At 42.1% G+C, this 144,179-nt stretch overlaps 6 protein-coding genes across 11 annotated transcripts; 2 read left to right on the top strand and 4 right to left on the bottom strand.

Moving 5' to 3' along the window:
- Positions 1-55,538: 55,538 nt before the first annotated feature.
- enc1 (ectodermal-neural cortex 1) lies at positions 55,539-71,618 on the bottom strand. Its single transcript, XM_024397274.2, has 4 exons — positions 71,225-71,618; positions 64,439-64,666; positions 62,676-64,285; positions 55,539-58,761 (listed from the first exon to the last, which is right to left on the bottom strand). Exons 2-3 carry the CDS (start codon positions 64,658-64,660, stop codon positions 62,732-62,734), a joined length of 1,776 nt encoding a protein of 591 aa, XP_024253042.1. The 5' UTR covers positions 64,661-64,666; positions 71,225-71,618; the 3' UTR covers positions 55,539-58,761; positions 62,676-62,731.
- A 5,245-nt stretch (positions 71,619-76,863) lies between these two features.
- Positions 76,864-86,794, top strand: hexb (hexosaminidase B (beta polypeptide)). 2 transcript variants are annotated; one of them, XM_024397271.2, is made up of 14 exons: positions 76,864-77,178; positions 77,453-77,601; positions 78,246-78,311; positions 78,756-78,802; positions 79,114-79,224; positions 79,363-79,464; positions 79,770-79,902; positions 80,106-80,286; positions 80,651-80,737; positions 80,909-80,981; positions 84,292-84,472; positions 84,960-85,050; positions 85,172-85,276; positions 86,494-86,794. In XM_024397271.2, the coding sequence occupies exons 1-14, from the start codon at positions 76,925-76,927 to the stop codon at positions 86,555-86,557; spliced, it is 1,644 nt and encodes a 547-aa protein (XP_024253039.1). In that variant the 5' UTR covers positions 76,864-76,924; the 3' UTR covers positions 86,558-86,794. The 2 variants fall into 2 exon arrangements, with proteins under 2 accessions (XP_024253039.1, XP_024253040.1); XM_024397272.2 differs by lacking the exon at positions 84,292-84,472 and adding an exon at positions 83,019-83,193 and having other exon boundaries at positions 76,865-77,178.
- Positions 85,900-96,787, bottom strand: gfm2 (GTP dependent ribosome recycling factor mitochondrial 2). Of its 2 annotated transcripts, XM_024397269.2 has the most exons (21): positions 96,419-96,787; positions 96,222-96,300; positions 96,078-96,123; positions 95,868-95,965; positions 95,585-95,710; positions 95,364-95,452; positions 95,064-95,152; positions 94,875-94,935; positions 94,567-94,752; positions 94,334-94,414; positions 94,094-94,242; positions 93,630-93,770; positions 93,271-93,370; positions 92,670-92,859; positions 92,436-92,512; positions 92,142-92,280; positions 91,849-92,040; positions 91,612-91,727; positions 90,401-90,583; positions 89,956-90,119; positions 85,900-86,002 (listed from the first exon to the last, which is right to left on the bottom strand). In XM_024397269.2, exons 1-20 carry the CDS (start codon positions 96,476-96,478, stop codon positions 89,991-89,993), a joined length of 2,331 nt encoding a protein of 776 aa, XP_024253037.1. In that variant the 5' UTR covers positions 96,479-96,787; the 3' UTR covers positions 85,900-86,002; positions 89,956-89,990. The 2 variants fall into 2 exon arrangements, with proteins under 2 accessions (XP_024253037.1, XP_024253036.1); XM_024397268.2 differs by lacking the exon at positions 85,900-86,002 and having other exon boundaries at positions 89,867-90,119.
- Positions 96,788-96,995: 208 nt separating this feature from the next.
- LOC112230906 (NSA2 ribosome biogenesis factor) lies at positions 96,996-101,617 on the top strand. The gene is made up of 6 exons (XM_024397273.2): positions 96,996-97,153; positions 97,688-97,875; positions 98,187-98,337; positions 99,488-99,667; positions 99,989-100,181; positions 101,149-101,617. Exons 1-6 carry the CDS (start codon positions 97,151-97,153, stop codon positions 101,214-101,216), a joined length of 783 nt encoding a protein of 260 aa, XP_024253041.1. The 5' UTR covers positions 96,996-97,150; the 3' UTR covers positions 101,217-101,617.
- Positions 101,618-109,543: 7,926 nt separating this feature from the next.
- LOC112230903 (torsin-1B) lies at positions 109,544-118,658 on the bottom strand. 3 transcript variants are annotated; one of them, XM_024397267.2, is made up of 5 exons: positions 118,367-118,656; positions 114,168-114,433; positions 113,576-113,751; positions 112,968-113,095; positions 109,544-111,399 (listed from the first exon to the last, which is right to left on the bottom strand). In XM_024397267.2, the coding sequence occupies exons 1-5, from the start codon at positions 118,545-118,547 to the stop codon at positions 111,155-111,157; spliced, it is 996 nt and encodes a 331-aa protein (XP_024253035.1). In that variant the 5' UTR covers positions 118,548-118,656; the 3' UTR covers positions 109,544-111,154. The 3 variants fall into 3 exon arrangements, with proteins under 3 accessions (XP_024253035.1, XP_042166990.1, XP_042166989.1); XM_042311056.1 differs by lacking the exon at positions 118,367-118,656 and adding an exon at positions 115,511-115,650; XM_042311055.1 differs by lacking the exon at positions 109,544-111,399 and having other exon boundaries at positions 112,996-113,117; positions 118,367-118,658.
- A 7,137-nt stretch (positions 118,659-125,795) lies between these two features.
- On the bottom strand, positions 125,796-136,247 carry LOC112230902 (torsin-1A). Of its 2 annotated transcripts, none has more exons than XM_024397265.2 (5): positions 135,858-136,247; positions 131,591-131,856; positions 129,507-129,682; positions 128,619-128,746; positions 125,796-127,323 (listed from the first exon to the last, which is right to left on the bottom strand). In XM_024397265.2, exons 1-5 carry the CDS (start codon positions 136,045-136,047, stop codon positions 127,079-127,081), a joined length of 1,005 nt encoding a protein of 334 aa, XP_024253033.1. In that variant the 5' UTR covers positions 136,048-136,247; the 3' UTR covers positions 125,796-127,078. The 2 variants fall into 2 exon arrangements, with proteins under 2 accessions (XP_024253033.1, XP_024253034.1); XM_024397266.2 differs by lacking the exon at positions 135,858-136,247 and adding an exon at positions 134,944-135,234.
- Positions 136,248-144,179: the final 7,932 nt, after the last annotated feature.

Here is a 144,179-nt window from a genome sequence, read left to right as displayed (position 1 = left end):
GAGTTGTAGTGACAGGTTTTGGGGATTTAGAGATATCTATTTATTATTTTGAATGCTAGAAAATGAACAAAGGTATTTCATATATTGTATAGGTCAATAAAAACAAAGAAGGCTATTAAAATACCTATTTACTAGTATAATGTGTGTCCCTCAGTATTATGTCTCTGGTGTTACCGCTTTGAAAACTACTCATTACAAAAATACACATTTACAAGTACCTTGAGCATTCCCTCCTGTGGCAAATTGCTATTGGGGCAAGGCGGGTATATATTAAAGAAAATGATTTGCTTATCACACCTTTTGATTATGTCATACATTTGAGGATGCTATTGATCATTTTCTGTGTCTAAATTCAAAGTGTCACTTGGTGATACTCAATTTAAATTCAGACATAACAATATGAGCAAAGGTATTAATCATATCACTTTAATACATTGTTTTTGAAGGGTTAATCACCTTAGATTTGAGCATCTGTGGCCTCCATTTGAGAAAATCCTCAGTAAGCAAATGTTGAAAGATGGAACTAAAACACAAAGCATTTTTGTTTACCACAAGAGTGATGAATAGGTAGTCATGTCCTTTTATGATTATCCTTTGCAAAAATAGAGTAGTAACACCGGTTTATACACAAAGTGTATAAAAACAAAGTCACAAACACATGAGATAGATACAAGTTATTGGATACCCTAAACAGCAAGAGCTCAGCCTGCAAGACACAAGACAGAGGCGTTTACACAGGCAGCCTGGTGGTTAGAGCATTGGGCCAGTAATCAGAAGGTTGCTAGATCGAATCCCTGATCTAATCTGTCATTCTGCCCCTGAACAAGGCAGTTAACCCATATAAGAATTTGTTTTTAACTGACTTGCCTAGTTAAATAAAGAAAATCATGCCACATTTCTATGAGTAATCAAATTCCTCTTACATTCTTAGAGGCCTGTCTTTCTTTCCATCTCAATCCTATGCACAGTTGTTCTCAATCACTCCAGCTGACAAAGTTCTTATTTCAGAGGGGTTGTGATAAAATGGGCTTCTCATAAAACCCTGTGAAAATATTTCCCCCGCTATAATAACAAACTGTGTTTCTCTGAGTTTCTTCTTTCTGTTAGTGAGGAAACCCAATCCAGATTGGGGGGATGGATGAAAGGCTAGCCAGTCTGACCTGGGCTAGCCAGTCTGACCCGGTCTAGCCCGGATTGAAGCTGATCAGGGGGTGAACGCCAGTCGGTCATAGACGTGACCCCGTTATCATCAGATACCACAGACTCAGTAGACCTCTCGGGCTGTGTCTGACATCCCACCCTAGCCCCCCTTCCAGCATAGGAGAATATCCCACACCCAAACGCACGCCATGTCTATTTCTATAAGCACAAGCACTGTTCATGACACAAAGTGTTCACAACCCCTCTTGTTGGCGGAGATAAAAATGTTGCAGGTTTAAAGCTTACTTCCTGCAATTCTATACAATTTGCCACGGAATGGAAACTTTTTGGGGACCATGTTAATGCACATTTTTTGCAATTCTACACATTTTGTCATGCGGTGCAGAGAAAATGTTGCAGTTTGAACGCTAATTTCCCGCAATTCTATACATGTTGCCATGTCTTATATGTCTTCATGTGATATTTGAATGACTCAAACATTACAATAAAATCGATGGGCTAAAAAAAACGTTAGCCTACATGGGCTAGTTGATCTGGACATTTCTGACAAGTTCTAAATAGCTCTCTAAGGTTTGCAATGACTGACATAACAAGAGGAAAACTGCTGAGGCACTACCCTTTTGAAATGGCACCTTGTGCATTCTACTATTACAACTTCCTGGAGTAAGTTGAGAGTCGGACTGAGTTCCTTAAAAAAAAGGGTGCCATTTCAGACGCAGACATAGATGTGACCTCGGTGTCATCTGACACCTTTGGTTTAGCAGACCTCTAGGTCTGGATCAGAAGACCAACACCTTTGATAAAGTCAGACTCTGGGATGAGGGGGGAGACAGGAAAGAGGGATAATCTCCCATATGACAGACTGGATACCATAACTGTAGCATAGGCTAACTCTAACAAGATGTTAAAGCAGCAGAAAGAGCAACCCGATACACAGACACAACACACACACACACACACACACAATGTATTCTATCATCATGCATTGAAAACATACCCAGAACACTTTAGACGTATGACCTTGCTCCAACCAAGGTGCATGAATAGAGGAGCACACTGAAGAGAAAAATATATTCAGCCACTATTTGAGGAGAATGGAAGTTTATTGGAAGCACTGTGTACAACTGCCGAGAAAAGTACCTAATAGGGCTCAATCCCAGGTCCCTCAATGGCCCGCATTAACAACATGTCCTGTTTTTCCATCACACAAAAGGCAGTGCAGCTTGAGTGGCATGGAATAACTGACAGATTTCTTTTTCTAAATTATTAATCTGATCGTTCCTGTTTTACTTAGGATGGTCAGTGCAAAATTGATCAGCATTGGTGAGTTCTCACTGAAAGTCCACGTGGAAACTAAAATATTGATACCTGGAGGCTGGAACTTCCTACTGTTAGTAATCGTAAAAATGTCTGATCCATATAAACTGTACAAAGCAACAAAGCAACACATTGTCCGCTAGATTTACTGCTCTGTCCTGAGATGACCTACACTCTTAGAATTAGTGGTGACTCCTGGAACCCTGGAGATCCTCAAGGAACCCCCGGTCACCTTTGGTTAGCTGAGGTGTTCTTGGAGGAACCTTTAATGGTTCAATGTAACGGGTTCGTGGAGGAACACTGGAGCGTAGGGACGTGGCTTTCAGATATATAGTTGTTGGGCCACGTGTTGTATTGTCATCACATGTTAAAAGTCAGTCTGATTTCCATGTAAAATAGCCTTTTGAGTGGCGAAAATATCACCCATAAAACATTTTTGGGCTAGATATTTTTTTTGTATTACTTCTCTCTTGGCTAACTACTGGGAAGTTTGAAAAGACAGGCTGAGTGGGCGGAAAGCTTACATTCATGAACTGGCCTTGACTGACATCCCTTTGAAACACCTACTGTATGCAGTGAGCAATGTTGCAGTAAAACTATCTCCAGCAAATTTGGTGACGCACAAAGCAAGTCAAACAGCATTGAAATTGCATTCTAAATGTTTCTATACTGTACCTCTCCCATTTGGCATGTCTCTTGTGATGCGGTTCACAGCAACACTGACGGATGTGTTGACATGACAACTGCGTCAGAGTTTTGAATGACCCTTCTCCCCCTTTTGTTCCATGCTGGCTGAAGACCTAGCTAGCCAGTAACTAGCTAACACCAGACCCAGATGAAAGGGGAAACATATAAGTATCGTTGCCATAGATGAATAGTGTAAACTTTTAATTAAGTCGGTACTTATTTATACTGAACAAAAATATAAACGCAACATGCAAATTGTTGGTCCCATGTTTCATGAGCCGTGTGGCATATCAAGAAGTTTATTAAACAGCTTGATCATTACACTGGTGCCCCTTGTGCTGGGGACAATAAAAGGCCACTCCACATCCGGCTTCTTCACGTGCAGGATCGTCTGAAACCAGCCACACGGACAGCTGATGATACTGAGGAGTTTTTCTGTCTGTAATAAAGCCCTTTTGTGGGGAGAAACTCATTCTGATTGGCTGGTCCTGGCTCCCAAGTGGGTGGGCTTATGCCCTCCCAGGCCCACCCATGGCTGTGCCCCTGCACATTCATTAGGGCCTAATGAATTGAATTCCTTATACGAACTGTATATTTTTGTTCAGTATAAATTAGGTCAAATAATCTAATGTTACCACTGGTGTATAAAAATGAGAGTTAGGGTGATGATCCCGCCTCCTGAATCAAAGTGTTTGACATGGGGGAGGGGACTAGTAACTTTATGATCAAACTTTATCAACGTAGAAGCAACAGTAATTTTTCATGCGCCGCTGTTAGCCACTAAATTACATGAATTCCTGTTCATGTGTTCTGTTGAATTGTCAGCACTTGTTAACATGCTAACAGCTGTATATGATTTCCCCAATAGCCTATGCAAATCCCAAAATTGGAATAGTTACCATTTTATTAGTGTATGTAATTAGCAATGTTTATGTTATACAAAAACATGTAATATAGATAAATATTCAAGGAACATTTTATTTTTCAGTTTATTATCTTAAGATGATCAACAGGAATGAGACTTATGCTTACGGGTGGCCCAAAAAATATATATCTTAAAGCCACTCCCCTACTAAGCCATGCCTCCACTCCAGGGTTCTGGTAAGGGGGAAAAACAGTGGGCAGAGACATGCTAGGTTTTCTACAAGAAATCTGCCTCCCGAAAAAGCTTCTCCCAAGTGGGTGTGACACCTACTCCCGTTGCCTACTGCACTGCAGCTTGGATTCCACCTGGCGATCTGATCACCGTCTGCCCTGTCCTGTCTCGGCCTGTCTGGTACAGCTACCCCCGCCACACACTTCCCTCTCTCCCAAGCTTTCGCTCGCCTCCAACACACACGCACTGTTGGGGCGAGTGACTCTGAACTTACAATGGCTAGCCCCAAGTTGCTATATTTTTTTTCTGGTGCCTTATGCTATTTGCCTCATGACTCACGTTTGCTTTGTTGACTATGAACTTGCTTGTTTACCCGACCGTGGGACAGACTATGTTTGTTCGGGACTCATTCGGGACTCTGACTCTCTATTGGTTACACGGACTCTTGGCCTCCCATCCTATTCTAACCACCTCTCACCGGCTTTGCATTCATGTTACCTGATGAAATTGCTGTACAAAATGATCTTGTTGTTATCTGATGCACATTCAAATGTCATAAAAAATTTAAACTGCAGAGCTCTCCCTGTCCTCTGCCGTGCCCTGATGGTATTACTGCTGATGATTTCTGGAAATGTGCATGTGCACACTGGCCCACCTACTGTTGCTAGCCCAAATTCTGACTTATTCTCTGATATATGCTTCACTGATTTCTGGTCTCGTAAATGCCTGGGTTTCTGCAAGAAGCTTATTACCTAAAATTGATCAATTGAAAGTAGGGATGCACCGATATGACATTTTTGACCGATACCGATATCCAATATTTTCCTTGCCAAAAAAGTTATTTTGTTGCATTTATGTATGTCCCCATCCAAACCTATTTCTTTCACTTACTTGCTATGCTGTTTTGTTGTTCAGTCGTTTCATTCTCAATCAGGATTTCATCATACATGTCAAGCAGTGAAGTTTCAGCTCTGTCTTTCCGTGGCCTTTCTTCCTGCGTGCGCACTGTCACCATGTTCATTTCCATCTTGTCCAGCTGTGTCTGTAACATTTCACGTAAACCCTGTTTCTTGTTTGCATCGAAGTAGCGGTCCTTGTAACTAGCATCGAGCATGGTGGTGACACAATAAAGCGGCTCAGAGAGAATGCCACAGAATCGTAGGACACAGCCTCTAGTAGAGTACTTTCCAAGTTAACCCCACGATCTGTGTCGGCAGTTTTGTTGAGCAGGCGTTTCAAAGCCATGACAGAGGGTATCACGTCTGTGGCAGACGCAGTTGATGAGCTTATTTCTCAAGTCAGTTGTTTGAATGGAGCTAGGATTGTGTTCATGTTTCCAAGTTTCAAACATGTTCTCAAATGCCATTGAAATGACAGCAGCAGTATGAGAACCAACACGTTCTTGAGCATGCAATACAGCTTTCCTCAGTACAAAATCCTCGTCGACCCACTGTGCTGTCAGACTCAGCACGTTCATGGAGCTGACATTGCTGTTCCAAATGTCAGTCGTGAAGCTAATAGCAGTGATGCAAATAATAAGTAGCTCATGGATGTGTGTTTTAACAATACTGTGTAACTCCGGTAGGGCCACATCTGAAAAATAGCAGATGCTCGATGTTGGCATTTTTAGCTAATATCGGCCGATTCCAATATGCTTACCGATATATCATACATCCCTAATTGAAAGTGTGGGTTCACGGCTCCAATCCAGATGTGTTGGTCATTACTGAGACATGGTTAAGAAACAGTGTTTTGAACACTGATGTTAACCTTTTTTGTTATAACCTTTTTTGTCAAGACAAATCTTCCAAAGGTAGCGGAGTGGCAATATTTACCAAGGAACACCTTCAGTGCTCGGTTGTCTCCACCAAGTCTGTCCCCAAACAATTTGATTTGCTGGTTTTAAGAATTAAATATTTAATTCACTCTTTGTTGACTGTTGCTGGGTGTTATTGTCGACCTTCAGCACCGGCCTGTACCCTAAATGCCCTAAACTCTCTTCTGGCCCTTATACAAAGTCTGAATTTGTCCTGCTAGGTGACCTAAACTGGGACATGCTTAAACCACCTGACCAAGTCCTAAAGCAATTGGACTGCCTAAATCTTTCTCAGATGACTCCAAACACCCAGAAAAGGCTACTCTCCTTGATGCTATCCTCACAAATAATCCTGGTAGGTATCAGTCTGGTATTATCTGTAATGACCTTAGTGATTACTGTTTTACAGCCTGAGTTCTTAATGGCTGCACAGTGAAATGACCTGTCCTGATTTGTCATAGATGCTTGCTAAAAAAACTTTAATGAGCAAGCCTTCCTTCATGACCTGGCCTCCGTAAATTGGTATAGAATCAGCATGATCCCCTCTGTCGAAGATGCTTGGACCGGCTTTTTTTATTTTCAGTGGTATTGTTAATTAACGAACATTTGAATTAAAACAGGTTCAGCCCCTGGTTCGGCCGTGATCTGTCAGAGTTACTCCACCTCAAGAATTCCATTTGGCGAAAGGCTCAGCAACCAAATACTCAGGCTGATTGGCTCTTGTTCAGGCAAATGAGAAATAAGTGCTCTCAGGCTATCCTGAAGGCCAAAGTTAGTTACTTTAAGGAGCAGTCTCTGTGGGTCTAACCCCAAGAAGTTCTGGAAAACAATTTAAGACCTGGAGAATAAACCCTTCTCCACACAGCTGCCAATGTCCCTTAATGTTGATGATGTGGTTGTTACTGACAAAGAGCACGTGGCTTAGCTCTTTAATCACCACTTGATTAAGTCAGGATTCCTATTTGACTCAGTAAATAGCCTTAGGGTACTCCCTTGGTGTCAGGCAGGGCTGAGACAGCAGATGTTCTGACTTTATACATTGCACTCTTTGAGAGAGTTAGTTAGCAAAACAGGCCAAAGACCCTTCAGGGACACCAATATTCCTTAGCCGGCCACAAGAATGGAATGGTCTACCGTATCAAAAGCTTTGACCAAGTCAATAAAATAGCAGCACAACATTGCTTTGAATCAAGGGCAATGGTGACATCATTTAGGACCTTTAAGGTTGCAGTGGCACATCCATAACCTGAGCGGAAACCAGATTGAATACAAGAGAGAATACTACAGACACCAAGAAAGCCAGTCAGTTAATTATTGACAAGTTTTTCCAACACTTTTGATAAACAGATCAGCTTGATCTCCCCCTATCAATAAAGGATGCACCGTGGCTGCCTTCCAAGCAATGGGAACCTCCCCAGAGAGGAGAGACAGGTTAAAAATGTCAGAGATAGGCTTGACGATGACAGGGGCTGCAACCTTAAAGAAGAAAGGATCTAAACGCTCTGATCCAGATGTTTTTTGGGGGTCAAGTTTAGTACCTCGGACTCAGTGACCGCCTGCAGGGAGAAACTTTGTAGCGGGGCAGGGGAAAAAGAGGGTGGTGTATCGGGGCAAGTTGCATTAGCAGGGGTTGGAGATCAGGAAATGTTGGACGAGCAAGGAGGCGTTGCTCATGAGTGGCGCAGCGGTCTAAGGCACTGCATCTCAGTGCTTGAACCAGACACCCTGGTTCAAATCCAGGCTGCATCACAACCAGCTGTGATTGGGAGTCCCATAGGGTGGCACGCAATTGACTCAGCGTCGTCCGGGGTTTGGCCGATGTAGATTTATTCTTAACTGACTTGCCTAGTTAAATAAAGGTTAAATAAATAAAGGTTGCTACACTGAACCACCACTAATTTTAAGAGTGTATAGTAGATCTCAATGTGTCACCAACAGACATCCATCCATCCCTCTTCTCTCTCTCATTCTACCTATCCAACTCTCTCTCTATCCCGCTGTCTCTCTTTCTCTCTCTCCCAACCACATCTCTCTTTCTCGCTCTCTTATTAGTCAGCTTAACGATGCTGACATACACGTGAGAGGTCCTCTATCAGACCCACACAGCCACAGAGAGAGAAATAGAGAGAGAGAGAGAGAGAGAGAGAGAGAGATGGAGGAGTGAGGGGTTGAGAGAAAGGGAGGGAGAGATAGAGATGGAGAGAGAGCTGATCAAATATTAACGCTCTACTCACTCTCTGCTCCTATCAGGGCTCAGAGACACATAGCCATGTTAATTAACTATTTAACACCTATAGAACTGAACACTACCCTGAGCAATGTACAAGGTCACTTCAGTCCATGGGTATGTTCAATTATCATACACTGGAAAGCTAAATTAATCTGCAAACTTTTATACAGTATGTTATATTGCCAATTACAAAGTGCTTTATTTGTCTAAAATGGATTAAGAGTTTTGACACGTAAGTAGGCCTAGGTCTTTATCAGGGCAAAGAAAACACAACAGCAAATATTCAGTGATTGGGTATTCAACTTCTGCAAGAGTAAACCACTATAATGTACTGCGTTCACCTCCTACCCAGTCCTTGACTCCTTTCTGAACAACTAGGGCTGTACATACCACATTCCAACCAACAGGAATTCTTGATGACCAATCTATTCGCTGGTCATGCTCATTTAGGCCTTTGGACTTGCTAGCTAGCTGCGTTTGGGCAGGCATCCACATGGAGCCCTCTTTATTATATTGCAAAAGGTCCTTTATGAGTTTGTTAACCGGATGAAATCAGAGCAAATGAATTATCATCAGCCAAAGCACTACACACAATGGCTATCACTGCATGGAGTGTGTGACACACAGACACGCACGCGCGCACACACACACACACACACACACACACACACACACACACACACACACACACACACACACACACACACACACACACACACACACACACACACACACACACACACACACACACACACACACACACACTCCTAATGACAGATGCAGCCCCCGCTTTACACACCCCCTCACTATCCCATGCCCCTCTCCTCTCACCCCTCCCTTCCCCATACCCCTATCTTCTCACCCCCTCCTCATCCTCATCCACATCCTCCCGTCCCCGTTCCCCCTCCTCACCCCCCATCCTCCCTTCCACATGCCCCCTTCTCTCTAGAAGTACAACCACACTGAAAGGGATCCAAGCCTAAATGGAATCACCTAACCTTATCTCCCTTTTCTCCGAGTGGGGTAACTGGTGGGGTAAGGCTGGGGGTATATTTAGCTTCACTCCATAGGCTGATTCTATCGAGGGTGGTCTTGTTTCATATAACCCCCAGTCTTACTACCATCTGTAGGGGAGAAGCACCCCTCTTACCCCCCCATATGTGGAGCAGAAACGGGAGGTATGTACGCCTGGCGGGGTGCTAATGAGGAGTTGGCAGTGTGTCTCAGCGGGTGTCATTTGGAGTGGATACGCTCAGGTGAGGGAGTGCGGCTGTGCGGAGCTGAGGAGTGTGGCTCAGGTGTAAAGTCTCCACCAATTAGCAGCAAATCGGAGAAGGTACCAGGTGTCCCTGTCTGTCTGTTACTCAAAGTGGATAAGAGTATTCGGTACATATGCTCAACAGATCCTTTCACTCTTTGCTCATACCCTACACGTCCCACAGGTGGAGGGCTGTTATACAGCCTGTCTGTTCTGTCTGTTCTATGGGGATTAATCAGCAGACCAGAGTCAGGCCAGGCCAGGCCAGGTTTGTTTGGGTGGCTGACTGTAGTGGGTGAATCCATAGAGGCCCCTGGCCTGTTTCCTAAACATGTGGCAGTGGTTACTCCAGAGGGGGGACTGGTGGGGGTGGAGGGCGGTGGGGGTCGGTTAGGATGGAGGGGGTGGAGAGAGAGGTTGGGCTAGAAGACGGGTAAAGACAGGTTGCAGTAGCGTGACTCTCCCTGTGTCTGTCTGTGCTCTTGAGATGGCATTTTGTGGTTGGGATGATTCAGTCAGAGCAGGATGACTGTTTTTATTTTATTTTATTTTATTTAACTAGGCAAGTCAGTTAAGAACAAATTATTATTTACAATGACGGCCTACCAAAAGGCAAAAGGTCTCCTGCTGGGATTAAAAATAAATAAATAAATAAAATATAAAGATGAGACAAAACACACATCACAACAAGAGGCAACAAAACACTATATAAAGAGAGACCTAAGACAACAATACAGCAACACATGACAACAACATGGTAGCAGCACAAAACATGGTACAAACAGTATTGGGCACAGACAACAGCACAAAGGGCAAGAGACAACAATACATCACACAAAGCAGCCACAACTGTCAGTAAGAGTGTCCATTATTGAGTCTTTGAATGAAGAGATTGAGATACAACTGTCCAGTTTGAGTGTTTGTTGCAGATCGTTCCAGTCGCTTGCTGCAGCGAACTGAAAAGAGGAGCGACCCAGGGATGTGTGGGGACCTTTAACAGAATGTGACTGGCAGAGTGGGTGTTGTCCTTGGAGAATGAGGGCTGCAGTAGATATCTCAAATAGGGGGGAGTGAGGCCTATCTGAGATATCTACTGTTCAGTCTCTCTCTGACAACATACCCCCCTTCTCTGACGGTCTGTTCCCAACATAACCTTTTCCCTTTCCCTGTTCTATTTAGTTCAACATTGGGTTGTATCATACATCCTGGGAACAGAATTTGCTATATTGTTTGTATTTGAGACCTAGAGTTCGTTCCTAGGAAGAATCACCATGCCCTCTGTATTTTTATTCTATCCCCTTCTAAAGTCTGGTGTTTTGAATAGCGTGAGTCAACGGAAGTGTCTTATTGAGTCTTATTGTCAATGGTAATGATTAAACAAAGCTTAATTCATCCTTTCCTCCGAGGGCAAAATGTTGAGAGCTGAGGGAGAGAGGAGAAAAATAGCATAGCATCACAGGCACACACACACACACACACACACACACACACACACACAAACACACAACCTGCTACTGTGTTTCCCAGATGTTATATTTTCTGGGGATATTAGCTGTTTCCGGCTTCATTCAGCTGTGTTGGAGGAAAAGGCCGTCTGAAACCGTACGAAGCTCATTACAGTAAAAATATCCCGGAAGAAACACAATGTTACCTTGTAGAATGCATTAATGCCACTCTCCTGCATCATAATGGAGGACCATTTACATTTTTGTGTGGAAAGGGAACACAGGGGAACAAACAATTCCAACCTACATAACAGGTTGTTGGTCCATTCAGTCTACGACTGGTTTACCAAACAGGGTTAAAGGGTACCTAACCCCTCTCTGGCTCCACAAGCATTACCTAGAGGGTCATTTGCATCCCAGAAGACGTGGCTAGTGGAATTTCCATCTCTAGGAGAAGCAGGCAGTAGCCTTGAGGCCTTTTGAACAAGGCTGGTGTGTGTGTGTGTGTGTGTGTGTGTGTGTGTGTGTGTGTGTGTGTGTGTGTGTGTGTGTGTGTGTGTGTGTGTGTGTGTGTGTGTGTGTGTGTGTGTGTGTGTGTGTGTGCGTGCGTGCGGTGCTCTAGGGTCTCTCCAGGCAGGCAGCTCAACAGCAGAAAAACACTACTGTGCTGTGATTCTGGGTTAATTAACATTCCAGCCTAGTTTCTCAGGGTATAGCATACATGACCTGCAGCCCTAGGGCATCTTGGGATAGCAGAGGCCCGTGGTGGAGAGAGCCATCCTGACACGTTAATGACCTTTGACCCCAAATGAGCATGGCTCAGGAGTTAAACAGCAAAGTAAATGTTGGGAAACAAATAGTTTTTACCGATAAGAAAAATAGCTCTGTTGCAGGTGGTTTTCTGTGGTGAATTGAGGTGCGGAAGTCAAAAGCCTGGAGCATCGACAGTGTGTAAAGATATTTACCCTCATCTGAGCAATATAAATAATCTCTTTCTCTCTATCATTCTCCTAATCTCTTCTCAAAGCACACACAGAGAAACAAAATACTCTGGAAACTAAGCACATGACATGCCTGAGGAACAGGGGAAATGTGAATATTGAATGGCAACCTTTGACTGACCTCAGAGATACAGAGCTCTCTCCATCGGGATTGGACAGATGTCATCCCAGGGCCATCCTGATTGGACAGATGCCAAGCCAGGGTCGTCCCTACTGGGTCGTGGCCAAAGTGGGCTCATCCATGCTGGAGAAGGGCCAAAGTGATGACTCAGTCAGGAGTACAGTGGAGGTGTGAGGCCCACTAATGAGGAGAGGAGAGGTTGATATGCGAGAATGGAGGATGGCAAAAAAATATGTCCACTAACGAGTTCCAAACTGCCTCTGGAAGCAACATCAGCACAAGAACAGTTTGTCAGGACATTCATGAAATGGGTTTCCATGGCCGAGCTGCTGCACACAGGCCTAAGACCACCATTCGCAATGCCAAGCGTTGGCTGGAGTGGTGTAAAGCTAGCCCCCCATTGGACTCTGGAGCGGTGGAAACGCATTCTCTGGAGTGATGAATCACACTCCACCATCTGGCAGTCCAACGCACAAATGCATAGTGCCAACTTTATCCCATTACTCAACAATATGAAAGCAGATCTAATGAAATGGAACAATCTTCCCATAAATCTCACAGTTAGAACACACTTCTTCAGAATGGCATGGCTCCCAAAGTTTTAACATTTATTCTCGGTAATACTAATTACCCCACCGAAGACATTCTTTAAAAAAGGATACTCAGTCATAACAGACTTTATATCATAGAATAAAAAGGAAAGTTTTACATCTTCATAAGTCAGAGGGGGCTTTAACCTTCCAGACTTGGAATTGTTTCGACTCGCCACCCAGGGATTTACTTGCGACATAATAGTTAAATGCACTAAAGAGGAACAATGGGTACACAGTGAAGATACGCATGCTCATCCCCAGAACCAATATCACTCCTTAAAAATACAACCCTATGCAGTGGCGATTTCAGCATGTAAATGTTGATGGGCCAAAATGTTTTTTTTTTTAAGAAGTGGGACGCATGACAGCAAAGCCACTACCCAACACATAACTAAACAATACATGAATTGCACTAAAACGGTGACAAACGGTGCCCACAAACTGTTAGGGTCTACATAAAGCTGTCCCAACAGCAGTCCCAACGTCTTACAACTGCTACACCTGGCTATCAGAGGAGCCTTGGCTATCAGCGGAGCCTTGTCTGGCAGCGAAACCATTCATTCAGTCTCTTTAACTGCCTTTTAAAATAGCATAGCTCATATGGCTGACTTGCTTTAACAAATGTGGTGTCTATAGACATTTCAGATGTACAAACTATGGCATAAGGGGATGACAAGAGGATAAGAGGCAATCCGTCATTTCGATTAAGACATTTATGAGCGAGCTAGGACAGACATAGTCAATATAACTATTTGTTCAGCACTTTTTGAAATGTACAGCGACAGAATTCAGAACATGGGCCGTTCTTACAGTGTTCTCCATTTACACCAAGTTAGAACCGTAGAATAAATAAAGGGGGCATATAAGCAGAAAATGAAAGCTCTTACAAAATTCGATGATTACATTTCTCTAAAACAGGTAATAGGCTACATGTGCACCACCAAGTCAGAACAGTAGGCAAAATTAAGAGGAGTAAATAGAAAAAATTATAGGGGGGGGCACATGGGCTACTAACAGCTTACTACACAACTTACACTTAGTGTTACTTTCTTAGCTACAGTATACATGTCTCCCTGCCATATTACATAATTTACGCAATAGCATACGAGACACTTTTGGACTCAACTTCTTGTGCTGTGCTCACTTGAACAGAAAGGTGGCACAGCAGTCCTTCGTGGGCAAATTTTGTCATCAAAGCCTGGCATTTTCTGAATTTATGGTGCTTTCAAGACAACTGGGAATTCTGAAAAAAACACGGTTGAATCATGATGACGTCATTGATCTTCAGGTCGTAGCTCTAGAAAGAGTTCCCGACTTACAATTCCAAGTTGGATGACCGTTCAAAATGTATTTCCCCAACGGAGCCTGTTTTTTCCGGAATTCCCAGTTGTCTTGAACTCACTGAAGTCAAGTTTTCGCAGTTCCGAGTTAACAGTTGTTTTGAGCACTGCACAAATCATGCTTCATTGATAACATGGCCAATGTTGAATGTTTATCATTTTAAACATGGAAAAGAGACTGATTCCTTTCAAACCACTCATGGTTGAATTTGCGATTTCCAACTTGTTGTGTCATGTTTATGTCCAATGGACGATGAGCACTGATACGTTTTATCTATAATTTCTCTTCATTATTTATCTTCAAATGACAAGGATTAAAAAGGATTTGCCAGTAGATTGTCGACTTGGTTCATGATGATCACTGCTAGCTAAGATTTTGAAAGTCAGTCCAATCAAAGCTACTATAGATATAATGTGATTTGACGTCATTTTATCTGTGGCCAATGACATTGAGCCTTTTTGGATGGGCATTTCTAATGTAACTCTATGGCAGCACCCAAGGGGCTTGAATTTTCGAGGTCTACCCTTAGACTTGGCGGTGACGTACTGTCCCCACGAGTGACAGAACACTGAGCTAATCATGGCGCAACTAGAGAACATTACTAGAGAACATTTCTAGGGAGTTTTTCCTAGCCACCGTGCTTCTACACCTGCATTTCTTGCTGTTTGGGGTTTTAGGCTGGGTTTCTGTACAGCACTTTGAGATATCAGCTGATGTACGAAGGGCTATATAAATCAATTTGATTTGATTCGATTTGATTTACCAACACCTACGCTCCATACTTTCCATTTGCTGCCCCACCACCACAGAAAGCACTGAGCTAGGCTGAAACACCTGCATTTTGGAGCTGCCTTACAAAGCAAAAAAGAGCTTTTCAGAATTCACTGATAAATTGGTCTATCTGGATAGCTACAGGCATAGAAACTGTAAATGACTTGGTAATAGAAAATACATTTATTTCCATGACAGAATTAAAAAGGAATTTTGGACTGACCAATGTAGATATTTTGAAATACATGCAACTCAACCCATAAGAGTCTAAGCACTGTCTAATACAGGGGAGGGGTGCGTGGGATATTACTAAACTATATGGAATTGTTTTAAGAAGGTCATTGTAAGGATCATTTAGCAATTTGATTTTGAAATGTAAATCCTCTTTAAGTAAAAAATGATAATGTATATATAAAAAAAATATTTGATGAACATTTGTATTCGAGCCTTAGTGCAATTAGCCCATACACACACACATTTAATAACAGATTCACTACATGGAACAAGAAATAGTTTATATCCTATATCTGAGAGATATAAGAAAGATCAGGAAACATTTGATAGATTTTTTCTTTTTTTTTTTTACATGTATTTAACCCCTTATTTTTTATCACTTAACAGCCTCCATATATACTTACATTTTTTCAACTGGTAATGGGGGACTTTCAGGTGAGTCTTGTGAAGCCTGTATACATCTTAGAGTTAAAACAACTGACATGTACATGTTCCTGAGAGTCTCATCTTTCCACAGTGGGGTATTAGTGTGTGTCCCAAACTGTTCGGATGCTACAGACAGAAGTTGGCAGATCGGCTGTACCGACTTCAGACAAGTCTCAAGACACTTGTGGGTCGTAGAGCAAAACGGAGAGCACCATCATGTTCATGAGAGTCTCGTCTTTTCATAGAGGGGTAATAGTTTTGTAGGCCAAACCATTCGGACGCTACAGACAATTTTGTCAGAAGACCGATTTTCGGGGACGTCTCATGGTCTGACAAACACCGCTCTGGATCTGTCACCTTTCACCGCAGATGCGGTGTGACAAAGGCAGATGTGGTGGATTGAGACGCATCCAATGCAAAAAAAAAACAGATATCTCTAGCTTAAATTGACAGATTTTTATGGGGATTTTTTTGTATTATGCTATCAACCTTATTCATTTTAAATATTTTAAATATTTTGGACACCAGAATAATATGGATGAAATCATATTTGAGTAAGAAAAGGATATTCATATGATAGGTAAGATATACATACCTTTGCAGAGAGCATATCCAACTGACAATCTCTTAGAAAATATAAACTACTGTAACCAAAACTTTAAAATAACTGATATTGACACAAGATGGAGGGAATGTTGGAACATAACAAAACTACAGTGAACGAAAATGTACGATCAATCCACTATAAACTAATGTGTAGAATGTATTACACAAGAGACAACATTCCCAAATTCTACAGCACGTCTTAAGTGTAAAACTAACAATGACTCAGTAATCCATGCCTTCTGGGAATGCTATAAAGCCCCAAGGTTATGGGCGGAGTTACAAGGTCAGCAGTCAGAAGTTTTACAATGTAAATGTACTTCTAATCCATCTGTCTACATATTTCAAGACATGGCATATGAGGGTGCAGTGAGATACCCGATGGGTTGGACAATACTTTTCTCGTCAATCATCTTGAACAAACGTGTAGTTAAAAACTGGAAATCAACCAATCCTCCATCGTTAACACAATGGAAAGATCAGATAGCCTAGTGGTTAGAGCGGCAGATAGCCTAGTGGTTAGAGCGGCAGATAGCCTAGTGGTTAGAGCGGCAGATAGCCTAGTGGTTAGAGCGGTAGACTAGTAACTGGAAGGTTGCAAGATTGAATCCCAGAGCTGACAAGGTAAAAATCTGTTGTTCTGCCCCTGAACAAGGCAGTTAAATTAACCCGCTGTCATTGAAAATAAGAATTTCTTCTTAACTGACTTGCCTTAAATAAAGATGAAAAGAAAACTTTTTTTATTGTCTAAATGTTAAAAGTATGTGGGCGATGCTGAGAAACAAAAGGGTACAATTTGAGGCAATGTGGCGGAGAGTGATATGGGCACTGGGGGTGTGAGCAGGGGTGATGTTGGTGTGGCTCGGTATGTTGTCGTTTGTATTGTGTATGTTTTGTATTGTACCAACAAAAAAAATCTGAAATAAAATCTTACAAAAAAAAGAAGAGGATAGGGAGAGAGGAAAAAGACAACAATATGTACAGAAAAAGACCTGGGATAATTATGAATTGAGAACAAAAAAGCAATTCAGTGCTTTGGTTCAGACATGTTTCATGAGAGATAGCATGATGGAGTGAGTTGGGTAAACAGAGCACTGAATACACAGTTTACACTATACATAACTAATTACAGTATTACTCCGGAGTGAGATTTATTTCATGCTACACCAAAGATGATTCAGGTCAGGAGATGTGCGAGTCAGACAGAGCCGCTGGGAGTAGTGAGAAGGAACGACCATTGGAGGGACTGCTTTTTAAATGGAAAATGTTCCGGAAGATCAGTCATGAGTGAGAGATGGAAGCAAAAGGGAGGAGGGAAGGAGAGATGAGTTTGATGGATTTTCATGGGGTCTAATAATGTTTGTGCACACAGAAAAGAAGAGATGGGAAGAGTTGAAAGTTGAGAACTGGGTCATGGTCTCAGAGGATGTTAATGTCTACAGAGAATGAGGGTTAGAGATAATGATGCAGGGAGGGAGGAAAGTGAAATAGACATCCGCTCAACAAGATTTGGGGTTTCTTCTGAATTCCCCTTGAAATAGTAATTAGGAAAATATGAGGAATTTAGAAACTTAAAAATGGCCTAATACAGCTTATTGGTATATTCTGAGAAAATTAATACGAAGTATTAGAGTCAGTATGAAAACGGGGAAGGTCCCAATGTTTCTTCTATAAAGTGAGAGAGAGGAGAAGGTTCTTCCCACGTCTGACACATCTGTTTCTGTCCCCTCTGCAGCATGATGGTATGCTTTGAGGGGGTCTAATTCAGAACAAATGACAATAGCTCTCTACTTCTCCCTCTCTCTCTCTCTCTCTATCCCACACTCCTATCACTCGGTCTCTCTAGGTCTCTCTCTGTCTCTTTGTGTCTGTCCGTCTCTTTCTTTCCGTCTGTCCGTCCGCCTCTCTCAATTCAGTTCAAAGGGCTGTATTGGCATGGGAAACACGTTTACATTGCCAAAGCAAATAGAATATACAACAAACAAAACGCAGATAAACAAGGGAAATAAACTCTCTCTTTTTTTCTCTCTCTCTTGAATATGCACTAGCTTTTCTCTTGTACCACTTGAACCACTTTAGAAGCCTACATTTCTAACTTGCTGAGTGAGGGTTGGGAGGTGACAACTTTTACCTGCTCTACAGAAAATGGTCTTTTGATACTCTGATACCAGGACAAGGATGTGGTCTCAGGACTCAGGATTATTATTATATATTTTTTTTTAAACATAATTTCAATTCAAAGGTGCTTTATTGGCATGGGAAACATATGTTTACATTGCCAAAGCAAGTGAAATAAACAAAAAACAAAAGTGAGAAGAAACAAATTCGTCAACAAAAAAACAAATTCTTTGTGGGTCTGTGTGATCTGTGAGAATTATGTGTCTCTAATGTGGTCATATATTTGGAGGTTAGGAAATGCAGATCCGTTTCCACCTCATTTTGTGGACAGTGGGCACATATCCTGTCTTCTCTTGAGAGCCAGGCTATGCTCACTGTTGCTGGACATAGTCAAGGATTTTATTAATTTTGGGTCAGTCACAGTGGTCAGGTTACTGTGTAATCTCTGTTTAGGACCAGATACCATTCCAATTTGCTCAGTTTTTTGGTTGATTCTTTCCAGTTTGTCAAATAGTTATCTTTTTGCACTTTCTCATCAGTTGTTTGGGTGTAATTCTGTTGCTGTCATGTGGCTCTGTGTGGTCTGTTTGTGTTTGTGAACAGAGCCCTGGAACCAGCTGGTGGTCCCCAGCCGAACGTCTACACTGGCTTCACACGAAGAGTTGCCTGTATTGTATAGAACTTTTCCTCTCCCCTTACTTGCACCCCTTTCCATGCCATCCTGCTGTGGGGGAACCAGTCAAAGTCTTTCTGGGTACTAACCGACTCTGGGGCCGATGAGACTTTTTTGGATGCTACCCTGGCGTCTGAGCTGGAAATCTCCAATCAACCCCTCTTCATTCCCATGGACGTTAGAGCGCTGGATGGGTGCTCTAATGGCCGGGTCACCCACAATACCATTCTCATCAACCTAATAGTGTCAGGGAACCACATCGAGGCAGTCCAATTCATGCTAATTAAGTCTCCTTAGGTTCCCGTGGTATTAGAATTCTCTTGGCTGCAGCGACACAATCCCCTCATAGACTGGATGGCTGGTGCCATCATGGGCTGGAGCCCGTTCTACACACTCATTGGGTCGTCGGCAAGCCTGTCCTCCGGGTTCCACCCTCAGTCCAACGGCCAGTCGGAGCGAGCCAATCAAGACCTGGAGACGACTCTTCGTTGCCTTGTCTCTGCCAACCCCACCACCTGGAGCCAGCAACTCGTGTGGGTTGAATACACCTGCAACACCCTCCCCTGCTCTGCCACCGGGCTCTCGCCTTTTGAGTGTTCCCTGGGTTATCAGCCCCCGCTCTTCCCGGAGCAAGAGGTCAGCATACCCTCGGCCCAGATGTTTAGATGTTTGTCCGCCGCTGCCGCCGTACCTAGAAGAGAGCACGGTCGGCTCTTCTCAAGACCACCTCCAGGTATCGACAGTACCCTGGCACCCCGGTATCACCTCGGGCAGAGGGTATGGTTGTCCACTCGAGATCTGCCCCTCAGGGTGGAGTCCCGCAAACTTTCCCTCCATTTTATCAGCTCTTTCCCCATCTCCAAGATCATTAGCCCCTCTGCTGTTAGGCTTCTGTTGCCCCGTACCCTCCGTATACATCCCACTTTTCATGTGTCTCACAGCCCTTTGTCTCCTGTTTCCAGGCCCATTCCTCTCTCCCCCATCGACGACCAACCGACATACACGGTGAGGCACCTCCTGAAGGTTTGACCAAGGAGCAGGGGAATCCAGTACCTGGTTGACTGGGAGGGTTTTGGCCCAGAGGAGAGTTGCTGGGTCCCCTCTAGGGACATCCTGTACCCGGGCCTCATCGATTCTGCTCTGCATGCATTATTTGGGGTTTTGCATTGTACACAATGTATATCTTTGCAGAATTATGCATGCAGGAACTCAATTGGGTGTTTGTCCCATTTTGTGAATTCTTTGTTGGTGAGTGGACCCCAGGCATCACAACCATAAAGGTCAATGGGGTTTATAACTGATGTATTTTTAGCCAGATCCTAATTGGGATGTCAAGTTTTATGTTCCTTTTGATGGCACAGAAGGCCCTTCTTTCCTTGTCTCTTACAGCCTTGTGATGATGATGTTTAGGCCGAGGTACATATAATTATTTGTGTGCTCTAGGGCAATTGTGTCTAGATAGAATTTTTATTTGTTGACCTGGCAACTGGACCTTTTTTGAAACATTATTTGTGTCATAATGAGATTCACTGTCAGCGCCAATGTCTGACAGAATCTGTGCAGAAGATCTAGATGCTGTAGGCCCTCCTTGGTTGGGGACAGAAGCACCCGATCATGTGATCATGAGTCCAGTAGGGTGATGCCAAGTACTGCACACTGTTCTAGTGCCCTTGCCAATTTGTTGATACACAGTACCAGTCAAAAATCTGGACACACCTACTCATTCAAGGGTTTTACGTTATTGTTACCATTTTCTACATTGTAGAATAATAGTGAAGACATCAAAACTATGAGATTATTCAAAGCCACCAGCCTTTGCCTTGATGACAGCTTTGCACACTCTTGGCATTCTGTCAACCAGCTTCACCTGGAATGCTTTTCCAACAGTCTTCAAGGAGTTCCCACATATGCTGAGTACTTGTTGGATACTTTTCCTTCACTCTGCAGTCCAACTCATCCCAAACCATCTCAATTGGGTTGGGGTCAGGTGATTGTGGAGGCCAGGTCATCTGATGCAGCACTCCATCACTCTCCTTCTTGGTCAAACAGCTCTCACACAGCCTGGAGGTGTGTTGGGTCATTGTCCTGTTGAAAAACAAATGTTAGTCCCACTAAGCGCAAACCAGATGGGATGGCATATTGCTGCAGAATGCTGTGGAAGCATTGCTGGTTAACTTTTTAAGGCTAGGGGGCAGTATTCGGAAGTTTGGATGACTGAGGTGCCTAAAGTAAAACTGCCTGTTATTCAGGCCCAGCAAGGATATGCATGGTAGAATTGGATAGAAAACACTAAAGTTTCTAAAACTGTTAAAATAATGTCTGTGAGTATAACAGAACTGATTTTGCAGGCGAAACCCAGAGGACAATCCATCCAGGATTTTTTTTGTTGAGGTCATTGCACTTTTCAATGCTTTTCTATGGGAAGGTTTAATAATTAAGACCCAGATTGCAGTTCCTATGGCTTTTACTAGATGTCAGTCTTTAGAAATTGTTTCATGCTTGTTTGTTGAAAAATTAAGAAGTATTTGTATTCTTTCGAAGTATGTTTGGCGCGCGTGAATGAGTGCGTGCTCCTCGTTCTTTTTCTCCGGTATTGAACACAGTATAGTCCGTCTTAAATTGTATCGATTATTTACATATTAGGGTACCTGAGGTTGGATTAGAAATGTTGTTTGAATTGTTTGGACGAAGTTTACAGGTAACTTTTTAGATTCCTTTGTAGGCATGTTGGGCGAGTTGGAACAGGTGGATTTCTGAATCAAACGCGCCAAATAAACGGACATTTTTGGGATATAAAGAAGGACTCTATCGAACAAAATGACCATTCATTGTGTAACTGGGACCCTTTGGAGTGCCAAAAGATGAAGATATTCAAAGGTAAGTGATTTATTTTATCGCTATTTTTGAGTTTTGTGACACCTGTGCAGGTTATTAATTCATGTTAATGCAGGAAGTGGGTGAGGCACTGTCCTCAGGAGATCAAATGATATGCTTTTGCCGTAAAGCCTATTGTAAATCGGACAAATATGGATAAATCGCTGTATTTTCACCGGATGTTGTCGAGGAGGGACGCTAGCGTCCCAATGATCCGAAAGAAGTTAAGTGTGTCCTGAATTCTAAATAAAGCACGGACAGTGATACCAGCAAAGCACCCCCACACCATCACACTTCCTCCGCCATGCTTTACAGTGGGAACCACACATGCGGAGATCACCCACTCACGGAGCCAAACATCTCAAATTTGGACTTATCAGACCAAAGGACAGATTTCCAATGGTCTAATGTCCATTGCTCATGTTTCTTGGCCCAAGCAAGTCTCTTCTTCTTATTGATGTCTCTTATTGGTGTCTCCTTATTGGTGTCTTTGCAGCAATTCGACCATGAAGGCCTGATTCACACAGTCTCCTCTGAACAGTTGATGTTGAGATGTATCTGTTACTTGAACTCTGTGAAGCATTTGTTTGGGCTGCAATTTCTGAGGCTGGTAACTCTAATGAACTTATCCTCTGCAGCAGCCAGTTACATCGTAGCGCATTTCAAAGTTCTTGAAATGTTCAGAATTGACAGAACTTCATGTCTTAAAGTAATGATGGACTGTTGTTTCTCTTTGCTTATTTGAGCTGTTCTTACCATAATATGGACTTGGTCTTTTACCAAATAGGGCTATCTTCTGTAAAACCACCTATACCTTGTCACAACACAAGTGATTGGCTCAAATGCATTAAGATGGAAAGAAATTCCACAAATTAACTTTTAACAAAGCACACCTGTTAATTGAAATGCATTCGAGGTGACTACCTAATGAAGCTGGTTGAGAGAATGCCAAGAGTGTTTAAAGCTGTCATCAAGGCAAAGGGTGGCTACTTTGAAGAATCTCAAATATAATTTTTTTTAAATTTGTTTAACACTTATTTGGTTACTACATGATTCATAGTTTTGACGTAGTCACTATTATTCTACAATGTAGAAAATAGTCAAAATAAAGAAAAACCATGGAATGAGTAGGTGTATCCAAACTTTTGACTGGTACTGTATATGTAGCATACATTTTCCTAAACTAATCTAATCTGTAAGTGCTTGTATTTATTGAACCGTTACTGAGAAGTCTGTTCCAGTTTACATTATGTAGGTAGTCTCCAACAGCAGTGTGTTTATCCCTGCGCTGATGTCCATGCTGAGTGTGACATTGCTGGACATTCTCCTTCTTAAATGGATCCCAATAGAGATTGGATGTCACATTGCAAGCCACCATAACATGACACAATAAGAAATACAGTATGTAAATGAGGCTTTAAACCTCAATGGGACCATATTAAACCCTAAATTACTGTTGAGTTGACTCCATAGGAGATCAAATTAACTATTGCAGTTGTATTGGGAGAGTAAACATTCCTCTATATAATGAACTCTAGAATATTGAACAACACTGCAGAGTTAAAAAAGTAAAAGCGTCATTTTCTATTAACACTGTAAAGAGTGAAAAGCAATGACGTTGAGATCAATATCAACACTAAATTGAGCATGTACAACCGAAACATAACGGTTGTCAGAGTACCTTTTTCTCTAGATTGAGACCAGATGTGATCTGTGGTAGAATCACATTTTCTTCAATTGGAGGATGTTGAAGTAATATGGAGGCTTTTATGAGGTTTCTAGAGGTATAGAGGTGTAACGTCATGGTAATAGAGAGTACAGTAGCCTAAGCGTAGCTGTTTCTCCCTGAGGTATACATACTGTAGTTGTACAATGAACAAAACTAACTTTCTTCCCTCCACACCTGTAATGATTTGCTAGCTGACTCATTTCCAATCTTTTAAATATTAAACAAAATCACCAAACATAATTGAATTGGGAAACACAAAGAAACAGAAGGAATGAGAAACATAAAGGAAGCAAGGGAGCAAGGGAGGGAGCAAGGGAGAGAAAAATGTGAAGGCTGTGGAGGCAGAGCAGAATAAGTAGATAAAGGGACATTCCTTGGAGCATATTACCGCCATTAAGCTCCAGTATATCATGATAAACCCCAAACAGCACACGCTCATTCTCTCTCTCCCCTGTCTCTCTCTCTCTCTACCTCCATCCCTCCGTGCTTGTTATCACATTCTGACACGTTGCCATTTATGCCGTGGAATTTTGCCAAAGCTGTATCCTGTATTGCTGCCCTTTCTTGCAATTTATACATCAGAGATTAAATCTACCCCTGTGCGTCCCAAATGCCACCCTATTCCCTTTATAGTGCAGGGCTATGGTCAAAAGTAGCGCACTATATAGGGAATAGGGTGTCATTTGGAAGGAGCCAAAGTCTCACAAATTCTCACTCGGAGAGACATTACCATCACTGTGTAGAGGTGAGCTAACACGCTCAGGTGCTGTGCCCAGGAGATAAAGCCAAAATAATAAAGAGTCTTATGATTAGCACCTGAAAAAAGGACATCAACTCATGAAAAGGTCTGTGTGACTGGCCTCAGAATACAGTACATGCTAATAAACGAGGCATGTATGTTTGTGTGTGTGTGCGTGTGCGTGTGCGTGTGCGCGTGCGTGTGTGTGTGTGCGCGTGTGTGTGTGTAAAAAGAGTAAATAAAAGGTAGCCTTATTGTTTCTAACAATGTAGAAAAAATAAGCACCACCTGCCAAGTATATAGTAAACTATCAGAGACTGATAAGAGGCACTTTCCATTCTTCCATTTCCTTCCAGTACTTCCACTGCCTCTCCTCCCTGCCTGCCCATGTTCCATGGAGCACTATTTCTGCCCCTGAACATATAGTCCTCATTTTTCACCCTGACCCAGTCCTTACGCTGTCGGAGGAATCAGCAGAAAGAATAGTTTCTGTAATAGTCTCTGTGACTTTGTGGAAGGGTAAAGTCATTTTCGACCGTAATTGGAATGCTTTGTCACTTCATCCTATTTATCATGTCTGAACTGGTGGAGAGAGAGAGAGAGAGAGAGAGAGACCATTTCCAAGTGTTTTTGGTGCTTAACCCTTATTTCCCTCTCTCAAACACTTGCAGAGTGTAGCCAGACATACTGTACACACACTTCACTTGCTCATATAATATAATGTGCATGCACGCACACATGCACACACACATGCACACACACACAGCCATGAAGGAGCCATGAGTGAGCACAGGACATGCACACAAGCACACAAGCACACACACACACACACACACACACACACACAGAGCCAGGATAAATCCCCTGTCTATTCTCCAATTAAAACAGTGATAATAGCTGTTAGCATAACTTAGTGACTGCCTAGCCCTCCACCCTGAAACCATCCCTCCTTCCCTCTCCCCCCTTCAAATCTGTCACAGGGGACACACTTAAGCACACTTGCAAGCAAGTGCGCGCACACACACACATACCCTCGCACACACAGGCAAACATTGCCGGCCGGACTCTTTGCCAGAGGATTGACCTAGATCGAGCCCCACTTCACAAACGAATTTGTGTTTAACACAAAAAGGGATTTGAGCAGATTAAGATGACTGGGACTGAAGGGTAACAGGCCTCAGAATCACTGGCTAGTCCTAAATGGCACCCTATTCCCTATGTAGTGCACTACTATGGACTACTATGCACTAAAAAGGAAATAAGGTACGCACTAAAAAATGAGGGTTCCCCAAGGGTTCTTTGGGAAAGGTGATGGATCTATGTGGAACCACATTGACTCAAAGAACCATTTGAGCTATTCAATGGTTCTTTGCAGTTCACTAAAGGGTTATTTGCTCTTTCAGTGAAAATTAAAATGTAGGAGAGGTGACTCATTAGAATATTTTGGGCCGTGGTTTGATTGATGAAAAACTCGTTTTTCAACCACTCCACAAATTTCTTGTGAACAAACTATAGTTTGGCAAGTCGGTTAGGACATCTACTTTGTGCATGATGCAAGTAATTTTTCCAACAATTGTTTACAGACAGATTATTTCACTTATATTTCACTGTATCACAGTTCCAGTGGGTTAGAAGTTTACGTACACTGAGTTAACTGTGCCTTTAAACAGCTTGGAAAATTCCAGAAAATGGTGTCATGGATTTAGAAGCATCTGATAGGCTAATTGACATCATTTGAGTTAATTGGAGGTGTACCTGTGGATGTATTTCAAGGCCTACCTTCAAACTCAGTGCATCTTTGCTTGACATCATGGGAAAAGCAAAAGATATCAGCCAAGACCTCGGGAAAAAAATTGTAGACCTCCACAAGTCTGGTTCATCCTTGGGAGCAATTTCCAAATACCTGAAGGTACCACGTTCATCTGTACAAACAATAGTACACAAGTATAAACACAATGGGTCCAGGCAGCCATCATACCGCTCAGGAAGGAGACGCGTTCTGTCTCCTAGAGATGAACGTACTTTGGTGTGAAAAGTGCAAATCAATCCCAGAACAACAGCAATGGACCTTGTGAAGATGCTGGAGGAAACAGGTACAAAGTATCATATCCACAGTAAAACGAGTCCTATATCGACATATCCTGAAAGGCCGCTCAGCAAGGAAGAAGCCACTGCTCCAAAACCACCATAAAAAGCAAGACTATGGTTTGCAACTGCACATGGGGACAAAGATCATACTTTTTGGAGAAATGTCCTCAGGTCTGATGAAACAAAAATAGAACTGTTTGGCCATAATGACCATTGTTATGTTTGGAGAAAAAGGGGGAGGCTTGCAAGCCGAACAACACCATCCCAACCATGAAGCATGGGGGTGGTAGCATCATGTTGTCGGGGTGCTTTGCTGCAGGAGGGACTGGTGCACTTCATAAAATAGATGGCATCATGAGGATGGAAAATGATGTGGATATATTTAAGCAACATCTCAAGACATCAGTCAGGAAGTTAAAGCTTGGTCGCCATACTTCAAAAGTTCTGGCAAAATGGCTTAAGGACAACCAATCAAGGAAATGGAGTGGCCATCACAAAGCCCTGACCTCAATACTATAGAACATTTGTGGGCAGAACTGGAAAAGCGTGTGTGAGCAGGAAGGCCTACAAACCTGACTCAGTTACACCAGCTCCTGGGGCTCCATGCAAGATCTCACCTTGTGGAGTGTCATGAGAACGGTGAGGAATCAGCACAGCACTACACGGGAGGATCTTGTCAATGATCTCAATGCAGCTGGGACCAGTCACCAAGAAAACAATTGGTAACACACTACGCCGTGAAGGACTGAAATCCTGCAGCGCCCGCAAGGTCCACCTGCTCAAGAAAGCACATATACATACCGTCTGAAGTTTGCCAATGAATATCTGAATGATTCAGAGGACAACTGGGTGAAAGTGTTGTGGTCAGATGAGACAAAAATTGAGCTCTTTGGCATCAACTCAACTCGCCGTGTTTGGAGGAGGAGGAATGCTGCCTATGACCCCAAGAACACCATCCCCACCATCAAACATGGAGGTGGAAACATTATGCTTTGGGTGTGTTTTTCTGCTAAGGGGACAGGACAACTTCACCGCATCAAAGGGACGATGGACGGGGCCATGTACCGTCAAATCTTGGGTGAGAACCTCCTTCCCTCAGCCAGGGCATTGAAAATGGGTCATGGATAGGTATTCCAGCATGAAAATGACCCAAAACACACATCCAAGGCAACAAAGGAGTGGCTCAAGAAGAAGCACATTAAGGTCCTTAATGTGTAACGTTACCTCGCCAGTCTCCAGACCTTAATCCCATAGAAAATCTGTGGAGGGAGCTGAAGGTTCGAGTTACCAAACGTCAGGCTCGAAACCTTAATGACTTGGAGAAGATCTGCATAGAGGAGTGGGACAAAATCCCTCCTGAGATGTGTGCAAACCTGGTGGCCAACTACAAGGGTTTTGCCACCAAGTACTAAGTCATGTTTTGCAGAGGGGTCAAATACTTATTTCCCTCATTAAAATGCAAATCAATTTATAACATTTTTGATATGCGTTTTTCTGGATTTTTTTGTTGTTATTCTGTCTCTCACTGTTCAAATAAACCTACCATTAAAATTATAGACGGATAATTTCTTTGTCAGTGGGCAAACGTACAAAATCAGCAGGGGATCAAATACTTTTTTCCCTCACTGTATATATGCCCCCAAACTGTTACAACACTCTTGTTATAGAACTGTAACACACAGCACTTGTCACGTGAGCTGGGTTAAAATAGTATTCTTTCAAATACTTTGGCTGTGCTCAATTAAATTTTTTACAATTTTGACGCAACGGAATCAATGAGATAACCCTAACCATAAATCTAACCCTTCTCCTAATCTCTAATTTGTGTCACTTGTGAGGCATTGAGTGCTCTCCTCTTCCTACATGTGAACATCAGTTCCCCAGAAGAGAAGAGGCCAGACTGCAACTTTGATGTGGTCTGTAAAACCATCAGAGTGTTTGAGTGGTAGATAGGTTTCTTATCGGATGCAAGTCTCATCTGTACTGATGCACAGCTTTGTGGCTTTTTGAGATGTCTTTGGAGCATGTGTGGGCTGTGGTTGGGATGGTGTCTATGAGTGTGTGGGGGGGTCTATGTCTGAATGACTTTGGTTGAGCGCATGCCTTTGTGGGTGGTTGGAAGTGTGTTTAGCACATGGTTGTGGTTACGAATTTTATAGAAAAAACACATGATTTCACGTGACATTTCCACATTTTGCACATGTGAAACCATGTGTTTTTGGAACACTTAAAATGTGATTATATTTCACATGAAGTTTAATTTGTGATCGCATAACCTTTTCACATGTGGATTCAAATTTTCCAATGAGATTTCACAGTTTATGCCCTGTAAACCAAAATTAGTCATTATATTACACACACAGTGCTTTTAACTTACACATTGGACACACATGACTACAATGTGTATGTGTATTTATATAAAACTGTCCACAGTGGTCATATCATCTCGAATAAACAGAACAACTTTTTTTTTACATCCAAAGTAATCATTATTCAACATGTCGTTACCTGGGATTTGAACTCATAGCCTCTTGGTTCATAGCATTCCAATCTTCCAATTTCACCTGTATTCCTATACTTTGGATGTCAAAGTTCACATTTCTGAAATAAGTCAATTAAATCAATGATGAGAGAATAGTCCGAATAAATTCTAACTAAAATAACATTGCAGTTGGCACTCTTGCTAACTGCAGAGATGTATTTAATTTAATAAATGTTTCGGGGAATATTTCAGACTTTGTGGTGCAGCAGAAAGATCCGCGTACTTCAAATACAGAGGTTGTGAGTTAAAATTCCAGGTGTGGTTCTAGTTTAGCTGAACAGCAGTAACACATAGAAATGCACATTTGAAAACGTCATCACGTGAATTGTTCCAAAAACATGATGTCACGTGAAGTGTTTCAAAAACGTGTGAAATTGTGATTACCAACATGTGATAACATGAAACGACACTATTAGCCATTGATGCTAATTCGGTGGTACATTTTACAGTCATTATAAGGTACATTTCTACAGTAATAGGTCATTTGCAATAAAACGTCACAACAAGGTGTAGAGTGTTGGATTTGACGGCTGGGGGGCAAGGAGACCAACAGCTCCGCTAAAACCATTGACAACTGCGTGCATAGTCAAAAGAGCATAGTCAAACCTACACATTTCTGACTATTCCATGCAAAACAACTGCGCACATTTAGCTCTATCGTGAGACATACATACATATACATATATACATATACATATACAGCAAGTAACAGCATGCTTTTAATTATCAGTAAAACATCAATCGATCATGTAATTTCAGATATGTAGTGTAGCCTCACGATATCTCTCAATATTGGCCACCGTGAATTGGCAAGTTAACTAGGCAAGTCAGTTAAGAACAAAGTCTTATTTACAAGGACAGCCTACCAAAAGGAAAAAGGAGTCCTGCAGAGACAGGGGTTGGATTAACAACAACAAAAAATAGGACAAAACAAGCATCACGACAAGAGACACTACAACACTACATAAAAGAGAGACCTAAGTCAACAACACAGCACGGTAGCAACACAACATGGGAGCCGCGCAACGTGGTAGCATCACAAAACATGGTAGCATCACAAAACATGGTACAAACATTATTGGGCACAGACATCAGTACAAAGGGCAAAAATGTAGACACCAATATATCATGCGAAGCAGCCACAAGTGTCCATAATTGATGTCTTTGAGTGAAGAGATAAAACTGTCCAGTATGTGTTTTTTTGCAGCTCGCTCCAGTCACTAGCTGCAGCGAACTGAAAAGAAGAGCAACCCAGGGATGTGGGCTTTGGGGAACTTAATGTGACTATTTGAGTGACATAAAATAAAAGTGAACTATACCTGACAAGTATGAGTGGTTTAGGTTCATTTCCCATCTTCTGTGGGCTCTGCCTGTCATGCAGCAGAAGGGTGCATTTTCCTTGGTACTGTTAGCTGATCATTTACTTTGCATTCTACCGGTAGAGACTTTGTAAAGTTGGCTAAACATAGTGGTAATTAGACCTAGTGTACTTTTTTTTCTCTGACCAATGTAGGCCTATCTAGCGAAGTTAGCTGCCATGATGCCCTTTTCAATGTTGTTTTTAAGAATGTTTCATTAGGATTGCTGCTGACAGACATGCTATAGGCTACATTGATTGATGGGCCATGTCAAACTGCTACTCGGGCCCAGAAGATATGATATGCATATAACTGGTAGATGTGGATAGAAAACTCTAAAGTTTCCAAAACTGTTAAAATAGTGTCTGTGAGTATAACAGAACTGATTTAGCAGGCGAAAACCTGAGAAATAATTTCAGGAAGTAGTTTTGTTTTTGTAGTTTTCTATTCAATGCCATTACAGTATCCATTGACTTAGGACTCCATTTGCAGTTCCTATGCCTTCCACTAGATGTCAACAGTCTTTAGAAATAGTTTCAGGCTTGTATTCTTATGAGGGAGTAAGACCAGCCTGAACGAGTGGACCCTAACGTGACGCAGAGTTTTTGTTTCTTGTCTACCTTTTATATTGACAACGTTATTGTCTAGTTGAAATATTATAGATCATTTAGACTAAAAAACAACCTGAGGATTGAATATAAACATCATTTGACATGTTTCTATGAACTTTACGGATACAATTCTGATTTTTTGTCTGCTTGTTGTGATTGTGTTTGAGCCTGTGGATTACTGAAGAAAATGCAAATTTGAGGTTGGGGAACTAATAATTGTAAGGTATGCTTTCGCTGTAAAGCATTTTTGAAATCTGACACCGTGGTTGGATTCACAATAAATTAATCTTTAAACCTATGTAAAATAGTTGTATCTTTTCTGAATTTTTATGAGTATTTCTGTATTTGAATTTGGCGGAACCGTTACGTATTTATTCTAACAGGTGGCATCCATAAATCGAAATATTCCCATTACATTGCACAACCTTCAATGTTATGTCATAATTATGTAAAATTCTGGCAAATTAGTTCGCAACGAGCCAGGCAGCCCAAACTGTTGCATATACCCTGACTTAATATTTTAATATTGCCTGCTAACATGAATTTATTTTATTTAACTAAATATGCAGGTTTAAAAATATATACTTCTGTGTATTGATTTTAAGAGGCATTGATGTTTATGGTTAGGTACATTTGTGCAACGATTATGCATTTTTCGCAAATGCGCTTTTGTTAAATCATCCCCCGTTTGGTGAAGTTGGTTGTCTTTGTTAGGAAGAAATAGTCTTCACAGTTCGCAACGAGCCAGGCGGCCCAAACTGATGCATATACCCTGACTTTGTTGCACAGAACGCAAGAGAAGTGACAATTTCCCTAGTTAAAAGAAATTCATGTTAGCAGGCAATATTAACTAAATATGCACGTTTAATTAAAAATATATACTTGTGTATTGATTTTAAGGCGTTGATGTTTATGGTTAGATACACATTGGTGCGACGACAGTGCTTTTTTTGCGAATGCGCTTGTTAAATCACCCTTTTGGCGAAATAGGCTACTCAATGATGAACAGGCACCGCATCGATTATATGCAACGCAGGACAAGCTAGTTAAACTAGTACTATCATCAATCATGTGTCGTTAACTAGTGATTATGTTAAGATTGATTGTTTTTTATAAGATACGTTTAATGCTAGTTAGCACCTTACCATGGCTCCTTGCTGCACTCGCATAATAGATAATTGGCCATTTATGATTAATCGGGTTGACCTCTACTGTAAACATCTTCTCCCGTTTGTTTATGGTCTGCATAGGCTCAGTTTCTTGGATGTTATGTTGTCATCTGAATGTCAAACAAATCGCTTAAAAAAGGTTATATCTGCGCAGTTCGATCCACATAATTTATTTAGCTGATGCAGCTTACTTGTACTAGCTTAGGCTACTGTCTCTCCTACTTTTGATAAGTTTCTGCTTATAATTTTAGACATTTGGTAGGCCATTTGTTCGTTAACTATATTATATTTATATATTTCTTTTTTTACCCATCTAACAATAGGTGCCCCTTTTTTTGCGAGGCATTGGAAAAAAACACAAAAACCTGGTCTAGGTGTTTGAAAGTCACTGGGACCTTACAGATAATTGTATATGTTGGGTACAGAGATGAGGTAGTCATTCAAAAATCATGTTAAATACTATTATTGGACACAGTGAGTCCATGCAACTTATTATTTGACTTGTTAAGCAAATGTTTACTCCTGAACTTATTTATGCTTGTGTAAGGGATTTCTTCCATTGAAGGAGAGGCGGACCAAAGCGCAGCGTGGTTATTTTGATTCATGTTTTAAGAAATCACTTCACATGAACAAACTAGCAAAAACAAGAAAACGTGAAAACCCAACACAGCCCTATCTGGTGCAAAACACAGAGACAGGAACAATCACCCACAAACACAGTGACACCCAGGCTACCTAAGTATGATTCTCAATCAGACAACTAATGACACCTGCCTCTGAGAACCATACTAGGCCGAAACATAGAAATACCCAAATCATAGAAAAACAAACATAGACTGCCCACCCAACTCACACCCTGACCATACTAAATAATGACAAAACAAAGGAAATTAAGGTCAGAACGTGACAGCTTGCCATAACAAAGGGGTTGAATACTTGACTCAAGACATTTCAGCTTTTCAATTTTTTATTAATTTGTAAACAACTAAAAACATAATTCCACTTTGACATTATGGGGTATTGTGTGTGTATGCCAGTGATAAGAACATCTAAATGTAATCAATTTCAAATTCAGGCTGTAACAAAATGTGGAAAAAGTCAAGAGGTGTGAATACTTTCTGAAGGCACTGTATGTTACTTCATCGTAATATTGTTGTATTGCTATATCCTGATATTCTAATAATTCCTCTTTATTGTGTACTTTCAGAAAACACACATTCAAACAGTATATAACATTATTTGCCTACCTCATACCTGAACTGAACATATTTCTCAGCAAAGATTGAGGTCAGCTTTTGTATGCTAGCAACATACTGTTTACTGGAGTAAAAACCAGCAAGAAAAGACAGGTATATATGTAATGGTTGCCTATTTTATTGAAGTAGTAGTTGAACAAAAACAAAAAGTAGTTTTACTATAGGAGCAAAAACTGCAAGAAATATATGCAACCCATGTCACGCTCGTTGAAAAGAGTAGGCCAAGGCGCAGCGTGAATAGAGTTCCACATATTTTTAATAAACTGAAACTCACCAAAACAAAAAAATAAAGCACAAACGAAATGAAGCGCACTGGAGGCCTGATGCGTGGTGCCGGCACTGGTAGTACCAGGCTGGTGACACGCACCTCAGGGCGAGTGCAGGGAGGAGGCACAGGACGTACTGGACTGGGAAGGCGCACTGGAGACCTGATGTGTATAGCCTGCATCAATTGTTCCGGAACTTTAACACACTTCTCAGGACAAGTACGGGGAACTGACTCAGGTGGCATCGGACGGCTAACGCGCTCCTCAGGGCGAATGCCATGCATACTACGCCAAACCAACAGCTCTCCCTCTTCACTCTCCTCCAATTTGTCCAACAGCTCCGACAGTCTGACTCACCCTTCAACTTCGCAGACCACTCCGTGTGCCACCCCCAAAACAATTTGGGTCTGCCTCTCGTGCTTGCTTCGTTGAGCCCTCTCCTCGTATCGTCGCCGTTCCATTTTCGCTGCCTCTATCTCCTCCTTCGGACGGTGATACTCCCCGGCCTGCATCAAGGGTCCTTTACCATCCAGGATCTCCTCCCAGGTCCATTCCTCCTGTACACGCTGCTTGGTCCATTTTTGGTGGGATCTTCTGTCACGCTCGTTGAAAAGAGTAGACCAAGGCGCAGCGTGAATAGAGTTCCACATATTTTTAATAAACTACAACTCACCAAAACAAAAAAATAAAGCATTAACGAAACGTGAAGCTACTGGTGTGCACTCAGGCAACTCAATGTAAGACAAGATCCCACAAACACAAATGAGGTAAATGGCTACTTAAATATGAGCCCCAATCAGAGACAACAATAAACAGCTGTCTCTGATTGGGAACCATATCAGACCAACAGACATACAAAAACCTAGATGACCCACCCTAGTCACTATCACGCCCCAACCAACATAGAGAACAAACAGCTTACTATGGTCAGGGAGTGACAACCCATTTTTCAATATTCATGTACTGATTGAACAACAACTGTATTCTCACCCCCCACCCCTAAAGGCATTTTATCATGGCAGGTCACCTGTCATGTCAGTCAGTGCAGATTTGCTCAATAGTGCTTTAGCGTATGGTACTCATCAAAGCATGACGCAACACACAGTGGTGTGTCACAAGCTAAAGACGTACTTTGTCAACCTCCCATGCTTCCTTCTACTGGTGCTGGACAGGCAGACTCTGCAGTGCATCTGTGTGCGACCGCCTTGGGCAGAAATTTGAGGGGAAATGCCTTGCAGTGAGGAGTAGGGGATTGTCAGCAGCAGGACGGCCCCCCGTGGATGGACGCTGAGGGGTGTAGTGCTTCGCCAGCAGCTCTCTCATGAGGTCCTCTGTACTTTTGGTAGGTAATTACTTTATCTATGGGGGAGAGGTAGTGGGGAGGGTGATGAGGGTGATGAGGGAGTGGGTAGGTGGAAAAATATTATTTTATCCCTTGGTAGGTTTCCGAACGCATTTCACAAAGCTGTTTATCATGTTCGCCTTATCCACTGCCCTCATTTTGAGGTTATAGTCAAGTACACAATCTGGTTTGATTTTTCTCTCTCCCGTCAGTTGGTCCACCTTCCCTGTGGCTGACATGGTTGCTGAATGTACAATGGAGAAGACATAGACATCTCATTTGTCATGCCACTTTACTGCCAGCTGTTGAGCTCCACCTCCCCCCTCTGCATCTCCCGAATGCCGTCCTCCCCTTCCTGTTCAACTGAACTGTGCCACAGTCCCCTGTGCTGTTGGAGAGCAGATGCTGAAAGAGTGTGGGACTGCTGTAACAATTGTCCACATACAAAGTGTGGCCCTTCCCGAGATGAGGAGCCAGCATGGTCATTATCACGGACCCGGACACCCCAAGCCCCTCATAATGTTGGATGTCAGGGGTGGACCCTGATGTATAATGTATTGGATAAATTGTGTTCTCAAATCAAATCAAATTGTATTATTTCGTAAACAACAGGTGTAGACTAACAGTAAAATACTAATTGTCAGAATTGACAAAAGATTTTGTGCATTCACACAACTCACAAGTTGTCTCCTTTTGAAAGATATTGCTAGTGCTACAGCTTAGCCCACTAGCTACATACATAAAGAACAACCACTGAATGGCTCCGAGTGAGTGTCAAAGTTGATGTGATTGACTGCCAGTATGTCCCACTTGTATCAATAAATCGTTAACAGAAAAGTGGTTTGTGTGGGAATTATTTATGTACTGTTTTATTCACGTTTTCAAGTAATGGTGACAAATAATGCATTCTGATTCTTGAGACTTATATAATGAGTGTAAAACACCTTTTTGAAGTTTGTACTGTTTATGATTAGCTATTTCTAAGCTAATTGTTAGCTATATTTGGAGCCATGTTTGCTAACATCATAAAATGCATTCTGGGTGTCGCGTAAACGTCTGTCAGACCAAAGATTTTTTTAACAATATGAGGTGAAGGGACGGTTCAATCGTCTTTTGAGTAAACTTCCGGAAGTGAATGATGGGAAGAGAATGATGGTAGACGACACACCCCCTTCAACGTGCATACTGCGAACAGACCCAACTCATCCTGTCACCTCTTCTTATCTTTGGTTGATGCGTAAAAACAAACATGGTGGCGCGTACAAACTCTACTCATCGTCAGATTACTTTAGACATTATTTTGATCACTGGTAAACTTACCCGTGATGTGAGGAATTGTAAATAGCAATTGCTATTAGGTCAATATTATTATGTTTCTGTTAAAAAACTGTGTGGCCAGCTGAAACGCTGACTGTTGCGTCAATCGCAACTAAAAGTTCTAATTAAGTGTTATAATCACACCGGTTTGAGCATAAGCTGCAGGGACCATTGTTGAGTGATCACACTTGTGTGTTTTTACACGTCAAAGAGTTAAAGAAAACTGAACCATGTATTACAGTTTCTCCTGGCCCATAGATTACCTTCAATTGATTATAGGCTACGACTTACGGCTGCACCATGTAATTTGAAAACAGTGGAGAAAAACAACATCTATCTGATAATCAAACGCTGCTATTCATTGCTGACCAGTAGATGTCACTAATGTGCATTTTGAACAAATAATGAAGCGCTGAGTAATTAACACATTTTCGGCACAATTTGGTGAAAGAGCCGAAGCCTTCAGAAAGCCTTGGTTTCCCCTCAATACTTTTCAGGGTGAGAAACCATCTAACATCATGTTGTAAAAATAGTGAACAACTCCTTTATGGCATGACAATGGGCCTCAGGATCTCATCACAGTATCTCTGTGCATTTTCGTTGTCCGTGGCTTATACCTGACCATACCATAACCCCACCACCACCATGGGGCACTCTGTTCACAAAATTGACGTCAACAAAATGCTTGCAAACATGGCGCCATACACACTGTCTGCCATCTGCCTGGTACAGTTGAAACCGGGATTCATCCGTGAAGAGTGCATTTCTCCAGCGTGCCAGTGGCCATCGAAGGAGAGCATTTACAAAAATTCTCTAGAACGACGTTGTAGGCGGCTTATGGTAGAGAAATTAAGATTAAATTATCTGGAAACAGCTCTGATGGACATTCCTGCAGTCAGCATTCCAATTGCACGCTATCTTAAAACTTGAGACATCTATGGCATTGTGTTGTATGACAAAACTGCACATTTTAGAGTGGCCTTTTATTTTCCCTGGCACAAGGTGCACCTGCGTAATGATCATGCTGCTTAATCAGCTTCTTGATATGCCACGCTTGTCAGGTGGGTGGATTATCTTGGCAAAGGAGAAATGCTCATTAACAGGGATGTAAACAAATTTGTTCACAACATTTGATAGAAATAAGCTTTTTGTGCATATTGAACATTTCTAGGATGATTTATTTCACCTCGTGAAACATGGGACCAACACTTTACATGTTGCGTTCCTAGTTTTGTTCAGTATATTATGTGTTATGGATTTATGAAACAAGGCAACTAATTATAGTATAACGTTATCAATGTTGTATAGGTAGAGATGGATGGACACAAAAGCGGTTTACCTACTGCAGTCAATACAGAGGAGGAGGCCACTGACAGCTCTGATGAGGTCAGACTCATAGTAGATTAGGATGTGGAGGAACAGGACCATGAAGGCATTGGCTGATTTGCCATTTTATTATTATGCACTTTCAGACTAACATACTAACATACAGTGGGAAGAACAAGTATTTGATACACAGCCGATTTTGCAGGTTTTCCTACTTACAAAGCATGTAGATGTCTGTAATTTTTATCATAGGTACACTTCAACTGAGAGAGACAGAATCTAAAACAAAAATCCAGAAAATCACATTGCATGATTTTTAAGTAATTCATTTGCATTTTATTGCATGACATAAGTATTTGATCACCTACCAACCAGTAAGTATTCCGGCTCTCACAAACCTGTTAGATTTTCTTTAAGAAGCCCTCCTGTTCTCCACTCATTACCTGTATTAACTGCACCTGTTTGAACTCGTTACCTATATAAAAGACACCTGTCCACACACTCAATCAAACAAACTCCAACCTCTCCACAATGGCCAAGACCAAAGAGCTGTGTAAGGACATCAGGGATAAAATTGTAAACCTGCACAAGGCTGGGATGGGCTACAGGACAACAGGCAAGCAGCTTGGTGAGAAGGAAACAACTGTTGGCGCAATTATTAGAAAATGGAAGAAGTTCAAGATGCCGGTCAATCACCCTCGGTCTGGGGCTCCATGCAAGATCTCACCTTGTGATCTCACCACCTGGTCAATGACCTGAAGAGAGCTGGGACCACAGTCTCAAAGAAAACCATTAGTAAACACATTACGCCGTCATGGATTAAAATCCTGCAGCGCACGCAAGATCCCCCTGCTCAAGCCAGCGCATGTCCAGGCCCGTCTAAAGTTTGCCAAAGACCATCTGGATGATCCAGAGGAGGAATGGCAGAAGGTCATGTGGTCTGATGAGACAAAACTAGAGCTTTTTGGTCTAAACTGCACTCGCTGTATTTGGAGGAAGTAGAAGGATGAGTACAACCCCAAGAACACCATCCCAACCGTGAAGCATGGAGGTGGAAACATCATTCTGTGGGGATGCTTTTCTGCAAAGGGGACAGGACGACTGCATCGTATTGAGGGGAGGATGGATGGGGCCATGTATCGCGAGATCTTGGCCAACAACCTTCTTCCCTCAGTAAGAGCATTGAAGATGGGTCGTGGCTGGGTCTTCCAGCATGACAACGAAACACAGCCAGGGCAACTAAGGAGTGGCTCCGTAAGAAGCATCTCAAGGTCCTGGAGTGGCCTAGCCAGTCTTCAGACCTGAACCCAATAGAAAATCTTTGGAGGGAGCTGAAAGTCCGTATTGCCCAGTGACAGCCCCGAAACCTGAAGGATCTGGAGAAGGTCTGTATGGAGGAGTGGGCCAAAATACCTGCTGCAGTGTGTGCAAACCTGGTCAAGAACTACAGGAAACGTATGATCTCTGTAATTGCAAACAAAGGTTTCTGTACCAAATATTAAGTTCTGCTTTTCTGATGTATCAAATACTTATGTCATGCAATAAAATCAAATTCATTACTTAAAAATCACAATGTGATTTTTCTGGATTTTTGTTTTAGATTCCGTCTCTCTATGATTCCGTCTTTCTATGATAAAAATCTACATGTTTTGTAAGTAGGAAACCTGCAAAATCGGCAGTGTTATCAGATACTTGTTCTCCCCACTCTATAAACAGTACATTAGGTCTATCTTTTTAAAATTATTCTCTCCCTCTGTAGGACAGTGTGCTGGACTGCCGGCTCTCAGACCTTTTTTAGAAGGACACTAGAAGCTGTCCCCACAGGGACAAGGACAGGCAAGGACTGGAGAGACTGGATAACATGCTGCTAGGGCTGCAGAGAGAGCTGAGGGACAATCACACCCTCACAGCCCAGGTGAGCACAATATGATAAGCAAAGGTAAAAGGACACACACTAACACACAAAGGACAGGCAGGTGAACATTGACTGGCAGAGAATCGACATTTGGCTAGCCTGGTCCCAAATCTGTTTATCCTGTTGTATGATTGTTGTCATGCCATGTTACCATAGGAGTTGGCTATATGTTACAATCTGATGGAAGACCACACTAACATTTGGCTGATAGAAGCTGGGTTGTGTGAGAAGTCTGGCTGTCAAACAGACTGAGATTCTGAAGAAGGCATCACACAAGCAGATGGGTCAGTATGTCCAAACACATAATGCAAATATTAAAGATTATGCTCCATATTGATGTTGAATAGAATACCCTTGTGAAACCAGATTGACGACTGTGCTCACACTGGTTTCACTTCACTTGCAGTGAAACAGAACGTGAGCTTGCAAGATCAGGCTGGTTTAGGGAGGTGATAGAAATATGCTTGATGCCATGCCAACTGTTGTAAAAGCCATTTATTCTTATATGCCTTATTCGTATCATATTATGTAATTCAACATTGATTTTGATGACAATATCCCTGAGATGAACGTTGTATATAATGTTAAGGCTATGATAGCGATGTATATTTCACTTTTTTTTTACAGGTTTCAATGAGACAATATATACCCCTAACCCTATTCTTTCAATAAGTTATTGTTTTATTAATATTATATTACTTGTTTGTCTTTCTTCATCATATGTAAGACTAACTACTATTTGTATTTTGATTTGATGCAGATTTATGTTTAATATACTATCCAGATAAGAAAGCATCTGATCACAGAACATTCCATAAAAATAAAAAAAAACATTGGTCACTAAAACAGTTTGCAGTAAAAGCTATTTCTATTCTGATTTCAGATATTCAAACCTTAAAACTCAAGGAAGACTCAATATGCTATATGTTTTTCTGTATCTTCATTAGAAAGTTGTGTAAATGGCAGTTGTTTGGGGGAAAAAAGCATTGATTTTTCACATCAGATACCCATTTTCACAGGTGTTATTTCTTGAATGATTACAATTTAGGGGCGACAGGGTAGCCTAGTGGTTAGAGTGTTGGACTAGTAACCGGAAGGTTGCAAGTTCAAACCCTCGAGCTGACAAGGTACAAATCTGTCGTTCTGCCCCTGAACAGGCAGTTAACCCACTGTTCCTAGGCTGTCATTGAAAATAAGAATTTGTTCTTAACTGACTTGCCTAGTTAAATAAAGGTAAAATAAAATAAAAATTTGATTGATTGGGTTAAATTTTATGTCAAATCATGCACATCACTTGCTGATTGGCAGCATACTGTAACAGCTGCAGCCTATCAGAAGATAGCAGGCATGGTTTTCAACTAGCTCTTTTTGGTTTTCCATAAGCGGGAATTTCATCCCAGTTAACAAAATGACTAATTCACAGCAACAAGTTGCCATTAAGTTGAAAATGCACAACAAACTCTTCACAGTGCAGCTCATTACTGACACATTCTTCACAGTTTACAGAACTGTTTACAGAACAGACAGTGTCAAAAAAGGTTATCTACTTACATCCGCACAACCATCAAAAACTTCTACAACACTTCCACTGACAGTTGGCACAAATATACATATATTGACCACACCTGCAATGTATCAAAGTGCAGTGGTGATCATACCTTATATTCAAAATATTGAGTAGAAAAATATCCTGTTATACCTACAAAGTACCGAATGGTACCTTATGAGTTCATATGTGTACCTGGGAAGTGTACCTTTGACCTTTTTGTACCCAGGTAACAACATTGTACCCTAAACATACCCTTATTTTTGGCGAATGTAAAGTAGTGTGAATAAGCATGAACCTGGTGGCATTGCAGAGGTTGTAAATTCAAATCTGTGTGATCACGCGCTCCGCAGCCGATGTGAGTAAGAGCTACATGTAAATAATTACCTAAATTACCTCAACACCTGTACCCCCTGTATATAGCCCTGCTTTTGTTATTTACTGTGTCTCTTTAATTATTTGTGATTCTTATCTCTTACTTTGTTTTTGTATTTTCTTAAAACTGCATTGTTGGTTAAGGGCTTGTCAGTAAGCATTTCACTGTAAGGTACACCTGTTGTATTTGGTGCATGTGACGAATAAAATGTTATTTGAAATGTTTTATTTGAAATCCCCAAAGAATGTATGTTGTACTCTATGTTCTTGAGCACTGCTAGTTTTATGTTGATGGTGATAATTGGATGATTATTTACTTGATTCTGGGCAGCTTTCAGGAAAGTATTTATCTTTCATGATCACAGATCTGGTGGTGTAGCTGCACTGTATCAATATAATTCAGATTACTAGCAACCAAGAGGTTATGAGTTCAAATGTTGAGTCACAGTACAAAAATAAACTATATTTTTTACACTAATTTAAATCAGAAAACAGCAGCATACTGTCATTTTATAGAAATAAAACCAAGTTTAAAAAAAGTATTTCCTATATTTTCACTGCAACTTTAGGTTGCAGTAAGAACTTCAGGTTTATGAACTTCATAGTTCAAATCCCAAGTGAGTCCCAAGTAATCAGCATACAGCATCATACTGTCCTTCAACATTAACACCTGAATGTAGCTGTAAAAATACACTAACCTGTCGTAGATTAACCATATTTTCACCTGAACTAGACAAAACCTTCCAGGGAACCATGACACAACGTTCTAAGCACGTCCTTGGAGACGTCCCTGAAACAAACTGGGAACTAGACAAAGTAAAATATTCTAAATTACATTTAACACCTGGGTTTTCACATGTGCTCAACTGTTGTCAGATGTGTAGTGTCATGGTATGACATGTTGAAATTTTGCATCCCAGGTGTCACATTTCTTTCACATGAGATTGTGTTTTCACATGTGCTCGCTCACATGTTGTCACGGGTAGTTCATGTTATCACATGTTGTCACGGGTAGTTCATGTTATCACATGTTGTCACGGGTAGTTCATGTTATCACATGTTGTCACGGGTAGTTCATGTTATCACATGTTGTCACGGGTAGTTCATGTTATCACATGTTGTCACGGGTAGTTCATGTTATCACATGTTGTCACGGGTAGTTCATGTTATCACATGTTGTCACGGGTAGTTCATGTTATCACATGTTGTCACGGGTAGTTCATGTTATCACATGTTGAACTTACGCATCCCTATGTTGTCACATTTAATTGACATTGATTTCACATTAAATCATTACGATCACACAGGATCACATCTTCACATGTGAAATTCATGTGGTTTTTCCATAAGGGGAGTGTGGGTGTGAGCATGTGTGTGTGTGTGTACATACTGTGTGTGTGTGTGTGTGTGTGTGTGTGTGTGTGTGTGTGTGTGTGTGTGTGTGTGTGTGTGTGTGGTCTCACAAATGGAGAAACAAAAGCAGGACACTCATCAGTAGAGTTGGCGTGTGCACAGCAAGGCGGAATTCTAAGCAGATAAGAAGAGAGATGAGGAGGAACAGAGGCTTTCACCCATCCAGTTCCCATACACAGCACAGGGACATACAGACACCCTGATGTGGACCACATGGTTACAGTAAGTGAAGCATCCTTGTGATTAATGGACGCTACAAGTTTGAAGTTTGACGCTAGACTATATCTCCCCTGCCTGTAGTTGAGATACTGTGTGTGTGGGGGTGTGGGTGTGCGTGTGCGCGCTTGTAGCAGAGATACAGTATGGGGAGTGAAGCAGCATGCCACAGGTCAGGGGTCAGTCCTAGTTGGCGGAGAAGAGTGAGTCTCTCTCTTTGAGACCGTTATAACAAGCCTGGGGGACAGAGCATAAAAACAGTCAAACTCTTCGCCAGCTGTTAGACATCCTGCTTAACTCTGCTAATTACAAACTCAGTGTGCTTCCGCTCTCCCCAAACTCCCCCTGCACACACACACTTATGCACATGCGCAGATACACAGACACACATATGCATGCATGCGTGCACATACACACACACACACACACACACTCCACCACACACACACGCCACACTCCACCCTCCTTTCCCCCACACACACACCCTGTCCCGTCCCGGTCACGTCCGACCCCTACCTCCGCTCCATCTGCTAGCGAGCTGTTTAATTAGGAGCAGCTCTTTTAATTGATGAAAGAGAGCGAAGGCTTGAAAACTTCAAAACCACCGTCTGACTCCACACCACAGCGCGCCTGTGCTCCACTCAACACCACATAAAAGTGCCTCAGAAATGGGCCTCCTCCCTGCTTCATTTACATTAGGTAACGGTGGCTACGCTAACTACCTCATCATGTCAGACCCCATTCATTAATCACGAGTAAAGCATCAAGCATCGGTAAACAAAGGCTTTTCCTACAGCTATGTTTTTCCTTGTTTGCTTAACCGTTTTCTATCGGTGGTTGATTTTCTTTGTAGATTGAGGTCTTTGCTCTGGGCTGTTGTTTGTACTAGCTTGCCTGACAGGCTGGCAGGAGCACTGACCTTCTTACTGACAGGTATTTTCATTAGGGGTTTGGTAGGGTGGGGTCAGTTGTTTGCTGTGGAGGGAGAACAGCAAGGAATATTGATTGTTTTGATCCATCTACAACATTGCCCATCATTTGTGTGTGCTGTTGTCTTGTCTGTGGAGAGACAACACTGCACGTCCTCCCCTCCTCACTCAAGTTGTTCCGATGGAGCATCTGACCTGCTTTCCCCTCCTAACTTTTAAAGATTCCCTCCCGAAAGCAATGTCAAAAGTTTTAGAACACCTACTCATTCAAGGATTTTTCTTTATTTTTACTATTTTCTACATTGAAGAATAATAGTGAAGACATCAAAACTATAACATAAAACATATGGAATAATGTAGAAACCAAAAAAGTGTAAAACAAATTCTTCAAATAGCCACCCTTTGCCTTGATGACAGCTTTGCACACTCTTTGCATTGTCTCAACCAGCTTCATGAGGTAGTCACCTGGAATGCATTTCAATTAACAGGTGCACCTTCTTAAAGTTAATTTGTAGAATTTCTTTGCGTCTTAATGCATTTGAGCCAATCAGTTGTGTCGTGACAAAGTAGGGGGGTATACAGAAGATAACCCTATTTGGTGAAAGACCAAGTACATACTATGGCAAGAACAGCTCAAATAAGCAAAGAGAAACAACAGTCCATCATTACTTTAAGTTCCGTCAATTCTGAACAGCTACAGGAATGGAAGACCCAGAGTTACCTCTGCTGCAGAGGATAAGTTCATTAGAGTTACCAGCCTCAGAAATTGCAGCCCAAACAAATGCTTCACAGAGTTCAAGTAACAGATACATCTCAACATCAACTGTTCAGAGGATACTGTGTGAATCAGGCCTTCATGGTCGAATTGCTTCAAAGAAACCACTACCAAAGGACACCAATATGAAGAAGATACTTGCTTGGTCCAAGGAACACAAGCAATGGACATTAGATTAGTGGAAATGTGTCAGTTGGTCTGGAGTCCATATTGGAGATTTTTGGTTCCAACCGCTGTGTCTTTGTGAGACGTGATGTGGGTTATCGGATGATCTCTGCATGTGTATTCCACACCGTAAAAAGCATGGAGGAGGAGGTGTTATGGTGTGGTGGTGCTTTGCTGGTGACACTGTCTGTGATTTATTTAGAAATCAAGGCACACTTAATCAGCATGGCTACCACAGCATTCTGCAGCGATATGCCAACCCACCTGTTTTGGGCTTAGTGGGACTATCATTTGTTTTTCAACAGGACAATGACCCAACACACCTCCAGGCTGTGTACAGGCTATTTGACCAACATCAACTGTTCTCAAAACTCACCACTAAGCTAACGATGCTGGGACTAAACACCTCCCTCTGCAACTGGATCCTGGACTTCCTGACGGTCCGCCCCCAGGTGGTAAGGGTAAGCAACAATACATTTGCCACGCTGATCCTCAACACGGGGGCCCCTCAGGGGTGCGTGCTTAGTCCACTCCTGTACTCCCTGTTCACCCATGACAGGGAGTACAGGAGTGGACCAAGCCCGACTCCAAAACCATCATTAAATTTGCTGATGACACATCAATGGTAGGCCTGATCACCGACAATGATGAGACAGCCTATAGGGAGGAGGTCAGAGACCTGACTGTGTGGTAACAGGACAGCAACCCCTCCCTCAACATGATCCAGACAAACAAGGTCATCATGGACTACATGAAAAGGAGGGCGAGCACGCCCCAATTCTCATCGACGGGGCTGTAGTGGAGCAACTTGAAAGCTTCAAGTTCTTTGGTGTCCACATCACCAACAAACTATCATGGTCCAAACACACCAAGACAGTCGTGAAGAGGGCATGACAACGCCTATTCCCCCTCAGGAGACTGAAAAGATTTGGCATGGGTCGTCAGATCCTCAAAAGGTTCTACAGCTGCACCATCAAGAGCATCTTGACTGGTTGATTCACCGGCTGGTATGGCAACTGCTCGGCCTCCGATCGCAAGGCGCTACAGAGGGTAGTGAGTACGGCTCAGGACATCACTGGGCCAAGCTTCCAGGACTTCTATACCAGGTGGTGTCAGAGGAAGGCCCTAAAAATGGTCAAAGAATAGTCACAATAGCCACCCTAGTCACAGACTGTTCTCTCTGCTACCGCACGGCAAGCGGTACCGGAGCGCCAAGTCTAGGTCCAAACGGCTTCTAAACAGCTTCTACCCCAAGCCAATAGAATGCGGAACAGCTAATCAAATGGTTGCCTGGCATCCTCTGTGCTGGTTCCTCATTCTAATCACCTCTGTGTGTTTGTAAAGGGCAGCTAATAATAGTGGAGGCAGGATCACTGGCTATATCCGAAATGGCACCCTATTCCAGATAGTGCACTACTTCTGACCAGAGCCAATAGGCACTGTTCAACTGCCAGGCAACAGATTCATTGGCACATTCCTAGTTTTAATTAGAAGGCTGATGTAATATATTGTTTTGATTCCACCCCCTGTTAGCTCACCTCAATTGGGGAATAATGTTTACTGTTTAACAGACTTCACTAAAACTCTGCTACTTTAAAGTGAAAAGAATAAAGAACCCACCTAGCTAATTCAGCAACCCCTCCTCCTCTCTCTCACCCTCTCTTTATCCCAACATCAACCTTAACCACACCCCAGCGAAAAAACCCTTAGAACAGCAGAAATTGCAGGGTCAGACGAATGCCTTTGCTTTGAGTGAGAGCCTGATTAAAAGAGAGATGTTATGAGGCTGCCTGCTGCACCACCCGCCCGCAGTGATTTAGACCTGTACCACACTGTTATTACATCTGCATCCCAAATGACACCCTCTACCCTACAGGACCTGGTCAGAAGTAGTGCACTTTATAGGAAATGGGGTGCCATTTGGGACACAACCTACGTCCTTATGAAGCAGTCCCTGTGATGTTTCATCTCCATCCACGAGATAAGCCTCTGAGAGTTGAGGTAAGCTAAGTGGCCCTAAAAGCAATACTTAAGACGTTAGTAATTACGCTCTAACGACCCTAAACACATTTTATCTTACATGAAAGAGTCTGATAGAAAAATCCTTATCATATATTCAACGAGGCCATGCATTGGGGGGGTTTGGGATTTACAAGCACAAAGTATGAGGGAAGGAAGGCTTTTAAATCCGCTGCTGTCAGAGGAATGCGAGCGGGCAACGAGTTGCTAGGCTGCTACACAAAGGTATGGGACCTCAGCCCCAGTGCTTCGCAGAGAGAGAGAGAGCAGCAGTCAGTTTTCTTATCAGTATGGGATAGGGAGTTTCATTCCTTCGCAAGGATAAAGCCTTGTAAAATCATTAGCCTCTAGGTGTGAACCTGGAAGATTTGCTGCACGGCGAGGTAGGTAGTTGTTGGACAAAGCAGAGCTTTTTTGGGCTCCTCCATATAACGCCCTAATAAAACATATTGCTTCTGATGACATTGCTATGAACAGCCATTTTCACAGGCTTTTTCGAAGTTGACAGCACACACCTAATCTAGAGTAATGTAAACGTGTACAACTATCCAAAGACATTGTCAGAAATATCTTATTTATGGAATTTGGCAATGTACTACATGCATATACTTTGATTGGGCAAAGTCAGACCATTCTGACCCTAGGCTACTTCCCCCAAAAAAGCCTCCAGAATCTGTTGCAATATTGTCTTATTAGTCAGACAAGACTTGACGCCCTCCCCATACGCCAAAATCAAATATAGTCCCTTTTGTTAACACTCACATCAGAACGACAGCATTGAGCAGCACATCGTGACCCAAATTGTTTGCCGTGTCACGTCCAGTCAGCATCTGTAAACCCACTGAGAGGTGTTTGGAATGAGACAGGGACGGATTAGGGAGTATCCTGGTGCTTTATCCCACAGATGAGGTGTGTCAACTCTGACACTAATAAACCAAGCGGAGCGGAGCATCTGACTGAGACACCAGGCTCTGATTCCCCTGTCCTTCTCCTGACACTCACCCATGCTATGTCCCAAATGGCACCCTATTTCCTGTACAGTGCTGTGTGGGCCCTGGTCAAAAGTAGCGCACTATAAAGGGAATAGGGTGCCATTTGGGATGCACACCCAGTCACCGGTCTCTTCACATAAGCAACAACCCCAAGAGCTTGTGTTTTGTTTTCCTAAAGAGTTTTAGGTTTAAGCTTCTTTAAAAGCTTTTTTTTTTAAGTCTTTGTAGATCCAATCTGGAAGAGGAGAGAGGATAGAGGCAGAGCGGACAGGCAAGGGTGGGTAGTTGTTTGTTGATCCCCAGCGTTCTATTAATTACACTGCGTAACTAACTACTGTCCTCATTCTAATGGAAAATCACTTCAGATGATGTTCAAGTAGGAAATCAGGCACTGATTGCATTTGGAAAGCGACCCAATCAGATCTCTCCCTGAATAGCACACATAGAGCAAAAAATGACAAAGCTAGGAGGACAAGATGAGGAAGAAGGGAGTTAAAAGAGAATGAGTGCAGAGAGCGAGAGAGAAGAAGAGAGCAAGAAGATATGGAGAGAGAGAGAGAGACCAAATGTGGAAGCGAGAGAAGATCAATTGTAATGCGTTCTGACTGGTTCATTATTTCAATTTCCAATCACGCTGCAAAGGGTCAAAAGAACCATCTCCTCTCTCTCCCACTCTATGGAAAGATTGGGACCTTTCAGATATGAACAGAACACTTGTACTCATATTCTTCTCTCTAGATTTTCTCTTGTGATGGAGCAATCAACAATCTTTCAGCAAGGGAAGTGCAATCTATGTGCAATCAGATTCCGAATCTCATTTACAACAGTCAAAGATAATCTTAATTTTCGCTCTACCCAGTACTATGATACACGCAAAAAAAAAGACACAGAACCTGACCTGCGTTAAGATACTCTTGTGTGGTCCAGACCTACAATAGACCCCTGAGCCCCTCGTCTCCTTTACTGCCGCAGTCCAGCGTCTGTTACTGAGCTACTTTCTCTGCCCTTATACTTTTTTTTTTTCTCGATTTCACTTGTTTTTGAGAAACTTACTCCAACAATTCACTTCATCATCCTCATTGTGCAGTACAGGGGCTCTGGGTGGAAAAAAACGAGAAAAAAATGATCCAACAACACCCAAAAAGGCCTATGTCCTTTTAAAAATGGAAACACCCTCAGTATAGTGATGCAGATCTTTAGATTTTGTACACATTAAATTGTGTCATTCATAACTTGATCCGCAACCGCACTGTGTCATTACGAACTCCATTCCCCAATTCCGCTGTTTCACGTGTAGCCTACTGCTAAAATGAACAGAGATGTATCGTTCGAGTCGCAACATAATGGAATATAACATTGCGGATAAAGTTAAGCTTTTCCGTTTCTAAAAGGAGCCCCCTATACTGCAAAACAAGGATGAGGAAGTGAATCACTGGTTGGGGTAAGCTTAAAAAAAACAAGTGACATTGTCTGGACATTTACATTTTTTTTTTAATTATTTGGTTGTAAAAAAAGCAACATTCTCCTTTCAAACCAGTACATCTAACCACATACTGTGTGAGAGGTCTATGTTTCCTCTCATTAATAATTCAACTGTATCCTATTGACCATTTCCCAACTCCCTCACAGATCAGCAACCTTGTCTCACAAGTGGAAATTAAATGGGACCCTGGATTCGACATGAAAATGGCCCCAACATTTGAAGAGAATGTTTTACTTTGTCACTTGCAGCCCCTCCAGAGGTCTACACAGTCTTCTGCAGTCTGACGTTCACAGATTGCTGTCTGCCTGAAGCTCCTTGGTCTCTGTGCAGATCTATCTGTCTTTTATTTGTGATGTAACATAGCCTGGCCTAAGTACCGTAAAACATACAGCACTTCAGATTTTACTGAGCACCTCCAAGACATGCCCCACTGGGCAAAAACAGTTTGAATCAATGTTGTATCCATGTCATTTCAGCCAGAAAAATCTATGCGATGACATTGAATCAACATGAAAAACTGATTGGATTTGCAGAAAGTCATCAACATAAGGGCATTTTCTTTCACCCAACTTTTAACCAAATCCAATTATAGTTTGTTACAATCACTTTGGCACTAATTTCGGAACGTTGATGTCATTTTTCAAAACGCTAGAAACAAAACACTTTTTCCAATTGCTTGGATACAGTACACATAAATCTAAGATCATTTGTTCATTGAACTAAAATCACCTGTTCAAAATGACAAAACTTGACATCAAAGTATTACCATTTCAAAATGCAATTCACACATTACATCTGAGATGACTGTCTATTCCTTTCATTACAATGATCTAACTATCAATTGATACAACTGCTCAAAATGATAAGTAACTGTTGCATTACTCTTAATGCATAGTTTTATGGAAACTGACATGTTTAGATCATGAAAGTTTCAGGATAACGAGATCCATTAACATCAATTACTGTGGAACATGAACCAATTGGATTACATTATCTATGGATGTAATATTTCATCATCATTCTTTATCAGACATATGGTCCCATGTACCACTTTTCCAGACCATGTTTTCAGATTTGACATTACTGTACACTCACTTTATTAGGTACACTTATCTAGTACTGGGTAGGACCCCCTTTTTCCTTCACAACAGCCTGAATTATTCATGGTGTTGTATGTTAAGAGATGCCATTCTGCACACCACTGGTTTAAACAGCTGTTTTTTGAGCATTTGTGGCCTTTCTGTTAGCTTGAATGAGTCTGGGAATTCTCCTCTGACCTCTTTCATTAACAAGGTGTTTTTGTCCACAGAAATGGCGCTCACTGAATGTGTTTTGTTTATCGCACCATTCTCTGTAAACTCTAGAGGCTGTAGTGCGTAAAAATCCCAGGAGGGGGGCTGTTTCTGACAAGCTGGAATCACCATGTGCGGCATCAACAATCATACCACAGTCAAAGTTGCTTAGATTACTCATCTTGCCTGTTCTAATGTTTGGTCGAACAACATCTAAAGCTCTCTACTCTATATACTCTATATATTGAGTTGCAGGCAGCCACATGATTCGCTGTTTGAATGTAACCTTCCTTGATGAGCTAAATCAGGTCTGTAGAGCTGATGGCATGACCTATGTCATTGTGTGGGATAATGTCAGGTTCCACCATGCTCAAATGGTGCAAGCATGGTTTCAGGCCCAACCACAATTTACCACCCTGTACTTACCCCCATACTCTCCTTTCCTTAACCCAATTGAGGAATTATTCTCCACATGGAGGTGGAAGGTATATGATAGGCGCCAGTCACAGGCAGCAGAGAACTGGAACGAAAGGCGGCCAAATGAGGTGTTGGCTTTAGGGATGATCAGTGAGATACACCTGCTAGAGCGCGTGCTACGGGTGGGTGTTGCCATCGTGACCAGTGAACTGAGATAAGGCGGAGCTTTACCTAGCATGGACTTGTAGATGACCTGGAGCCAGTGGGTCTGGCGACGAATATGTAGCGAGGGCCAGCCGACTAGAGCATACAGGTCACAGTGGTGGGTGGTATAAGGTGCTTTAGTAACAAAACGGATGGCACTGTGATAAACTGCATCCAGTTTGCTGAGTAGAGTATTGGAAGCTATTTTGTAGATGACATCGCCGAAGTCGAGGATCGGTAGGATAGTCAGTTAGAGCTGGCACAACTCAAAGGACATCTCTCTCTTTTCAACTCTACTTTCACAGAGGAAAGGTGTGTATGTGTGTGTGTGTGTGTGTGCGTGTGTGCGTGCGTGCGTGCCTGCATGTGCGTGCGTGCGTGTGTGTGTGTGTGTGTGTGAACTGTAAAGGCTGAATCAGAGAGCTGCTATATGTGTTGCCAGGCGATGGTGACATGCGGGGACATTGTTTTTATCGCCTGAAGGCACATCGTACACGCTGCCAGTGTGTAAGTGGGTACCTGGGTAGGCAATCATTCTGTTCCTGTTATAACTTAGATGCAGTTTTTCTTAGTCTGAATACACTTCTTTGCTCTCTCTCTCTCGCTGTCTCTGTTAGTCCCTCTCTGTCTCACTCTCTCTTCCTCCCTCCCTCCATCCATCCATTCATCCATCCATCTGCAACACACACCAGAGGTTTGAAGTGAACTTGGTGAGGACAGACTTCCTACTGTAGTAATCACTGGAGGTCAAGTCATCGTTGGTATGTTATGTTTAGGGAAATAGGAGCTATTTACTGCTAGAAATGATATTCAACTTCCTGTCTTGATTAATAAGGGAATATTACTCACAGAGGGGCACTAGAGGGGCCTCCCAGTCCCTCACACACAGACCCACACATCAACTCATGTGCTAGTCTGTGTATCCTTATTATGCAGTATTGCCGCTGGGGGAGAAGAAACGTACTTACTTAGTCCTCGTCATCCTGGATGGGACATAAGGCCGCAACAATCTTGAGTCGGTCTTTGGCAACAACTTGGCAACAGCTTGTGCCCTGTCCCATGAGGAGGAAAGGAAAGAGGGAGGAAAATTCATATAATCTCACTCATTCACTGCAAAAATGGCTGTGCATCACAAACTGTTGTTTGAAGCTGAATGTCCAACCTATACATTTTTATGCTTCTTTCAGTCGCTTTCCTTTGAAAGGCTGTGTGTGTGTTGTGTTTGTCTACATTTAGGGCCAGGACTAGAGCCAGTTCAACTGGTTTTTCTCAACCTGCCATCACCGATTATTAGTTGTTTCAGACAATGAATGTAAACAGAAATACTAAGTGGAGCAGAGAGGAGAGGAAAGGAGAGCATAGAAGCTGGACTCCACAGTGCTTGAGAAATACAGTGATAGGCTGAGTCTCAAATAGAACCCTAAACCCATATTGCTCTGCTCAAATGTAGTGCACTAAATAGGAAATAGTGGCATTTGGTGTGCTGTCTTAGTGAGCAGCTGGGCTGTGCTGTGTGCTCTCTGCTCTGCAGTATGCAAACTAATGGGATGCTAAACGTGTTAGAGAGAGACGTCAAAGACATGGAGTCGACAGTTGCCAAGCAGTTCTGCACTGTATTCTCTGCACTGTCTCATGTGGAAAGATTGAGTGGAGGGAATAGGAAGTGAGAGATGAGGGAGGGAGAAAGCGGAGAGGAAGAGATAATAAGAAAGCGATATAAAGGCATTTTTTTTTTGGTTACATTTTCATGATCTCATTCTATCTCAGCCCCCAGAGTTTTCATCAGATAAAGGTTACTGTTGACTAGCTGACTCGTCAGAAAAAGGGAAAGTGTCTGGGTTGTGTTTAGTTTCCTTGTTCCTTCCCTCTCTCCCTATCCTCTTCCCCTTTCTCCCTCTCTTTCCCTCTCCGTCACTGTGACCAGCTGCGATCACAGAGGAGCAGCGGTGCCGACACCTGCTTCTTTAACCTCATCAATCCAGCCCCAGCACTGCAGGGAGCCCAGCTCAGAGAGAGAGAGAGCAGAGAAGAGCAGAGCGGAAAGCCAGAGGCATAGATAGGATGATTTCAGTCTCTCCTCCAACAGAACAAAAGGATGTTTGGATGGATAATACACTGGGCTTTAATACCACTAGGACAATTAAAGTGAACTACATTCCCTGTAAAGCTGCCTAACTATGTGAAACGGGGTTAATGAGCTCGCTAGGCCTTCATGACCCAACGCTATGGTGCTGCTGATGGAATGAGTGCGTTGTATTTTTCCTCGTACCAACTACTACTCAAGAGTGATGTCAAAATATTTGCAGCAGGTTCATGGGGGAAGTTTGCCTCAGGAGTGATAGATAGCCTATATGTAAAACCTTCATATGCTTTGAGTGTGTAGCCTGGGAAAGGTGTTGGATTTTGGTTTAAGCAAAAACCATAGATTAGTTCAAACCAATCTTAAAGAGGCTATTGTGTGTGTGTGCACCAAATAGTTACACAGTTAATATACCAAACATTAGGAACACTAATATTGAGTTGCACCCCATTTTGCCCTCAAAACAGCTTCAATTTGTCGGGGCATGGACTCTACAAGGTGTCAAAAGCGTTCCACAGGGATGCTGGCACATGTTGACTCCAATGATTCCCACAGTTGTGTCCAGTTGGCTGGATGTGCTTTGGGTGGTGGACCATTCTTGATACACACGGGAAACTGTTGAGCATGATAAACCCAGCAGCGTTGCAGTTGTTGACACAAACCGGTGCACCTGCCAACAACTACCATACCGCATTCAAAGGCACTTCAATCTGTTGCCTTGCCCATTCACCCTCTGAATGGCCACATACACATTGTCTCAATGTCTCAAGGCTTAAAATCTTTCTTTAACCTGTATCCTCCCCTTCATCTACACTGATTGAAGTGGATTTAAAATGTGATATCAATAAGGAATCATAGCTTTCACCTAGATTACATTTGTCAGTCTATGCCATGGAAAGAGCAGGTGTTTGTAATATTTTATATACTCAGTGTATAAAAGCTCAATTGCAAATAAAGACAGGTAAGGCAAGTCATTACAGTCAAGAGGAAAAACTCTTATGTTTATTTTGCTATGAATTTCACATTGTGAAAAAAATCTGTCACATGTACAAAACAATGTTGTAAAAAAATTGAAATAAAATTTTACTTGGACATGAAAAAGAAATTAAAGCAAACGCACATTGATAACAGTGCTTTTAAAGATGCATCCTGTCTGAATTTTACATCATTTTGGTGAATGCCTACAGCAAGCCTGCTGTATACACTCTCATGTGACCGAGCTGAGTCTCGATAAAGGGGGAAGAGAGAGGGGGCAAAGAGAGAAATGAGAGAGGTGGAAAAAAATGCCACTCAACAATTACGTGTAAATTGGAGGGGCTGTCATTGTTGACCGTTGCCAGGGTCATTTGTTGTTCTAAAAGGGATTATACTACAGGTGGGTCTAATCCTGAATGCTGATTGGTTAAAACCGCATTCCAGACAGTGTCTATTCCACAAATTACCACCGGCTAAATCTATGACGTTAAAATGCCTGTTTCATCTGACTGTGCAATCCACTGTCTCATCAGCCCAGCCAGGCAATTAATAAACTTGATCTCCACTATAAAAAGCATCTGGACATTATCTCACATTTATTTTAGACTAACATTTTGATTTCAACATTGGAGATTTGTATAAACCTTGCTGTCTGTCTCTCCGACATTTGCAACATTGTTTCAATATTCAAATTCGATCTCCTGCTGTCCCATAGTAATGAATGAGTCGGGACGAGACAGACAGGCAGGCAGCGTTTCTCAGCCAGTCAAAATCATGAATCAGCTGGCATAATTTTTGGCATATGTACAAAAAAATGTCAATTGAAAAAAGGTTAAACTAAACTCAGCTAATTTGCAGTCTTTCCAGCTTCAGGTTGAAGTGATTGTGTTACTGTAGCTGTATTGTTGGCTAGGTACTCTGAACAACAGTGTCCTGATGAGGGAGCACATTTTCTATGCCAGGCGAAATCGTGCCTCATTTATTGTTATGGATGTATCCAAATAAATGTCACTAGAAAACAGCTTAAACAAATGTAAATGCAGCTACTTTGCTGTTATTCTGGCTGCACTTTTTGACATGACTGTAAATTACCCGTAGTTGGCTAGCTAGCAAGCAAGGGGTAAGAACGTTGCCAGCCAGTATGGCAATGGAACATTTAGAACGAACGATGGGGTCGCGTCTCTAGCAACCATAGATTTGTGTCAGGACTATATCTGTGGAAGGATTAAATAGTATGAATAAATTAATCAAAATAAAGTTAATGAAAATGTGTCAATCATTATTTGAATATGTTGGTAACCTGTTGTATAAAAGTGATAATGCCCTCCAAGCCGGGGTTTGGAGGATATATTGTCCCGTTTTGCGGGCACGATTATGCCAAAACAACACCCATGCCAATTTATCCTCCAAACCCCGGCTTCTCGGGCATGATCACTTAAGTAACCCGCTTGTCTGATTTGTGAGGCCAGTTGGGCAGTGTTCTGTGAACGGGTTGGTTAGGGGGTTGACATCAAGGTGCAAATGAGTCTCCATAGAATTCCTCAAACGATTCCTGCTTTTGTAGGCCTGGGAGGTGGGCTATGAAGTGGGTAGCTCACACAATCAAACAGGAATGTGGAATGTTGCCCATTTAGTTCTTAGGGGTTGAGGCGATTCACTGAATACAACCATTATACATCCTGGGAAAATCTATACAACTGTTAGCTTTTTTGTTGACATACATAATGATTTCATTGATGCTAAACTGTATATGTCAATGTTTTGACCACCTAGACAGATAAACAGACAAAAGGTCCAGAATTCCCTTTTATGGTCTTAGGAACTCTCCCCTGTCATATTTCTTCCCATAAATCAGTGACACTATTGTGAAAAGCACTGCGGTGTCCGCCTGCCCTTATCAACACCAACACACCAAGATTACAGGATTCAACGAACCCATCCGCTTCCTCATCTCCCTCATTTTCACACTACACTAAACGGGAAGTATTCTGACTTGAGATCTACATGCTCAAATTGTCATGCAAGTCTCCTGTTGATATTAATAAATTATTTACAAGAAAGTCTGATTTACATACACTCATCTCAAGTCAGAATATTTCATATTTGAGTGTGGGACTTAAAGGGCCCAGGGACTCAGAGGGGACCTAGTGAGGGGACCTAGAGTAACGCCTGAAGGGGTTGAGCCCAGGGTAGATGTGACACAGTCAGTCTCCCAGCTGTTCCAAGGACAGCTGCCACCTTCACATTCCTCACATAACTGCACAGGGCCTGGCTAGCGGTGTCAGGGTCACAGGGTGTGTGTTTGTGTGTGTGTGTGCGTGTGTGGTTTGTGTGTCACTGTGCTGATGTTCCTGACAGTTAGTGCACGCCTCTGCCGCTAGCTTCGAACACATACAAATTCTCACAGCCTGCTTGTTTTTGTCATTAACATTGTTGTTGTTGTTTTTCCTCTAGCAGTGTCTCTGTTGACACAACAACAAGGCCATTTGGTGTAGCGCTTTAAGCCCCAGTTTGACCAGAGTCTGTTAGTTAAATGTAATCAAATTAAGCAGATATGCCTCATAGAAGTCAAGTCAACATTAATATGTGAGATATTACACTACCCACTTGCACTCTGGGTAATCTGAGCGACGTCCATCCTCCCCATGTCCATCCCTACTCTGACCCCTAACCTCTTAACCTCTGATCTGTACACCTCACTGGCCAAATGGTTGGAGGTGTTCATACAACCCCCCACCCCACTTTAAAAAGATAAGGTTCCACATTGGGAGAAACTGTGCAAAAAAAGCAGCCCAAATGAGATAAAAATAGAGCAGCTTTAACTTGGGCCATGCATGATATACCCCGTTAAACGATAAACATTCATTCACTTACTAATGTATGAATGCAGGCAGAGAAACAATATATAGGATTAAGCATTATTTTACATAAACAAATAAAGTAAGGTCATTTTCTTATAAATGAAGACTTCTGAAACATAATACATTGCAGCAAGATCAGAAAATGAATATTTTCAGTTTCAGTTTGGGTAAGCAAATTGACAAGATTCTCTTGACCAGAGAATTTCATGACAAACGTATCAAGTCACCATGACCATAGATGTTTTGAAGAATTCAGTATCACCGTTTAGGCAAAGCGGAAGATCAATCCATCAGTACTCCAACAAAAACAGTATTTTGTGTAGTACTACTACTACTTGAATGAGCATTTTCTTCAGTTCTGTGTTGCATTGTCCTTTACTGTTCTTGGATTTGTGTTATTTTGCATGGGGAGAGTGTAGTAGCCTACAGCCAAAATGGGCTTCCTTTGGGGTTCCTCACATCAATATTCATGTCACCCCCTCCGCCAACCCCCCTCTCAGGCTCAGCTGGTGCTGGCACCTAAAGTCCCCAGGACACGTAGTGACAGCTAGAGCCAGGTCTCACACAAAACTGCCAAACAGGAACTCCCAACGCCCATTACAATGTTTTAAACCCCAAACGCCCACTAGGTGATGGGGACGGGAAGAGGAAGGGAGGAGGTTCTCTCACTCTTTTTCTCTCTCTCTCCTCTTCTTTGGCTAGGGCAGAAGGACTGGTGGCCAATAGAGCAATATAATCTCTCCCAGATGGAACGCAAGGAGTCTAATGTGTCAGATACACAACGGAGGCAACTAACAGAACGGAAGAGTAAAGAGTGGAGGGGAGGAGAGAGAGGGGATGTTGTTGTTCCTTCATTGTGCATATCCTGGATCAGTTTGTGGATCAGCTGGTTATAAACAAGCTGAAGAGTTTTGTCTTTGTCCTGTTCTCTGGTGTGGTCACACCATGCTGATCACTGACTCTCCATCACTCACATGTTGATCACTGACTCTCCACTCTCCTCTCTCCATATGTATCCTATGTCCAGCCAGGTATTCTTCATGCCATTATATTAAAATCCCTGTGCAGAGGGCGTGTTTTTTTTCCATTTTTTCCCCCCCGTTTCATTTCACAGAATTATCAGAGTGAGAAGCGCAACGACATAAGCAATACGACAAAGTCTTTCATGATTGAATGGAAAGAAGTGAAGGCTGTGTGAGTGTGTGACTGACTGGTAGTATGTTGATGGTTATTTTATGAAAGGCTGCGAAGCAACGGCGTCATTTGCCAATAGTACACTGGGATTAAGGGGTTGTTGTTATTTTACAGCACAAGCAGCAGTTTGTTGAGCGTGTTTGCATGAACAATATCCAAACCTCCCTCTCAGAAACGATATGACATCATTGACATTGTGACATCATTCTGTGTACAAGGACCTCCCAGGAGCATTGATGGTTCTTTAAACATCTGTGTACTCACAGCATCATCAGGATGGATCAAGGTGTTTTTTCACACTCACACCATGGTTCAGGTCTATTTATGGATTTTTTTTTATTTTTTATTTTTTTTGCACAGACAGGAAGTTCCAATCCAGTGGATGATGCAAAACAGGGAAATCTAAGGAAAAATAAGAGAGAGAAAAAAAGCATTAGACAAAGAACATGACAGAGGACTTGTGTGAATGAAAAGCAGGAACGCAAACAGTGTTTAAGAGGTCATGGGATGTATCTCTCCTTTCATGCCGGCAAAAAAGGCAAAATAAAATAAACACACTCCGTAAGAGTCACTAGTTCAGGGAAGGAAAAATCACTTAGATAGGCTCCAGATCCTATCTTCACTATTTTACCATAACCCCTCATTCATTCAAACAAAACAGACACTGCCTGCCCTGGCCTGGCATTTGCACCTGTTTCTCTACAGACGTGTGTCAGCGATATCAAGTACAAAGCTAAAAGGCTAATTCTCTCCTCTGTGAACGTCCTCTGTGAACGTTATCCACTTTCCTCCCATTTCCTCCCCCAAAACAGTTAGGATTTTATTTTTTTAGCATTCCCCCAACTCTAAATCCAGCTAGATATTTCACATCTGACCAACTTTGGTTCTGCATCTCATTCTGACCTTTTCGTTTTAAAAGCGCATATCTTTATTTTTCCAGCATTACGCCACCGATGATATATAGCCTAGGGAACACCTCATATCAATTTGAAAGATATCCACCCCCTCCGTCTGTCTCGCCTTCTTCCCTGTGGCCCTAACTAGAGGGCCGAGGGGGGAAGCCGGTCTTACAAATGGCTGTGGTATCTAGAGGACACACACACACAAGCACACACACGTGCACACACACGTGCACACACAGGCACACCCAGGCACACACATAACAGTAGCCCCCGTACATCCAGTGCAAGCAGCCAACTCTTCCTCCCAGAAGAGGTTTCTCATTTAGGCTTGGAGAAGCTCTAGGTATTCTAGCCCAGCGATGGGCAGATCTGCCTGGATGTCATAGCATAGCGAAGGAGGAATAACAATAAGCAAACATCTGTATCCTCTCCAACGCATCAGTGGAATGAGCAATCTGACTGATAAAATAAACCTAATTTGAGATTTTTGAGGGGGGTTCTATAAACTGGAGTTTGCTAGTCTTTACCAACCTTGGAAGTTATGAAATAGAATGATAACACATTTGATTTCATCAGTATTGGCACTCTTGCGAGACTAAAGCAGATCTCTGAATAAAAACATGGATTTGCTTGAAACCAGATTCCTTTGGGGCTTTAACCAGCAGGAAGGAATATACCTAAGAAAGGGAAGGGAGGAAGAGAGAGGGGAAAGTAAAGTTGAGTCCCTGTGAAAAGTGTTGAGTAGAGACCCTTCTCTCCTCTCTTCTTCCCCCTCTCCTCCCCTCCCACTATTTGGTGGACAGTAATATATCACTGTCACTGTGTCTCTGTGCAGTCAACACTTACACTACCTCAGTGACAAACTGCCATCTGAAATAATTGTACAACCAAAATCAGTCGTTTTGCATTGGTCTAGAGAGGTTTAAAGCCTTCACTACAGTCTCGGTTTCAGAGATGAGTCACTGAAGAAAAAGGGCCCCTTCTAAGTCAGGGAGCATTTCATCCAAGGAGAGCAGAGCAGAGAGGAGAGGCATATCAGCATCCCAGACAGAGCAGTGAGGCTGCTCCTAGCCGCTCCCTGGCATTACCAAACAGGAGACTGGAGCATGCTGGACAGCTGCAGCCCAATCATACTTCTCCTCTCCTCTCCTCTCCTCTCTCTCTCTCTCTCTCTCTCTTTTGCTCTCTCTGTCTATCTCTCTCTTTCTCTGTCCCTCTCTCTTGGTCTCTCACTCACTCTCTCTCTCACTCTTTCCTGTTTCTCTCGCCCATCTCTTATGAGCTGAGAGCACGCAGCCATTTGACAAAAGGTTTGCGAAATAAGATCTGTCAAATGTGTGTGTGCATGCACGTGTGTGCACGACTGCCTGTTTGCGTGTGTGCATGTCTGCCTTTATGCATTCGTGTATGAGTGTGAAAGCGAGTCGGACTATGACACCAGGGTCTCCAGTGTTCAGAATGAGCAGGGTTGCCAATGGTCTATGCACTACATCCGTCTGGCCTGCTTATCGTCACTGAGGCCGAGAGAGGTTACTATATGGGCGTACAAATTGACACAGGGCACAGGGGAGAAGTGGGGAAGACTGAGGCTGCTCAGGCCAACAGTGAACACTCACCTCCAGGTTAGGCACTTTTATTTGTCATGGCATGGTATATGTGTATGTGTATGTGTGTGCGTGCGGGCTGTGTGTTTTTCTCATCTGTATGGCTGTGCAGCCTGTTTTCTCTAAAAGACAGGCGACAAAGCCTTACTCCTTCCCCACTCCTCCCTACGACCACCCTGTGTCTTCCCTACGACCACCCTGTGTCCTCCCTACGACCACCCTGTGTCTTCCCTACGACCACCCTGTGTCTTCCCTACGACCACCCTGTGTCCTCCCTACGACCACCCTGTGTCTTCCCTACGACCACCCTGTGTCCTCCCTACGACCACCCTGTGTCTTCTCATCTCAGTAACCCCAGACAGCAACTGAAGAGCAGCAGTCTGCCTCCCTGAGTCGCTAGTCTGCCTCCCTCCCTCTCTCCCTCCCTCACCCCCCTCTCTCTACATCCATCCATCCATCCATCCCTCCCTCCCTCTTTCTCTCTCTCTCTCTCCCTCCCTCCCACCCAGCAACACACCATAAACACATAAAAAGGAGGCGATTGAGAGTGGATTAGCCTCAGCAGGCTGTGGTAGCCTGCCTGCCTGCCTGCCTGCCTGCCTGCCTGCCTGCCTGCCTGCCTGCCTGCCTGCCTGCCTGCCTGCATGTAGATTGTTTAATTGGCCTCCCCTCCGCTCACTCCCCTCAGACAAATTTCCCCCACAGGGACAATAAAAGTATTCTATTCTGTTTCAATTACCCCTTTGTCCCTCCTCCCTCACCCCAACCCTGCGGCCTCAAAACTCACTTAACCTACCCATACGAACCCCTATCCTCTATTCTAGCCCTCCCACCCCTCTCTCTACATGGTCCCCCACGCACACGCACAAACACAAAGGGATGTCCAGCTATGGTGAAATATGTGGTGGGATGCATTTAGTTTATCCCTGTATCTGTGGTTTTCCGTGGTATCGACAGACACAACCACTCAAAACACACTCAGTACTCAGACAACGGAGGCTGTGTGAAGATGTTGCTTATTCAAAAACAATACGCTTTAGTCTACCATCCTCCTCTCCTCTCCTTTCCCAATGGGCATCTCATTCTCTCTCTCCATCTCCTCAGTAGCCAGACATAGCAAATCCAGCTTTGCTGCTGAATCACTGAGCAATCACCTACTGGCATCATGGGAGAGATCTGTGTCTGTCATGGAGTAGATTCTCCTGAAATGTAACTGTACATACATATCATGTCAAACATACATACTGTATGTGGAAAATATGTCTATCCATTACATGCTGTATTTGTGTTGGCTCTGCCTACACATTATTTTAGTAGTGCCAGACAGAGAGTCAGCAAGCCACACATACTGTCTGCTCGGGGCTGAAAACCAGACGACAAGACTAGGAAATAAATAAAGAAGTCAAATAGCAGCGGATGCTTGGTTAGTATTCAAAGCATGCAGTTCAGCTATGGCCAAATTCTCGTGGCAATATAATTAGTCTATCAATAGTCAATTTGTCCTTGATTCAATCAGTATATTTGTCCTTGTCCTTGTAAAAGAGAGACGGCTACTGAATGAAAACAGCTGGGAATTGAAGTTACAGTATGTGAATGTTCCAAAACACAGCCCTAATAGATATATTGACTGAGTGTGTTTATAAGAAAAACTGACAACAAGAAACTCATGCACTCAGCTCGGCTTTGAAACTCTCCAGTTTGGACTCTCCAGAATATCACTTATACATTATACATTCCATCTCTCTCCCCCACAGTAACAAACAGACAACAACACAGAGAGCGAGAGAGATAGAGAGACTTATCTCCATACCTCATGGGAGGGGAGTTGGGATGGAGGTGTCAGGCTATCCCAGGATCCCTTGCAGCTCAGGCAGGGAGATGTTTCCAGGTGCTGACGAAGGCTGTTGGGATGAGGGAGTAGGGTACGGTAGTTATGCTGTTCCACGCGTCCAGCGTCGGATCATAACAGTCCAGAGTCTTACACCGCTGCGTGCCAAAGTAGCCCCCCACCACGTACAGTTTGTTACCTGACGCCACGGCCTGGCAGCTCATTCTCTTGGCTGTCACGTCTCCCACTTTAGTCCACTGGTACGTGTCGCTGCTGAACTTATAGGCCGAACACGCTGAGAACTCTGTGTCCCCACCCATCACAAATATCTGGTTTCCAAGGACAGCAGCGGCGGTGTAGCGCCAGGGCTGTGGGCAGGAGGCGGGCACCGTCCAGCGGTTCTCCTGCGGGTCATAGCACTGCACCTTGGGTAGTTTGTCGTGGGTGACGCTGGTGCCTCCGAAGGCAAAGAGTTTCAGCTTTACGCTGACCACCGCTGCGTTGCTCACACCCTCCCTCAGCGGTGCCACCATGGTCCATTTATTGGCCCCCGGGTCGAACTGCTCCACCTGTTTCAGGGACACTGAGGGCGAGGCGGGGAGGCAGCCAGTGCCGGCCGTGTGTCCTCCAACTACGTAGAGGCAGTGTTTCAGCTCGGCCGAGCCGTGGCCAAAGCGAGCGATGAGCATGGGCGCCGCCTTGGACCACTCCTCGTGCAAGGTGTCGTAGACCCACACGTCTTTGGACACACCGTTCTCTGAGCCCCTCCCGCCAGTCACATAGACATTACAGCCGATGGCGCAGGCGCTGAACTCCTTCCTGGGGCTGGGGATGTCTGCCTTGGGGATGATCTCCTTGGCCTTCTGGTCCACCAGGTACAGCTTGTCACACATAAAGGTCTGTCCTCCCAGCAGGAACAGGGCGTGGCTGGTCTTCCTGGGCCGGGCGCAGGGGCTTTTCACCACACCATCGTTCTGAAGGATCTTCAGCTTGCAGTGGATAGCCTCATCCACCAGCTCCTTGCTCTTCAACTGGTCATTGATCAGCTCCTCTGTGGACACATTCTCCATGAGGAAGATGGCAGGGAGTAGAGCCAGGCGGACGGTCTGCAGCAGCTCAGGCAGGTTGCAGTGCCTCCTCTCCAAGTCGTAGTTGACCCAGTTGAGGGCAGCCTCGTAGACCAGCCTCTCATCCTCTGTCTCCAGCTCTTCGTGGGACAGGAGCTGCACCACCATGTCTTTGGGAAGCTGGAGGAAATCCTCTGTCTTGCAGATGGTGGGGAAGTTGCTGAGGCACATGCCCCAGGAGAGCTCAGACAGCTTCGTACACTGGTGGGCGTCGGAAAGCAGCAGCATGCCCAGGCAGTTGGACGGGTGCAGGTTCCTCTCCAGGAACTCGGCGCAGGCATCCCGAATGTCCTGGAACTCCAGCATGTCCCCGGCCTCAAGGAGAGACTCTGCATTCTCCTCATTGATGACAACCCGGGATGTGTAAGCATAGTCTAATAAGAGCTCCAGGACCTCCGGGTGGATGGAGTCCCTGAAGTCCACCTCGCTGGCCTGGCTCTCCTTCAGCCCGCCAGAGAACATGGCCTGTCAGAGAACAAAGAGGATCGGAAACCAAGAGTGTTAGCTAATTAGTTCGTAAACCTTTTAGCCCAGCTAGTGTTAGCATGGTGGATAAACATGCATGTTTTCTTATGGGAAATGCTAACGGTTCCCTCTCTTGGTAATAAGTGTCTTTACCTCAAAGTAGCGGCTGCAGGCAGCCAGCACAGCACGGTGGCAGGGGAAGGAGCGACTCCCGGCATGGAGGAGGACGTCGGTGAAGAGACGCTGCTGCCGCAGCGTGTTCAGGTGCATGAGGACGCTGTCGGCATACGATGACTTGTGGAACAGGTAGATGTTCATGGAGCCGGTGCTGGCACGCGACTTGCGGTTCTCATGGACGCAGACAGACATTTTCATTGAATCCTGGGAAAGAGAAGAAAAAACAGAAATTGGATTTAAAATACATAACAAAGTAAAACACACAGCCATTGGCATGAGTGATTCACAAAATGAAAACCAGTAGCCCATATATACCCAATAATATGGAAACAGAAACATGCATGATAAGATATTCAAAGCATGGGGACATAGGGACTTTGAACTGTAGATTTTTTTTAACCAGAAAACCAGAATATAAATGAAAGCTAGTCCAAGCTAAACCCTGTTAGAGTGCATAACTCATCTCTACACAGTCCTAGGGAAGAGTACTGAGTCACCATCTCAGTCTCAGGGTGCTTCCCAATTGGCACCCTATACCTTATATAGCCATATGGAGCCTTGTCAAAAGAATGCACTATATAGGGAATAGAGTGCCATTTGGGATGCAGGCTCAGTCACATTTTGATTCCGGGGACAGGTGTCTGATGTGATCAATATCAGCAGGGTCGCTCACTGGGCTAGGACAGGCTGGTCTCATAGACAAGACTTAACATAGTAAACAAAAATCCAGAACACTCAAATACATTTGGTATCGTTACATAAGACAGAAGGTTACTTAAGGGAAAAATGAAATGAGGGTGGTGGGTCAGGGTGGATGGGTAGCTGAATAAAGCGAACGTCTAGCAACCCAAAGGTTGCGTGTTCGAATATCATTACTGACAACATCGGCAACATTGCAACAACTTACTACTTTTTAGATACCTTGTAAGGGTTGGCTAGGGGGAGAAAACTTTCAAAAGTAAACAGCAAGGCATGTACACCCCTAGAGTTCCTTAAGGAACAGATGCTCGCCAATGGTTTACATTTGCACCTTCGGTTAGTTGAGGGGTTCTTAGAGGAACCTTTTTGGTTCAATGTAGCACTGGGTTCCTGGAGGAACACTGGAGTGGAAGCGTGGATTAGTAGGAGTGTGGCTTTTTTTGGTGCCCCGTTAGAGTAAATGTCAGTCCTGTTCATCTGTTCTGTTGTATTGTCATCACATGTTAAAGCTGATCTAAAATCAAAAATGCCTCAAGTGATTCCATACATTGAAACTATACTGAACAAAAATGTAAACGCAACATGTAAAGTTTTGGTCCCATGTTTCATGTTCTGACATTTTTAAAAAACGCACATATATTAGACTGTGTGCATCCACTGCACACTCCATCGCGTTGATCATGATGGTGATCTAGTCGGAAAAAAAGCTTACTTCTCTAAAATGTGTGAGCACGAAATTTGTTTATATCCCATTTCTCCTTTGCCAAGATAATACATCCACCTGACAGGTGTAGCATATCAATAAGCTAATTAAACAGCATGATCTTTACACAAGGTGTACCTTGTGATGGGGACAATGAAAGGTCCACTTTAAAATGTGCAGTTTTGTCACACAACACAATGCCACAGATGTCTCAAGTTGAGGGAGCATGCAATTGGCATGCTGACTGCAGGAATGTCTACCAGAGCTGTTGCCAGAGAAATTAATGTTAATTTCTCTACCATAAGATCCATCCAATGCCGTTTTATAGAATTTGGAAGTACTGGCCTCACAACCGCAGACCACGTGTAACCATGCCAGCCCAGTACCTCCACATCCGGCTTCTTCACCTGCACACAATACCCCATAATGACAAAGCGAACACAGGTGGTAAGAAATGTTTGCAAATGCATAAAAATAAAATCCCTTACTTACATACGTTTTCAGACCTGAAAACAAAATTGAGCTCAGGTGCATCCTGTTTTGATTGATCATCCTTGAGATGTTTCTACAACTTGATTAGAGTCCACCTGTGGTAAATTCAATTGATTGGACATGATTTGGAAAGGCACACACATGTCGATATAAGGTCCCACAGTTGACAGTGTATGTCAGAGCAAAAACCAAGCCATGAGGTCGAAGGAATTGTCCGTAGAGCTCTGAGAGAGGATTATGTCGAGTGGCCTCACACAGTGGCCTTCACATCGTTCTTAAATGGAAGAAGTTTGGAACCACCAAGACTCTTCCTAAAGCTGGCCACCCAAGCCAAACTGAGCAATCGGGGGAGAAGGGCCTTGGTCAGGGAGGTGACTCTGACAGTGCTCTATCTCCTCTGTGGAGATGGGAGAACCTTCCAGAACGACAACCATCTCTGCAACACTTCACCAATCAGGCATTTATAGTAGAGTTGCCAGACAGAAGATTCTCTGGTCTGATGAAACCAAGATTGAACTCTTTGGCATGGATGCCAAGCGTCACGCCTGGAGAAAACCTGGCACCATCTTTACGGTGAAGCATGGTGGTGGCAGCATCATGCTGTGGGCATGTTTTTAAGCAGCAGGGACTGGGAGACTAGTCAGGATCGAGGGAAAGATTAACGGAGCAAAGTACAGTGAGGTCCTTGATGAAAACCTGCACCAGAGCACTCAGGACCTCAGACTGGGGCGAAGGTTCACCTTCCAACAACGACCCTAAGCACACATCCAAGACAACGCAGGATTGACTTCGGGACAAGTCTCTGAATGTCCTTGAGAGGCCCAGCCAGAGCCCAGAATTGAACTCTTTAAAAAAATTGCTGGAGACCTGAAAATAGCAGTGACACTCCCCATCCAACCTGATAGAGCTTGAGATGATCTGCAGAGAAGAATGGGAGAAACTCCCCAGATACAGGTGTACTAAGCTTGTAGCATCAAATTCCAAGAGGACTCAAGGCGGTTATCACTGCCAAAGGTGCTTTGACAAAGTACTGAGTAAAGGGTCTGAATACTTACGTAATGTGATTTTTTTTTGCGCACATTTCTAAAAACCTGTTTTTGCTTTGTCATTTTGGGGTATTGTGTGTGTAGAAAAAACATTTGAATCCATTTCAGAATAAGGCTGTAACGTAACAACATTTGGAAAAAGTCAAGGGGTCTGAATACTTTCTGAATGCACCGTATGCCCTTCTTTGAAGTTTGACGTCACAGATGTGGGTTTTATGGAAGAAGGCACAAAATGTCATTGTCTTCCGTTGATAGATACAGACAGGTGCAGAAGATGGCCAGTAGCGGTTAAAAGACTGGAAATATGAACAAAACACCACTACAGCCAATCTTGCAAATCGTGTTTAGTAAGCACTTAATTGATGATGACTATGAAAGAGATCTACAATCAGAAATGATGGTAACAAAACACAGAAGAAAATTCAAAGACAGAGCTGTACCTTCTGTATTCCCATGGATTGGATCTGTCGCCGTGCCAAAATACAGAGGCGCTTTTGAGAAGAGAAAGCGTCAAAGCGAGCGTGCGGAAGTTTGTAGTCTAGTCATCGCAGTTCGAGTTGATCTTATAGTGTTGTAGTATAGGCGCTGTACTGGTTAGCATATGTTGAGGAGATAATACACAGTAATTGTGTCACCTTACATCGTAATAAAGAGTCAATTTTGTCATGTCATATTGCAGAATGGACAGAATAAAAATGAAAGGTGTTGTTGCATTTTAAAACCTTTTACTACAGTGGGCTTAATCAGGGTCACACAGAATGTTTATTGGTAGTCTTAAACAAATCTACTTTGAAACAAAAGCATACATCTTACACACATGGTTGTGGCCTTTAAAAAAAACACCTGCATCATGTCAGATGTAGAGTTGAAATGTATTACAGTGAGTACTTGCATCCCAATATTACACTTTATATACATCACAGAAGATGTAATATGTGAAATATAACAAAACTGTTTGACATAGATCGCAGCCGGCCGCGACTGGGAGACACATGGAGCGGGGCAAAATTGGCCCAGGGTCGTACGGGTTAGGAGAGGGTTTGTCCTTGTCCCATCGCGCACTAGGGACTCCTGTGGCGGGCCGGGTGCAGTGCACGCTGACACGGTCGCCAGGTGTACGGTGTTTCCTCCAACACATTGGTTTGGCTGGCTTCCGGGTTAAGTGGGCATTTTGTCAAGAAGCAGTGCGGCTTGGTTGGGTTGTGTTTCGGAGGACGCACGGTTCTCGATCTTCGCCTCTCGGGAGTTGCAGCAATGAGACAAGACTGTACCTACCAATTGGATACCACAAAATTGCGGAGAAAAGGGGGTAACATTTTTAAATGAAAATAATATGTAAAATTTTAAAAATTAAAAATTAAAATCCACAGTTTCTATGTCAAACTGTTTTTTAAATTATATTTTTTTAAACGTGTATTTTCTAAGTAAAATAAAAAAATGAAAATAATGAAAATAATAACGAACATTTTTGGTTGAAAATACACTTTTTTAAATATATAAAATATAATACAAAAAACTGTGACAGAAACTGCGGATTTTCATTTTTTTTTTTAAATAAATATTAATTATGAAATTGTAAAACATATTAATAAAAATCCAGCCATGAGGCCAAAGAGGGCACCTTTGGTCATTGACTGCAGGAAAGGGCAATTGACTTAGTATCAGGTTTACTATTTTTTTTCATAATAATAATCACCAACGTCTGATGTGTTGGCTAGCCATGGTTCATTTGCATGACAACATTTCATGTTTTTAACAACTGTATAGCCTTGCGGGAAATACATGGTCCTGGGAACCACCTGGGGTAGGACTATTTGGTTGCATGTAGTCTGGTCTATTGTGTATTCGTAACCCCACCTCCACCTGTCGATAGTGGCTATGAGTATCCTAACAATATAATTACTTTGAGCCCCATTGCCATAGAAAATATATTACAGATTATAAACATCTGTGGCCCTCCGGTAGTTTTCTTCCTCACTCTCAAATATTTTGTCGTCAGACATGTTTGTAGGTGGCTGTTTACTTCGTATAACTAATCTGTAATGCTAGGCTACTGTTTTCACTTCTTCCCCATTAAAGTTGAACACAGACAGTTTTGTAGCTTCTACAAATCCAAAAGAGGTGTAGGAGTTCCTCAAAAGCCTGTGCTAATCCCAAAGTTGGATCAGTTACCACTTTATTACGAGTGACGCAGCGGTCTAAGGCACTGCATCTCAGTGCAAGAGGTGTCACTACAGTCCCTGATTTGAATCCAGGCTATATCACATCAGACCGTTTTTGGGAGTCCCATTGTGCGGCGCACAATTGGCCCAGCGTCGTCCGGGTTTGCCCGGGGTAGGCGGTCATTGTAAATAAGAATTTGTTCTTAACTGACTTGCCTAGTTAAATAAAGGTGAAATAAAATATTAGCAATTTTAATATTATATTTAAGAATATGTCATATGCATAAATATTCAAGGACATTTTTATTTGCAGTGTACAAACTTAACACGATGAACGGAATGACAATGCCAACGGGTGGCCAAAATGAACTATCTGAAAGCCACACCTTCAATAAACTGCGCCTCCAATCTGATATCCAATCAACAATATATTATTAAAAAGGTTCAAAATTGAACCCCTCCCTCACAAAAAAAAAGATCCCAGTTTGAACCTTTACACAGGGGTTCCTCAAACACCCTTTTCAGAAGGGTTTCCTCAAAGATTCTGCCAGTGTGGCAACACAAAAGGTTCTTCCAGGCACCTTTACTTCTAAGAGTGTAGGCTATATCCTTTAACTGTTCAATCGCTGCAGGAAAAATTAACCCTGTCACCGGGCAAGATGTCAACAATACCCGTCTGGGTAAACTGCCACCATATGCTCATCTGCAGTGTATATTAAATATAATCTGTCCTAATTGTCATGTAACCGATATAATCAGCGAGGTCCCCAACCGGGTGTCACCATCTCTGCACGAGAGGTTAATTGTGTTAAAGCCCAACGCTCAATGGGACTAAAATTGAGGTCCTTACCGAATTTAACCAAATTAGAAACATAAATGACACATCAGCAGCTATGTTGGAGCCATATCGCACCTGGTGCCCCGATTAATACGGTTACACCGGGAGCAGCTGTAATAGGGCACACGGAGAGACCACTTAGAACAGACCGGGTGCAAATCAATGATAAGAGAACACAATATAAAGGGTATCCTAAAACGCAAGAGTTACATTTGCAAGGGATGATTTCTTCTGTTTACAAATAGCCAATAGCCTCATTTGGTGTGTTGTCTAGATGAGACTGGCTTGAAGACGAGCAATCAAATATTCTATTTAAACGACATAGCCTGCATAGTCTAAAACTCCTCATAGCCTACCTATATGCCCTAACAATAGCACATTTTATATGATCACAATCCTTGCTTTGTCTTGCTTCTCTCCTTGAGTTAGGCTAGAATACATGCAGCCTAGAATAATAACATGATAATGCAAACGTTAAACAAAATAAAGTTCCCTATGAATATTGCCCTCTAAACTGTTATAATTTGGCATCTGATCTCATATAGACCTACGTATGATGAATTGCTTTAAATATCTTGCTGCAAAATGCATTAAAACAACGTGTCTTTAGGCTATGTCCATAAATTACGCGTTTCCCCAAAATAAGGCACAATAATGATGGAGCTTCTCCGTGAATTCTGAAGTCCACGACGCCACATCTCAATAGATAATGAGAAAATGAGAATGCTCAGCTTCTCCATGCATGAATATAAATCATAACAATAATGACAATTAGCAATTCTCTAATGTGGAAAATACAAGTACGCTTTGTGCCGTACATACCTCCTTAGGTGGGAGTTCAATTTTGTCCGCTTTATCCCTCGAACATGCCACTGCTGTAAAAGTAGCCACGATGCTGGTTCAAGCAAGCCACTTGTGCTTGTGAGTATGCGCGTCTTGTGTTCCTCCGTAAGGATTAGCTATATTTGGGGAGGACCTGGACACTATTTCTATCCTTATAGAAATGTCAATGGACTCGAATCATCCAAATGTTTAGTTCAGTGATTAGATCTCCAGTTCTAAATTCAGCGTTCTGTCCAGGTTAAAATAAGGACCAATAAATACAAAATAAGGAAAAGGATTTGCGCTATCAGCCTGACTCCAGACTTGCGTCTGATCCTATAGCAGTTCTATGTCGCTAGCTTAGTGCGTGTCGTGCGCTCGGTGAGTCGGGTCTTCCCTAGGTAAAGTCAATGGGGTGTGTTTATAGTGAGAAAGGGGGAGGACCGTCCCCATGTCGAAGAAGCGAGTGGGAGGGGTATGCAAAATAGCCTATTGTTGTGGTGAGAACCAAGCAGCAACAGAGGTAGAGGCGATGGATTGAGAACGCAAGACCTGAAGATCGGGCCCTCTGTTGATCAGATGGCAAGGTGGAGGTAATAAAACAGTAAACTAGTGTGAAAGCCAGAGAGAGAGCCCAACTGCCGACTCACATCCTAGAGTGTGAATATTTACTCATCTGCAGAACTTTATTACAAACGGAAGTTTGACAGACGAACTGGATCGTGATCCATGAGTAGGGCTATACTAGCGCTTCTCGTGGCTCCAATCGTAAGCATTGGCTCATTCCACATCCAACGCTGAACCGAAGCTCTTTCTTAACCTTTATAAGACTTGTTTGAGATACGTTTTTAGAAACATTTGGAGCTTAACCTTCATATCAGCAAGAAATCATTTTCAAAAAAACAAAACGTGTTGTAACTGAAAAATACTTTTGGTTGCTTTTAAAGCAAGTTGAAACAGTGTAGAGTATGTGTATAGTTAGCATTTCTGAAATGATTGGGATGTTATATGAAAGAAGAGGGCTTTATGTTTCTAGAACCATACCATAACTTAGAATCAATTCATGTTTAGATGGAGTATTTGGCTGTTTTGGCTTCCAGGACCTGTTTGTTTCTGAACATAACAAGTAAGGTCCTTGGATGTTAAGGGTCGGCTCACCTACACTCCTTAACAGTACATTCTTGGGACAGGCCTATACACTCTGTAATGTAGGCTTTTATGTGCTCATATTTTTTGCATCGTATTCTACTGGATAAAATGCACCAGATATTATTTACATGAGGCTTCATTTGAATTCCAGGAAGTCCATTTCCATACATTTTTTATAACTTCCTCATGGAGTATTGATGTGTTTCATCATCAACATTTTGTATGCAGGGCCTAGTGGCTTGTGCCATCATACATTCCTAATAGCCACTCCAGCACAGGTGTAATCTCGGTTAACCCAGAATTGAAGTCTTGTGTAATTGGTCAGCTCCTCAATTAACACACTGAATCTGTCCATGAAAGATTAGCACAGGTGTGGGATTGCAAATATTCACCTGCACTTTGCTATGTTGATCTTTGGTTGGGTCCTTTGCCCATAGCAGCAAATATAAAATAATGGCAAGAATTCCATACGGATAAATTTAATTACCGTAGGCACATATCAAAGGTGTACACGGTGAGGACGATAAGAATAACGCTTTTTTTCATATAGGCCACTCTTTGACTGAATGCACTCCATACCTGTGCATAGCCGCAGAATGTGGTTTGGGGTTGGGGGTGGGTAAGTGTCCCGTGAAAATCTCACTCTTAAAAGCTTATAATCTGTTAACTCCCAACTAATGTTGTTGACTTGTCCTATATTTGTATTTGTGGCCAAAGCATAAATTAGAAAAGAAACTCTTCAAAAATCCCACCTCAAACTAAAAATAATGCTGCTATTTCCTCATAAATAATGAACATCGTGTTTTTTGTAGAGACATCTCATTGGCTGAGCTGGCCAATCAGCTCATATTTTTTATGGACCAGTATACACCCACACCAAGAAGTATTATGTAGAGTTAGGGGTTCAGCCAAACTCTTTCTCTTTTGGAAAGGTAGCAACAGTCAAAATAGTCAGTATGCTGGCAGAGCTTAAATGCTCCAAAGCCATAGGCCTGGATAATATTCCTGCAAGGTTTCTAATAGATTCTGCTGAGCAAATTGGCCCTTGTATTAAGCATTTTGTTAATCTCTCTCTTGAACAAGGCACCTTTCCCAGGGACATGAAACAAGCTAAAGTTATACCTCTGTATAAGAAGGGGATAAAATCTGGCCCTGGGAATTATAGGCCTGTATTTATCCTCTGTGTAACATCAAAGATCCTGGAGAGAATTATACATGAGCAAATGTATGAATATGTTAACAAACAGGGTCTAATGTATGATTTTCAGTCGGGGTTTTAGAAAAACATACTCCACTGATTCATGTCTACTTTACTTGACTGACTTCATCAGGAAAGAGATTGATGAGGGAAATCTCTGTGGTATGGTACTGCTTGACCTACAGAAGACCTTTGATACAGTTAACCACTGTCTCCCAATCTCCAAACTGGAGCCACTGGGGTTAAGCAGTATCCCTCTAGGCTGGATAAAGTCCTATTTATCAGGAAGGGAGCAAGTAGTAGAGGTTAATGGTTCACTGTTTCAGGCGAAACCAATGAGTTGTGGCGTTCCGCAGGGAAGCGTGCTTGGGTCTCTGCTGTTTTTATTGTATATTAATTGATATGAAAGATGCTTGTTCTTGCCGTCTTTTTCTTTATGCGGATGACTCTACACTTCTGGTGTCTCACAAAAGTAAAACTATGTTGGAGAGTATACTTAGCACAGAGCTTACTAACATTAGCAAATGGCATGGAGATAATAAGCTATCTCTGCACTTAGGGAAAACTGAAGAAATTATTTTTGGATCCAGACCTAAATTATGTAGGTTGTCTGAAATCAGAGTGGAGTTAGGGGGTGAGGTGCTGACTACTAAAACCTCTGTTAGCTACTTGGGATGTATCCTTGATGGAAGCTTGGGAGGTGTGAGCATGGCCAATAAGGTGCTAGGGAAGGTTAATGCCAGGACTAAGTTTTTGGTTAGAAAGTCCAAGCTGCTTGATAAGGACTCCATGAAAGTGCTAGCTACTGCCCTCATTCAATGCCATTTTGACTATGCTAGTACTTCCTGGTTTGGGGGCTTATCTAAACTTATGAAGAGGAAGCTCCAGATAGCCCAGAATAAGATCAGGGTAGTATTGAAGGTGAGTCCACATACTCACATAGGCAGGAGCTGCTTTCAGGAACTAAACTGGCTGCCTGTTGAGGCTAGTGTGTCCCAGATTAGACTAGGTTTGGTTTACAGGAGTATTTATGGTCCTGCGCCCAGATATCTAAGTGATTACTTTCCTCGTGTTAGGGATGCACACAATCACAGCACCAGAGCAGGTGTTGCTGATGTGCTCTTATACAGGTTCAAGAGTAATGCTGGCAAAGGTACTTTTCTTGTATACTGAGGCCTCAGAATGGAATGAGTTGCCTCTGCCTATAAAAACAACGTCCTCTCTGGACAGCTTTAAAAATAAAGTAAAAATATGTTTGATGTCCTCTGTGCCCATATGAATAACCCCTTTGATGTAACTGGAATGATGAGATAGATGTTCTTCTTTTATGTTTTTGTTTTATTATTTCACTGCCATACTGTGTTCGATTTTGTACAGCCATCTTGTCTCAAGAGGACCACAACGGAAAATAAGTCCCAGACTTTATTGTGTGTTATCCTCGGTGCTTGTTTTTTTAAAATGGTCGAATTAATAAACTAAACTAAACTGTTGTTGGGGTATGGCAACACCATTCAAACACAGGAAAACTGCTTTAGACACCTTGCTCTTTGAAGTTTGTAGAATCAACCCTCAAGCATGAAAACAAGGACATGTCCTTGCATCAAAAATTAAAATATGAGGTGATGCAATATTCTGCAGTGTCCTAACAAATACATTTTAGACTATGTTAATGGCCATCAGAGTTCTTTCTATAAGCAAAATGAAAGACATCTTATAATCAGTATCAAAGTACAAACACCTGGGTATGCATCCAGGAGTAATGTAATATTCCAAAGATATTATATTGCAAGAGGTCGATGTTGATACACTTCAATATCGTAGACACACAAAATAGAAGTTTAAGACAGTTAAATATCGTACATATCATTGAAAATATGAAATATATCAGAATTGTTCATTGTAAATAATGTTTGTTTAGCATTGGCTCTTTTAGAATAATTACATTTTTGGGGAAGGAAAACCATTTCACTCGTATTGTAAATAGTTATAGATCATATTTCATAGAAATCTTGAAACACTGGACAGCTACTTTAAGTGGAATATACATGTTGCATGCCTGGGCCTTACAGCATAAATTAGTTCATATTTGTTAAATTGTACAGACACCACAGCACGATATGATTTAGATGTATATACTGTACATTACTTGGCATGCAACATTGACAACGTTTAAAAAGCTTAACTGTAGAAAGATCTTGTCTGATCAAATTCTCCCAAATCAAGTTAGAAATGGTGAAATGTGGAGATTTTATTTATTTTTATTTATTATTTAACTAGGCAAGTCAGTTAAGAACAAATTCTTATTTACAATGATGGCCTACCAAAAGGTAAAAGGCCTCCTGGGAGACAGGGGCTGGGATTAAAAAAAAAAAAATAGATATAAGTATAGGACCAAACACACATCATGACAAGAGAGACAACACACCACTACATAAAGAGAGACCTAAGACAACAACATAGCAAGGCAGCAACACATGACAACATGGTAGCAGCACAAAACATGGCACAAAAATCATTGCGCACAGACAACAGCACAAAGGGCAGGAAGGTAGACACTTATACATCACGCAAAGCAGCCACAACTGTTATTAAGAGTGTCCATGATTGAGTCTTTGAATGAAGAGATATCGATGATGAATGAAAAACTAAATGATACGGAAACAACATTGAAACGTCATCATCACCAATGATTTTGTGAATCACTTATTTAAATGACAACAACGCCACTTGCTGGACAAAATTCACGCTTGAGGGTTGAGCCTGCAAAGTTCAAAGAGCAAGGAGTCAAAAGTTTTTATAGCTGAACATCGAGCATTCGTTTGTTTAGGCAGCCGGTAATATGTGACCATAAGAACTGTCATAAGATTACCTTTCAACCTGTCTATTATGTACTTTGTCCATTTGCTTATTGTTCCCTAATGTATTTCTGTGGCAATAAGTCTTCGGTCCATCTGGTGAGAACGAGAGCAATTATGAAAATGAACATATCTAATCATGGTGTGGTGTGTTTCTGCAGATATTCTCGACATTAGTTAGTAAGTATTTACAATAAATAGCCTAGGTATCTGACTGAGGACATTTTTAACTCTCAGGAATAACCAGAATAAATTGTTTTATGCATATATGAATTTAACAAACAATTACACTATGCGTTCACGAATACATCACATTATATATTGTTTTACGGTTTTTGCTCAATAATTAATTTTTTAAAATGAAATGTTCTGATTTGTTAGTTAACATTTCCGCATTGATTTTAAGCCCCGCCCTCTCCAGGCTATATTACCAAAACACCCCCACTGTCTCGCCAGTTGTCAGCTGACTGGTAGTTGGCAATACAGTAGTTGTACATCATGATCGCGACGCTGAAGTTTACAACATTATTACTTGCTGTTGTTGTCTGCCGGGCAACGCAAGATTATGGTTATAAAGATGTCGAGGAGCCTACCCTGGGCGATTCTCAGTATGGATCTCTCTGGCCGTTGCCTCAGAAAGTCCAAATGTCAACGGTAGCATTCAAACTCAGCGGTGTTAGTTTCCAGATAGTTGACGCGAAAGAATCGTCTTCCGGTGCGAGCTGCAGCCTTCTTCAAAATGCATATCGAAGGTAATATGTGATTGTGAATGAATAGCCGCCTACGTATTTTCAAAGACAGGCCTACTGTAATGTAAATGTTTGTTTGGCGTTGGCTCTGTTAAATTTGAAATCATTCACGTTTTAGTTAAATTGTATTAAAATACAACTTAAGTGAAAGCCTACTTCTGAAAAACGTTGTGTGCTGAATAGAGCTATAACTGTTGAATGTGTTATATGCACAGAAATTCCCCGTTTTTTCACATAGTCACGTGAACTGGTTTGTTCTTCCTTCCTTGTCCTGCAGGTATGACGAATACATATTCCCCATTTCCAGAATGCAAGGGCAAAACAAAAAGAAGGCATTTGCCTCTGATGTGTCTGAGTTACAGGTGTGGATCACATCAGCTGACTCTGAGTGTGACAACTACCCAAGTGTGACATCTGACGAGTCATGTGAGTGCCCTGGCATGATGTTTGTCTTCCTTGTTGGTGCTCTAAGCCAGGTACTGTATTCACAAAGCATCTCGGAGTATGCTGATATAGGATCAGATTTCCCTTTTAGATCATAATGAATAGGATTATATGTACAGGGAGACCTGCTCCGAGATCAGAGTTTTTCCTCTGAATTCAGACCCAAGTTTGCAAGGTTGGGACTCTAGCAGGGTAAATACAAATAGCAGTCTTCACAAGTATAGTCGAGGGGCCTTCCCAGTGGGATTGAGGCCCGGGTCTCGTCATCCTACATCAGTGTTTAGGAAGGTATTTTCCCCCAGTAGACAGAGAAAGATTACCTAGAATGTCTTGGAAGATAATAGGTCAGTAGGCATAAGACCACCGGATCTTTGTTGTTAAGACACTTAGCTACTGTTTCATGAATGCACACCACTAGTGCAAGTTTGGTCTTAGCTGTGTCTTAAGGCCCCAGACTAAAAAAGAGAAACTAACATGCACTAACATACTCATCAAAGAAGAAACATCCACTTACCTAGATGGGTAACAGTGACATATGCATGCAATTTAAATCAGTGGGCATTATCAGATTTTTTTTAAAGAACAACCATAGGATTGACAGTCTTCTTTCTGCTGCCTGTCCACAGACGAACTGTCGGTGGACTCTCCTGTTGCTGTGCTGAAAGCACCTAAGGTGTGGGGCGCGCTGAGAGGTAGGGGTCATGGCTTTTATGCTAGACACACATACTTTTTTGCTATGTTTATAGTCTTGAAAGAAGTTTGGTCACACCTGTGAGGCCTTCCTCTATTTACATACCTATATTGTTATAACGTTTCACTTGTTTTCATAACGCTTGTGCAACTTCTGTGGTTGCATAGCATCTTGTGTCTTGACCTTGAAAGCTACAGGAAATGTTGTAATTCATACCTACGTACTGAGAGGAAAGCTTACAAGTTAGCATTTCATTGTACTGTGTACAACACTACACTGTATCCTGTGCAGATTACAATAAACTTTGATTTGATTAGATTTGAGACTATATACATATCCAAGACGTTTACAGTGTGTTGTAAAGCATGTGTTTACAATCCTGTTGTGGTTATTCTGTGATTCTGTTGATTAATCATTGTCTATGTGTCTCACTTTTTATTACCAGGTCTGGAGACTTTTAGCCAGTTGGTGTATGAGGATGAATATGGAGCAGTAAGTTGACATGAGTGCCATATGAATAGAGTTTGTTAAACAAGGAGGCCTCGCTCATGCCTGAACACAAGTCACATGATGGAGGAAGTAGCCTACCTTACTGGTTTACAGTAGCTCTATTCCAAGTCGTTCTAATGCATCAAACGCATTTGGCAATTCAGTTCCCAGCAACTTAGCAAGCTATTTTCAATTCCACATTGTGGTTTTTGCCTCAGAAGTATTAATCAAATTGATTAAATTGTAGAAATATTTCAATGGTACTTCTATTTTTTTAATGGATAATCTTCAATTTCTTTGTTTTATTTTCACAGAAAAGCATCAATAGGACAGAGATCCAGGACTTTCCACGGTTTACACATCGAGGCCTCTTATTGGACAGCTCTCGTCACTTCCTGCCCATCAAAGTCATCTTAGCCAATCTGGTTAGAGGACGATACATGCGATTTCTGATTTCAGTTCACTTTGTTGTTGTTATGGTTAAATTAATTTGTATATTAATGGCATAACATTACATAACATAATGTCATCATCAACCTCATTCTCCCCTTACCCACACACAGGAAGCAATGGCGTGGAACAAATTCAATGTGTTCCACTGGCACATAGTAGATGACCCCTCCTTCCCCTACATGAGCCGTACCTTCCCACAGCTGAGCCAGCAGGTGAGTGGGTAGGCAGACGTTATCAATAGCCTGGTCCCATTTAAGCTGCTATACCTACAGCTTTCACACACCTGAAAAGATCAGATGGGCAAAGGTCATATGGCAAAAAATGTAATGCTGAAAAGTATATGGTGGGAGTGTCACAAGCCTTGTGGTCTTGGTGGATCTATCACTGTATTGCTTACAACAAATCAGTCATTTCAAAGTTGTAAAGGTATAAACTACTCAATGCATATCCATATGTATATAATGATTCCCTTTTGTGTATGACAGCTTTTGTTTTGATGTATCGTTTTTTTCTGCAGGGAGCATACCACCCGTACACGCATGTGTACACGCCCTCTGACGTGAAGATGATCATTGAGTTTGCTCGCCTCAGGGGCATTCGTGTCGTCTCTGAGTTTGACACCCCTGGACACACTCAGTCATGGGGCAAAGGTGAGTGTGGGGTCACTTAGGGGTTATTTCAGATGAAAGTCCTCTGGCTGTATCAAGGGGTTTATTTCTAGGGGGTCAGGGTAGTCTTTTGTCCTTTTAGACATGCACATTTGCATAATGTTTTTGTACGAATTGAAATGAAATATGCAGCTACCTGATATTGCATTGGTTTTATCTGCTCCTCTCTCATGCCCCCTTTCCAGGCCAGAAGGACCTACTGACCCCCTGTTACTCTGGAGCCAGCCCCTCTGGCTCGTTTGGACCGGTCAACCCTATCCTCAACACCACCTATGACTTCATGGCCATGTTCTTCAAGGAGGTCAGCACAGTGTTCCCCGATGCCTATATCCATCTAGGAGGAGACGAGGTTGACTTCAGCTGCTGGTGAGAGGCTTATAAGGACATTTTATATTTGTAATTTAGCAGACACTTTTATCCAGGGTGACTGGCAATCGGTGCATATAACAACTATGTTGAGCAGGGAGAAACAACCACATAAGTCATTGCTAGTAGACCCTAGCAGATATTTCTTTCAAACGTTACTTAATCAAAGTCTAAATATTCAGCACCAACTGACCCACAGACTCCTTATCCACTACAAAGGTACAGTACATGACCACAATTGTCAACAGCCATGTGACTCTGGCTTGTTTGACAGTCAATGGAAATGAAAACGGTACTGTAGGCTGTCTCCGCCAACATCAAGCACATCAATAAAAACACTACTTTCTGCCTCTGTGATCCACAGGAAGTCCAACCCAGACATCCAGAAGTTCATGGCACAGCAAGGCTTTGGGACGGATTACAGCAAGCTGGAGTCTTTCTACATTCAGAGGTGTGTGGCTTCAGTTAGACATGGCCTTAAAGTGAAGCAAATGATAAGCAATTCAGCCAACCTATAACAAAAAAAAACACTAACTTCCGCATATTCTAAAAAATGTCCCACTCCATTGTCCGAAGATGAATTATTCATATTATCATGTGGTTATTTTCTGTCACATGATAGGCTCTTGGATATTGTCACCACTACCAACAAGGGCTACATGATCTGGCAGGAGGTGATTGACAATGGAGTTAAGGTAACAGCAGCAGCATTTATTAGCACAGGCAGAGAGAAAAGCAGCCTCTTTGATATTTAGAAATCAGACTCATTTTCTGAAGTGAAATTCTAATATTTCTATGATCAAAATATCTTCAGTTATCGTTGAAGTCGGAAGGTTACATACACTTAAGTTGGAGTCATTAAAACTCGTTTTTCAACCATGCCAAAACTATAGCTTGTTAACAAGAAATTTGTGGAAAGTCGGTTAGGACATCTACTTTGTGCATGACACAAGTAATTTTTTCCAACAATTGTTTAAAGACAGTGAATTATAAGAGAAATAAATCTCACAATTCCAGTGGGTCAGAATTTTACATAAACTAAATTGACTGTGCCTTTTAAACAGCTTGGGAAATGATGTCATGGCTTTAGAAGCTTCTGATAGGCTAATTGACATCATTTGAGTCAAATGTATTTCAAGGCCTACCTTCAAACTCAGTGCCTCTTTGCTTGACATTATGGGGAAATCAGCCAAGACCTCAGGAAAAAAAATTGTAGACCTCCAAGTCTGGTTCATCCTTGGGAGCAATTTCCAAACGCCTGAAGGTAACACGTTCATCTGTACAAACAATAGTATGCAAGTATAAACACCATGGGACCATGCAGCTGTCATACCGCTCTGGAAGGAGATGTGTTCTGTCTCATAGAGATGAACGCACTTTGGTGCAAATCAATCCCAGAACAACAACAAAGGACCTTGTGAAGATGCTGGAGGAAACCGGTACAAAAGTATCTATATCCACAGTAAAATGAGTCCTATATCGACATAACCTGAAAGGCCGCTCAGCAAGGAAGAAGCCACTGCTCCAAAACCACCATAAAAAAGCCAGCCTACGGTTTGCCACTTTACATGGGGACAAATATCATACTTTTGGAGAAATGTCCTCTGGTCTGATGAAAAAAAAAAAAAATGCTGTTTGGCCATAATGACCATTGTTATGTTTGGAGGAAAAAGGGGGAGGCTTGCAAGCCGAAGAACACCTTCCCAACCGTGAAGCACAGGGGTGGCAGCATCATGTTGTGGGGATTCTTTGCTGCAGGAGGGACTGGTGCACTTCATAAAATAGATGGCATCATGAAGAAGTAAAATTATGTGGATATATTGAAGCAACATCTCAAGACATCAGTCAGGAAGTTAAAGCTTGGTTGCAAATGGGTCTTCCAAATGGACAATGACCCCAAGCATACTTCCAAAGTTGTGGCAAAATGGCTTAAGGACAACAAAGTCAAGGTATTGGAGTGGCCATCACAAAGCCCTGACCTCTATCCTATAGAACATTTGTGGGCAGAACTGAAAAGGCGTGTGCAAGCAAGGAGGCCTACAAACCTGGCTCAGTTACACCAACTCTGTCAGGAAGAATGGGCCAAAATTCAGCCAACTTATTGTGGGAAGCTAAACAATTTAAAGGCAATGCTACCAAATACTAATTGAGTAAATGTAAACTTCTGACCCACTGACAGAAAAATCATTCTCTCTACTATTCTGACATTTCACATTCTTAAAATAAAGTGGTGATCCTAACTGACCTAAGACTGGGCATTTGTACTAGGATTAAATGTCAGGTATTGTGAAACTGAGTTTAAATGTATTTGGCTAAGGTGTATGTAAATCTTCCGACTTTAACTGTACCTTATTCACTTCTTACATACGTAGTAGTGCATTTGGCTTCATGGCTTGGCTTCTATATATATGTGTGTGTGTGTGATATTATTTTTTATTTTTTTTCCCCTGTTAGTATTAGCTTTTACTTTGTTACTCTATCTCCTAACCACCACCAGACCTGTGTTTCAAATACTGAAAAAATGTATTTATCTGTGCCTGTTTGAGCTTGCCTGGCTTAATAAACCAATAGAAAAGTCCCAGAACTGCAAATCCCACCCATCTGGCACTCCAGGCAGACTCAAGCTAGCGCTCAAAAGTATTAGAATAAATTATTTCAAACCAATGTCTGACCACCACAGCCGCAAATAATAAACATGCTTTCTGAGTAACATGTCAGTGTAATACTTGCAGCTGAAGTCAAACACAGTAGTGCATGTGTGGATGGGGAACAAGTTTGAAGAGGAGCTTCAGAAGGTGACGGAGGCGGGCTTCACCACCATCCTCTCCGCCCCCTGGTACCTAGATTACATTAGCTACGGACAGGACTGGCAGAAGTACTACAAGGTCGAGCCACTCAGCTTCAATGGTCAGTTATCTTCATCAGACACCTCCCTTTTGTTGGACCCCAGTAAGATTAGCTGACATTATGGCGTCAGCTAATGGGAATCCTAATAAAAAAAATATGTAATCTTTATCAGATAGTGTTTTTAAAAAAAAAAAGAAAAAAAGAGGACCGGGTTCTAGGAGATCTGGAATAGCTCTGAGTTTTGGACTAACATTGCCGTGGTTGAAAATGCAAAAATTGTCCTTTCAAATTTGAATGACTTCATTCAACAGGTCTGCACTTGAATATTGCACCGCTGTATCATGTTGAAACATCTGCTCTCTGGACCAAAGTCGTAGTGTATAGAGACATGGTTCTTGTTGGAAGCTTTTTTTTGTGTGTGTGTTTTAGACCAGCACGGTAAACCTGACATACACATTTTTTGTATCCAGCTTTGGTTCAAAGATAGATAAAAATGGAGTAAAGATGGAGGTTGTTGTTGGGTAAACCAGTTAGGGCTGTGCATTGCCTTTGCTTGGTATTCATTTTGGTTCTGGTCTAGGTTGAGGCCTATGGCTGTCTTGTTTGGTTTGTACTGGGACATTGAACTTCTTGATTTGATCATTGTTGCTTGCTGCAGCGCGTTTGGCTTTCCAGATACTAGCCCTGACAACTCTTGCATGTTCACTTGGTGTACATGATTCATGGCTTCACAGCGCTGCTCTTATTTTGGGGTACATTCAAGATCAGCAACACTGTAACATGTTGAACATTGTAAGCAAGAAGTTGACGTGAAACCTTACAAATCCAGCCAACTTCAGAACTTTACTACATTTTGTTTTGTGATGCCCCACCATGAAAAGAGAGACACCCATGTGTTGAAAACCACCTCACTGGAAGCATCTTGCAAGGGGACAGCTTCAATTTGTCACTTCTCTACAACTTTGTTTTGCGTCTTGAATGTACCCAGAGGCACACTTATCCATGGAGGGCTCTCCTGTGGCATATTCTTTCTTCTTTTAGTTCCCCCCACAAAAAAAATACTAGTAGTACTAATACTACACCTAAATACTAAGGATACTCCTCAATCACACTTTGCATGTGTATCTACAGTATGTGATGTGTGTCTACTGTATGTAGCTGAAGGCCGACACGCTAATCCACGTGTGGAAAGGCAACCAGCAGCAGTACCAGGCTGAGATGGCAAGGGTCACAGCATCAGGCTACCAGGCCCTGCTCTCCACACCCTGGTACCTGAACCGCATCTCCTACGGCCAAGACTGGCAGGCCGCTTACAAGGCAGACCCACAGGACTTTAATGGTGTGTGTGTCTATCTGGACACTTTAGGCAGATGCTTTATTTCTGAAAAAAATACTCTTTGCTGTGTTTTATTTTTAATTTTTAAACAACGATTGGAGTTTTATATACGCTTATCGTGATACCTCCCTGTATATTTACATTAGGGCAGCAAGGACCAATACATTGACTTTTATTGTTTGTGATAAAGGAAGACTTTGCCCTAACCATGCTGTTCTAAATTGATAGACCTGTGTCATACGAGTCCGCTAAGGTCCAACCCACCTGCTCTGAGCCTGAACAGGGAAAATGCCTTCTGTGCCAAAAGCCATCCACTTCTGTCTTGTGATCCGATGGTCATGCGTTTTTATTTCTGTGCAACCCTGTTGACTGAAGTAGTAGAATGAATCATTCACATCATTTAAAGATTAAATGCAGAAATGGGCATACAGAAACTTTTCTGTGTGATTGCCTCCTGACCCCTGAATTACATTTGACCTTGTGAACCCAGGCACAGATGCTCAGAAGAAGCTGGTGGTCGGCGGAGAGGCCTGTCTGTGGGGGGAATACGTGGACGCTACCAACCTGACCCCCAGACTCTGGTACGCTGCAGACAAACCCAAATGTTTCAAAAAAAATCTTTGAAGATACCTTTCCTCTCCATCCATTTTACACTGCACTGTCTAATGTTAGTCTGTGAAGATGTTTCTCTCCTATCCCCAGGCCCCGTGCCAGTGCTGTGGGGGAGCGGTTGTGGAGTGACAAGGATGTGAAAGACACAAACGATGCTTATAGTCGTCTGATCCAGCACCGCTGTCGCATGGTCCAGTAAGTTGCCCCCATAGAGAAATGTACTGTTCTATTTAATTATGTGGTGCGCCCCCCTTATAAGATTTGGGGCAAAAAAAACTCTTGACTCAAGTATAGTTGTGGCCCAAAGTTTTGAGAATGACACAAATATTAATTTCCACAAAGTTTGCTGCTTCATTGTCTTTAGATATTTTTGTCAGATGTTACTATGGAATACTGAAGTATAATTACAAGCATTTCATAAGTGTCCAAAGGCTTTTATTGGCAATGACATGAAGTTGATGCAGAGAGTCAATATTTGCAGTGTTGACCCTTCTTTTTCAAAACCTCTGCAATCCGCCCCGGCATGCTGTCATTTAACTTCTGGGCCACATCCTGACTGATGGCTGATTAAGGTCTGGGGAGTTTCCTGGCCATGGACCCAAAATATTAATATTTTGTTCCCCGAGTCGCTTAGTTATCACTTTTGCCTTATGGCAAGGTGCTCCGTCATGCTGGAAAACGCATTGTTCATCACCAAACTGTTCCTGGATGGTTGGAAGAAGTTGCTCTCGAAGGATGTTGGTACCATTCTTTATTCGTGGCTGTGTTCTTAGGCAAAATTGTGAGCTCACTCCCTTGGCTGAGAAGCAACCCCACACATAAATGGTCTCGGGATGCTTTACTGTTGGCATGACACAGGACTGATGGTAGCTCTCACCTTGTCTTCTCCAGAAAAGGTTTTTGAAGGATGCCCAAAAAAACCTGAAAGGGGATTCAAAGAAATTAACCTTTTGCAGAATATCAGTCTGTCCCTGATGTTCATGTGTTTCCTTGCAGGTAACCATGTTTGACAGGGGAAAAACAATGTTTCCAAGCACCACCCTCCTTTTGAAGCTTTGTCTGTTATTCAAACTCAATCAGCATTACAGAGTGATCTCCAGCCTTGTCCTCCTCAACACTCACACTTGTGTTAACGAGAGAATCACTGACATGTCAGCTGGTCCTTTTGTGGCAGGGCTGAAATGCAGTGGAAATGTTTTTGGGGGGATTCAGTTCATTTGCATGGCAACGAGGGACTTTGCAATTAATTGCAATTCATATGATCACTCTTCATAACATTCTGGAGTATATACACAAACTGAGGCAGCAGACTTTGAAAATGTACATTTGTCATTCTCAAAGCTTTTGGTAACACCCTCTCTTCCTGTCTTTTCTCTTCCCCCCTCCTTCTCTGTCTTCTCTTGCTCTACTAGGCGCGGTATACCAGCTGAGCCTCTGTTTACAGGTTACTGTGCACATGAGTACAAAGGGGTATGAGCTGACAGCCACTGTGGGGCTACAACCTGAGAAGCAGCGTTAACCACAATGAGAGAAATAATCTCACAAATCAAACTTGTCTTCATGACTTTATTGATGCACTGATATGAGCCAAATTCTGCCTTTTTTAAATGTTTTTTCAGAACAATCCTAATTCCATGCAATGTCACAAATTGATTGGTGTGTAGGAACACCTTTTTATATTGTTTATGAATTAAAAGAAACTTTTGCAAAGTTTGTCTGTGTGTAAGCACTACAGTAATAGACACCTGAAGTGCGATGCAGTTTACCGATTCATGGAAATTACACATTGGAACACATCTTTTATACAATTGATATACATTTAATGACTGATACCGCCACTTCTACAATATGTTCAACAGAAGTACTGAATGCCCACATGCATGTTCTTGACCCGATTTTCATGTTTGCACAGCAAACACCCTAACAGGAGTATTTACAGTGCCTTCAGAAATTATTCATACCCATAGACTTTTTCCACATTGTTTTATCATAGCCTGCATTTAAAATGTCACTGGCCCATATTGTCAAAGTGGAATTATGTTTTTTTTTTAATGAAATGTCTTGATTCAACCCCATTTGTTATGGCAAGCCTAAAGTTCAGGAACAAAGATGTTCTTACGTTGCATGGACTCTGTGTGCAATAGTGTTTTTTTATTTAACCTTGAAGTAGGCAAGTCAGTTAAGAACAAATTCTTATTTACAATGACTGCCAAACCCATATGATGCTGGGAGAATTGTGCACCGCACTATGGGACTCCCAATCGCGGCTGGATGTGATACAGCCTGGATTTAAACCAGGGACTGTAGTGACGCCTCTTGCACTGAGTATCTCGGGAGCCCCTGTTTAACAGTTTTTGATTGACTATCCCACACACACAATTATCTGTAATTCCTCAGTCAAGCAGTGAACCTCAAACAGATTTAACCACAAAGACCAGGGAGGTTTTCCAATGCCTTGCAAAGTAGGGCATATATTTTTTTTCAAAAGCAGACAAATATCCCTTTGAGCATGGTGAAGTTAACAATACACCCAGTCACCACAAAGACACAGGCGTCCTTCCTATCTCGGTTGCCGGAGAAGAAGGAAACCGCTCATTTCACCATAAAGGCCAATGGTGACGACAACAGTTAAGAGTTTGATGGGAGAAAACTGAGGACGGCTCAACATCATTGTAGTTAAACCACAATACTAACCTAATTGACAAAAGTGAAAAGGAAACATTTGCAACAAGGCACTAAAGCAGGGTTTCCCAAACTCGGTTCTGGGGCCCCCCCTGGGTGCATATTATACACTGCTCAAAAAAATAAAGGGAACACTAAAATAACCCATCCTAGATCTGAATGAATGAAATATTATTAAATACTTTTTTCTTTACATAGTTGAATGTGCTGACAACAAAATCACACACAAATTATCAATGGAAATCAACCCATGGAGGTCTGGATTTGGAGTCACACTCAAAATTAAAGTGGAAAACCACACTACAGGCTGATCCAACTTTGATGTAATGTCCTTTTAAAACAAGTCAAAATTAGGCTCAGTAGTGTGTGTGGCCTCCACGTGCCTGTATGACCTCCCTACAACGCCTGGGCATGCTCCTGATGAGGTGGCGGATGGTCTCCTGAGGGATCTCCTCCCAGACCTGGACTAAAGCATCCGCCAACTCCTGGACAGTCTGTGGTGCAACGTGGTGTTGGTGGATGGAGCAAGACATGATGTCCCAGATATGCTCAATTGGATTCAGGTCTGGGGAACGGGCGGCCAGTCCATAGCATCAATGCCTTCCTCTTGCAGGAACTGCTGACACACTCCAGCCACATGAGGTCTAGCATTGTCTTGCATTAGGAGGAACCCAGGGACAACCGCACCAGCATATGGTCTCACAAGGGGTCTGAGGATCTAATCTCTGTACCTAATGGCAGTCAGGCTACCTCTGGCGAGCACATGGAGGGCTGTGCGGCCCCCCAAAGAAATGCCACCCCACACCATGACTGACCCACCGCCAAATCGGTCATGCTGGAGGATGTTGCAGGCAGCAGAATGTTCTCTACGGCGTCTCCAGACTGTCACGTCTGTCACATGTGCTCAGTGTGAACCTGCTTTCATCTGTGAAGAGCACAGGGCGCCAGTGGCGAATTTGCCAATCTTGGTGTTCTCTGGCAAATGCCAAACGTCCTGCACGGTGTTGGGCTGTAAGCACAACCCCCACCTGTGGACGTCGGGCCCTCATACCACCCTCATGGAGTCTGTTTCTGACCTTTTGAGCAGACACATGCACATTTGTGGCCTGCTGGAGGTGATTTTGCAGGGCTCTGGCAGTGCTCCTCCTTGCACAAAGGCGGAGGTAGCGGTCCTGCTGCTGGGTTGTTGCCCTCCTACGGCCTCCTCCACGTCTTCTGATGTACTGGCCTGTCTCCTGGTAGCGCCTCCATGCTCTGGACACTACGCTGACAGACACAGCAAACCTTCTTGCCACAGCTCGCATTGATGTGCCATCTTGGATGAGCTGCACTACCTGAGCCACTTGTGTGGGTTGTAGACTCCGTCTCATGCTACCACTAGAGTGAAAGCACCGCCAGCATTCAAAAGTGACCAAAATATCAGCCAGGAAGCATAGGAACTGAGAAGTGGTCTGCTCACCACCTGCAGAACCACTCTTTTATTGGAGGTGTCTTGCTAATTGCCTATAATTTCCACCTGTTGTCTATTCCATTTGCACAACAGCATGTGAAATTTATTGTCAATCAGTGTTGCTTCCTAAGTGGACAGTTTGATTTCACAGAAGTGTGATTGACTTGGAGTTACATTGTGTTTTTTAAGTGTTCCCTTTATTTTTTTGAGCAGTGTATATATTTCTTAAGAAACCCTCACTAAAGAAATACTGCAAAAAATGTGGCAAGGCTTTTGACTTTTGTCCTGAATACAAAGTGTTATGTTTGAGGCAAATCCAATACAACACATACTGAGTACCACTGTCCATTTTTTTCAAGCATAGAGGAAAACTTGGTTCCGTCTGCTTTCCAGCAGACACTGGGAGATGAATTCACCTTTCAGCAGGACAATAACCTAAAAAAAACAAGGCCAAATCTACACTGGAGTTGCTTACCAAGAAGACAGTGAATGTTCCTGAGTGTCCAAGTTACGGGTTTGACTTAAATCTACGGCAAGACCTGAAAATGGTTGTCTAGCAATGATGAACAACTAATTTGACAGAGCTTGAATAATTTTGAAAAGAATAATGAGCAAATGTTGCACAATCCAGCTGTGGAAAGCTGGGAGAGAAATATATTTAATCCATTTTTAATTCAGTCTGCAACACAACAACATGAATACTTTCTGAAGGCACTGTAAATGGATATTCCTGCTGGCTTACATTTCCCAGAATTACTCTTCCATCTCTGCGTGATGTCAGGCGAGGCCAGCCATCTTGTTGAGCAGGGCATTCTGGTGTTGGGGGTTCATGGCCTCATAGATGTCCAGCTGGAGGGAGAAGGTGGCGTTGCCAGAGGTCAGAGTTCGCAGGGCGGTGGAGTAGCCCTGAAACAGAGGAGGAAAGATTAGATCCAAGGAGGGATACTGCAGTGTCACTTTTTGACTCTGATACAGTATATTATTAAGCTAAGATGCATTTAGAATATGCTGAACATGATGTGTCATTCGCAAGCATTGGACTTTTTTTCGGTAGCAACAAGACGATGAGAGATGTACAAAACAGAAATAGTGAAACTAATTTAAAAAAAGCACTTTTATACTATCTTGGTGGTGTTGTCTGCCCTGTCACTACAGGATGTTTCCACGGCAACATTGAACCAACCTACCATCATCTCAGCCAGGGGTGCGGTGGCAAGCAGCACCTTGCTGTCATGGCGACTCTGGATGTCCCGGATGGCCCCTCGTCTCTGAGCCAGGTCACCCAGCACAGAGCTCAGGTGCTCCTCTCCCACCGTCACCTCCAGTGACATCACAGGCTCCAGCACCTGGCCCCCCGCCTGCCTCAGAGCCTACAGGGGACAGAGACAACACTGTTACTAGCGTAGTATAAGTAATAATATGAGAAATAGGGTCACTGTTACTAGCGTAGTATGAGTATGAGCAATAGGGTCACCGTTACTAGCATAGTATTAGTAATGGTATGAGTAATAGGGTCACTGTTACTAGCATAGTATTAGTAATAGTATGAGTAATAGGGTCACTGTTACTAGCGTAGTATTAGTAATAGTATGAGTAATAGGGTCACTGTTACTAGTGTAGTATTAGTAATAGTATGAGTAATAGGGACACTTACTAACGTAGTATTAGTATGAGAAATAGGGTCACTGTTACTAGCATAGTATTAGTAATAGTATGAGTAATAGGGTCACTGTTACTAGCGTAGTATTAGTAATAGTATGTGTGTAATGGTATGAGTAATAGGGTCACTGTTACTAATGTAGTATTAGTAATAGTATGAGTAATAAGGACACTGTTACTAGCGTAGTATTAGTAATAGTATGTGTGTAATAGTGTCACTGTTACTAATGTAGTATTAGTAATAGTATGTGTGTAATAGTAATAGTATGAGTAATAGGGTCACTGTTACTAATGTAGTATTAGTAATAGTATGAGTAATAAGGACACTGTTACTAGCAATGGTATGAGTAATAGGGTCACTGTTACTAGCGCAGTATTACTATAAAATGAAATGTTATTTGTCACATCCGCCAAATACAACAGGTGTAGAACTTACCGTGAAATGCTTACTTAAAATTCCTTAACCAACAGTGCAATTAAGAAAAATAAGAGTTAAGAAAATATTTTATAAATAACAAATACAAAAATAAAAGAGTAACAATAAAATAACAATAACGAGGCTATATACAGGGTAAAGAGACGATGCATAGAGCGAGTAGCAGCAGCGTAAAGAAACCCATATTTCTAATGCCTTTCTCCTTCTATCGACACTCACAGAGCCATCACAAGACTACAGTACATAGGCAGAGATCATCTCACATTGTGTACACAACACTATCATGTGCAGGTGTTAATGTACCTTGAGCATACAGCGGGACACGCAGGCAGACAACATAGCTAGAGACGTCCCCGGCTCCATGCTCACACTCTGGATCATAGTGGACACGCCCTGGACCGGGTAACCAAGCAACGGACCTGGGAGAGTGAGAACATAATGAGTATAAGAATAGGGGCTACAACAGTACAAGACTCATCGAAAATGGGGGTCTTCTTCCATAATCTGGTCAAGTTCCTTCTTCCATAATCTGTGAGATACCTTGGAGATAAGAGCTGTTTACGCCGTTCTCCACGGCGTCCCTGACGTCAGGGGACAGCTGCTCCTCCACTTCCTCATCGTAGGTGATTTCACAGGAAGTGAGCGAGGAGGAGGAGGAGTCCATGATGGGGCAGACTGCCACACTCACAGTCACCATGTGTCTCCTCTCCCCAACTGTACGGTCCAGCGTGTCTGAAACACACACAAGCAGGAATCAGAATAAGAAGAATCAGTACGATCTACACTGATTGGATAAGATGGTTTCCACCTCCGTACTGATTGGCATACTATACCTGTGGTGGCCATTGATTGGAGGATGGTCTCCCTGTAGGCCACCTGTAGAGGTCCCAGGTGGGTCTCGATGCCGTACTCTCTCCTGATCCGATCATGGAGGATCTCAATGTGCAGCTCTCCCATTCCACACAGAATGGTCTGGCGAAGGAGACGGTACAAAGACCATTAAAACAGATATTGCATATTTTATTAGTCTAATATTATATGCTAGCTAGCTAACATTCATTCAATCAATCACTTTCAACCAAGCAATTAATCAATCATACATGTTCCTCCTGTACAGGTGGTATTACCTGTCCAGAGTCTGAATCTACCCTGACCTTCAGGCTAGGGTCTTCTCTCTGGAGGCAGGTCAGGGCATTCTCCAGATCTAATAGAAAACAGAGGATAATAACATTCATAGGTTGTTATAACAGTGTTACAAGAGTTTTAGGCCAGGTGGCTCAAACAAGCCTGTAGAACAGTGCACGTTATGAGGGGATTTGAGCAGGGATCCCATGCTTAGTAATGGCTGCAGGGACACTGACCTGCCTGTCTAGACATAGTGGGGGGTTCTATGGAGCAGAAGAAGACCGGCTCGGGGACCTCCACTCCAGCCAGCACCAGACTGGCCTGCTCTCCACCCCTCTTCCTCTCCCCCTCTTTCTCCTTCTGGGCCCGCCGGACCGCAGCCACTGCCGAGGCCTTGGAGGACACAATAGTGTCCCCTGTCACTGTCTGAGAGAGAGGGAGTGAGAGAGAGCGAGAGAGGAATTTTTTGTAAACATAATGAAAGATTGCTTGGAAATTAAAGTGTTTGGTTTAATTGTCAAGCCACTGTCACCCAACAGATTCAAAACAATGTTTCAGTTTCAAAAACATATTGCTCTTTACTGAGAATGGATGTGTTTTCAATTCCAATTTATGGGGCGGCAGGTAGCCTAATGGTTAGAGCGTTGAACTAGTAACCGGAAGGTTGCTATATTGAATCCCCGAGCTGACAAGGTAAAAATCTGTCATTCTGCCCCTGAACAAAGCAGTTAACTAGGCCGTCATTGTAAATAAGAATTTGTTCTTAACTGACTTGCCTAGTTAAATAAAAGGTTAAAAAAAAAAATCCAAAACAGGTAGTCTCTCAAGGAGTCCTACCTGCTTGAGGCCCACACAGAGTGCAATGTTTCCTGCAGTCAGAGAAGGTATCTCCACATGCTGGTCAGCAAATGGCAGCAGCAGCCGACTCATCCTCTCTCTACAGTGGAGACCAGTGGAATTCAAAATGGCAAGCACAGTAATTAGAAAACTAACAGTACTTGAGTTTATTGGAACAGCCTGAGAATTTGTAAGGTTCACCATTTTAGAGGGCTCCTACTCAGTTATACACAATGCAACAAAACCTTAAGAGATACAGAGTTCATTCATTGATTAGCATTAATTGAATCCCATTCAGCAAGCTGCTGTAGCAGTAAGCAGGTATTGGGTAGTAGTGGGATGGTGATGGACCTACGTACGTGTTGTTCCTGTTGATGTTGAGGACAGCAGACTGGGGCTTCATGGTCCCAGAGTAGATCCTCACAAACACCAGAGGACCTCGCTGCTTGTCATGCACCACCTTGAAGGCCAGGGCACACAGGTCATCCTGGTACCAACGCCTGTGTGAAGGGAATAGACCAAGCTGAATCAAACTGGGTCTGACTCAAGAATAAATCCCTGACTGATATATGTGGTAGAGAAGAGTAGTGGCTTCAGCCCAATGATATGGATCAGATTGAATTACATTTTGGTTAGGTATCCCACAAAATAATTTTATAGAAAAGTCCTATTGGGGTTAGAGCTGAGTGGGCTATTATGGATAATACACTTTGTTGACTCTACAAGGTAAAGGATAAATGTTACTCACACCATGGTGCCTCCTGTTGGGGGCGAGGAGATAGGCTGTGATGGAGTTCTGGTTAGGGGTAGAGGATGTACTCACACTAGGTCGTGGTGCCTCTCGTTTGGGGCAGGGAGGTAGGCTGTGATGGCGTCCAGGAGAGGCTGAACACCTTTGTTCCTCAGAGAGCTCCCACAGAGCACAGGGACTCCTTTACGTGCCAGAGTCACCCTCCGCACTGCCTCCTGGAGCTGGAGAATACACAATACACCAGATACACACACAATACCACATGCAGAACTCAGTCCTACTGATATTTTACCTGAGATAAATATTGCTTACTTTGGCAGGAGGTACCGCATCAAAATTTTCACCGTAAACTCCAAGTAACAGCTCCGCAAACTCATCATCCAGATCAGCAACCTGTGTATGAAAAAATGCAAATGCCAACTTTGACACATAGCATTTACACATGTTTTTACTATACTTATGTTTTTATAGCGATCTAAGCTATCAGCAATAGCATAAAAATAAGCACTCGATGACAGTTGGCATGTTGATGTCATTTCCTGTACCTGTTCTATCAGAGCAGCTCTGGCCTCCATAGCGTCCTGAAGAAGTTCCGGGTCATCTGATTGGCTGAGAGATTTGGTCTCAAAGACACGGCCATCCTCTGCTCTGGATTTAACCCGCCACGTCATTTGCTGGTTGGTAATCAAGTCAATCAATCCTGTGAAGCTCTTCCCGCTGCCAATTGGAATCTGTGTAACCAGTTGTTTCTCATTTATACTGTAATGTATGTCATTTGATATGGAGGCATTATCACAGCAGGGAAGCTGAACAATGTAAAATACATAGATGGCCTATTGAGAATGTTGTCTACCTGGAGGAGCACAGGATTGGCTTTCAGTTTCTTCTTTATGCTCTCAATGGAAAAGTGTAAACTATATAGGAAAAAAATATTTAAAAAAAATCAAAATGAACACTGTAGTCCCAAATCCTAACAGCAAACATGGAGATATATGTCTGGTTACAACAGAAGGGAGTCACTATGTGATGCTGGTTGTTTTACCTGGCCCCAGGCTTGTCCATCTTGTTCAGGAAACAGATACAGGGTACGTGATGTTTCTCAGCCTGCCGCCACACTGTCAGAGTCTGAGCCTGGTGATATCACAAGACACAACACACAGCCATACAGAGTCACTAACACACACACTTACAATACAATCAACACCTCGATTCTAGGTCAGTTCAATTACAGTCTTTTATTTTTTTTATTTTTTTTACAGACAATACAGTCAGGTAAACAGAGATGCATAGGCCTTTTTCAGTACAGGGTGGGAACATGGCATCGTATCAGGGCTTGACTCACCTCAACGCCAGCAGAGGCATCAAACACTGCCACCGCCCCGTCCAACACACGCAGGGCTCGCTCCACCTCCAGAGTAAAGTCAACATGTCCTGAAACCCCCACCCACACACACAGTGTTGTACTATGGAGGGTCTATGGGTTGATTTTGTACCAGGGTTGCCTGTCTATAGGATTCATGTTTGTGTTTTTGCACGATTTATTGAATGGGACTGGCTCTGTACCTGGCGTATCTATGAGGTTGATCCTGTGCTTTTTCCAGTCGAAGGTGACTGCAGCAGACTGTATGGTGATTCCCCGCTCCCTCTCCTGAACCATGAAGTCTGTCACAGTGTCCCCGTCATCAACATCTGGGAAACAAGAAAAGAGAGAAATTGAGTTGCTAGCTTGGGACTCTGTTAAACAATGCAGGAAAAAGCTAGCAGAGGACATGGAATTGAAATTAAATTACTGACCTCAACCTGCTCATCCCCCTACACATGTCTATCCCAATCCCCTCCTACACACCTCCCAAAGCCCTGGTGTATCCAGAGTAATACAGCATTCTCTCTGTGGTGGTGGTCTTCCCTGCATCTATGTGTGCCATGATGCCAATGTTCCGGATTCTGGGGACAAACAATAGTGAGTATTACATCTGATATTAAGGGGCTACCAAGGACCATGAAGTAGGCTATAGAGTAGTAATAAACATAGGCTGGAGCTAGTTTTACTACTTACTTCGATATATCTGGATTGACGACAGCTCGTGGGGATTTGACATCATCTATAGGATATAAAATAAGAACTTACGAATTTGTATTACAAAAGCACTGAGAGATCATCAAAGTGCAGTCTAATATGGGAATGGGACATGTCATATACCTGGCAAAAAGCTGTACTGTCTTCTTCCTTGTAGTCTCCACCTGCATGTCTGTGGTCCATTCTTCAGTAGACCTTTACCCTACGCAACCCAACACAGGGCAATACACATTATCCATAGAAAACAGTAGCGACTAGTGACAAATAGCCAACAGTCTACAGCCTTTTAACCATGTTTGTCCCTGAAATGTAAGTCTTACCCCCCCAACCAGGACACTGAACTTCCCAATGCCTATTCCCAGGACAGTCCGAAGTCGCATCTTCAACCTGCTTCGGGCTTACAAACGTATTCCAGTGAAAATATTGTAGACAGTCTTGACATGGACAGGGCAATGTCGACTGCTCTGTGTGAATGTCATTCATCAACCATAAACCCTGTTGGCATTGAACTGGCTGTCAAATAAGGTAAACACATTCTCTAAATGCCGTGCCTCCCGAGAACAATAATCAAAATCAGTATAATGTATTAATTATCTCAAATTATCAACAAAAAAACACAATAATATGAATCGACGTCGATTCACGCTTTCCTTATAAAGTGCATCTTCAAAATACACCCAAGCAGCAGTCCTATCTGAATTTATGTTCCGGCTTTGACTTTTAAAATAAATGTGCATTTATAGTTTAATAGTTCTGACTATTTAATAAATAGTAAAACCGTGCTGAATTGTTTTGATAATGATTTGCTCAACTTACTACGAATTACTAATAAATATGTAACGGGACTGCTCAGGAACTCTCGTACATGGTTTCATTCCGGAATTTGTTTTAAGCGGACAATCCCATCACATACTTCCTCTAAAATATTGGCTTCGGAAAACAACACCAACGACCCAAGCCTCTAGCAAAAACTACGAAAAAAATCCAAATTTGAGACAATAAATTCCATCAAATAAGTATTGTATCTGAATACGTAACTTTCAATACACAAAATGGTAAGCTATACACATATTTCACGTTCTTTATGATACATAATTTGATATGGAAATCTTCTAGCATACGAAGTTGGCTAGCAACATGTGGCAGACATCCGACTCCTAGCTGCAATTCAACCAAGAATTGTCTTTTGACATTGTGATGGGAGACATTGGTCTTGGTTGAATTGCAATCGATCTGACCACATGCAGTGTCTAGAATTCGTTATGTTGGTCAAACTGCTCTGGCCAATAAATGAACGTTATAGTTCATTTATTTGAACGAAATTATTATGAATACAGCCGCTGGTCTGAATTGTTTTGACATTGCCTTAGCCTAGGTAGCCAGCTAACTAATCTGTCAGCTATATACTTGACTGGTCCCACATATGTTCGCGCTGTCATGCCAAACATATTTTAAGGATGTTTGATCAATTAGATTAAGCCCACCTTGGAAATTAATGTACAGAAATCATTCATTTTATTCTGATGTTTGTTGACTTAATACATTCAGAAAGCCTTAAATAAACTATTAAAATGTGCCTCCTACCTCAGCCCCAGAACGAGCACATTGAGTTACATCGCAAGCGCCATGGCCAACGCCTGGACCACCAGGAGAGGAAGAGGAAGAAGGAGAGCCGTGAGGCCCACGAGCGATCACACAAAGCCAGGAAGATGATTGGTCTGAAGGCCAAACTCTACCACAAACAGAGGCACTCTGAGAAGATCCAGATGAAAAAGACGTAAGTACAGTATAACCATAGATGAGTAGTACACACTACAGTAGTACAGTAGTGTACACTACAGTAGATCAAACAATGGGCTCCTTTTATAGAGTGAAGAGTTGACTCTTAGGATTTAGGTTCAGGGACATGATAGATTTAACAGGTTTAATGTCCTATTTTTAAACAAATTCCTTGGTTATGACATAGTAATTAAGACATCCTCCAGTAACTGCTATTGTCAAAATGTTGATTGAAACGGCATATGCCATTGCCACCAATCCAAAACGTTTGTTGACCTATTGGTGCCAACACCACTTGTCTTACCACAGCCTCAAGATGCACGAGCAGAGGAAGACCAAGCAGAAGAATGATGACAAGACTCCTGAGGGAGCAGTACCAGCCTACCTGCTCGACAGAGAGGGACAGTCCCGCGCCAAGATCCTCTCCAACATGATCAAACAGAAGAGGAAAGAGAAGGCTGTGAGTATTCAATGCCTTTCTATTACTTGTTTGTGTTTTTGCCACCATGTCCCACTGAAGACAGGTAATAGTGCCTGGCCATATGATCTCATATAGAAGGGAACAACACCTAGGTTAACCCTATCTATTGCCAACCGGCATGCATTTTGCATACCATGCAAACAATTTGAGGTCAAAGTACTCCGGTACGAAAAACTGGGCCAATCAAGAGAACTTGGGCTAGGAGGGAAAAATCTCTAGTTCTCTGCTCCAGCCCGTCCCCCATAGTCGTAGTGCTATTTTCCTCCCTCAGGCTGGATGGCAGATTTTTTCCGTTGATGTGTGAGGAAAAGGGGGGGGGGGAATGGTGTATTAGTCGAGCACTATTATTTCGTAGTTAGCTCCTTAGCTAAGGCATCATTGCGATTAAGGTAGTTAGCTACAGTATTTAGTCAACTAAGCGAGAACACTTTCTTGCCTGCACATGCTATGATCTCCACAACGGTAGTAGGTGCGAGCGCATTGACGTGCAAAGAAATGTGCGGTGTTGCGGTAGTTCAGTGCGCGTCGCTGCGTGGATGGAAACAGACATGGCAGAGAGAGCTGTTCCGCTAATACCGTCTTTCACTGAGTTATGTTAGACTGTTAAAGATTAGTAGACCTATGTTAATTAATCCGTTCGTGATCTCTAGGTTTCAGGAAATGGCAGTTACAGTTAAAATAAAAAAAATACAGCCAATTGCTCCCTGAGGAGGGAGTTGACTGACCCCACCCGGACCTATAACAGTCTATAGCCTGCCATTCCTACTGAGCCAGTCTTCTGCCAACATCATTATTAGGCAAAAAAAAAGTGCATTTGCCTATGATTTGAGCAGTGTGGGTGTTGCACGCGTGCCGTCGTGAGGTCCGCAGGGCAGGGATTGGCGCCGCGGCGTTGAAATGGTACTTGTAAAAATGATTCAAGGATGGCATGTCTGCTATTGTCAGATTAATTGTTTCAAGTGTCAATGTAATACTGTTGACTGTTTTCCCGCAATCCCATTAAACCTAGTCCTGGATTAACATGCACTTTCAATAAAATTGTCCCTAAGTGTGTAAAGCCCAAGCCAGTTTAGTTAAAAACTGGTGTCCTGATATATTCTATTATTTAATCTTGTGTTTCTTCCTGTAGGGTAAATGGGAGGTTCCCCTGCCCAAGGTTCGAGCCCAAGGGGAGACGGAGGTGCTCAAAGTCATCCGTACGGGCAAGAGGCAGAAGAAGGCCTGGAAGAGGATGGTCACCAAAGTGTGCTTCGTAGGCGACAACTTTACCCGCAAGCCTCCAAAATATGAACGCTTCATCAGACCCATGGTAAGGAGGAAAGAAACACTACTCACTAGCATACAGTGTATATAGCAGTGTTGGATTGAAACTCTGATATGTAAACACCCTCGTTATCACTGTGAACATCAGAGTAACTTTGACTACATTTTTGTCATTTAGCAGACTATGTAGAGAGACTTAGTTACAACCAGTGCAATCAACCAGATTAGGTTAAAAACTAAATTGACTTACTTGCTCTTTGGGTAGCATCGGTCATTCACAAACTTCCTCCTGCGGGTTTGAAGAGGTAAACAACCTAAATTACCTGAAATAAATGTCCCACCATCGTCTGCCCTTCCCTCTCTCCAGGGTCTACGGTTCAAGAAGGCCCATGTGACCCACCCGGAGCTGAAGGCCACGTTCTGTCTGCCTATTCTGGGGGTGAAGAAGAATCCCTCGTCACCCCTTTACACCACTCTGGGGGTCATCACCAAGGGAACCGTGGTAGAGGTCAACGTCAGCGAGCTGGGCCTGGTCACACAGGGGGGAAAGGTCATCTGGGGTGAGATATCTCCTATCCTCTCAAATGTCTATTGATATTCATCTGGATCAGTATGGGACAGTTTCCCGGCCACAGATTAAGCCTAGTTCTAGAATAAAAAGCACTTTCTATGGAGATTCTCCATTAAACATGCTTCTTAGTAGGATGTCATTGTAAATAAGAATTTGTTCTTAACTGACTTGCGTAGTTAAATAAAGGTTAAATACAAATTAGTACACCACTAGGCTACATCTGTGTACACAGTACCAGTCAAAAGTTTGGACACACGTACTCGTTCCAGGGTTTTTCTTTATTTTTTACTATTTTCTACATTGTAGAATAATAGTGAAGACATGAAAACAATGAAAGAACACATGGAATCATGTAGTAACCAAAAAAGTGTAGTAACCAAAATCATGTAGTAACCAAAATATATTATATTTGAGATTCTTCAAAGTAGACACCCTTTGCCTTGATGACAGCTTTGCACACTCTTGGCATACTCTTAACCAGCTTCATGAGGAATGATTTTCCAACTGCCTTGAAGGAGTTCCCATATGTTGAGCATTTTTTTGGCTGCTTTTCCTAGCATTTATGAGGCCAGCAAACACGTTCCTTACACGCTAGGAACATATTTCCTCCAACGTTATATTGAAAGGGTGCCTCTCGGTCCCAAAACACACGTTTTCTGGAGACTTGTGAGAGGAGTACTGATGATATTGCCCATTGTATGCTTTTTCGGACGCCTGATTGCATCCACTGAGGAGAAATCCAAACACAATGCATCTCTGACTACCTTCTGAAGTGGTCAGCTAGATCTGAACACAGTCAGACCACAAAGTGACTTTTGTGTGTCTAGACATGTCTTTTCAATGATCTTTGTATTCTGATAGCAGAAGTCACATGTAAGTATCAAGTGTAGACACAACCTTATTCAACTTCTGAAGTGTAGTGATTAAAATATCTCATTTATTTCTCTTCTCTTCAGGTAAATACGCCCAGGTGACGAATAACCCAGAGAACGATGGCTGCATTAATGCTGTACTGCTGGTGTAAATTAAGAACTCGATGGGACGGTCCCCTGGACACAAATTAAGCCAAGTCCTGGACTAAAAATAATTGAATGGAGATTTCAGTGTTTTTTTATAGTCCAGGACTAGACTTAATCTGTGTTTGGGAAACGACCCCATCAATAGAGACTGTGCCTGTAACATACAGCCAGAGCTATGGCTGCCATGGAATAACAGACCAGACCAGGAACACTGAAACATCTGGGAATAAACCATGTGTGTTCAGCCGTGGAGAAAATCAAGAAAACACAGAAAAGATCAGATGCAGTATTTTGCTACAAGGTGTCTTGTAACTAAATACTAAAACATGCTCAAAGGTATGTGTGACTAAATATAAGGGGTTGTGCTTTTGTCCTAAATTTGTTATATAAATTGTTTTTGACTGCTCTGAGTAGTTTCCAGTGTTTTTTTTTGGGGGGGGGGGTCAAAACCTATCAGATTACTTGAAAGAGCAGTAAACTTGAAAAAGGATGGTGCTATTAACGTGAGAAAGGGATAATGTAACAAGATATACTAGTCCCCTCCACAACTCAGAGCAGGCCAACACAGTGGAGCCACAGTTTGAGACGGATGTCGTACCTGCAGTGATACTGGTGCTCATCTACTGGAGTACAGGTAGGAGTCTTATAGTGATACACCTGTATTGTATGTAGGGCTGTGCTACACTAATATACAGGGCGGCAGGTAAGCCGAGCGGTTAAGAGTGTTGGGCCAGTTACCAAGAGGTTGCTGGTTCAAATCCCCTAGCCAACTAGGTATCTGCTGTTGAGCAAGGCACTTTACCATAAGAGCGTCTGCTAAATTACTTAAATGTAATACAGCTGTTTTTAGTGCATGTAGGGCTCTCTTACACTTATATACGCATGTGTTTGTGCTGAAATTGTACAGTGTTAAACTGATATACAACTGTGTTACTGCATGTAGGGCTGTGTTGGTGCCTTCCGAAAGTATTCATACCCCTTGACTTATTCCACATTTTCTTGCAGCCTGAATTATTATTTTTTCCCCAGGCCCATCTACACACACTAGCCCATAAATATTTTTGCGAATTTATTGAAAATTATATACAGAAATTTCTCATTTACATAAGTATTCACAGGCATGCTGTCAATACTTTGTAGAAGCACCTTTGGCGGCGATTACAGCTTTGTTGTCTTTGGTATGTCTGTATCAGCTTTGCACTTAAGGATTTGAGTATTTTCTTCCTTGTATATTTTCTTAAACTCTTAAATTAGATGGGGAGCGGTGGTCAACAGCAATCTACAAGTCTTTCCACAGATTTTCAATGGGATTCAAGTCTGGGTTTTGGCTGGGCCACTCAATACGTTCACATTCTTGTTCTGAAGCCATTCAAGCGTTGCTTTGGCTGTATGCTTGTGGTCATCCTGTTGGAACGTACATTTTCGCCCTAGTCCGTCGTTTGCATTTTGAAGCTGGTTCTCATCAAGGATTTGCCTGTATTTGGTTCTTCATTGTTCCCTCTATCCTTGCCAGTCTATCAGTGGCTGAAAAGCACCCCCATAGCATGATGCTGTCACCACCATAGTGATTTGCATTCAGGCCAAAGAGTTCAATTTTTGTCTCATCAGACAACAGAATCTTTCGCTTTTTTCTCCATCTTTCACATGCTTTTTTGCAAATTTCAGGTTTGCTGTCATGTTTCTCAGGAGTGGCTTCCATCTGGCCACTTTCCCATAAAGCCCAGATTGGTGAAGTGCTGTAGAGACTACTGGGTTTTTTGCCACCTCCCTGACCAAGGTCCTTCTTGCCCAGTTTCTCAGTTGGGTCGGATGGCCAGCTGTAAGCAGAGTCTGGGTAGTTCCATGCTTTTTCAATATCCCAATGAAGGAGACAACTGTGCTCTTGGACACTGCACACTAGAAATGGTTTTGTACCCTTACCCAGATACTCTTTTTTTTCTCCACATTTTGTTACAGCCTGAATTTAAAATTGATTAAATTGAGAAGTCACAGGCCTACACACAATACCCCATAACGTCAAAGTGTAATTATGTTTTTAGATTTTTTAAAACAAATTAATAAAAAATGAAAAGCTGAAATGTCGTGAGTCATGTTTTCAAACCCTTTGTTACGGCAAGCCTAAATTAGTTCAGGAGTAAAAATGTGCTGAAGTCACAAGTTTCATGGACTCTGTATGTGTGCAATAATAGTCTTTGACATGATTTTTAGAATGACTACCTCATCGCTGTACCCCACAAATAATTTTATCTGTAAGGTCCCTCAGTCAAGCAGTGAATTTCAAATACTGATTCAACCACAAAGACCAGGGAGGTTTTCCAATGCCTTGCCAAGAAGCACACCTATTGGTAGTTGGGTAAAAAATAAAAAAGCAGACATTGAATATCCCATGGTGAAATGACACATGGATGGTGTATCAATTACACCCAGTCACTACAAAGATGCAGCCTTTCTTAACTCAGTTGTTGGAGAGGAAGGAAACAGCTCATGGATTTAACCATGAGGCCTATGGTGAGTTTAAAACAATTAGTTTAATGGCTATGATAGAAAACTGATGATGAAACAACATTGTAGTTACTCCACAATACTAACCTAAATAACAGTGAAAAGAAATCCCGTACAGAATTAAAATATGACAAAACATGCATCCTGTTTGCAATAAGGCACTAAAGTAAAACTGAAAATGTGGCAAAGAAATTAACTTTATGTCCTGAATACAAAGTGTTATGTTTGGGGCAAATCCAATAAAACACATCACCAAGTACCACTTTTCATATTTTCAAGCATGGTGCTGGCTACATCACGTTATGTGTATGCTAGTCATCGGCGAGGACTAGGGAAATAGAATAGAGCTAAGCACAGGCAAAATCCTAGAGGAAAACATGGTTTAGACTTCAACAGACACTGGGAGACAAATTCATCTTTCAGCAGATCAATAACTGAAAACACAAGGCCACATATACACTGGAGTTGCTTACCAAGACGACATTGAATGTTCCTGAGTGGCCTACAGTGGCTTATGAAAGTATTCATCCCCCTTGGCATTTTTCCTATTTTTGTGCCTTTACAACCTGGAAATCAAATGGATTTTTGGGGGGTTTGTATCATTTGATTTACACAACATGCCTACCACTTTGAAGATTATTTTTTATTGTGAAACAAACAAGAAATAAGACAACAAAAAAACTGAAAACTTGCACATGCATAACTATTCACCCCCCACAAAGTCAATACTTTGTAGAGCCACCTTTTGCAGCAATTACAGCTGCAAGTCTCTTGGGGTATGTCTCTATAAGCTTGGCACATCTAGCCACTGGGATTTCTGCCCATTCTTCAAGGCAAAACTACTCTAGCTCCTTCAAGTTGGATGGGTTCTGCTGTTAAGTCATACCACAGATTCTCAATTGGATTGAGGTCTGGGCTTTGACTAGGCCATTCGAAGACATTAAAATGTTTCCCCTTAAACCACTTGAGTGTTGCTTTAGCAGTATGCTTAGGGTCATTGTCCTGTTGGAAGGTGAACCTCCGTCCCAGTCTCAAACCTCTGGAAGACAAACAGGTTTCCCTCAAGAATTTCCCTGTATATTTCCATCATACCTTCAATTCTGACCCATTTCCCATGCCCTGCCGATGGAAAAACACCCCCACAGCACGATGCTGCCACCACCGTGTTCTCCTTAATGGCCAAAAAGCTCAATTTTAGTCTCATATGACCAGAGTACTTTCTTCCATATGTTTGGGGATTCTCCCACATGCCTTTTGGCGAACACCAAACTTGTTTTCTTTTTCTTTAAGCAATGGCTCTTTCAGGCCACTCTTCCGTAAAGCCCAGCTCTACGGCTTAAAATGGTCCTATGGACAGATACTCCAATCTCCGCTGTGGAGCTTTGCAGCTCCTTCAGGGTTATCTTTGGTCTCTTTGTTGCCTCTCTGATCAATGCCCTCCTTGCCTGGTCCGTGAGTTTTGGTGGGCAGCCCTCTCTTGGTAGGTTTGTTGTGGTGCCATATTCTTTAAATGTTTTAATAATGGATTTAATGGCGCTCCGTGGGATGTTCAAAGTTTCTGATATTTTTTTATAACCCAACTCTGATCTGTACTTCTCCACAACTTTGTCCCTGACCTGTTTGGAGAGCTCCTTGGTCTTCATGGTGCCCCTTGCTTGGTGGTGTTGCAGACTTTGGGAACTTTCAGAACAGGTGTATATACAGTGCCTTGCGAAAGTATTCGGCCCCCTTGAACTTTGCGACCTTTTGCCACATTTCAGGCTTCAAACATAAAGATATAAAACTGTATTTTTTTGTGAAGAATCAACATCAAGCAGGACACAATCATGAAGTGGAACGACATTTATTGGACATTTAAAACTTTTTTAACAAATCAAAAACTGAATTGGGCGTGCAAAATTATTCAGCCCCCTTAAGTTAATACTTTGTAGCGCCACCTTTTGCTGCGATTACAGCTGTAAGTCGCTTGGGGTATGTCTCTATCAGTTTTGCACATCGAGAGAATGAAATTTTTTCCCATTCCTCCTTGCAAAACAGCTCGAGCTCAGGGAGGTTGGATGGAGAGCATTTGTGAACAGCAGTTTTCAGTTCTTTCCACAGATTCTCGATTGGATTCAGGTCTGGACTTTGACTTGGCCATTCTAACACCTGGATATGTTTATTTTTGAACCATTCCATTGTAGATTTTGCTTTATGTTTTGGATCATTGTCTTGTTGGAAGACAAATCTCCGTCCCAGTCTCAGGTCTTTTGCAGACTCCATCAGGTTTTCTTCCAGAATGGTCCTGTATTTGGCTCCATCCATCTTCCCATCAATTTTAACCATCTTCCCTGTCCCTGCTGAAGAAAAGCAGGCCCAAACCATGATGCTGCCACCACCATGTTTGACAGTGGGGATGGTGCGTTCAGGGTGATGAGCTGTGTTGCTTTTACGCCAAACATAACATTTTGCATTGTTGCCAAAAAGTTCAATTTTGGTTTAATCTGACCAGAGCACCTTCTTCCACATGTTTGGTGTGTCTCCCAGGTGGCTTGTGGCACCCACCTCAGCTGTAGATCTCTGCAGTTCATCCAGAGTGATCATGGGCCTCTTGGCTGCATCTCTGATCAGTCTTCTCCTTGTATGAGCTGAAAGTTTAGAGGGACGGACAGGTCTTGGTAGATTTGCAGTGGTCTGATACTCCTTCCATTTCAATATTATCGCTTGCACAGTGCTCCTTGGGATGTTTAAAGCTTGGGAAATCTTTTGTATCCAAATCCGCCTTTAAACTTCTTCACAACAGTATCTCGGACCTGCCTGGTGTGTTCCTTGTTCTTCATGATGCTCTCTGCGCTTTTAACGGACCTCTGAGACTATCACAGTGCAGGTGCATTTACACGGAGACTTGATTACACACAGGTGGATTGTATTTATCATTAGTCATTTAGGTCAACATTGGATCATTCAGAGATCCTCACTGAACTTCTGGAGAGAGTTTGCTGCACTAAAAGTAAAGGGGCTGGGGGGGTTTTTGATTTGTTAAAAAAGTTTTAAATATCCAATAAATGTCGTTCCACTTCATGATTGTGTCCCACTTGTTGATTCTTCACAAAAAAATACAGTTTTATATCTTTATTGTTTGAAGCCTGAAATGTGGCAAAAGGTCGCAAAGTTCAAGGGGGCCGAATACTTTCGCAAGGCACTGTATTCTGAGATCATGTGACACTTAGATTGCACACAGGTGGATTATTATTTAACTAATTATGTGGCTTCTGAAGGTAATTGGTTGCACCTCATTTTATTTTGGGGCTTCATAGCAAAGGGGGTGAAATCATATTCACACACCACTTTTCAGTTTTTATTTTTGAGATTTCTTTTTTAAATAAGTTATTTTTTTCCCTTCACCAATTTGGACTATTTTGTTTATGTCCATTACATGAAATTTGAATAAAAATCAATTTAAATTACAGGTTGTAATGCAACCAAATAGGAAAAACACCAAGGGGGATGAATACTTTTGCAAGGCACTGTATCCATAAAAAATTATGCCAGCTGATTCATGATTTCGACTGGCTAAGAAACGCTTCCTACCTGCCTCTCGTCCCGACCCCTACACGTTCACTACTATGGGACAGTTGGAGATTGAGGTTTATACAAATCTCTGCTGTTGAAAACTAAATGTTAGTCTAAAAGAAATGTGAGAATGTCTAGACGCTTTTTATAGTGGAGATCAAGTTTATAACTTTCCTGGCTGGGTTGACAGTGGATTGCACAGTCAGATGGAACAGAGTGAATAGGCATTATACCGTCATAGATTTAGCCGGTGGTAACTTGTGGAGGTAACTTGTGGAATAGACACTGGCTGGAAGGCGCTTTTAACCAACCAGCACTCAGGACCTTTTTTTTAAACCTTTATTTAACTAGGAAAGTCAGTTAAGAACAAATTCTTATTTTCAATGACGGCCTAGGAACAGTGCCTGAACTGCCTGTTCAGGGGCAGAACGACAGATTTGTACCTTGTCAGCTTGGGGGGGTTGAACTTGCAACCTTCCAGTTACTAGGCTACCCTGCCGCATTAGACCCACCTGTTGTATAATATCCAACATTTCACACATATAGTCCAAATACTGACTTTTAGCACTTGGTGGTGTATAGCAACTTCATACGAGAATAGGCTTTAGGTGAGGAAGATGAACCTGTATCCATATTACTTCAACATCATCTGACATGAGATCCTCTCTCAGCCTAACAGCAATATGACTCTGGACATACATGGCAACAACTCCCCCATTTGCATTTAAATCTTTCCTAAGTAAGCATTTCACGGTTGTATTCGGCTCATGTGACAAATAAAGTTTGATTTGATGTATATATTCTATAACCATTTACATTTGAGTCAATGGTACTGAGTGGGCTGCCCACAGTGGGCTTCTTTCTAAGGCAGACAGTTTCAGTGCAAACAATGGAATTAAATTCTATGTGTATATGATTATTACAGACAATACCCTCGGAGCTAACAGTTAAAGGAGCGTTGGGCCAGGGGTGAGTGTTCTGACAGTAAACAAAAGGTTGCTGGTTCAAATACCCGAGCTGACAAGGTGAAAATCTGTCAATGTGCCTTTGGGCAAGGCACTAAACCCTAATTTGCTCTAGGGGCGCTGTACTTCTATGGCTGACCCTGTAAAACAACACATTTTACTGCACCTATAATGTGTATGTGACAAAACTAGTTTTTTAATTGTTTTATACTTTACACAAGCACATAGCCTCTGGAATTCGGGGTGCTAAGGGTGTTGCAGAACCCCGATAAATCTCTCATGTGAACTATGCCGTTATTACTTCTGTATGAGTGGAGAAAATAACTCCCTAGGCTGAGCAGAGCAAAAAATATTCCTCAGCACCCTCTAAATTGGCAATAGAGTATTGTCCACATATGTAGAAAGGATGCCAGGTAATTGATTTTGGTTCAGTAGCATCCTATGCTGAGGTGATCTGCTCAGATCTACTGCTACAGCCTAATAACGCCCTGACTGCCCCAGTGGGAGGGGGCTCCAGGGGCCAAAGGTGTTATGGGGCCACAGCTTCAACATCACCTGCTCCACATTACCCAGGAGTCGCCTTCCTCCTCATGTTCCCCAACGACAACAGAACCCAGACCCAGCTAGCTGTCAATCACTCTGCTGCCTTCCTCTTCCATGCTGCAGATTACTTCCACCAAGGGCACTACACCTGTGTTAATAAGAATGACGTTTCTGTCATAACTTCTCTGACAGTGAGCTCCACTCCCTCATTGTCACAGGTAAACTGAACATGGAACGAACTTTTGACTTTGTCAACATTGCCAGATTTCCACAGACGCTAGGATCTGGGCCCATTTTCATAGTCTAAGAGTAGGAGACTTATCTAAGATTAGGTCCCCCACGACCCATGTAATCTTATTCAATATGCACTCCTAATCAGAGACGCTTTAATTCTGAAATAGGATGTTTTGCTGGTAATGAGTGCTGACCTAGGATTAGTTTTGCTGATGATCAATCCCCTCATTTTGTGTTTCTATTGCAACCAATCCTCTGACATCTTTTACCATCAGACTGGTAGTAGTGCTACGGTCTCGTTCTTCAAGACCACCAGGTGGAAGAAGAGAGTAGGAGTTCTTACATTTCCTTTAACCTTTTTGATATGTCATGTAATCGGTGGTATAAAAAAAAAGTACCCATTTGTCATACTTGAGTAAAAGTATTAGATACCTTAATAGAAAGTTACTCAAGTAAAAGTCATCCAGTAAAATACTACTTGAGTAAAAGTCTAAAATTATTTGGTTCTAAATATACGTAAGTATCAAGAGTCAAAATCATTTCAAATTCCTTATATTAAGCAAAGCAGATGGCATCATTTTCTTGTTTGAAAAATGTACTGATAGCCAGGGGCAGACTCCAATACTCAGACATAATTTTCATTAGGAATGTAGTAAAGTAAAAAATGACAAAAATACAAATAGTAAAGAACAGATACCAAAGAAAACTTCTTAGGTAGTACTCTGAAGTATTTTTACTTAAGTACTTTACACCACTGCATGTACTCAAACAAAAGTCAAACAAAAACACATTTTCACTACATAACATTTGACTGAAAAATAGTGAACCTTCCTTCCTGTAATACTTTCTTGTGCATTGTTTAGATCGAGAACAGTAACTGCATGCCAACTGTAAGGCACAGTATAAAATTGTACAAAAAAACAATTGTTTCATTGTAATTAAGCTATATATATATATATATATATATATATATTTTTTTTTTTATTTTTTTTTTTTTAAATACATTAAATTTACAGACACAGGGCTGTTGGGCTACTCAATTAAATGATTTAGGACAAATCTGGATCGATCTTGAAATAAGTGAAAAAATGTGTGGACTGCACACTAAATACTTGTATACCCACAAAGCTAAACTGACAACAGATGTTGAAATGTACACAATGCTTCTGGTGAATGAGTAAGGATAAAAAACAAAGGCAAAATAGATGTACGTTTTAAGGTGGATATTTCCATGTCTGTATTGACGACAGATATAAAATACACAATTTATGGGTATCCCGTGCACCACAAATGCACAATATTTCATTTTTAATGACAATTAAAAAAAGTGCAATCTGCAAGTTACAGCTGTTCAATTGTTATTTCAATTAACAATATTTACACATTGATTCTTGAAGAATTTAACTATCACGTTGATCTCATGGACTGTGTGAGCTCTTGCATCCATAGCACCCTCTCATTTGGAGAGAGTGGTTACACTTCTCTGGCCCTGGCATCCCTAAGATTAACAGCAAACCAAATGGCAGGGCTGCCGTTTGATTTCAAAAATGATTACAGATTGTAGCTTTAAACCACATTTGTTTCTAATATACAACTAGTTTTCAATTGCCACTGAGTTCATGTGCAGCAGAATTCCCTGAAAAAAATATATAGTTTTTGGAGATTCTCATTTACAGAATATATAAATTAGGATCAAGCACATTGATTGGATAAAAATGATAACTTTAAACACTTCCCTGTGTGATTTTTGTTGTTGTTATCTCCTTCAATTCAATCTCCTCTCTCTCAGTAGTCCATTGGTTCATCTTTAGGGAGTGCCATCAGAGAGAGACCATTGATGTTCTCCACATGGTTGTCTTGACATTGGGAGACCTGAGGGGCAGGTCATCATTCCCTTTCTGGGTTCAGTCACTGACTTCCTCACCCCGACTGGCGGAGATGTTCTCATTAAGAAAGAGCTCACAGTAGAGTAGGAGGTAGATAGATACAGTAGCTGTTCCCTCTGAGATGGTCTACATTACAGTCAGCAACTGCAGACAGACTGATCAGACCGACAAACCACCTTTCATCCTAAATTACTACTCATTATGATTAGATTGGTCAGTCTGCAGCCGCCGGCAGCAACGTAGTCGATCTCAAAACACGCACTATGTGTAGTAATCTAGCTTGCTGCCGATGGTCTTGCAGCCATTGACGGAGAAGATCTTATCGCTCTTGGGGAAATAGACCAATTCTCTGGCCATCTGGTCAACCACGTCCTGGTCGGGCACCAGGCCCTTGGCGGACATCTCTGCCATGCCACACAGCAGCACATGTCTGTACTCCAGAGGCAGGAAAGGGATGAAGAAGTCAACTAGGTTCTTGTCTATCAGACTGGTGTGCCACAACCCACCTACACAGAAAGGGAGGGAGGGGGGACACAGTCATAAGATGGGCAAGAAGACGCTACCACCAATTCCTCTCAGATGTACACAAGTGCCTCGGGGGTAAGGATAGTCATAAGATAGGCAGGGGCAAGAAAGGCAGATGGACAGAATAGAGAGATACAACACAGGTCATCTTTGTACTGAAGGACTGAAAAGTATCCAATAACCTCCCAAGTCTTCTAACCCCAGGCTTAGTAACAAATGAAAAAATCCTAACCTAAGAGAAACATACACTACATGACCAAAAGTATGTGGACACCTGCTCGTCAAACATCTCATTCCAAACATATGGGCATTAACATGGATTTGATCCCCCCTTTGCTGCTATAAGAGCCTCCACTCTTCTGGGAAGGCTTTCACCTAGATGTTGGAACCTTGCAGCGGGGACTTGCTTCCAGTCAGCCTTGTACATTAGTGAGGTCAGGCACCGATGTTGGGAGATTAGGCCTGGCTCGCAACCGGTGTTCCAATTCATCCCAAATGTGTTCGATGGAGTTGAGGTCAGGGCTCTGTGCAGCCCAGTCAAGTTCTTCCACACCAATCTTGACAAACCATTTCTGTATGGACATCGCTTTGTGCACAGGGACATTGTCATGCTGAAACAGGAAAGGGCCTTCCCCAAACTGTTCCCACAAAGTTGGAAGCACAGAATCGTCTAGAATGTCATTGCATGCTGTAACGTTAAGATTTCCCTTTAGTGGAACTAAGGGGCCTAGCCAGAACCATGAAAAACAGCCCCAGACAATTATTCCTCCTCCACAAAACTTTACAGTTGCCACTATGCATTCGGCCAGGTAGCTTTCTCCTGGCATCCGCCAAACCAAGATTCGTCCGTCGCACTGCCAGATGTTGAAGCGTGATTCATCACTCCAGAGAACGTGTTTCCACTGCTCCAGTGTCCAATGGCGGTGAGCTTTACACCACTCCAGCCGACACTTGGCATTGCGCATGGTGATCTTAGGCTTATGTACGGCTGCTCGGCCATGGAAACCCATTTCATGAAGCTTCCGACGAAGTGTTCTTGTGCTGATGTTGCTCCAGAGGCAGTTTGGAACTCGGTAGTGAGTGTTGCAACCGAGAACAAACTATTTTTACTGGCTACGCACTTCAGCGGTCCCGTTCGGTGAGCCTGTGTGGCCTACCACTTCGCGGCTGAGCCGTTCTTGCGCCTAAGCATTTCCACTTCACAATAACAGCACTTACAGTTGAACAGGGCATCTCTTGCAGGGCAGAAATTTGACAAACTGACTTGTTGAAAAGGTGGCATCCTATGACGGTGCCAGGTTGAAAGTCACTGAGCTCTTCATTAAGGCCATTTTCCTGTCAATGTTTGTCTATGGAGAATGCATGGCTGTGTGCTCGATTGTATACACCGGTCAGCAACAGGTGTGGCTGAAATTTCCAAATCCACTAATTTGAAGGGGTGTCTACAAACTTTTGAACATAGAGTATATGATTTGTTAAATATGGAAAAGGGTTACCAAAATGCATAAGTTCGGCTTCAGCCCTAAAGGACGGCAAAGAGGTGGCTTACTCTGCTTGCTGTTGAACACGGACAGGGTGAGAGCTGGTTCTAAGTGTTGCAGCTTGATCTTCTCTCGGTCTCGACCTGCTTTCCGGAATTCCAGAGCCACCTGCGTGATGTGCTCTCCTCCAGCGTTGCTATGGAGATGAGCAAAACAAACTAGTAGATATTAAAAGTGGTCCAAAGTGGGGTTTTTTGTTCTTCTCACTGGCCCGGTCGGACCTGTTGGCCAAAAATCTACTAGCGAGAACAGAATTTTCATTGGGTAGTGGGAAGGGAGGGCCTCACCACGCGGACCGCGGAACGCCTATTGGGTAGTTTATAAATGCATTAGGGTCATGTCGGGCCTAGGTCAGGGTTCCTCAATAGGCGTGGTGATTTTATTTGCAAAATTTGAAGTAACTCAACTTTAATTTTGTGGTTCCGTATCTGATTCACAGCTCATTTTCAGCTAAGTAAAAATATGGTCACTACAACGAGTCGTTAAGTTGTGGGAAAGATAGGATGATGGATGACTACTATACTGTATTTGAATGTAAGTCCAGTTTAAACAATTCTAAAGTCCCCAAAAACAACACATGAATTCTTATCACACACTGCTGGTCTGTCTGGCCTACCTGAGGAAGATGAAGATGGCTTGGCGGTAGGAGACCCCGTCCAGATATTCGTAGTAATCCAAGTAGGGCTTTATACAGTCGATCAGGCCAGGGTGCATCTTGTCCATCTCGTCAAAGATGAACATGGAACGTGGGCAGTTGGTGACGTTGCCTTTGATCCACTGCTGCAGCTGAGACTGAGGGATGGTCACAACAGTTTAAACACAGACTTATCTACAGCAGTGAAGACAGTTTACAGCATAGCCGCAAAATACATTTAAAATGTATTTTCAGCTATACATTCTGTATCATATAGAACCATCAAATTCAAATCTGGACCTTGAAGCCAGTTCAAATGTCTTTTTTCCATTCTTCCCATTTAACCAGGGACTGATTTAGACCTGGGACACCAGGTGGGTGCAATTAATAATCAGGTAGAACAGAAAACCATCAGTACTCTGGAACTTGTAGGGTAAGATTTGAATACCCCGATATAGATATATGCATAATAGTGATTTTATTTTTTTTACAGCCTAATTCTCCATTGAGAATTTCCCTGCCACGGTTGCAAGGTAGTATATTATATTTCAATATTACAAAATACTTGTTTTACCTTGTAGTTCTCAATCTGACTCAGATGAGGGAAGTGAGCTGTAGACACAAACTGATGGACGAAACTGCTGGCCATGCCCTCCTTGTAGATGTTTTCAGCTATCAACTGGCTGACTAAGTTCTTCCCTGTGCCAGTCCAGCCATGTAGAGAGAGCACCAGGGACTTTTTAGGGTTTTTATTGTTCATGAAACCCGTTACAGCTTTCTGGATGACTCTGGAGGCAACATGTTGACCAAACAGCTTCTGATCTAGGGCCACTTCCAAACCTGATGACAGGGAAGGAGTTGATTAAGTGTTAATGAATGGGACGTGCTACGAATACACCACCATTATTTCTATACAAATAACAGGTGGTTATATTCATAACATGTGATTAGTTAAGCATGTAGGACCCAGCTGCTGAGTAGGCTAGTGGTGCGTGGGTCAGCTGTTTGTTCACCCCCACCCGCTCGCAATTGCTAATAACCGATCAGCAACCGTCAGACTATATGTGATAAAGTGAAAATCTGTGGTCAGCACTCGACCCTAACCTGCTAATATAGAAGATCCGCTGTAGGCTACTGTCAGAGATGGTGGAAGGATCTTTTTTTTGGACTGATTTAGGCTTTGTTTCTGCTTATAATTTCAGACATTTTGGTAGACTCCTACAATTAGATACATGCAGCTTCTCTTCTGTCATATGTTGCACTGGAGGAATAAACTCTTGCTCACCAGAATTAATGCTTCAATCTAGTTGACATCAGTAAAGTTCTCTCTGACATCTCTGCCTCTTTCGCGAAGGAAAGACGTTTAGCTGTGAAAATGACCCAAAATGTTCCTGATGCGACTTCAGTTGGGCTTGGATGCATCTTTTATGTGGTTTAAATAGCTTATGATGCTGATAAAGATAGATACCGGCTGTAGAGGTGCTAACTATGCATTCGCATTCTCTCAAGATGCTGAAATAAATTATTTTTCTCCACTCCTGTTCCCGAGTCAAAATTGTGCCTACATTTGATGTATAAAAAAAAAGAGCCTATTTTACTGCAAGCAATGCTTAAATCGGCAGGAGTTACTATTAAGGCTATGTCAGTGGTTATAGACTAGACTGTGTCCAGATTTCAGTTTCCATTCACCCATCTGAACAGTAGCCTAGGTTACAGTTCCCTTCACGTGCATAGGCCTATTTGAAGTCCCTTTCTTGTAACTGTCAAATTTGTATAGCGCCTCACAATCATCACACATAACATAGCCGGTGATAACACTACCACTTCACCAAATATTTCCCAAATATGACTTATCAGGCCATCCCTTCCCATTTCGCAGTTTTTCTCAAAGTGAATTAAACTTCGACGTTGTCCTACCTCAGTGGATCGATTTTTCTGCCTGTTCCCATTTGGCGATTGGCGTGTAGGCTATTGTAGAATAAGGGTGTAAAATAAGGGCTGTGTTTCAGTGAAGGCTTACCCTGGCGTGACATTTTGATAACCATGTAAATCTCTCTAGGACAAGGTGACTTTTATCAATATATTCACCTGTATTACCCCCCTCCCAAATGAAATGCTAATTTGCTGCTAATGTGGATATCATAAAGAACTACAAATGCCATGATGATATGGCCAAGTCTGCCAAATCGAGGCCAAAGTAAGAATCCCTGGATTAACAATCTAATGTTAGCTAAATGTAGTAATGAATAAATTAGCAACATTTCTTTAAATAGACAATTCTGTTAACTGTCTTGTATGGGTTTGAAATTGACACAACACCTGATAGCAAAGGTGTCAGCTAGAGATAATGTGCAGGAGCTTGCAGGGATTTTTTTGCCTGTGTACTTTGATGCTAATTAGCATTTTTGAATCTATGAGTAAATAGAGCCAAATATATTGATAAAAGTCACCTTGTCCTAGAGAGATTTACATGGTTATCAAAACGTCACGCCAGGGTAAGCCTACACGAAAAATACTGGGTGATTTGAAAAGCCATAGTCAATCGATCAATTATATAATAATTATTTTAGCAAAAAATATATATTTTTAATTTACAATCTGTAGAAGCTATGAGAATAGGAAGGTTCAATTATTTTGTGAAGCATCACAGCACAGTTGAAAAATATATGGCAGGTAGAAATCCAAAATGGATGATGTTGAGACACAGATGGGAGGGGTTGAATGGAGCTGAAGGGTGGGACTAATAACAAGATAAACAATGTAAAGCATACGGTATCTGTAAAATGTATATAGGTTCGGAACTTTTGTGAAATAGCATAGTTACAAATAGAAATCAAACTGGATGGACATCAGAAATAGAGGAAGGACTAAGAACAAACAAGAGACAACTATTGTAAAGTAGACTGTGTCTGTAGAATGTGTATAAGATGTATGGATTGAAGGTAGAAGCAGAAGTGTTTATTAGTTTACTTCAATTGGGGGATCGGTGGTAGGGTTTGCGGGGAATAATAATAAAGGTATATTCTTTAAAAAAGTATGTATGTCTATATAGGTATGCGTATGTATATATATGGATGCGTGTATGGATATATATATTTACCAAAAAAATATGGGGGATTGGAAATGATGCAGACAATTACATTGGAAGCAACATTCTTTCCGCAATATTAAGCTGATCCACCCTGTAAATAAAAAAACACCATAATTAAGTTTACCGATGACACAACAGTGGTAGGCCTGAACACCGACAATGATGAGACTGCCTATAGGGAGGAGGTCTGAGACTTGGCAGTGTGGTGCCAGGACAACAACCTCTCCCTCAACATGATCAAGACAAAGATGATAGTGAACTACAGGAAAAGGAGGACCGAGCACACCCCCATTCTCATCAACGGGGCTGTAGTGGAGCAGGTTGAGAGCTTCAAGTTCCTTGGTGTCCACATTAGCAACAAACTAACATGGACCAAGTACACCAAGACAGTCATAAAGAGGGCAGGACCAAACCTATTCCCCTTCAGGAGACTGAAAAGATTTGGCATGTGTCCTCAGATCCTCAAAAGGTTCTACAGCTGCACCATCGAGAGCATGGTTGCATCACTGCCTGGTATGGCAACTGCACGGCCTCTGCCCGCAAGGCACTAGAAGGTAGTACGTACATCACTGGGGCCAAGCTTCCTGCCATCCTGGACCTCTATATCAGGCGGTGTCAGAGGAAGGCCCTAATTTCAAAGACTCCAGCCACCCGTGTCATACTGTTCTCTCTGCTACCGCACAGCAAGCGGTACCAGCGAGCCAAATCTAGGTCCAAGAGGCTTCTAAACCGCTTCTACCACCAAGCCATAAGACTCCTGAACATCTAATCAAACGGCTACCCAGACTATTTACATTGCTCCCCCTTTTACACTGCTGCTACTCTTTTATTATCTATGCATAGTCACTTTAATAACTCTACCTACATGTACCTATTACCTGAATTACCGGCACATTGACTCTGTACCGGTACCCCTGTATATAGCCTCACTATTGTTATTTTGTTACTTTAATTTAAATATTTTGTAGGTATTTTTCTTAAAACTGCATTGTTGGTTAAGGGCTTGTAAGTAAGCATTTCTCTTTGCTTATTTGAGCTGTTCTTGCCATAATATGGACTTGGTCTTTTACCAAATAGGGCTATCTTCTGTATACCACCACTACCTTGTCGCAACACAACACAAGGAAATAAATGATACAAATGAACTTTTAACAAGGCATATCTGTTAATTGAAATGCATTCTAGGTGATTACCTCAAGAAGCTGGTTGAGAAAATGCCAAGAGGGTGCAAAGCTGTCATCAAGGCAAAGGGTGGCTACTTTGAAGAATCTCAAATATAAAATACATTTTTATTTGTTTAACACTTTTTTCGGTTACTACATGATTCCATATGCGTTATTTCATAGTTTGACGTCTTCACTATTATTCTACAATTGAGAAAATAGTAAAATAATGAAAAACCCTTGAATCAAGTAGGTGTCCAAACCTTTGACTGGTACTGTACATTTCACAAAAATTATACATTTATAGATTTTAGGTATTGTTTTCTCTTTTTAAGCTGCCCGTCAACCACACAATATTTCATGACCCACTAAAGTAGGCCAATGGTATATTGGTGGAGATCAATATGCAATTGAATGACTAAAACGCAAAGGGATTGACTGTGTCTACATTATCAAATAGCCTAAGTAAACCACGTAAACAAACACTTCAACCATCTAATAGTTTAGCTGTACACATACCTGTTGAATTAAAAGCAACCCATTTTGACTCGCAACTTTCATGTAAATGATTGTACATTTTCTTCCCCACTGCTGCTAGGCCTAATGTTACTCCCGCACCGACAATTGTGGTTGAGATTGGTTCGAACGCATTCACAAGTACACTCGATATCAAAACATACAATATGTATGTTACTCTCATTTTCTCTTAAAATGAAAATGTAGCTAAATAGCTTATCATTTAGGAGTGGAAAGACGGAGTGCAAATCAGCTACGGTCCTTCCTCCTACGTAATCATTTTGCGACAGTAAAAGCAAATGTCGCGTTCAAACAACTTCCTTTTTTGATGATTCTTTTTTATTAAACAGTAACATGCAAAACACAAGAAACACTCGAACATCTCTGACTTGAGACTTCATTACGTTCAAGATGACTGGGAACTCGTGGGGGGAAAAAAAACTCAGGCTGAGAAATCTATTTGAATCAAATCAAATTATATTTGTCACATGCGCCGAATACAACAGGTGTAGACTTAACCGTGAAATGCTTACTTACAAGAACTTAACCAACAATTCAGTTCAAAAAATAGAGTTAAGAAAACATTTACTAAATTAATTAAAGTAGAAAAAAAACTAAATAAAAAGCAACACAATGAAATGACAATAACGAGGCTATATATAGGGGGTACAGGTTAGTCGAGGACAGTCTTCCAACTTGGAATTCCAACTCCGGAATTCGGGACTCTTTCTTGAGCTGCGACCTGAAGATCAATGCCGTCATGATTTGACCTCGTATTTTCCCTAGTTCCCAGTTGTTTTGAACAAGCACCTTTCTGAAGCACCGACTTCCCGACCTAAAGCTCAATGACGTCATGATTTGACGTCGTTCCCCCCCCTTCTTCTTCTTTAAAGTTTTATGGCAAACTACAGCTATTGGTGTATTGACGCCACCTACTGCATGGGGCATTGAAACAAAAAATATTTAATGTGATAATGTTCCATTGTGCGATCCCTAAACAGGCTCAGGTGCCTGTAAGGACAGGGCACTCAAATCCTTGAGTCTCAAATAACGCTCAGCCGCACTCACAATGATGCCTATTTTCTCTGAGTTCTCCTCTGTCTGCGCAGTGCAGTTGATGACCAATGCAATAAACGCTACAAAGTTCACCTTCTTGACATGCAACATGTCAGGATCTCTCTGGTGACAAGGAATATTATCTGGTTTCTCTATGTGTCTCTATTCCTACTACCATTATTTCTTCAACTTCACTCCTTTATTCCACTCTTCTCAATGCCTCTGCATAGGAGACGTGCTGGACAGCCCTTATTCTTACTACGTCAGTCTCCTTCGCCCAAACAGGACACTTCAGAAGTTCGGGTGCACCACAATTGCAGAATTTAGGCTCAGCTGGCATATATACCCCTCCCGTCATACACTTGACATATTACCAAATATTTAGCATTTATCACACTGCACGAAGGCTTTTTCCACCACTACTTAAGTACATTTTAACACTCCTGCTGTGTTCCGGTCGAATTGGACTGATTTACAAGTTCTCTCTCTGAAAAATGTAGTTCATTTAATCTGATTGTCATAAGGTTCCATAACTTTGTCCACACAGGGCATCTGAACACACAAAATACATTTTGAAGATTTTCTTTACATTTTGGGTGTTATATTTACCTTTTGTACAACTGTGGTGTTCCCAGTCAAAATAAATGAATGGGTGAGACTACAATTAGTGTATAACATTGAGTTCAGGCACATGCACATTCATCAGATGGACACACTTCCTCTCCCAGACCCCCACATGCATGTGTGTTTGAGTGTGCGCACACACACACACACACCTCACTCCACATCTTGGCTTCCATGGCAAACCCCACGGGAACCTTAGAATCTTAGAACCCTATAGAATCTTTCCCCCACAGGAACCACACCTGTTGGCATTCTCACAAACAATCACAATAAAATATAGAACTTTTCTCGCAGCTCTGGTATATAAAGCTTTTTTGAGGCCTTTTCATTCTGTGGCAGCACAATGACCAAACGATATAGTTTATGTGAGTTTCTTGATCATACCTTTGAGTATGACACTGGTGAGGAGGAGAGAGGCCAGGAAACTGACAGTGAAGATGCATTAGAGGAGAAAGTAGTCTGTGATAAATAGCACAATATGTTTAATCTGAGCATTTGTTATAGTCAAAATAATCATTTGCTTTAACTTCTAGCGACACCCCAAAAGATAACACCCTTGATAGGTGCCCTGCTTCGAAGATCCACACACAACACATTCCATTCCGATATATTATTTTGGCACATAGCACGCTCTTTCCGTTCCACAGATACACAACAAAATAAGCCCATTTGTCGTTATTTTCATCGACGCCACCTAATCCTCAATTTTTACAGAGACTTCAATTGGATCTCCCAGTTAACATCTATCCAAAACCCTTACTCTGACCAAAAAATAATCAGAACTAGGTTTGAATTTACTACATTCCACTACCACTTTACTGCTCTTATTTCCTTTTGTATTCGCCAATGTATTCCAATTCTTCACACTCTCATCTCCACTTGACACGCCATCTGATTCAAACTTCACATCTTCTACTGCCATTTTCTCCTTTCCCAGAGTTCCCTGTTGTCTTGAAAGCACCACAAGATGGGCTAAAACTAGCATGGCTGACTCGTGACCCATGTGACTACACAGCAAACTAGAGAGGCTGGTGTTAGCAAGACTAGACTAAAACCACAGAGTTTCTAAACCCAAAGGCGCAACATCACGAAATTTTAAGGAACACTTGCCAAAGAGACCAAACAGACCAGGCCGGGGTTTGAGAAGTCAATTAAATAAGTGAAAAATTCTTCCTTAATTGTTCATTCTCTCGAAATCTAAAGGCACAAACTACACTACATGACCAAAGGTATGTGGACACCTGCTCATCGAACATTTAATTCCAAAATCATGGGCATTAAAATGGAGTTGGTCCCTGCCAAGCAGGGTCGTGTTTCAGAGGACACATGGCTCTCAACCTTCGCCTCTCCCGAGTCAGTATACCAATTGGATATCACGAAATGGTGGAGAAAAAGGGGTAAAAAGTTTTTAAAAATAAAAAGAATGCTTCTCCAATAGAAATCCCAGATCATACTTGTAGGCGATGTAATGGAGACATTGGCTAGCTAAGCTCATGTATATAAACACATAATCGGGTCTAACGGTTGTCTTGCACTGAACTGCACATTTGCAGGCCATCAAATCAAAGGCACCTCTTCGTTATAAAGTTGTTTTTGACAAAAATGAAAACATGTTAGCTTGTCACTTTCACAAGGTTGGAGTAATAACATGTTGAACTACTTACTGAGGACATTGGCTCGAATCTAGGTTGTGCCTTCAGATTTCGAGAAAATGAACTAAGGAAGAATTCTTCACTTCTCTCAATGACCTCTCAAACCCTGACTTAGTCTGTTTCGCAAGCGTTCCTGGGAATATTTGCGATGTTGCGCCTCTGTGTTTAGAAACTCTGAGGTTTCTGCATACATGGAGTGTGTCTGAAAGTGGTTATGTCAACAGAAGTGGGTGTATGTAAAGCAAATCAGCTAATTGGGCAGATTTTTTTCCACTCATGATCGTTTTGCGTGGATGATTGGGCTGCACGATAAGGCCATTGTTGACAACCATAGCATTTTAGCTAAACCTAACCCATAACCCCTTTCCTAATCTTAAACGCATTCTCCTAATCTCCTGCTACGTTAGTTCTCTTAACCTGCCAAGTTAATTCTCTCCTAGGTTAGTTCTCTTAACCTGCTATGTAAACATTAAGCTGACCGCGGTGCACCCGGCTATGGCTGTTTAATAATGAAGCACTGATGTTTCACCCATCCCTGTTGATCCACCCAGTTCTTTTGCAACGCCCACTTTCAGATACACTCCAAGTATGCAGTTACCTGTACCTGCCCTTTTTTTCATTCCGTTCTGCTGTTTGACCAGCAAAATAAAGTTCTGTACTGGTTTGAACCCAAAATAAGTAATGGTTTACATTGTTCCTTTTTAAATCTACTTTAAAATAGTTTTTATTTAGCTCAACATTAAATTAACAATGGATAGAGCAGCTTGCGATGGAGCGGGCAAGCTACATACATGCATTGGACAGACAAGTGTGGTGTAGGATGCGGGTGAGGAGAGAGTGGGCATGAAGCGCTGGGCATCTTGTTGTAATGACATGCATTATCTGTTTAAAGGTCTTACCCCCATCGGCTACAGAGAGCATGATCAACAGCTGCTGCTCTCAAGCATGGTTTAGTGTTGCTTGCCTCAAAGCGAGCATAGAAGTAATTTCGCTCATCTGGTAAACTCTGTCGTGTAACTGGGGTTCCCTTTGTAATCTGTGATAGGCAAAGTGACAATACAGGACTATTTGATGGTTTGTTGCAGGGCGTAGTGGGATTTGTTGTAAGTGTCCCGGTAAGTGTCTCACTCTTTGAAAGAGGCAGCTCTAGCCTTTAGCTCAGTGCAGATGTTGCCTATAATCCATGGCTTCTGGTTGGTCACTGTGGGGACGACGTCGTCGATGCACTTATTGATGAAGCCGGTGACTGAACATATTCCAGTATGTGCTAGCAAAACAGTCCTGTAGGTTAGCACCCACCTCATCTGACCACTTCTTTATTGTGACCGTACATAGTGCATTCGGAAAGTATTCAGACCCCTTGACCTTTTCCACATTTTGTTAGATTAGTCTTAATATAAAATGTATTGAATTCTTTTTTTCTCATCAATCTACACACAATACACCATAATGACAAAGCAAAAACAAGTTGTGTTCTTGACATTTTTGCAAATATTAAATTAAAAACTGAAATATGTCATTTACATAAGTACTCAGACCCTTTACTCAGTACTTTGTTGAAGCACCTTTGGCGGCAATTGCAGCCTCGAGTCTACTTGGGTATGACGCTACAAGCTTGGCACACCTGTACTTGGGGAGTTTCTCCCATTCTTCTCTGCAGATCCTCTCAAGCTCTGTCAGGTTGGATGGGGAGCATCGCAGCACAGCTATTTTCAGGTCTCTCCAGAGATGTTCGATCAGATTCAAGTCTGGGTTCTGGCTGGGCCACTCAATGACATACAGAGACTTGTCCCGAAGCCACTCCTGTGTTGTCTTGGCTGTGTGCTTAGGGTCGTTGTCCTGTTGAAAGGTGAACCTTCGCCACAGTCCGAGGTCCTGAGTGTTCTGAAGCAGGTTTTCATCCAAGATCTCTCAGTAATTTGCTCCGTTCATCTTTGCCTCAAGCCTGACTAGTCTCCTAGTCCCTGCTGCTGAAAAACATTCCCACAGCATGATGCTGCCACCACAATGCTTAACCGTATTGGTGCCAGGTTTCTTCCAGACGTGACGCTTGGTATTCAGGTCCAAGAAAATTCAATCTTGGTTTCATCAGATCAGAGAAAATTGTTTCTCATGGTCTGAGTCCTTTAGGTGCCTTTTGTTAAATTCCAAACAGGCTTTCTTGTGCCTTTTACTGAGGAGTGGCTTCCGTCTGGCCACTCTACCATAAATGCCTGATTGGTGGAGTGCTGCAGAGATGGTTGTCCTTCTGGAAGGTTCTCCCATCTCCTCAGGAGCTCATTGGGTTCTTGGTCACTTCCCTGACCAGCCTTTCTCCCCCAATTGCTCAGTTTTACCAGACTGCCAGCTCTAGGAAGAGTCTTGGTGGTTCCAAATGTCTTCCATTTAAGAATGACGAGGGCCACTGTTCTTGGGGACCTTTAATGCTGCAGACATTTTCTGGTACCCTTCCCCAGATCTGTGCCCGACACAATCCTGTCTTGGAGCTCTACGGACAATTCCTTCGACCTCATGGCTTGGTTTTTACTCTGACATGCATTGTCAACTGTGGGACCTTATACAGACAGATGTGTGCCTTTCCAAATCATGTCCAGTCAATTGAATTTACATCAGGTGGACTCCAATCAAGTTACAGAAACATCAAGGATGAGCAATGGAAACAGAATGCACCAGAGTTCAATTGCGTGTCTCACAGCAAAGGGTCTGAATACTTAGGTAAATAAGGTATCTGTTTTTAATATGAATAGATGTTCAAATTTCTAAAAACCTGTTTGCGCTTTGTCATTGTGGGGTATTGTGTAGATTGATGAGTACAATCTTTAATTTAATCAATTTTAGAATAAGGCTGTAATGTAACAAAATGTTGAAAAAGTCAAGGGGTCTGAATACTTTCCGAATGCACTGTACATATCCCAACCATAAATCATGCATTACAGGCAAAATCCGCTCTGAGCTAAAGGCTAGAGCGGCTTCTTTCAAGAAATGGGTGTTGCAGAAGTAGTATGTAGACAACTGGTCTGTGGCTTTCCTGTTTCAATGCTAAACCACTGTTCCAGAAGAGATACTGATGATACCTTTTAAATGTGATCGCTCAATGTATTTTCTCAATAGAAAGGATCATTTATTTGAATTGATTTTGGTTACATACCATCCTGTTGAGGTGATTTGATCAGATCTCCTTCTCCAGCCTAATATCTCTGACTGCCCCAATGGGAGGGGTCTCCAGGAGACAGGTGTTATGGGGCGACAGCTTCACCTGCTCCACTCCACCACAGTACCCAGGAGGCTCCTTCCTTCTCACTTTCACTGGCTCCACAAGACCCTAGACTCAGCCAGCTGTCAATCACTCTTCTGCCTTCCTCTTCCCTGCTACAGATTACTTCCACCAAAGGAACTACACCTGTGTTCATAAAAATTCATTTTTCTGTCATAACTTCTGAGTTCCACTCCCTCATTGTCACAGGTAAACTGAACATGGAACTAACTTTTTGACTTTGTCAATATTGACAGATTTCCACAGATGCTTAGATTTGGGGCTGTTTTCTTCGTGTCTAAGAGTAGGAGACTGCTAATCTAAGATTAGATCCCCACTGTCCATGTAATCTTATTCAACATGGTCAAAAAAGCTAAACTGATCCTAGATCATATTTGCTGATGATCAATCCCCCCATTTTGTGTTTCTATTGCACCAACCTTGACAGCTTTCACCATCAGACTGGTCGTAGTGCTACTGCTGTTTGTGATGACCAACGTCATGAAGGCCCTCAATCTGTTCAATACCACCAGGAGAGAAGAGAGAAGGGGTAAAGAGTGTGGAGCTGACCTCCCTGCAGGCCAGGATCCGGGGAGGTGAGAAGAGATGAAAGATATTTCACTTCTGGACAAGATCAGATAAGCCTACAACCTGTCTATTGACTAAAATCCCAGCTAAGTTATGGTCTCGCATGAATATAACACCCAAAAAGGCTTACATGAGCAAGCTAGAATGCTTTGAGTGTAAAATGTACAAATATGCCTCCTTTGATGCCCTGACTTAAACGTAGTAGTTCTTACATTACCTTCAAAACGGTTTGATATTTCATTTACTCAAACGAAACCGATTTTTCCCATGTAAAAACATTTTAATGAAAAATTGTGAACATTCTTTCCTGTAATTATTTTGTGCATTGTTTAGACAGGGAACAGTATGCCAACTAAGGCATGATATACAGTTATACATAAAATCTACAATTGTTTCATTGTGGTTAAGTTAAATTAAAACAAATTACAATTGGACTTACTTCATTGCAGACATTTAATCAAGATGGAATGTTGGACTACTCAATTAAATGATTTAGGACAAATCTGGATCAACTTTGAAAAATGTGTCATAAAATTTGTGAACTGAACAAAATACTTGTATACCCACAAAGATAAACTTACAGCAGATTTTGAAATGTCTGGTGAATGAGTAGGCAAAATTTCTGCAAGTTTTAAGGCAGATTTTTCTATGTTTAGGTATTGGTAAACTGGGTACTAACAACAGAAATAAAATAAGCAATTAATGGGTATCCAGTGAACCACAAATACACCATATTTCAGTTGCTACATTTTCAATGACAATTAAAGGGGCAAGCGGAAATAGTTACAGCCGTCCAATTCTTATTTAGAGTAACAATATGTACCCATTGTTTCTTGAAGAATATAATCATAACGTTGATCTCAGACTGCGAGTCCTTGAATCCATCTGTCGTTTGGAGAGTGGTGACATTTGTCCGGCCCCAGCACCCCTCAGATTGAAAACAAACCATGTGTCAGGGATGCCATTTGGCTGAAAAAATGGATTTAGAGATTGTAACTTTAAACCACATTTGTTTCTAATACACAACTCATTTTCACTTGCCATAGTTCATGTGCAGCAGAATTCCATGAAAAAGGAAATCATTATTTGGAGATATTCATTCACAGAATATGTCAGGATCAAGCACCTTGATTGGTTAAAAATTGCGTTTCCCCTCAGTGTTTTTTCTCTCTCCTTTTAAAATTTGCCCTCCTCTCTCTCAGTAGTCCATCTTCAGGGAGAAATGACATCAGAAAGAGACCAATTATGTCCTCCACATGGTTGTGTTGAAGTTGGGAGACCTGATGGGCAGGTCATCATCCTCTGAGTTCAGTCACTGACTTCCTCACTCCGACTGGCGGAGATGTTCTCATTAAGAAAGTGCACACAGTAGAGTAGATGGTAGACAGACGAAGTAGCTGTTCCCTCTGAGATCGTCTACATTGCGGTCAACAACTGCAGACAAACTGATCAGACCTACAAACCATCCTGATTACTACTCATTATGATTAGATCAGTCAGTCCGCAGCCGCCGGCAGCAACGTAGTCGATCTCAAACACGCACTACGTGTAGTAATCTAGCTTGCCACCGATGGTCTTGCAGCCCTTGCCGGAGAAGATCTTCTCACTCTTGGGGAAATAGACCAAGTCTCTGGCCATCTGGTCAACCACATCCTGGTCAGGCTTCAGGCCCTTGGCGGACATCTCTGCCATGCCACACAGCAGCACGTGTCTGTACTCCAGAGGCAGGAAGGGGACAAAGAAGTCAACTAGGTTCTTGTCTATCAGACTGGTGTGCCACAACCCACCTACACAGGGAAAGGGAGGGAGGGGGGGTACACAGTCATAAGATGGGCAAGAAGAAGCTACCACCAATTGCTTACCCAATCCTCTCAGACGTACACAAGTGCCTAGGGAGCAAGGAAAGTCAAAATGGGCAGGGGCAAGAAAGGCAGATGGACAGAATAGACACAGGTAATCTTTGTATTGAAGGTATGAAAAGTCTCCAATAACATCCCCAGTCTTCAAACCCCAGCTGTAGTAACAAAAGTAGACCTGACCTTCGAGAAACATGTGATCTGTTTCAGGAAACTAGGCGTATGTCGCGGGTCACTACTTCACATGAGAGCCATTTGAAAGTAATATATATATATATATATATATATATTTTTGTTGGCAGAAATGCCTTCTGGAACATGTGAACTTTCATGTGCCTTAATAAAAATGTTATGCCATCTGTAAATATGAATACAATTGTTAAATTACGAGTCTAGTTGGTTTAGCCACAGAAAAAGCAGCAACCTTCCCTCTAGCCACGATTGTGTTGCTCTCCACTCTGGAGGACAGAGTTTTGAAATCAGTGGAATTAGATTATGATAGCTAAGGAGATGCAGAAAACACCGGTCTCCGGATTACATCTTCGAACTAAGGGCAACCATGGCATCCGTGACAGGGAGAAGTGTCCAACCATGATGTATAAAGGTAAGATAGTCCAGCTAGCTACATTTTCAGACATTGCACATTTCTAATTTTGACAAAGTCGTTTTCATTTCAAGTTAAAGTGTACTGTTAGCTAGCTGGCTAGCTGTTAGCTAGCTAACATTGAACCTGGTTGGTTAGCTGCCTGCAGATTCGTTCAGGGTAGTAACATCATGAGTTGGGATTATAGTTAATTGTTTAGCTAGCTAGCTACATGTCCAAACAAAATACTCCACTATGCAAGTGCCCATTTTAACAAAATGTCACTGCCACAACTGTTAGCCAGTTAGCTTGGATGTTTGACCACTGTTAGGACAGAATTCTCAGATCAAACCAGATTAAGCTAAAGCTTAAGAGGGTGTGAACAATGCTGAATGATTGTAGACAAAGAACTCTCCAGTATGTACCAAAACATTCCAAGGCCATTTTCTCAAAAGTGAGGTTACAAGTTTATCAAATTTCAAAGCAGAGTTACTTTCCCATTGTTCCTCAAATGCAGTGTATGATATACAATTTTGTAGCTCTGTGTCTCTGTTTTCAATGTAAAAAAACACTATGAATAGAGTTACCAAAGTGCATAAGTTAGGCTTCAGCCCTAAAAAAGGACAGCAAAGAGGTGGCTTACTCTTCTTGTTGTTGAACACGGACAGGGAGAGAGCTGGTTCTAAGTCTTGCAATTGTATCTCCTCTCGGTCTCGACCTTCTTTCCAGAAGTCCAGGGCCACCTGCGTGATGTGCTCTCCTCCAGCGTTGCTATGGAGATGAGCAAAACAAACTAGTAGATATTAAAGTTACCATTTCCTGGTTGCTAAAACTAATAGTTTGCCTAATTTCAGTTGGTCTACACTATACTAGCTTATATTGTCACAATCATTGTACCATCTAAACCACTGTGAAATATATTTTCTACAACTAATAATATTGTAGTTTCAGCTGTTCGAAGCTGTTGTACAAAACTGAAAATAAGAAACAAAAACAAAACTTGTGAATTGGAAGCATAGAAAGTAATCACATAACAGATCTACCGCTTCTTAGACATGCTTTCAAGTAGAATTATAGGTCTATAACTCACATTTCTATGTGAATTTGGTCAGTTCGCCCATAAAAGTTGCATATTGCCACTAAGCTGGGTCCAACGATCTTTTTCTTCCTCACTGGTCCGGACATGGGGTAGTTTATAAATGCATTAGGTTCATGTGTGGTGATTTTATTTGCTAAATAGAAAAAGCTGAAGTAACTGAACTTTACTTTTGGGAGCCGTATCTGATTCACAGCTGACGCTTAGGTAAGTAAAAACATGGTTGTGCTTTTCTGGTGACACTGTCAGTGAGGGCTATTTGACCAAGGAGAGTGATGAAAACAAGTCGTTAAGTTGTGGGAAAGATGGGATCATGGATGTCTAATATATTTGGACTGTAAATCCAGTTTAAAAAAATACAAAAGTATCCAAAAACACCACATGAATTATTATTATTTTTTTTTTAATCACACACTGCTATTCTGTCTGCCCTACCTGAGGAATATGAAGATGGCTTGCCGGTAGGAGACCCCGTCCAGATTTTCGTAGTAATCCAAGTAGGGCTTTATACAGTCGATCAGGCCAGGGTGCATCTTGTCCATCTCGTCAAAGATGAACATGGAACGTGGGCAGTTGGTGACGTTGCCTTTGACCCACTGCTGCAGCTGAGACTGAGGGATGGTCACAGCAGTAAAAACACAGACTTATCTACAGCAGTGAAGATATATTTTGCGGATATGCTGTAAGATATATATTTTTTTAAACGCAGATATGCAGTACCAGTCAAAAGTTTGTTCACACCTACTCATTCAAGGCTCTTCTTTATTTTTACTATTTCCTACATTGTAGAATAATAGTGAAGATATCAAAACTATGAATGAACACATATGGAATCATGCAGTAACCAAAAAGTGTCTAAATATCTAAATATATTTGAGATTCTTCAAAGTAGCCTTGATGACAGCTTTGCACACTCTTGGAATTCTCACAACCAGCCTTTTTTAATTTATTTTTATTTGACCTTTATTTAACTAGGCAAGTCAGTTAAGAACAAATTCTTATTTTCAATGACGGCCTAGGAACAGTGGGTTAACTGCCTTGTTCAGGGGCAGAACAACAGATTTGTACCTTGCAAGTTCAAATCCCCGAGCTGACAACCTTTCGGTTACTAGCTCTAACCACTAGGCTACCCTGCCGCCCCAGCAGTCACCTGGAATGCATTTCAATTAACAGGTGTGCCTTGTTACAAGTAAATGTTTTCCTTCTTAATATGTTTGACCCAATCAGTTGTGTTGTGACATGGTAGGGGTGGCATACAGAAGATGGTATTTTACCAAATTGGGCTAAGTCCATATTATGGCAAGAACAGGTCAAATAAGAAAAGAGAAACAGTCCATCATTACTTTAGGACATGAAGGTCAGTAAATCCGGAAAACGTCAAGAACTTTTAAAGTTTCTTCAAGTGCGGTTGCAAAAACCATCAAGCGCTATGATGAAACTGGCTCTCATTAAGACCGCCACAGGACAGGAAAACCGAGAGTTATCTCTGCTGCAGAGGATAATTTCATTATAGTTAACAGCCTCAGAAATTGCAGCCCAAATAAATGTTCAGAGGAGACTGCGTGAATCAGGCCTTCATGGTCGATTTGCTGCAAAGAAACCACTACTAAAGAACACCAATAATAAGAAGAGACTTGCTTGGTCCAAGAAACATGAGCAATAGACATTAGGCCGGTGGAAATCTGTCCTTTGCTCTGCTGAGTCCAACCGCCGTGTCTTTGTGAGACACAGTAGGTGAACGGATGATCTTCGCATGTGCGTATCCCACCGTGAAGCATGGAGGTGGTGGTGCTTTTCTGGTGACACTGTCAGTGAGGGCTATTTGACCAAGGAGAGTGATGAAATTATGCATTAGATGACCTGGCCTCCACAATAATCCGACCTCAACCCAAATGAGATGGTTTGGGATGAGTTGGACCGCAGAGTGAAGAAAAAACAGCTAACAAGTGCTCAGGATATGTGGGAACTCCTTCAAGACTATTGGAAAATCATTTCAGGTGAAGCTGGTTGAGAGAATGCCAAGTGTGCAAAGCTGTCAAATGCAAATGGTGGCTACTTTGAAGAACCTAAAATATATTTGGATTTTCTTAACACTTTCTTGGTTACTACATGATTCCATGTGTTATTTCATAGTTATGTCTTCACTATTATTTTACAACGTAGAAAATAGTAAAAAATAAAGTAAACCCTTGAATGAGTAGGTAGCCAAACTTTTGAATACTGTACATCCTGTATCATATAGAACCCTCCTTCATTCTTCCCATCTAAGAATCCTCCTTCATTCTTCCCACCTAACCAGGGACCGATTTAGACCTGGGACACCAGGTGGGTGCAATTCATTATCAGGTAGAACAGAAAACCAGTAGTATTCCAGACCTCGTAGGGTAAGATTTGAATACCACTGATATAAAATATGCATAAGTGTGTTTTTTTTTTTTTACAGCCTAATTCTCCATTGAGAATTTCCCTGCCACGGTTACTGGGGATTACATTTCAATATAACAAAATACTTGCTTTACCTTATAGTTCTCAATCTGACTCAGATGAGGGAAGTGAGCTGTAGAAACAAACTGATGGATGAAACTGCTGGCCATGCCCTCCTTGTAGAGGTTTTCAGCTATCAACTGGCTGACGAAGTTCTTCCCTGTGCCAGTCCAGCCATGTAGAGAGAGCACCAGGGGCTTTTTAGGATTTTTATTGTTCATGAATCCAGTTACAGCTTTCTGGATGACTCTGGAGGCAACATGTTGACCAAACAGCTTCCGATCTAGGGCCACTTCCAAACCTGATGACAGGGAATGAGTTGATTATTAAGTGTCAATGAATGGGATGTGCTATGAATACACCACCATTATTTCTATACTAATCATAGGTGGTTATCTTAACGTGATTAGTTACGCATGTAGGACACAGCTGCTAAGTAGGCTAGTGGTGCAAGGGTCAGCTGCTTGTCCACTCGCATCAACCCGCAATTGCAAATTACCCTTCTACCACCACCCGACTATATGTGATAAATTGAAAATCTGAGGCCCGCACTTGACCCTAACCTGCTAATATAGAAAATAGGCTAGTCAGATGGTGGAACGGTTTTTGTCAGGGGTTGAAGGATATTTTTTTGCCTGATTTAGATAGGCTGTTTCTGCTTTCCAACATTTTGGTAGGTGATTTGTTAGTCAACTTCTGGGCCTATAATTAGATACTTGCAGCTTCTTCTCTTCTGTCATTATATGTTGCCCTGAAAGACTAAACAAACCCTTGCTCACCAGTGAGGTCATAAATCGACAGAATTAATGCATTAATCTCTGCTTCTTTCTTGGAGCAAATATGTTTAGGGATCGGGAAGAAAATGTAATAACAAAAAAATTAAACATGTAAGACTATGTTTAAAATTTCAGTTTGACCGGTTATAAGGAAATAGAAAGCTGTGAAAATGACCCAATATGTTTCTGATAAGATTTCAGTTTGGCTTGGACGCATCTTTTATGTGGTTGAAATACTTTTAGCTTTCTGATGCTGATAAATATAGATACCGTCTGTGAAGGTGCTAACTGCGCATTCTCTCAAAATGCAGAAAGGAAAGAAATCATATTTTTCCACTCCTGTTCCCGAGTCAAAATTGTACCTACATTTGGTGTATCATTTTACTGCAATAAATGCTTAAATACTGCAGGAGTTACTTTTAAGGCTATGTGAGAGGTTACACATTTAAGTGTCCAGATTTCAGTTTCCATTCTACCCATCTGAACAGTAGCCTAGACTACAGTTCCCTTGACGTGCATAGGCCTATTTGAAGTCCCTGTCTTGTGACTGTCAAATGTGTATAGTGCCTCACAATCATAACACATAAAATAGCAATCTATACCACCCTCTTTTACCAATTCAAATCTTTAGCAAACACTACTTTTCAGACCCTCCCTTATTATTTAACAACTTTTCTCTTATTGAATTAAACTCAGACAATTGTACGGTTACATACATACAATAATGTGATTATTGTGGATAGTTAGATTAATATAATAGTTTGATTGAAAAGTTTACATGATTTGCAAGAAGGATTTCCCTAATAATCCTGTTTACATGGACATCTGAAATTGGGGTACATGATAAATACAGAAAAATCAGAAATCAATTTTGTCAATTTATGAATCGTCTTTTGTTTGTAACGGGCCCGTCTGTTTGTAACGCGCCCATTTGTTTGTAACGCGCCCATTTGTTTGTAACGCGCCCATTTGTTTGTAACGCGCCCATTTGGGGATATCTGATAGTATCTCTAATTGTCTTAACTCAGCCCCACTAATGAGCTGTGGAGCTTCTCAAAGTAATTTTTCTTCACCTTAAAACAGCAAGTAAACAAAGAAGTTTGAATATCAATTGTGAATGACAATAGGCCCTCAAAGAATTGTTACAATATTTCCAGCTCTCTCCCTTTCAATAACCAAAACAAAAAATGTAATGCTCTGATCCGGTGGAAACGTTATAAAACACCTGATTACTTCTTATCCCTTGCACAAGAAGCCTACAGCTGTGTCTGTCCCGAGATCACTGGCACTGGAAACTGAGGGCCCAGAATATTTTATACAATGTCTCAAATTTGCTAGCAGGAGTTTTGGAGCGACCCAGTTGATAGTTGATACAATGTCTCAAGATCGTTGCAGACAGGCCATGCCTAGCCAATGTAATTTATATGATATTTATTTTTATTTTCTACCTGCACGGCTGAAATGTTGTTGGCTTTATGTAGGTTATTATTACATAGTTGGCAAATGGCAATAAAAGTAACTTTTAGATTTGTATAATTTTAATTAGATCGAATGTAGATTAACCACAGACAATGATTCAGACAAAGACTATTATACATGCAACTGTTCCACAAAAATGTGCATATGGAAATCACAACTGGAACGCAAATTGGTAGAAATTGTAAGAAATTGGCACATTGATCTCCGGCTCCCTTTGAGTCATTTGTGTGTGTTTTTTTAATCAAATAGCGTGCTTAAAGCATCTGACTAGTTCAGAAAATATACTTCTGCGCCCCTGATGTGAACTACTTCTAAGAGGCATATAGATAACTGGCCGATAACAGCCTGCCGCGATCGGGAGTCCCATAGGGCGGCGCACAATTGGCCCAGCGTTGTCCGGGATTGACCGGTGTAGGCCGTCATTGTAAATAAGAATTAGTTCTTAACTGACTTGCCTAGTTAAATAAAGGAAAACATATATATACACAATTACTCACTTCACTCGTGCCAAACTGATAGGCTTGTGCTAACGGTGCGGATACATGCGCAGATCAAACACATTTGGAACGCCAATTAAGGCGTTTAGATGTCCTTATAATTCTAAAGATTGCTCAGAAAATTAGGTGTTTATTTCGATTTTACGACTATTAAGATAAGCAGAGTAAGGTGTTTACATGACTATTGCATAACCGGATTACTGCCTAGCCTACTAGAACTAGCCTACTAGTTCTTATTGGCTACGTCGATCCATTTTTTTTGCCCGTTCCCATTTGGCGATTAGGATGTAGGCAATTTAGCGCGGGTACAATTAGGCCTTAACGCTTAGGTATATGCCAAATAGGCTCAAATAAATGACAAACTTCTATGTAGCCTGTAAATATAAACAGTACAAGACTGCTACATTCATGGATTTAAGGTATCGTTTTCTCAAGCCACCCGCACTTCATCCACCCAATATTTAACGAACCTTAAATCAACCCTCATTTTCTAAAGTAGGCCAACCGTATACTGGTGGAGATCGATAAGCAATTGCAAGATTAAAACGCAAAAGGACTGGCTTTGTCTACATGATCAAATTGCCTAAGTAAACAGCGTTAACACACCAACCATTTAATATTTAGCTGTACACATACCTGTTGAATTAAAAGCAATCCATTTTGAATCGCAACTTTCATATACATAATTGTAAATTTTCCGCCCCACTGCTGCAACTCCCAAACCGACCACAAATGTGGTTGAGATTGGTTCGAACGCATTGACAAAAACACTCGATATCAATACATAATATACGAAATAGGCTTTGTATGTTGCTTTCATTTTAACTTCAAATAAACGTTTAGCTACCAAGTTTATAATTTAGGAACGAAAAGACGTTGAGTCCAAGTCAGCCATTTCCTCCTACGTAATCATTATGCGACACCAACACATCAGAAACAAAATGGTCGTCACCAGGAATACTAGTCGCAACTATGAAACTCGGATATTTCCGATTTACTAACTGCTATTCGTTTTCACGAGCAGTGTTCAACGAACCAACAAATCGGGCATTTCCGAGTTTCCTAGTTCCGACTAGGAAATGAACGCAGCATAATCAATTACTAAACCCCGCATATTTATACAATTTATGTTCTTACAATCGGATATTAAACACAACCCTAACTTAAAATAAAGACAAAAGCTACGTTTTATGTTCATTAATTTTTACAATATAGCCCATTTTGACTTTGCTGGTTGTCACTCGTTACCACAGCCACAAAAGGGATCGCATTCAACATCGGCTACGTTCGGCCATGGTTTGCCACATGGATGTCATTCAGCGTTTCAGAATTTTAAAGTTAAAACTGCAAATTATATTCAGAAAGCCTACAATGTTAAGGGACAGAGGTGTTCTGAGTGAGCCAAAGAAATGCAAGTCGCCAAGTTAGGACCATAATACCTTTACTTACTACAAATGAGGGTATGTTCAAAAAACCTAGTTGCAACGCCATTAATTGGAAAAGCCCCCCAAAATAAGTGTTAACACGCCGGTACTAAATGTTCAACGTACCTGTTCTGTTGAAGGAGATCCACTCTGGTCTACAACATTCGTGAAAATAGTAAAACACGTTCTGGTAGGTTGCGAGGAAGCCGGTGAGAGCCGCAGCCATACCAACCGCTATGCTGGTACTGATAGGCTCAATCGCCGCCGTCGCAGTGATGTTCGACAACAGAAACCCCAACAGAAAAAACGGTCGCATCTTTGACAGTGTTTACTAGCTAGCTAGCGGTGTATATTTACCTAAACAAACTTGATTGCAGACTGTTAAATAACATGAGATACAAAATGGTATTATAGAGTATAGCCTGCGCGAGCCTCAACTCTGAGTTGAGCTTCTTCCTCTTCTATTACAGAATGGCGGTCCGCAACCCAACATTAAAGGTGCATGCTGCCACCTACTGTGCTTTAGTGTGTGGTCAATCACGGTTTACAAAATTTCTAAATCACCCTTTCTAACTCAGCATATAAATGACAGCCCTTGGGCTCAGAGTTCCATCTCTTCTGCCACACATCTGTCAAAATGGCTCTGATTTTACATTTGGCCTCACCTCTACCCAGTGGAAAATTAATACCAATTATATCTTGTTTCAAAGCTCTACTGGCTAATTGGTCTTCAATTTTATTCCCTTCCAAACCTGAATGTGCTGGGACCCAGCAGAATCTCACTAATACACCCATTCTCTCAATTCTCCATAATAATATTAATATCTCCAAATCCTATTAGATTTACCTGATGATAAACTATTCAACACAGACAGAATCTGAGCATACTACGTTCTACACCCACTGGAGGGCAACTTTTATTGGCTACAGTTCAAATGAGTACACTGAAAGTTAATCTGTTAGTCTTCTACGTATCTGCACATCAAATTCAGGAATGTAAACACCTGCCCACTATCTGGGTCTTTGGATCCATCTGTGAAAAGCGGTAAAAAAGCATAAGAACTTCTGCTAATGTAATTGTCAACCAGTTTCCTTGTATCACTGACTTCTGACCAATCTTTCATTTTCTCTACCATGGTTAGATCAACAACAGGATCTGGGAGTAACCATGGAGGAACATCCCCTATCACCACAGAAGGGCCAACCTCCAACTCCCTCAAACCACTCATGAGCAAGCTTTCCAACCAAAACCACTACCTTGTCTACTAGTATATTCCCAACAATCATCTAAAACAGTAGCAGTGGGATGCTCAACCTCACTTAACCCAATATGCTAATGACAATTGTGTACGCCATATATCCAAAGGTATCTCACCTGCTTCCACTAGTAAGGCACATACAGGTGTTGATTTAAATGCACCAATACATATCCTTAAAGCTATATACTGGATTCTGTCCAACTCCTGAAGTCAAATCTTCGGCGCTATTCCATAAACTATACACCTGTAATCACTTGTCGTCCTGATCAGAGCTCTATAAATATCCATCAACAATTGTTTGTCAGAACCCCCATAACCAGAGACCGAGCGCATAAGATTCACCACCTTCTTACACTTTGTTTATGACATGATCTTTCCATTTAAATCGCTCATTGAACAACAGTCGCTCATTGACAACTCCATAGGCATCAAATACAATTGATCCAATTAACTCGAAAAGAGTGATTAAATAAGAAGGCTGTAACCCAGTTATATAATCTCCCACCAATACCAAGTCTTTCCATCTTAATCAGTATGCCTTCTCTCCACATAGTGTCATAAGCCTTTTCAATGTAAAAAAAAGAAAAAAAGACAGCCATTACTTATTTTATTTTTATTTCTACTTTGCACATTCTTCCACTGCAAATCTACCATTCCAGTGTTTTACTTGCTATATTGTATTTACTCTGCCACCATAGCCTTTTTTGTTGTTGTTGCCTTTACCTCCCTTATCTCACCTCATTTGCTCACATCGTATATAGACTTGTTTCTACTGTATTATTGACTATGTTTGTTTTACTCCATGTGTAACTCTGTGTTGTTGTATGTGTTGAACTGCTTTGCTTTATCTTGGCCAGGTCACAATTGTAAATGAGAACTTGTTCTCAACTTGCCTACCTGGTTAAATAAAGGTGAAATAAAAATAAATAAAATAAAATAAAAATTCATTACCAGTTTTTTCAACTTCATTGTTCACCTTTACTAATGCATCCAAAGTAGATCTACCTTTACGGAATCCACTTTGACATTGACTCAATTAACCTATATGTTCCTGGAAATATGACTATCATCTTTTCCATCAGTTTACACAAGTTAGAGGTCAGTGATATTGGTCTTTAACTATCAGCACATGAAAGGTCCTTACCAGGCATGTTTCCAACCAGAAGGTATAACCCCTCACTCCAAACCACAGCCTTAAACCCATCATGTATGGTAAAGACAGCATCTAAAGAAGAGTCAACAGTATCTCTTTTCTTATACACATTAACATGATCATTTAAAATCTCACACCTGCGTTGCTTATATACTTCATCCAAAGCAACCCCACTATATGTACCCGAGCAAATGTGTTCCCCAACAAGTCAGCCTTTTCTTTATCAGTTACAGACATTTTTTGACCCACAACCAAAACTGGAAATCGAGATCACTTGCTTCTTTCAGTCATCTTATTCAATATAGACCATACATCTGACAGCTCAGTACCCCTGCCAATTATAGAGCAGAACTGTCTAAATGCATTTCTCTTGACAGACTTAATGACCCTACGTAAAAGCTGTCTTCCTCTGGAAATCAACTAGATTCTCAGGAGTCATTCCTACGCAACACTCTGTAAGTCCTATTTTTTTCTTGAATAGCCACAGTGCACTCTTCAGTCCACCAAGGAACCACCTTCCTTTTCTCACCCACTTCACTCATTGGTACATATTGATACGCATCACTCAACATCAGAAGTCACAGAGGGAGCACATACATCAACCGGCCTCTCTAAAGACAATGGTCCAATAAACTTTAAGCAATGATCTCCAAACTTTTCCCAGTCTGCTTCATGAAAGCCCCATCTTCTGAATGGTACCCTATCTGGAATAGTAACATCGAAGTTTATGGTACACCAAATCTGGAAATGATCGCTTCCAACAGTAGAATAATTTTTTACATTCACGCAAATAAGGCGGCCAAAGGAGGTGTTGGCTTGGGAATGACCCGTGAGATACAGTGGGGCAAAAAAAGTATTTAGTCAGCCACCAATTGTGCAAGTTCTCCCACTTAAAAAGATGAGAGAGGCCTGTAATTTTAATCATAGGTACACTTCAACTATGACAGACAAAATGAGAAAAAAAATCCAGAAAATCACATTGTAGGATTTTTAATGAATTTATTTACAAATTATGGTGGAAAATAAGTATTTGGTCAATAACAAAAGTTTCTCAATACTTTGTTATATACCCTTTCTTGGCAATGACAGAGGTCAAACGTTTTCTGTAAGTCTTCACGAGGTTTTCACACACTGTTGCTGGTATTTTGGCCCATTCCTCCATGCAGATCTCCTCTAGAGCAGTGATGTTTTGGGGCTGTAGCTGGGCAACACGGACTTTCAACTCCCTCCAAAGATTTTCTATGGGGTTGAGATCTGGAGACTGGCTAGGCCACTCCAGGACATTGAAATGCTTCTTACGAAGCCACTCCTTCGTTGCCCGGGTGGTGTGTTTGGGATCATTGTCATGCTGAAAGACCCAGCCACATTTCATCTTCAATGCTCTTACTGATGGAAGGAGGTTTTCACTCAAAATCTCACGATACATGGCCCCATTCATTCTTTCCTTTACACGGATCAGTCGTCCTGGTCCCTTTGCAGAAAAATAGCCCAAAGCATGATGTTTCCACCCCCGTGCTTCACAGTAGGTATGGTGTTCTTTGGATGCAACTCAGAATTCTTTGTCCTCCAAACACGACGAGTTGAGTTTTTACCAAAAAGTTATATTTTGGTTTCATCTGACCATATGACATTCTCCCAATCTTCTTCTGGATCATCCAAATGCTCTCTAGCAAACTTCAGACGGGCCTGGACATGTACTGGCTTAAGCAGGGGGACACGTCTATTACTGATGGTAGGCTTTGTTACTTTGGTCCCAGCTCTCTGCAGGTCGTTCACTAGGTCCCCCCATGTGGTTCTGGGATTTTTGCTCACCGTTCTTGTGATCATTTTGACCCCACAGGGTGGGATCTTGCGTGGAGCCCCAGATCGAGGGAGATTATCAGTGGTCTTGTATGTCTTCCATTTCCTAATAATTGCTCCCACAGTTGATTTCTTCAAACCAAGAAGCTTACCTATTGCAGATTCAGTCTTCCCAGCCTGGTGCAGGTCTACAATTTTGTTTCTGGTGTCCTTTGACAGCTCTTTGGTCTTGGCCATAGTGGTGTTTGGAGTGTGACTGTTTGAGGATGTGGACAGGTGTCTTTCATACTGATAACAAGTTCAAACAGGTGTCATTAATACAGGTAACGAGTGGAGGACAGAGGAGCCTCTTAAAGAAGAAGTTACTGGTCTGTGAGAGCCAGAAATCTTGCTGGTTTGTAGGTGACCAAATACTTATTTTCCACCATAATTTTCAAATAAATTCATAAAAAATCCTACAATGTGATTTTCTGGAATTTCTTTTCTAATTTTGTCTGTCATAGTTTAAGTGTATCTATGATGAAAATTACCAGCCTCTCTCATCTTTTTAAGTGGGAGAACTTGCACAATTGGTGGCTGACTAAATACTTTTTTGCCCCACTGTATACCTGCTGGAGCACTTGCTACGGGTGGGTGTTGTTATCGTGACCAGTGAGCTGAGATAAGGCGGAGCTTTACCTAGCATAGACTTATAGATGACCTGGAGCCAGTGGGTCTGGCGACGAATATGTAGCGAGGGCCAGCCGACTAGAGCATACAGGTTGCAGTGGTGGGTGGTGTAAGGGGCTTTGGTGACAAAACGGATGGCACTATGATAGACTGCATCCAGTTTGCTGAGTAGAGTAGCAGCGGCAGCGGCAGCCTAGTGGTTAGAGCGTTGGACTAGTAACCGGAAGGTTGCGAGTTCAAACCGCCGAGCTGACAAGGTACAAATCTGTCGTTCTGCCCCTGAACAGGCAGTTAGCCCACTGTTCCCAGGCCGTCATTGAAAATAAGAATGTGTTCTTAACTGACTTGCCTGGTTAAATAAAGGTAAAAAAAAAAAAATTAATTAAAGAGTATTGGAAGCTGTCGAGGATCAGTAGGATAGTCAGTTTTTCTAGGGTAAGTTTAGCGGCGTGAGTGAAGGAGGCTTTGTTGCGAAATAGGAAGCCGATTCTAGATTTAATTTAAGATTGGAGATGTTTAATATGAGTCTGGAAGGAGAGTTTATGGTCTAGCCAGACACCTAAGTACTTTTAGTTATCCACATATTCTAAGTCAGAACCGTCCAGAGTAGTGATGCTAGTCGGGCGGGCGGGTGTGGGAAGCGAACGGTTGAAAAGCATGCATTTGGTTTTACTAGCGTTTAAGAGCAGTTGGAGGCCCTCAACAAACTGTTATGATCAGTAGGTTTCCTGTAAAGATCAGTGTATAAGAACATTGTTTTCACACAAGATCAGAAGATCAATAAAACTGATTTGACGTGTATCAGATTGCATAGTAAATCTCAAATGTTCAGAACAGGAATTAAGAAAAGCATGGAATGCCTGGAGCTGTTTTGCATCACCCCTCCATAGAACAAAAATATCATTAATATACCGTTTCCAAATAATGATATCAGGCAAGAAAACATTTTTGAGAGGATTAAAAATAGACTGTTTCTCCATGTAACCCACATACAAATTAGCATAGTTAGGAGCCATGGGGGATCCCATAGCAGTACCCTTCGTCTGAATTAAGAAATAATTTAGAAACATGAAATAGTTATGTGTGAGTACTATTTCAGCCAATGTTATAATGCAGGCACTGGAAGGTAGTTCATTAGGGTCATGTTGCAGAAGAAAATGTTCCATAGCTTCAATACCGCCCTCGCGTGGAATATTTGTGTATAACGACTCAACATCAAAAGGGAGAGGATCAAGAGATTCAATGATAGAGATCATACTGCTGGTGTCCTTTACAAAGGAGGGGAGCTGTTCTGCGAGTGGTCTAATTAAAAAGTCAACAAAAGTCGATAGAGGGGCTGTTACTGCATCAATGCCCGCTACAATAGGGCAGCTTGGAGGTTTTGTAACATTCTTGTGTAATTTCAGCAAAGTATAGAAAGTGGCAATTTTAGGGTGTTGAATAGCCAAAACGTTCTGTTCTTTGTCAGTTATCTGACCAGAACTTAAATACCCATCTAGGACATTAAGGTTAGTATTCTGAAATTGGGAAGTGGGGTCACTTCTGAGTTTCTTTTAAAAGGTGTTGTCTATGACACTCATTTACAAAAGCTGTCCTATTCATGAGTACAACCGACCCACACTTATCAGCAGGGCGAGTAATGACTGACATATCGGATTGTAAATCAAGCAAAGCTTGTTTTTCATCCTTAGGTAAATTATGGAAAGATTTGGACTTCTGTTTGTTCTTAAGAAGATGAGGAACATCTGTTTCAACAAGCCTGCAATATATCTCGATAGAGTGATTGCGATTGGCTGGAGGTATAAAATAACTCTTGCTTCTAAAAGGAGTCGGAGTATGTGCAGGTGAGTAACCTACTGGTTCAATAGAAATATCAGGATTAGGGGAGCTAAAGTATTCCCTTAAACGGATGTTTCTAAAAAACTTAAACATGTCTACCTTAACATCAAAATCGTTGCACTGGGTTGTATGCACAAAAGATAACCCTTTATTAAGCAAGGAGACATGGGCAGCGATCAATATCTTGCTTGGTAAATTAAATACACTCAGTCCCGTGGGTTCTGGGACCGTGTGAGCGGTCCCCTCTGCTCCGATAGTCGTATTTTCTTACCCGTCGGGTGCGGCATCTCGTCGATGCGCGTGCCTGCAGCCACCTCCGCCTTTCCATTGGCCCAGTCTCTCGTTGAATCAAAAACTGCCACTGGAAGCCGATGAGGTGCTGGTTGTAGAGTGTTGGTCAGACGGGGGTGGATCAAAGTAAGCGGCATCCCTCCTGCGTCTGCCATGGAGAGGAGGAGCAGGACCTCCTTTGTCAGGGTTTCTCCAGAAGTAGACTTTATCCTCGGCCTTGTCTTTTTTGTCTTGGTTGAATTTCTTGATTTTAAGTTCCTTTATTTCTGTAGACAACTTGTCCTGGAGCACTTGATTAGTTATCATCAGTTCATTGAATATGCCATCATCATTAACAGCTATTTGTAGAGCTGTGCGTTTGTCTTTAATCGTGTTATCCATTTCAATAAAATCCTTTTTCAACTGGTCAACAATTAATGTCATTAAATCAATAGAGCATTTGTTCAGGATGGCACACCAGCGCTCCCAGAAATCATCTGTGCGCTGTCCCAATGACGGTTCTTTTTGCCACCTGAGTCCCTGTGGAATAATGCCTTGAGGCACATAATCGCTAAGAGTGACTATATGTAGATGCGTTCTCGTCTGGCGCATAGATAAATGTAACAGTTCTTTCGAGAGGTCAGAATTACCTCCTGGCATGTCAAAAAGGTAATGCGAAACAATGATCTTATCATGCTCCCTTTGGCTATACTCAAAGTAATCTTGTATGGATCTGTGACCAGTGTCAGGAAAATAATTATCATTCGGCATTGTTTTAGAGCTTTTTTTGGTCGGTAGGGTGCTGTTTACTAGGTAACAGAACAATCTAGAAGAAAAAGAAACGCACACCTATTTAGGCGAGGTGCTGGCTAGCGGAGTAGAAAACTTGATAATAAAGGAGAGCCGCACACTCTAGGAGCTCAGATGCAAAATGTAAAAATGTAATTACCAATGTTTCGACAGCCAAGCTATCTTCATCAGGGTATAATCACAAATACTGCGGGATGCCAAGACACACGTTCTCCTCAAAGTAGTGATGGTTCGAAGGCAATCTGCGAAGCCATGGCAGACGGGGGTGGTGCACAGTCAGTGTCGTCCTCACCACAGCATTGACACACCGCCAAAGCGCCACCGAAAGGCAGGTTTTTCGTGTTTGAGTAGTTAACTACCACTTCATGGCCCTGCAGTGTCATGAGCCAAGCCGCTATCCTGCTGTTGTGTCGAGTTCCCTCACGGATTCGCTGGCTTTTCAGAAAAGTCACTGTCTGGTGACAAGTTACAATTATCACATTTTGTCCGCCGACATAACTGGTGAAGTGTTTGAACGCCCAGACTGTCGACAGCAGCGCTTTTTCGCAGTCTGAGTACTTGTGTTCAGCAGGGATGAGTGTTTTGCCCACCTAAGCAACCACATGTCTGTCTTGGTTGTATTTTTGGCACAACCCAGCACTAAGACAA

The sequence above is a fragment of the Oncorhynchus tshawytscha genome, linkage group LG33, assembly GCF_018296145.1.
Source record: "Oncorhynchus tshawytscha isolate Ot180627B linkage group LG33, Otsh_v2.0, whole genome shotgun sequence".
Classification (NCBI taxonomy): domain Eukaryota; kingdom Metazoa; phylum Chordata; class Actinopteri; order Salmoniformes; family Salmonidae; genus Oncorhynchus; species Oncorhynchus tshawytscha.
Note: the sequence above shows the minus strand (reverse complement) of the source record. Positions and strands in the feature narration are given on the sequence as shown.

Bases quoted from the DNA above. Each gene is read 5' to 3' on its own strand.
- gfm2 (XM_024397269.2), bottom strand. From the start codon at position 96,478: ATGCGACTTCGGACTGTCCTGGGAATAGGCATTGGGAAGTTCAGTGTC. The intron at 94,415-94,566 runs GTACAGGAAATG...TTTCATACACAG, and splicing joins GAGCTGCTCTGATAGAACAG to GTTGCTGATCTGGATGATGA. The intron at 92,513-92,669 runs GTCAGTGTCCCT...GTTTTCTATTAG, and splicing joins CACTATGTCTAGACAGGCAG to ATCTGGAGAATGCCCTGACC.
- LOC112230903 (XM_024397267.2), bottom strand. From the start codon at position 118,547: ATGAGAGTAACATACATATTGTATGTTTTGATATCGAGTGTACTTGTG. The intron at 113,752-114,167 runs GTAAAACAAGTA...ACCATCCCTCAG, and splicing joins GTCAGATTGAGAACTACAAG to TCTCAGCTGCAGCAGTGGAT. The intron at 111,400-112,967 runs GTAAGCCACCTC...CTTTCTGTGTAG, and splicing joins CGTGTTCAACAGCAAGCAGA to GTGGGTTGTGGCACACCAGT.
- LOC112230906 (XM_024397273.2), top strand. The intron at 97,876-98,186 runs GTAAGTACAGTA...GTCTTACCACAG, and splicing joins AAGATCCAGATGAAAAAGAC to CCTCAAGATGCACGAGCAGA. The intron at 99,668-99,988 runs GTAAGGAGGAAA...CCCTCTCTCCAG, and splicing joins AACGCTTCATCAGACCCATG to GGTCTACGGTTCAAGAAGGC.
- hexb (XM_024397271.2), top strand. From the start codon at position 76,925: ATGATCGCGACGCTGAAGTTTACAACATTATTACTTGCTGTTGTTGTC. The intron at 77,179-77,452 runs GTAATATGTGAT...CTTGTCCTGCAG, and splicing joins CTTCAAAATGCATATCGAAG to GTATGACGAATACATATTCC. The intron at 80,982-84,291 runs GTAACAGCAGCA...TACTGTATGTAG, and splicing joins TGATTGACAATGGAGTTAAG to CTGAAGGCCGACACGCTAAT.
- LOC112230902 (XM_024397265.2), bottom strand. From the start codon at position 136,047: ATGCGACCGTTTTTTCTGTTGGGGTTTCTGTTGTCGAACATCACTGCG. The intron at 128,747-129,506 runs GTAGGGCAGACA...TCATCTCCATAG, and splicing joins GCCATCTTCATATTCCTCAG to CAACGCTGGAGGAGAGCACA. The intron at 127,324-128,618 runs GTAAGCCACCTC...TTCCCTGTGTAG, and splicing joins CGTGTTCAACAACAAGAAGA to GTGGGTTGTGGCACACCAGT.
- enc1 (XM_024397274.2), bottom strand. From the start codon at position 64,660: ATGAAAATGTCTGTCTGCGTCCATGAGAACCGCAAGTCGCGTGCCAGC. The intron at 64,286-64,438 runs GTAAAGACACTT...GTTCTCTGACAG, and splicing joins CCTGCAGCCGCTACTTTGAG to GCCATGTTCTCTGGCGGGCT.